Source organism: Dryobates pubescens, chromosome 11 (assembly GCF_014839835.1).
Source record: "Dryobates pubescens isolate bDryPub1 chromosome 11, bDryPub1.pri, whole genome shotgun sequence".
In the NCBI taxonomy this organism is placed as follows: domain Eukaryota; kingdom Metazoa; phylum Chordata; class Aves; order Piciformes; family Picidae; genus Dryobates; species Dryobates pubescens.
In genome coordinates, this window is record NC_071622.1 from 6698735 (window position 1) to 6837455 (window position 138721).

The window sequence follows — 138721 nt, forward strand, 5'->3', positions numbered from 1 at the left end:
CGGTGAAGTATTTACTCATGCATTCTTGCAAGCAGTGAAGGTGTTTTAAGGACACACCTCATTTGGAGCTGGCGTCACGCAAATTATTTTGGAGTTTCCTTCAAAAGCTGAGTGCGAGGCGCCAGCAGGCACTCCCCTGCCTGAGCAGGGATGACAGATTCTTGTGTTGGAAACCGCAGCACTTTGCGAAGTGCAGGCACACCCATGCTCCAGCAGTGATCAATTGAACTCCGCGGAGCACTGGCTGGGACATTTATGGTTTCTTTTTGCCACACAGCTTCTGGGCTTCAGGAATTGCAAAGAAGCCGGGTATCTCTGGGACTCCCTCCTTGATGCTTCTAGCCAAGAGTATGCCTAAGAGAGGCTGTAAAATTAGAGGAAGGCTTACTCGAAGGGCGTCAGAATGAATAAACTTTATCAGGGAGAGACCACCCAGCACAGGGTGGGGCGAGTTTTCATCTAGGAGCTTTTGCTGCTCCCCCATCTCCTCCTCCCTACCCGTGTAAAGCAGCAAGCCGGTTAAGTCTTTTGCCAGAGAGCCTAACCCCCTCCCGCCCGCGAATCCTCCCCAGGTTTTGCCTCCCTCTTCCCCCACCCTGCCCATCGCCGAGCGGGTGCCCTTGGACCTGCCGGGTGGAGCAGGGCTAGCGGCCAGCCAGGCTCGCTCACCATGCGGGTGCCCGTGCCCGCCGTGCTCTGCTGCTCGGCCGCCAGCCTCCTGCTGCTGCTGCTGCGATGGCGGCGGCAAAGAGGGCTCTGGAAGAAGGTGAAGGCAGCTCAGCAGAGACAGGACCGGAGCTTGGTGAAGATGGAGATGGCTGCGCGGAGCTTTCGGGAGCAGGTGAGTGCATTAAGCCACGGTTCTCCTCTCCACCCACGAGGTGCGGGGACGGCTGTGGATGGTCAAGCAGCCCCCGCCCGACCATGGGCCCCCACCCCGGCCCCATCTTCGCAGCACACCCCCGGCGACAGCAGTCTTGTAACCCTCCCTGGGTGTGGTGTCTATGCGAGGGGCAGCTGCTGGGCGGCTCTCTCATAGCTGCCAGACGGCATCCCGGCGCCTTATATGGAGCTGTGGGATTTAGGGTTTGGTTTGGGTTTTTTTTCCTTTTAAAATTTATGTGTGCGAGCACACACGCACTCCCGAGCAACGCAGCGGTCGCCTCTGTAGGGAGGAAACGCTTCCTGGGGCAGCCGGTGCGGCGGCGGTAACGGGCAGCAGCGCAAGCGCTGGCGAACGGGAACCGGCAGCGAGGAGAGGAAAATCCTGGGCTGAAAGCTTCCTGGCCTCTTCCGCTATGGGGGGAGGCTCAGCCCGGCTGCCGAGGAGACGGCAGAAGGCGGCGATGTGTTAGCAGGGGCCAAAGTGCAGCCGCGCAAGCTGAGGACGTGGGCGCGATGGCCAGAACCGCTCCGTGGCCGCCGCGACCCCGTCGCGCTGCTGCGCCCCTGGCTGCACTCGCCATGCTCGGGGTCAGAGTCCAGCCTGGGGGAGGAGGTCTGATCCCTTTTTCATGGTATTTAGTAAGTGCCGAGGAAATCTCTGCTGACCTCAAAACTACCTTTCTGCTCTCAGCTGGGGGGCTCCCTGGTTTGTGCGCTTCCCTCTAGGATATCCTGGTGATGCCAGATGAGCTGGCACCAGGCTCAGTCTTGTCTCTTGCTGCAACCGTGCTGCAAGTTCCCACTGTGATTCAGCAGAGAACATTGCAGTGAGCAGTTCCCTTAGGCCTGGCCCAAGACCTGTTTGAACAAGGCTGTGTGAAACACTTAATCTTAACAGGCAAGGTGCTTGGTGATACCAGTCTGGCCACCAAAACACGGCTTTAGAAAGCCTGAATTACTGGCCTTGCACTTTTCATGCTGTGTTCATTAGTATCAGATAGGAGCAGGACTGTGGTCTTAAGGCACTTGGCCACTAAAAGGCAGATCATTTTTGGGTGGGTTATAGTGGCACCAAGGGGAGAGGAGGAGCTCACCAGTTGAGACAGAAGTGTGTCACTGCATGTTCAACCTGTCCTGCAGCATCCTTCTGTGAACATAGCCTCCATCCTCTCTCTGCGTCTGCCGGAACTCTCCAAGAAACTCCGAGATGGCTCGCTCCCTCCAGAGCATGTCTTCTATGCCTACGTGGGCAAGGTGAGAAGCAAGGGTGGTGGGGCAGCGTTTCACCCGTGGTGGGCCTGACTCTTTTTGGGAGAAGCCCAGCATAAGGTTCAAATGCTGATTCAAACCTGGTTCAAACGCTGCTGAGCTGGCACTGCTCACTGGTTAGTACTGGGCCCTTCTACATTTTTCTGTGAGTGAGGGGAGAGCTGAGCATGTGGCTGCCATGGCTCTCAGCTTGGTTTAGAGCAAAAAGGGAGCTGCAAGCTCAGCATCCAGCAAGCCCATACCTTCCTAGGGGAGCCCATACTTTTGAAGGCCAAGTGTAGCTACATGAAAGTTGCTGAGTGCTGCTGTTGTCTTCCCTCCATCTCCAAATGTGTTGGTAAAAACCTCAGTGTCCACTTTCTTTCTCTACTTTTGTTGTAATAATTAGGAAATCACTTCCTGGGTTGGCACTTTGGGGTTATCATTTAATACCCCTCTAGAAGCTCAGTCAGCACTCTGCTGGGCTGAGTGCCCCTCTTCTTCACACACCAGCTGGTGCTGTGGCTCCTCCCTGTAACCAGACAACATTTTGGAGTTTGTCATGAAAATGTTTTAGAAAGGAGCAGCTGCCCTGATACCCACTGCCCAGCTGGGGAGGTGGAAGAAGCAGGTGTCCTTCGTAAAAGAGAAGACTGTTGTACCACACTGCAGACTGTGTCTCACCTGGAGTCTTTGCCTGCTTTCCCCAAGGCCCTCCAAATCGCCACAGAAACAAACTGCATCACGGAGTATCTGCAGGAGAGCGAGACCCAGCTCCGGAAACTGAAGCCAGAGAAGCCAGGTTTGCTGTACGGGGTGCCTGTCAGCATCAAAGACTCCATCAACTACCAGGTACCACCTGCACAAACCCTGTGGTTTGAAGTTTGGTAGCAGGGGAGGTTTTACCTCAGTGTTTGGCTTGACTTTGTCAGAGCTGATGTACCATGGTATGCCCTGGCAGGTGATGGGGTTTGCTGCCAATCTCCCATAGGAGCCAACAGCAAAGGTTGATCAGACTTAATGCCAATACACTGCACTGGATAGGTTGTTGGAGGGGCATGCACGTGCAGGTGGTCTGTTCTCCCTGGTCTCAGATGACAGAATGAGAAAAAGTGTCCTGAAATTGTGCCACGAGAGGACTAGATTGGATATTAGGAGCAATTTCTTTCCTGCAAGAGTGATCCCAGCCAGTGGAGTGGCTGCCCAGGGAGGTTGTGGAGTCACCATCTGTGGAGGTGTTCAGGGAATGTGTGGACCTGGCACTTTGGGCTGTGGTTTAATGGCTGTGGTGGTGGTGGGTTGATGGCTGGACTGGATGATCTTACAAGTCTTTTCCAACCAAAGCAGTTCAATGATTCTGTGCTTATATATGCAACTAAGGGGAATTGCAGTGCTCTTTGGCAACCACATTGTTCTGTGTTCCCAGGGTCATGATTCCACGTTAGGATTTATAAAGAACCTCAACAAACCTGCAGCAGAGGACAGCGTGGTGGTGCAGGTGCTCAAGAGGCAGGGGGCAATTCCATTTGTCAAAACCAACGTTCCCCAGTCCCTAATCAGGTAGGTGGGCATTCAGCATGGCAGAATTCCTCCCTTCCTCCCCTTGAAGAGGGAGTTTCTATCAAGTTAAGTTCTCATTTCCCACTTCTTTTTAAGTGGGTTCTCCTCCTCAGTGGCTTTAAATTATTCTTAAACACATGTACAGTAAGGATGAAGATTAACTCTACTTTAAAATGAAAGAAAGAAGCAAAAGACAAGGGGAAGAGGAGAGAAATCAATACTCTTTTCTCTTGTGCTGGGTATTTTTAAATCACTTTTAATTAACCCCTCAGAAATAGTCTTCTTAACTATAGAGAGCAAGTAGATATTCATGAAAGGGAAAGCTAGTTAGCTAATTAAGCTAATGACTTTATATTATCCTGCCCCCAAACCTCCTGCTGTATCTGGCAAGACCACTCTTGATATAATTGATATGGGGTGTGCATACTGCTAAGCCACTCTAGTAGTGTCCCTGTGACCTACCAGGTGAGCTGAACACTGAAATTAGCTGGCAGTGAATCCAGGTCCTGGGAACACCGTGAAAAGGCTGCTGGACTTCATGGGAGCTTTGGAAGCTCCTTCAGAATAAATAATACCAACATAACATCTATTGAATTACCTAACTGCCTTCTAAAGGTCTTTCTGGGATGACTGGGATCAACATCAGTAGATAATCTGCATTCCTCTCATTTGCAGTCTCCCCCTCTGTCTTTAGCTATGACTGCAGGAACCTCATCTTTGGTCAGACACGCAACCCTCTGCTCTACACCAGAACCCCTGGAGGCTCCTCTGGTGGAGAAGGGGCACTTGTAGGAGGAGGTGGGTCCATCTTGGGCTTTGGGACAGATGTAGGAGGAAGCCTGCGTTTCCCCGCTGCCTTCTGTGGGATCTGCGCACTAAAACCCACCGGGAACAGACTCAGGTACTGTGAGTACTGCAGGCATGTCTCTGGGTGAGACCCATGCATCACCCTTCCACCTGCTGTGCTGGCATGCTCCTGCTTCTGTGGACAAGGTTAAATATCAGAGCAACTGAGAAGGGCTTGTTTCTCCCTCCTGCTCAGACATTTTCTGGGGCCCGTATGGAGGAAAGTATTGGTTCTTCCAGAAAGGAGAGCTGTCCGTCTGCATGCTAGGGGAGTAGTTGTTCCTGACAGACTTCTGGTCTAGGCTGGCTCTCTCTTGGGTCTCCCCTTCTTCTGCCAACCTCTGATTTTGCAGATGAGGGTCAGTGCTTTCATTACCATTTGCTACTGCTTAAAGCCTTTCCCTCCAGTGAAAACTATTCGTCTGATGTATTTTCTGCCTCTCTTTTCTTTGCAGTAAAAAAGGAGTCATCGCTGGTGTTGTTGGGCAGAAAGCAGGTAGGAATTGGTGGTTGTCCTTCAGGGGGGTGAGTAGGGCAGGGGTGAGGAGGACCTTCAGCTGGCTATGGGCTGAGAGAAGCAGGGACTCTTTCAGAGAGAGACTCCCCTACCAAAGTTCCTGAGAAACTGGAATATGCGTGATCCAAGAGGAGCAGTGTGACACAAACCTCAACACACTTCTGACCCCAAGGGTTGCTGTGTTTTTGGTCACTGCTTCATGGGAGTTGGGATTAGCAGTCAAGGGGGTGTCTTACGCTGTCCTTGTCTCTTGATTGATAAAGCTTTTTGTTCAGTTCTGCAAATCATGAAATGGAGACATCAGGACACATATTGATGGGTCTGAGTCCATAACAGTAGGCCTGCTGGTGGGAAGGCATTTGTAGGCTCCTCCAGACCAATTCACAAAGAGGAACTGTTGCCAGCACTAAATTAATTCAAAACAATGTCAAAATATCATGCCTTTGCAGGACATCCCCTTGAAAGACCTCAACCCATGAATGCTCTCTACTGGTCTTTTGCAGTGGCTGCAGCAGTGGGGCCAATGGCAAAAGATGTGGACAGCCTGGCGCTGTGCATGCGGGCACTCCTGTGTGAGGACATGTTCAGCCTGGACAGCACGGTCCCCCCCCTTCCCTTCAATGAAGAGGTAAAGGACCTCCAAGGGAGTGAGGGTCTCTGCTGAGGCTGAAAATGCCAGTGGCTCATGAGAGCCCTCCCATGTTGACCCGTGGGTGGACATGGACCTGATGGAGAAGTCCAGAGGAGGGCCACAAAAATGATCAGAGGGTCAGAGCACCTCTGCTACAAGGACAGGCCGAGGGAGCTGGGGTTGTTCAGCCTGGAGAAGAGCAGGCTCTGGGGAGACCTGATAGCAGACTGATAGGGGGCCTGCAGGAAGGGTGGGGAGAGACTGTTTACAAGGGCCTGTGGTGACAGGACAAGGGGCAATGGCTTCAAATTAGAGAAGGGCAGATTTAGATGGGATATCAGTAAAAAGTTCTTCGCTGTGAGGGCGGTGGAATGCTGGAACAGGTTGCCCAGGGCAGTGGTTGAGGTCCCTTCCCTGGAGACATCCAAGGTGAGGCTCAATGTGGCCCTGGGCAGCCTGATCTAGTTGGGGATGTCCCTGCTGCCTGTGGGGAGGTCAGACTGGATGACCTTTGGAGGTCCCTTCCAGCCTGGACCATTCTACGTGAGTGAGAGAAGTGCCGCTTTCCAGACCTGCTCTGTGGCATGGGTGCGCTGTTGACTTCGGTTATCACAGACAGACATCCTTCCAGCTGGCACTCTCCCTTGCTCTGCAGGTGTATTCTGGCACACAGCCCCTTCGCATAGGTTACTATGAAACTGATTTCTTCACCATGCCCAGCCCAGCCATGAGGCGTGCCGTCCGGGAGGTGAAGCAGATGTTGGAGGATGCTGGCCACACGGTAGGGTGCTGTGTGAACCCAGTAGCTGTTTGTGGCATCTGTCCTTCCTTTCTTCCTACCTACCACACCTTGAGTACTGTGTCCAGTTCTGGGCCCCTCAGTTTAAGAAGGACATTGAGACGCTTGAACGTGTCCAGAGAAGGGCAACAAGTCTGGGGAGAGGCCTCGAGCACAGCCCTACGAGGAGAGGCTGAGGGAGCTGGGGTTGTTTAGCCTCAAGAAGTGGAGGCTCAGGGGAGACCTTATTGCTCTCTACAACTACCTGAAGGGTGGTTGTAGTCAGGAGGGGGTTGGTCTTTTCTCCCAGGCAACCAGCACCAGAACAAGAGGACACAGTGTCAAGCTGCACCAGGGGAAGTTTAGGTTCAAGGTGAGGAGAAAGTTCATCCCAGAAAGAGTAATTGGCCTTTGGGATGTGCTGCCCAGGGAGGTGGTGGAGTCACCGTCCCTGGAGGTGTTCAGGAGGGGATTGGATGTGGCACTTGATGCCATGGTTTAGTCATGAGGTCTGTGGTGCCAGGTTGGACTTGATGATCTTTGAGGTCTCTTCCAACCGTGGTGATTCTGTGATACCGTGTTTTTAGGGCACGTGGGTGAATATCAGGCAAATTTGGCAAGGAAAGGGAACCTCAAATCCACTTAGCTTCCTACAGCTCTGGGCAGCTTTGGGAAAAGAGAAATTCTTCCTGTTGCAACTTGATTTCTCTTCTCAGCAAGATAGCAGTGCTCTTCAGGTACTGGCAGACAATAGGGAGCCCAATAACATGTGGTGAGGAGTATTTGCTCACACACTGGTTGAGATCTACACTGTGCTAGATGCTGCATAATCTGGGTCCTGAGGCCGTCCTGGTGGTGTGTGATTACAGTCAGCTCAGCACATTTGCTGATCCCAATGGACCACCTCTCTCCAATGGCTGTGAAGAGCTGTTGCCAAGCTTTTATTTTGTCTATGCTTAAGCCAGTTTTACCTCTTCTGCATCATGTCCTTTGGCAAGCAGTTCCACTGATCTACTGCATGTTGCATGGAAAGCCACTTTCTGGTTTTGTATCTGGAAGTGAGGACCTAAGGAGGGAGGAAAAAAAAAAGGAGGGGGAAAGTTGCATATGGCAGATCTTTTATAGCAAAGAAATCCCATATTGACCAAGGCCAAGGGTCTCAGGTTTCTGGAGTGCTGAGCAGAGGCTGTCTCATTCCTCCTTTCTGCCATTTCATCAAGTCATCTCCTGTATGTGAGACATGATCATAGCTGCACTCTTTCCCCTTCAATTGCACAAGGATCAGGAGTGAAGTGGGGAGTGCAAACTAACGCTCTCTAACATTCCTGCCAGTTTTGGAGGGATCTGTGGGCTTTGGAGATACTTGGACATCAGTGGTCCAAGGCCATCCTATATCTTTTGACCCTTCTGTTGATGATCAAAGGGAAACGGTGGTTTCGGGGAAGGATGGACGAGATGGGGAGGACACAATGGTCTCAGATGCTGGAGACTTTCCTGAGGGCTTCTCAGGAGGTCCTCAACCCAGCTTGGCCCATTATTGAGCCCTCAATGGCTTTTCCCACACAGCTTACTCGTGCTTGTGCCACTGATTCATCTGTTGTCCCTCCAGCTGGTGCCATTTGAACTCATGAATGTGGACTACGCAATCTTTAACTTCTGCCTTAGGGGAATGTTTGCAGATGGAGGTGCCTCTTTTGTCAGGAAATTGTAAGTATAGCCTGGAACAGTTTGGCTTCATTGGAGCTCTTCTAAGAAAGTCTTCCCTAGGGTCTGGCTATCATCGGGGTACAGCTAGCAGCTGTACTGCGTGTAGATAGTGGCTGATATGCACTGGGATTTACTGGGGAGCTTACCATCAGGTGGCAGCTGGACCTTGGGTCTCTGGGATTTTTACCAGCCTTCACAGATGAAAGGAAACAGGGTGTTTATATCCTATAAATACTGTGAGAATCAGGGGGGGCCCAGATGAGCAGGGACAGACCTCTTTTTGTCACTTAGATAGTGCTGTTCAAAGGAGTTGGCCTTGAGAAATCTGATCTGCTGTGACTGCTTTCTAACACTGCTGAGCTGAACATCCTTTTCCCTTTCAGCAAAGGGGAGCTGGAGAGAAGTGGCTCTGGGCTGTTATTCTGGGTGTCAAAGTCACCAAGCTGGCTAAAAACTGTCTTCTCTTGGATCGCCAAACCCTTCGTAAGGTTCATTTCTTTCTAGCATAGATGGAGTTAAGCTACAGGTAGTAAATACCTTGTCTCACATTGCAGTAAGGCTTTATCATGGGGAAGCCTGTGCTTCCTGGCTGGGCTTAGACAAACCTCCAAACTGGAGTGGTGGTGGTTCTGTTCATCCTCTCCCTGCTTTGGGCTAAATCCACGAGTCCTGCATGAGCAGAGTCAAAGTATTTGTGACAGAGCTGTCTCAGAGGACAGGCCTGGGGTTAACTAAAGTTCTTTTCTTTCCTTTCTCCTTCTCAGGTGCCTCGTTTGTCAGCTCTCCTAAGAAGTATGAGAGCAAAGTGAGTAAATCTGAACCTGGGCAAGTGTGTGAAGGTTTGGATCTCTCTTTTGGAGAGCAGCAGTGTTTGCTGCATTATGGATACTGCTCCAGCTGCACATGTCTGAGAAAATAGGAGGCAGAAACACAAGTGTGGGAGCAAACTGAGAACAGTTTATGTCAATACCATAACCTTGCAGGGTTTGACAAACTCTTCTAGTACTGAGGAAGGGAGGAAGGGCAGGGGCTCACAGCCTCTTGCTTAGGAACTGAAGAGAAGAAGAGAAGAGTCATGCCATGTGGTAGGGACCCCATGAGACAGAAGGAAGGTAAATGCACAGGGAAGGAGTGATGTCAGTGATGGACAGTCAGTGTTGAGAAAAGACTTAAATCCCATAGCAGAGAGGGTGTGCTTTGTGCTGTGCCTCTAAGGCATAGCTGGTGACCAGTCACAAGTGGTGTTCCCTAGTGCTCAACATTTGGGCCAGTTCTCTTCAGTATCTTTATCAACGGTCTGGATGAGGGGATTGAGTGCACCCTCAGTAAGTCTGCAGAGGACACAGCTGAGAGGGAATGTTGATCTGCTTGAGGGTTTTCTCAAGCAGATCAACATTGTTACCTCTTCTTTTTCAGCACAGTGGATGAAGTCTGGAGTCTTCATCATGAAATTGAGGTAAAGTATTGCAATCTGAGGTTAGGTAGTTTTTTGTTTCCTTTCTCTTTGGGAAGAGCCAGATTCACTACCCATTAATGTTAGCAGATAGTGAAGTCACTGGTGATGTAAGGTAGGAATATATATCTCTTCTCAACAGGTCTTACTTGGATGTGCAAGTTCTCAGCACATTTAGAGATTAGGATGTCATGCAGGCACATTCAGGATCCCAAATCAGACCTGAATTTTTAAGTCCTACACTTGAAAAAACAGGCATCAGCTACAGCAGACTTGCCTTTATTACCGTTCTGGTTTCCTCAAGACCCATGCCAATGTCCCAGGTTGCCACGTGCCCCTTCACTCAGTCTTGCCCCACCTCCGGTTTTAGCAGAGGGGAGAATGCTTTAAATGCTGAGAAAGCTGTTGGCAGAGGGTTGGTGGAATTTAGCAGGATCAGGTCTGATGTAGCCTGATGGCTACTCTTGGGGAAGGGCCACTCAGGGAGAGCCTCAGTCAGCACCCATGGGACAGTACACCCACTCTGTGTGTTTCCTCCTCAGGAGTTTTGCCACCAGTTCATCGCCCAGTGGAAAAAGCTGAATCTGGACGTCATGCTTTGTCCCATGCTGGGCCCGGCTCTTGGCATTGGCTACCCTGCCAAGGTCTCAGGTAGGACTGCCAGCGGGGGACCTTTGCCTCCAGCGTGACCCTGTTGCAGCACTCAGTGAGAAGCGTTCCTCCCCTCACCTCCCAGTGGCCAGCAGTGGGAAGGGCTCGGCTCTTGGGACAGCTTCAGCCCCAGCCTGTGGGATACACCCGGGACGCTCCCTGTGGTGCCTGTGGGAGCCAAGGGGCAGGTTTCCATCCTGCAGCCCTCGAGTTCCCAGTGCAGGTGCCCTGTTAGCTGGAAGCTCGCGTAGGCAGAGGGGGGCGAAGGCTTTCGCTGCGCCGGGCTGGCCCTGCGAGCAACCCCTCTCCCCCAGTGGCAGTCAGCTACACCATGCTCTACAACACCTTGGACTTCCCCGCCGGTGTGGTCCCTGTCACGCTGGTGACTGACGAGGACGAGGAGGAGCTGAAGGGCTACCGTGGGTACTTCCAGGACTTGTGGGACCGGACCCTGGCAAAGGTGAGTGACGCCAGGTTCCCCAGGGATGCAATCATCCCCATCCCTTCCCCTGGACATCCTCCTTGTCCTCTCCCTCTCTGTGCCACAGGCTTTTCGCGGCAGCGTGGGACTGCCAGTGGCCGTGCAGTGCGTGGCCTTGCCGTGGCAGGAGGAGCTGTGCCTCCGGCTCATGAAGGAGGTGGAGACCCTTGTCCTGAAGAAAAACGAAATCATCTGAGTCCCCCACACGTTTGGCCTGAGCAGGATGCCAGCTGACGCCAGCGCGGGTCACCCTCTGGTCTGAGCTGCCTGCGGGACTGCTGCTCCCCTCCACGAGGCTGCGGCAGTGCCTGGGCTCACTGCTGGCACGAGGGGAGAGCGAGGCGAGCTCCGCAGCGGCGAAGCGCTTCCAGTGTCCTAATACAGTACTTTTTGTTACTGGAAAGTCTCTTGGTTCAGGTCTGTGCTTGGGTTGGGGTGGATTTCACTAGTGGTGTCCCCCAGGGATCGGTGCTGGGCCCCACGCTCTTTAATATCCTTATCGATGGTCTGGATGAGGGGATTGAGTCCATCATCAATAAATTTGCAGATGACACCAAGCTGGGGGCAGGAGTTGATCTGTTAGAGGGTAGGAGAGCTCTGCAGAGGGACCTTGCCAGGCTGGACAGATGGGCAGAGTCCAAGGGCATGAGATTTAACATCGAAGTGCCAGGTTCTACACATTGGCCACAACAACCCCATGCAGTGCTACAGGATGGGGACAGTGGCTGGAGAGCATCCAGGCAGAAAGGGACCTGGGGGTACTGGTTGATAGTAGGCTGAACATGAGCCAGCAGTGTGCCCAGGTGGCCAAGAGGGCCAATGGCATCCTGGCCTGCATCGGGAATAGTGTGGCCAGCAAGAGCAGGGAGATCATTCTGCCCTGTACTCAGCACTGGTTAGGCCACACCTTGAGTCCTGTGTACAGTTCTGGGCCTCTCAGTTTAGGAAAGATGTTGAGTTGCTGGAAGGTGTCCAGAGAAGGGCAACAAAGCTGGGGAGGGGTTTGGAGCACAGCCCTGTGAGGAGAGGCTGAGGGAGCTGGGGTTGTTTAGCCTGGAGAAGAGGAGGCTCAGGGGAGACCTTATTGCTGTCTACAACTACCTGAAGGGAGGTTGTAGCCAGGTGGGGGTTGGTCTCTTCTCCCAGGCAACCAGCACCAGAACAAGAGGACACAGTCTCAAGCTGCACCAGGGGAGTTTTAGGCTGGGTGTTAGGAAGAAGCTCTTCATAGAGAGAGTGATTGCCCATTGGAATGTGCTGCCCAGGGAGGTGGTGGAGTCACCATCACTGGAGGTGTTTAGGAAGAGGCTGGATGAGGCACTTGGTGCCATGGTTTAGTTGATTAGATGGTGCTGGGTGATGGGTTGGACTTGATGATCTTGAAGGTCTCTTCCAACCTGGTCTGGTCTGGTCTAGTCTAGTCTATTCTATTCTCATAACCCTCTGCCACTACCGGGGCATGAGGACTGGTTTTCTCCACTCCACTTAGAGAGCTGTAGGAAAAGGGATTTTCTCCTTTGTTCTCACCTCTCTGAGGACAAAATGTGGGGTTTTCCCCCTGACACAGGCCAGCAATCCAAGGTCAGAGCTGAGCCTGCCTGCAAGCTCTGGCAAGTGGAGAGGAAGCTGGCCTGCTTCCCGCGCTGCAGGGCACACCACGGAAGGCAAATCCAGGGTGATCACCATCTCCCATCTCCTTCAGACACTTACTCATGCTTTCCCTAGGGCAGGACTATGAAGTGCTTCAGCTTGGTGTTGCATCCACAAATCAGCACACCAGGGTTGGACAGCCTCCCCTGCTCACCCTCTCCTGTTTGGTGCAAGGGCTCATGCCAGGTTTTCCAGTGGGGTTTCCCTGCTGCTGACACAGAGCAGCAGCGCTGGCTCCACCCAGCAGGTTTCCAAGGGTGACCCAGAAAGGGATATGATACCAAAGCATTTTCCCCATGCAACAAGGCCCCAGGCTGATTGTGACAAAGCTCTGGCAGGATTTATGTTTCTGTTGTTTTCTGTTTAAAAACATGATTGTGGTATAAAGCAGAGCCATGCAAAAGCATGGTGTCTTTAAGGGCTGAGCTCTTTTTAAGGGCTGAGGTGTTTATCCCAGCCTAGGAGAAGGCAGCCTCCTGGAGCCTGTTCCTTTATCAGCAGACTCTGACAAAAAGAGGGGAGGGAGCTCCAGATAACCCAAGGCTGAATGCTGCAGAGCATGGGTGGGGTTGTTTTATCAGATGCACCTACTCCATGCCCACCCAGAAACTGCTGGATGAGGTTGATCTGATTATGTTTTGAATTTCTAGCTGGAGGAGCTTCTAGGAGACAAAATGCCAGCTGCACACATGCTTGTGGAGAGCCACCCTGTTAGTTTAACCACTCTTCTCCTGGCAGGGAGGTGGGCAGGGTGCAAGAGTCCAAACAGACACCAGTGGACCTGAACCACTTGAGAGGCCTTGAGTGAGAAGCTCCAGTGAGCCGTCCCCACTGCCTACATCTCTCCAGATAGGGCAATTCTGCCTTGCATCTTGGCAATGGGTTTTCAGAGACTTCTCCTGCTCCTTCCCTGTAGGCTTGCAGACCTCTCAGGTTTGAGAGAAGTTTGAGGTTTCAGTTCCTCTTTTCTGTACTCTTGGGGACCAGTCCCATGGGTGGGGAGCTAGGGCCATCTCCTGGGGCTGGCAGGGCTGTATAGTCCAACTCCTTTGCCTTGTGCTGGCTTGGAAACTGGAGAACAGGTAGGATACTGGGTCCATCAGGGAAGATTTCCCAAAAGGGAAAGGGCTTGCCCCCTGCTCTATGTTTTGTGAATGGTTTTCAAGGGGGCTTGGCTTGAAAGTGACACACTACTTTTATGTCTGTTTACACATATAAAGTGCCTATCACCATGCTCTTTGAAGGCATCTCCAGATAGCTCCTTCCACACTGCCTGTTCAGCTTCACCATGCACCATTCACCTTGCACCTCACAGTCTTGGATCTCCTGAGCTCTCTCCTCTCTGAGAGGTGCAATTTGACTCCCTGCACCAGGTTCCCCAGGACAAGCAGAGCTCCGTTGTTGCATGCTCAAAAGGCTGCACATGCTGGCTGAGGGATGGGGCTGATGGCTGAGCACCTCTAGTTAATGGTCTTGAGTGCTAATTAATTACTAGATGTGGGGATAGTGGGGAAAGCCCAGGCCTAGCTTTTGCAAGTGTTCAGCTTTGGCAATCAGCTCTGTTCCCTGTGCGTAGCCCAGTGCAGCAGTGCCTTGGGGGGGACTGCCTTGGAGGACTGCCAAACTCGCTGTGAGCCGAGTGCTGCTTTGCAGCCCAGCCCACAGTGCTTCTCCAGCAGGCAGACCCTTTCAAAGTCCATGGTGTAAGTCCCTTCCTGGACTTTGTTAATGCAACCCTGCTTCAGAGCTGGTCTTGCGTGGCAGGCGATCGCATAGCCTGCGTCCATCAGACCTCCTTAGGAGAAGGTGGGGGAGCCAGGTAGCTGTAGCTCAACCCAGAACAGGAAGGGCTGGCAGAGAAATCATGACCCAAGAGCGACTGTGGCAGATCCTAGATCCATCGTGGGGAGACCTTCGCAGCCTCTCAGCTGTGCTTTGCAGTTCAGCTGCAGCCGTTGCGCTGGTGAGGTGGCTGAGACACAGGCAGATCCAGCAGAAGATAGAAGAGGCGAGGAGGACACGGGATCAGGCCTTGGAGCAAATGGAGAAGGCAGCTCACAGATTCAAGCAAGAGGTAATTTGGGGGCAGTGGGTGTGGGAGGAAGGGGTTGTCTTTTGGGTAACCAATGACATAGGAGAGCGCTGATCAACCGCTCTTTGGATCACAGAATCAGAGAATTGTTGGGAAAGGACCTCAAAGATCCACCCCCCCTGTCATGGGCAGGGACACCTCACACTACAGCAGGTTGCTCAGAGAAACATCCAGCCTGACCTCCAGGGATGAGGCTTCCACCACCTCCCTGGGCAGCCTGTTCCAGTGTCTCACCACCCTCATGGGGAACAACTTCTTACCAACATCCAATCTGAATCTACCCATTTCTGGTTTTGCTCCATTCCCCCTAGTTCCATCACTCCCTGACAGCCTAAGTCCCTCTCCAGCTTCTTGTAGACCCCCTTCAGATACTGGAAGGCCACAATTAGGTCTCCTCAGAGCCTTCTCTTCTCCAGACTGAATAGCCCAAACTCCCTCAGTCTGTCCTCATAGCAGGGCAGCTCCAGCCCTCTGCTCATCCTCATGGCCCTTCTCTGGACACATTCCAGCACCTTCCTGTAATAGGGGCTCCAGAACTGGACACAGTTCTCCAGGTGGTGGTCAGGGCATGTGCATGTTTTGGATCATCACCAGGTTTTTTTGAGGATCACCACAAAAACACTCCCTCCTAAAGACAGTATAAAGGAAGTATTTCTTAATGCAGACCTGTTGAGGGAACCCTCAGGATGAAAGCTGGATCAGAGTTTAGGATCCTCAAAATCAGATCACCAACCAAGACCTTCCTATGCCCTTTTTCCTTCATCTGTCCCTACTGCCAAGCCTTTCCTCTTTCATCCTCCTCACCTCTGCCCCTCCATAAGGACCTGTCTGCCCCATCATCCTTGAAGTATAGGGCAGGGCTTCACATCCCTCCAACATCTGCACATCAGTGACCAAAAGCCGTTTCTTCCTGCCCGTGCCCAGCTGAAGCAGCGCTTGGATTTCAGAAAGTCAGGTCCTTGGACCTTAAACCCACACTAAATGCCTCCTGCTGGTCTTCTCTTGGGGGTGAGGTTGCAAACAGCCCACGTGTTTGGCTTTTTCCCCCCATGTTAATGATAAATTTTGTAAGGCTTTAGCTGGTTGAATTGCTGTGCAACACACTGTCTGTAAGTTAGAAGGTGGGGGTGAAGGCCTCTGGGAGAGTAAACAGAGATAGGTCACACCTCAGGTTCATGCAAGCCTCCAGTCAAGAGGCAGCTTTCTGCCTGTTTTGGTTGTGGTTTTGATGAACTGAGCCTCAGCAAATTCACCATCAGCACATTCCCCACTCCGGCACACTCAGTGCAATGTAGGAGGTGTGCATTCCTACAGGGAGTATCTCCTCAAATCCTCCATTCAAGATTGTTGCTGGGTAGATGTTACTATTGGATATTTGTAGGATCAATGCCAGCCTTCTCTGTCATTTTCTTCCCTCTGCACCCAATTTCCCACCCTCTGCAGAAGCCAGGCACCCAGACTGCACATATCCTCTCGCTGACAATGACGGAACTGGTGGAGAAGCTGAAGGAGGGGTCCCTGTCCCCAGAAAGTGTCCTCTACTCCTACATGGGTAAAGTGAGTGGTGTCTCCAGCCTGGGAGAGATGCTGTGGAGCCTTCCTCTCCCCTCCTTCCTCTCCCCTCCTTCCTCTCCCCTCCTTCCTCTCCCCTCCTTCCTCTCCCCTCCTTCCTCTCCCCTCCTTCCTCTCCCCTCCTTCCTCTCCCCTCCTTCCTCTCCTCTCCTTCCTCTCCCCTCCTTCCTCTCCCCTCCTTCCTCTCCCCTCCTTCCTCTCCCCTCCTTCCTCTCCCCTCCTTCCTCTCCCCTCCTTCCTCTCCCCTCCTTCCTCTCCCCTCCTTCCTCTCCCCTCCTTCCTCTCCCCTCCTTCCTCTCCCCTCCTTCCTCTCCCCTCCTTCCTCTCCCCTCCTTCCTCTCCCCTCCTTCCTCTCCCCTCCTTCCTCTCCCCTCAACCCAGCTAATTTGGTGAGAGAACTGGCAATACTGTGGATTACAATTTGTCAGAACTGTGATGTCTGAAAGGTGGTTTAAGGGGATATGAGTAGGACACAAATCCAGGGCAGAAAATCATCCCAGCAAGGAACATCTGAAGTTTATAGGTAAGGTTTGAATAGTGAATGCCAAAGGTTTGAGGAGACTGATATTTTTTTTCAGCTTGAAAACTCAGTGTAAATACTGTTTCCTTTCTTCTGTCCATTCATCTGTCTTGCTGTTCTTCTGGAGAGGCTTTGGAGGTGACTCGGGAGGTGAACTGTGTGATAGACTTCATTCATGGCTGTGAGGATCAGCTCCAGAAACTAAAGAAGCAGAAGGAGAAGGGGCTGCTCTATGGTATCCCCATCAGCATCAAGGACCACATTAACTGCAAGGTACATCCCTAATTCCTCTGCCTCTTAGCCTTGGTCTGGGAACAGACCAGAATGTCCTGCCCTCATCAGAGGTAGTTAAGAGTTCCCTCAGACAAGAATGTTCTGGACCAAATACAGTGGGAGCAGCAAACCTGCTTTCACTTCTGACTTCTGCAGAAATTCCCAGCTTGCTCTGATCTGCTTTTCCCTGGGCTACTCAGGTCCTGTTCTGCCTCTGAGAAGGTGGGAGTTTTGCTACAGGAGGCATCAAGACTTATGTCTGCTGTTGTCACAGCTCCAAACAGCATCTTTCCTGATACCTAAAGGGCTTTGCTTCCAATCCCCAAGGGCCACATCTCCTCTGGAGGGATGGTGAAGTTTCTGGGTCAAGTGAAGGAAGAAGACAGCGTCATTGTCCAGGTCCTAAAGAGCCAGGGGGCAATTCCCTTCGTGAAAACCAACATCCCACAGACAATGCTGAAGTAATTGTGTGTTCACCTTCATAAAACATGGGATTCTTGCTGTCTGGCAGAGGGTGGGCCTGCCCACACAAGCTCCCCCCTTTGCCCAAGCCAATCATGCACGTGGAGTTAATTGCCCCCTCATTTCAATCTGAAATCATTTCTCTTGCATTTGATGCCTCTTCCTTGTTAAATTCAGCTGTCCCAAGAAATTTATTTCCTGCTCATTCTACCTGCTGGGGTTTGTTCCACGCTAATCCCTGCATGGGCACCAACCTGCTTAATTCTATTCTATGCCCTGTATTTATGGTTTGTAGATACAAAAGTACCTCACTCACTCGCTGATCATCTTCTCTCCAGCTATGACTGCAGCAACCTCATCTTTGGCCAGACCCTGAACCCTCTCAACCACCAGAAGAGCCCTGGGGGCTCCTCAGGAGGGGAGGCAGCTCTGATTGCAGCTGGAGGCTCCATCCTGGGCATCGGTTCAGATGTAGCTGGCAGCATTCGCCTGCCATCCAGCTTCTGTGGGCTCTGTGGGCTCAAACCCACAGGAAACAGGATCAGGTACAGTACAACATTTGTCCTCTTCTTCCACCCACCACAAAGGCTACAAAATGTGCCCAGTGGTGCACCAGACTTTGGAGTAGTGTCTTAGTTTGTCCAGGTTTAAGTCAGCACCCTGACCTGCCTGTTCCCTTCTGTCAGTTAGGGCTAAGGGCTCTGTTAACGAGGTATGGTGATCTCCATCCATTAACACAGAAAAGGACTTAGCTTGGAGTAGCCCTGTTCAGGAATCTGAAAACAAGTACTGCAATGTCATCTCCTTTCCAGATGTTTTCCAGTCCTTGCCTTGTTTGTAAGAGTGTTCTGTTGATCAGCAATGGTTTGCTCACAGATGAGGAATTAGATGCACCAGGGAAAGGGAACGCTAAAAACTGTCTCTAGCCCCTAGCAGCTTACAGACCATGGGAATCTCCCTAACCTAGGAAGTGCCAAGTCTTTGCAGGACCTTTTGCCTTACTGTATGTTGAGTGGGGACAAGTGGGAAGTCTGCAACTCAGCCTGGTGACCTGCCTTAGAGGAAGAGCTGCTTCTAATCTGCTTCTCCCAATTATGTTCCTAGCAAACTGGGTGTGGTTTCTCCTATCATAGGAATGAAATCAGGTAAGTCCATCCAAAAGATGTGTTACTCCTGTCAAACCTTTGCTTCTTACCTCTCCTCCTACTCTTGAAAGGCCAGCAAATGTGCTTGCTGAACTATTATGATGTCTTACAGCCAGTCAAAACAGATGGTTCTATTAGACCAGGACCTTCCTTGTGCTGTTACCTTTTTGGACCATTTGTTCTATTCTGGGTGGCAGTAGGTATTAGCTGAACCTGAGCAGGATTCAGGCAAGGCAAGGCAAGGCAATGCATATCACTGAGACATGTGAAATGTGCATCCTAAAAGCCTGGGGTATTTCACTGGGGATGCTTCCAAGAGACTGTGCTGTCTTCAGCTACTGTCAAGCAATGTTGCTGATGGCAGAGGGGCTGCAGTTGTCACTCCTCTTGAATTGGTCTTCTGCCTGCAGAAGTTTGGCCCAGAAAGTTAGCTTCAGCAGGTTGTCTCTGCTCTTAGGTTTACAGATTGTCCCTGATGGACCTCCTTGCTCATCTCTTGCACATTACACTCTTCCCTGACCTGACAAACTCTTCCACATTGGGTCCCTATCAGTGACCATGAGACACCACCAGACCCTCTGCCTGCAGTGACAGGACCTTTCTGCTTGCAGTGACAGGGATGCTGGGGCCAATGGGGAGAGATGTGGACAGCCTGGCCCTCTGCATGAAGGCACTGCTCTGTGAGGAGATGTTCCGACTGGACCCCACTGTGCCCCCACTCCCCTTTGATGAGGAGGTAAAGCTCAGAGGCAATCCTATGTGTCCCTGTGCCCAGGCCAGCCAGCATGAGCAGCTACAAGGCTGGATGTTAGGAAGAAGTTCTTCACAGAAAGAGTGATTGGCCATTGGAATGTGCTGCCCAGGGAGGTGATGGGAGTCACCATCACTGGAGGTGTTTAGGAAGAGACTGGATGGGGCACTTGGTGCCATGGTTTAGTTGATTAGATGGTGTTGGGTGATGGGTTGGACTTGATGATCTTGAAGGTCTTTTCCAACCTGGTTAATTCTATTCTACAAGAAGAGGCCACACAGCCAGGGCTGGCAGGCTCCTGCTGGCTGATGAGACCTTCTGGATGCTGACTTCCTCTTGGCAATGTCCAGAACAAGCTTGTTGGCTCCATCATGGCCCAGTCTCTAAAGGAGCTGATTTCTACTTATCAGAGGAATTCATCACCTTTAATTGAAGAGCCTGACTTAACAGTCACTGACCTAAGAAATCATCACCCTTTGTCATTCCCTCTCCACTTCTGCCATCTGAATGTGTCTCTCTGGCTCAGGTCCTAGGACCTTTCTGTTGTCCCTGACACTCAGACAGTACAGACCAGTTCTGCACTCTAGAGGAACAGCCCCTGGTCTCTGTCCATAGCCAGGCACGTGGTCTGTACAGGTGCTGCCCCATCTGCCATACCAAAGCTGGGACATGTTCACATGGCAGGAGGTGGTGTCAGAAAGACCACTACCAGTGACCACCTCTGGACAACACCGCTTTCCGCCAGCCCTGTTGCTCTCACGATGCCTCCAACCCAGGAGACTTCAGTTGCTGCCTCCTCAAGCCTTGGGAATGGTCCAATCTTCTCTGTCTCCTGTGTACAAGTGATATCTCCTCTTCTGCACAGGTTTACACCAGTTCAAAGCCACTTCGGATTGGGTATTATGAAGGAGATGGCTACTTCCAGCCCTCCCCCAGCATGAAACGGGCTGTCCAGGAGGCAAGGAAGCTCCTCCAGGATGCAGGGCATACGGTGGGTTTTCATGCCTGTGGCTGCCTGGAGCTCTTACTCTGTGTGGTGGGTTGAAATTGGAGTTGGGCTGCCCAGGGAGGTGGTGGAGTCACCGTCCCTGGAGGTGTTCAAGAAGGGATTGGACGTGGCACTTGGTGCCATGGTTTAGTAGTCATGAGGTCTTGGGTGGCAGGTTGGACTTGGTGATCTTTGAGGTCTTTTCCAACCTTATTGATTCTATGAAATTTCCCCTCCCCCTCCGACATTAACTCCTTACAGAGTTTGGACAATTCCCATCTCCACTTTTGGTGCCTGTAAAACAGGGACCATCCCTCCCTCCCTGCTGCAAGGACCCCAAAGAGGAAGGCAGATGCAACAGCTTGTTTTCCCAAACTGAAGGGATCCTGCTTATGTTCCTGGCCTGGAAGACAGGGAAATCACCTTCAGATATCTCCAAGTCAGCCTTTTCTACAGCCCTGGTTTTTTCATCATGTTTGATGTTCCTGTAAATACCAAACTCACCACAGTCTCCACAACCCCTCAGCTCTTAAACACAGTTCATAGATTTCTTGGTGGGTAAGCATGAAAGGGAGTTGAAGCAGTTGATCTCCCACCTCTTCTAGCCTAAATTATTCTGTGGCTCCACCAGTGGAGTTTTTTACAACAGAGCTAATCCAATGATGCAAATTGATTGAAAATACTTTGTGCTTTGGAGCCCCTGAAATTTATTCTCTGAGGTGTGGGGGAGTAGAGGCTGTGCTGTATGTGTTAATGGCTAAGAGACAGGAAAGGATGGTGGGCAGATCCTGCTAACCCTGGTCCCCTTGAAAAGGAGGCCCTGCTGTCCTACAACAGCAAGCAGGACCTAAGCTTCCCACCACTTTCCACTCATCTCACTAGTGAGGCAAGGAAGGTGCTTGACAGAGGGTCCTAGGACTCATTCATCTTTGCTGCCTCTTGCATGTGGGGATATTTCTCTTGCAGCTTGTTCCCTTTGCACCACCCAAGATTGACTATGTGGTAGATGAGCTGTTTACCAGAGGGCTTTTCTCAGATGGTGCTGCTCACTTGGTGGACTGCTTGTGAGTAAAAAAAAAAACCATTTTACTGTGGGCCATAAGATTTGGCACTGTCTAGCCAGGGGATGTGCCCAGAATGTTCATACCCTGAATAATGGGCAGCAGAGGAGCAATTTCTGACTTTATCATGAGCAGCAACTAGTCCACAAAAGTAGTTCACACCCACAGGTAATGTGGAAGGGTAATAAGATGATGTCTCAGCAGTGCTGTGGCAACTGGGTTTATTGTGTGAGACTATTCCATTGCACATGGGAAACCACACATTGTAGACCTTTCTGTGGAGGTGTGGTGGGTTGCCCTGGCTAGCAGCCAAACATCCACCCAGCTCCTTCCTCACTTCAAGGTGAAATATGCCCAGGGTTGTAAGTGGCTTATCCCTGCAAAGCACTGCAGAGCTATCAGACAGGGACCACAAAGGCAGTGAAGTACTTATTTCCCTATAGCTTTTGCAGTGAGCATTTACAGCTGAGCATCTAAACCCCACCTAAACATCTCTTGCTCAGTGTTTTGGATTGAAACAGGCAGATTTTGACTTCTAGCAAACTCTCCTCTAGGCCAAACTCTACTTTGGAGACAGCACTGCTGTGGCTTGTCCTGACTTGGCCACAACTTGAGTCCTGTGTCCAGTTCTGGGTGCTGTGTCCAGAGAAGGGCAATGAGGCTGGGGAGAGGTCTAGCCCTATGAGGAGAGGCTGAGGGAGCTGGGGTTGCTTAGCCTGAAGAAGAGGAGGCTCAGGGGAGACCTTATTGCTGTCTACAACTACCTGAAAGGAGGTTGTAGCCAGGTGGGGGTTGGTCTCTTCTCCAAGGCAACCAGAACAAGAGGACACAGTCTTAAGCTGTGCCAGGGGAAGTTTAGGCTTGACGTGAAGACAAAGTTCTTCCCAGAAGGAGTGATTGGCCATTGGAATGTGCTGCCCAGAGAGGTGGTGGAGTCATCATCCCTGGAGGTGTTGAAAAAGGGATTGGATGAGGCACTTGAAGCCATGGTTTAGTTAGTCATGAGATGTTGGGTGATAGGTTGGACTTCATAATCTCTCCAACCTTATTGATTCTATGTTCTATGACTTCTTCACTTTTTATTCCCTCCAGCAAAGGAGACCTTGTGGATCCCAACCTGAGATCCCAGTTCAACACTTACAGGCTTCCTGCTCTGGTGAAAAGGATCTTGGCTATCATTTTGAAACCCATAGTAAGTGTACAGACATGTCTCATCTGTGGTACAGGAACTCTGCAAGCTGGAGAAGTTTCTACATGCTGGGGCGTAGGCTGCTTCCCTCTGGGAGTGATTGCTGCTTCATGTTAGGGGTCTGATGGGCTTGGTAGCTAAGTGGGAGGGACTTTTTACAAGGGCTACTTGCAATAGGATGAGAGGTAATGGACTGAAGCTTGAGGAGGGCAGATTTAGACTGGGTATTAGAAAGAAATTCTTTACAGTGAGAGTGGTGAGACACTGGGACAGGTCGCCCAGGGAGGTTGTGGATGCCCCATGCCTAGAGGTGTTCAGGGCCAGGCTGGATGAAGCCTTGAGCCACTTGGTCTAGTGGAGGGTGTCCTCGCCCATAGGAGGGGGGAGTTGAAACTAGATGATCTTTAATGTCCCTTCCAACCCTGACCATTCTCTGATGATGATACTTAAATACACTTAGTTCCTAAACCCAGGGCAAACTTATCAAGTGGCTCTGACAGGCTTCTGTGGGAGTTCAAAATACCAAGTGTTCTCAGAAACCCAAGAGCCATGCAGCTCATCCAGCAATGGGCCCCAAGAGAATGGATATCACCAGCAAGGATCTAAACATCATCCCCACATCCAGGACATGCTCTCCATGGCTAGCAGTGTGGTCTACAGCCTTAGTGGCATGGGTGGTTGTTATTAAATACAGAAAGTCATGGGTGAGTAAAACTACTTCACTGGAAGCCATAGCCATTTTCCAGAGCCACTTCTCCTAGGACAAGAGTTGTGCCCAAAACACAGTCCCATGGCAGCCAGCTATTTCAGCTGCACTCCTGCTGACTAATCCCCAAACTTTCCTCTTTTTCTCCCAAAGTACCCACGAATCGCTCGAGATCTCAGCGCTCTCTGTGGAGTGGGGTAAGACACAGTGAAGTAGCTCTAGAGAAAGAGGGTGCACATGTGTCCAGTTTGAGAAGGACATTGAGATACTTGAACGTGGCCAGAGAAGGGCAATGAGGCTGGGGAGAGGTCTGGAGCACAGCCCTGTGAGGAGAGGCTGAGGGAGCTGGGGTTGCTTAGCCTGGAGAAGAGGAGGCTCAGGGGAGACCTTAGTGCTGTCTACAACTACCTGAAGGGAGGTTGTAGCCAGGAGGGGGTTGGTCTCTTCTCCCAAGCAACCAGCAACAGAACAAGAGGACACAGTCTCAAGCTGCACCAGGGGAAGTTTAGGCTGGATTTTAGGAAGAACTTCTTCACAGAAAGAGTGATTGGCCATTGGAATGTGCTGCCCAGGGAGGTGGTGGAGTCACCATCACTGGAGGTGTTTAGGAAGAGACTGGATGGGGTGATTGGTGCCATGGTTTAGTTGAAGGGATTGGATGAGGCACTTGAAGCCATGGCTTAGTTAGTCATGAGGTGTTAGATAATAGGTTGGACTTGATGATCTCTGAGGTCTTTTCCAACCTTATTCATTCTATGATTCTATGGGTGTGTCCACCAGCTCATGCTGGTGGATGCCAGCTTGCCATGCAAAGCCTTGTCATGGAGTTGCTCAGCGCAGGCTGAGCCAGACGAGGTTATGTGCTGCCCCAACACCACCTGGGGTTAGCACAGGTTGAGGATCATTGTGGCAGGGCTGGGAAGTCTCCATGGACATCAGCACAGAGAGCTGCAGGCTACTTTCCCCATCAGGTGGACTCTGGTACCCAGAGCATCATGTGCCAAGTTAGCACAGAAGCCTCTGCATGCAAGTGCAGTGTGGTGTGAAGCCCCTGCCCTGAAGCAGCTGCCCCTTAAGATGAAGCACCTGGTCCTTTAAGAGAGACAGAGATACAAAGAAGTGGGAGCAAGTGAATTGAGAACACTGCCATGATTTTTGTCTAGGTGCCAGAGCACCTAGACATGGTGGTATGTTTGTAACAGAGGAGAAAGTTCTTCACAGAGAGAGTTGTTAGCCGTTGGAATGTGCTGCCCAGGGAGGTGGTGGAGTCACCATCCCTGGAGGTGTTCAAGAGGGGATTGGATGTGGCACTTGGTGCCATGGTTTGGTAGGCATGAGGTCTTGGGTGACAGGTTGGACTTGATGATCTTTGAGGTCTTTTCCAACCTTATTGACTCTATGACTCTTGGCTCACGTAAGCACGTGTGGACCCCATGGGATCAGCCGGGTGATCCTATGGCTTGTTCCCAAGCAGGGTCATGAGGTTCCCATAACCATGGGCTGCCTGTGCACCTCGGTATTTTCTGTGGCCACAGTCCCACAGCTCATTAATTCTGCCACTTTTCCAGGTCTGCCAAAAACCTCTGGGATCAGCACGGAGCGGTGGCGGTAACGTGGTTTGTTCATCTGTCTGGTGGCTTTTTCCCTTACTGCAGTGAGAGGTCTCCAAAGTTTCTGAGCAATTGCTGTGACCTCAGTGGTGGATTCAGGGCTGGAAATGGATCCTGTGGAAGTGAAGCAGCTGGGTTTTTCTTTGAAAGTCAGTCTTTGCAAGGAGTGATAAGAGCTCAAGGCAACAGATGTTCGTTTTGAGATCTCCACTGAGATCCACTTGGGGGATGGGGAGGAAAAATTATCCCTTGTCCTGCACCAGCATGAGCTTTAACACATCCAAGTGCTGGGTTCTACACATTGGCCACAGCAACCCCATGCAGTGCTACAGGCTGGGGTCAGAGTGGCTGGAGAGCAGCCAGGCAGAAAGGGACCTGGGGGTACTGGTTGATAGTAGGCTGAACATGAGCCAGCAGTGTGCCCAGGTGGCCAAGAAGGCCAATGGCATCCTGGCCTGGATCAGAAACAGTGTGGCCAGCAGGAGCAGGGAGGTCATTCTGCCCCTGTGCTCAGCACAGGTTAGGCCACACCTTGAGTGCTGTGTCCAGTTCTGGGCTCCTCAGTTTAGGAAAGATGTTGACTTGCTGGAGCATGTCCAGAGAAGGGCAACAAAGCTGGGGAGGGGTTTGGAGCACAGCCCTGTGAGGAGAGGCTGAGGGAGCTGGGGTTGCTTAGCCTGGAGAAGAGGAGGCTCAGGGGAGACCTTATTGCTGTCTACAACTACTTGAAGGGAGGTTGCAGCCAGGTGGGGGTTGGTCTCTTCTCCCAGGCAACCAGCACCAGAACAAGAGGACACAGTCTCAAGCTGCACCAGGGGAGGTTTAGGCTGGATGTTAGGAAGAAATTCTTCCCAGAAAGAGAGATTGGCCATTGGAATATGCTGCCCAGGGAGGTGGTGGAGTCACCATCATTGGAGGTGTTTAGGAGGAGACTTGATGGGGTGCTTGGTGCCATGGTTTAGTTGATTAGATGGTGTTGGATGATGGGTTAGGCTCGATGATCTCAAAGGTCTCTTCCAACCTGGTTTATTCTATCCTATTCCAAGCAGAAATAGCATAAGAAGAGTCACTGCAGATGAGGCTTCATTTTTATTTCTTTCCACCTCTTGGTGCAAATCCTTCCTGTCAGACATTAGGTGTTACTGTCAATAGCTAAGACTATGCTTGGACACAGATCTTAGAAGTCAGAAACTGTAAACTCTTTGGCTTAGGTGGGTGTTGTGTGAACCCATTTGGGAGCAGGATCATAGGACAACACATGTTCTCCTGGAAAACAGTCCAGTGCTCTTCACAGATTGAGTGGGTTCCTCTTTAAAACTGAATGTCTGTGTTTTGTTTGCATTGGCCAGCTCCTCTCCCCACTGCTCTGATGCTTGGAAACTTTCATATTTTCCATGCTGTTTGTTGACTTCCAGTTTATCCTCATTTTATTCCTGTCCTTGAGCTTACATAGTGCCTCTCCTCTCTGATATTTTCCACTGCTGCCCTCATTCGTGGTCTATAAATAGAGAGCAATGCTATCCCCTTTCAGCTGGTGTTTTGCAAAGCTGAGGAAGCTGAGCTGTGCTGGTGTCCACCCACAAGGAGGGGTCTGTGTTCCCCTGGGACACTCTTGCAACCCTGCCTGAGGAGAAACATGCCCGCAGCTTGCACCACACATCTTCCATCGGTGCCAGTCACTCCATGGCCATGCACACTCGTTGGCAGCAGGGCTGACAGATTATAGGGCAGAGGGAAAACTCTGCCTGGTCTCTTGGCTGAGGCAAGTGTTTGGAGATTTATTTAGTTTTTCAAGTGGAAACAGATTCCTCCCTCCCCCTGCAAACCCAAACCAAACCCAAACCCATACCCAACCAAACCCAAACCCATACCTAACCAAACCCAAACAAAACCCAAACCAAACAAAACCAAAACCAAACCCAAACCCAAACCAAACAAAACCAAACCAAACCCAAACCAAACCAAACCCAAACCCAAACCAAACCAACAACAAAACCAACCAAAAAGAAAACACTCAAAAAGGTTTATCAGCCCTCAGAGAGGTTCTGCACTGTTTTTCTTCAGGGAAACCACATCCCTTTTTTTTCCCATCTACTGCAAACAAGAGCTGATTCAAAGCTTTTGGCTACCAACCAGCTTTTCTCTCAGATAAATATATATATATATATATATAAGGTTAACTCCTCTGTCTTTCCAAGAAACCCATCTCCTTTGTTGAACTTTAAGCAGGAAGGATTCAGGCTGCGGAAGGAAATTGAAGTCAGACTGAAAATTGGTCTCTCCTGGCTGGAGCTTTCATGAGAAGAAGGCTGCAAGAAGGATGGAGAGAGACTGTTTACAAAGGCCTGCAGTGACAGGATGAGGGGCAATGGCTTCAAACTAGAGAAGAGCAGATTTGGATTGGATATCAGGAAGAAGTTCTTTATCTATTAGGGTGATGGAACACTGGAGCAGGTTGCCCAGGGAAGTGGTTGAGGCCACATCCCTGGAGATGTTCAAGGTGAGGCTCAATGAGGCCCTGGGCAGCCTGATCTAGTTGATCCTGTGGTCCTGCAAACAGGTTGGCCAGGGAATTGGTAAAAACACTATCCCTGGAGGTTTTTAAGGCCAGGCTGGATGTGGCTCTGAGCAACCTGATCTAGTGTGAGAGGTCCCTGCCCATGGCAGGGGGGTTGGAACGAGATGATCCTTGAGGTCCCTTCCAACCCAGAGCATCCTATGATTCTAAGATGTGGAAGATCCTGGTGCAGAAATCTTGGAGTGACAGAGTTGTGGCAGAACAGGGCCTGGACCATGTGACAGATGTGTCTCTGTAACCAGACTGCAGCTGCAGAAGCAGCCACAGCGTGGGCCATCCATGTCTAGTCATTAAGACAAAGTGAAAAGAGCTCTTTGAGGATGAATTCATTGACTGCCCTGATGTTCAGCAAAGCTGTGGGAAACCAGGCAACACACCTAGAGCTCTCCTGGATTCATAGTGCAAGCCTGAAGCTGTTCCTCTTGCACTGTGAGAAGGTCACTTTACCTAGCCTGCCTAGCTGTCTCTTGCTGCTTCTTTTTCTTACCTGTATCCTGCTGCAGAATGCTTTGTGGAAATATTTTGAATCCATGTCTTCTGGATTTGTGTCTTTTTCTGCCAAAATCACCCATCTGTTTAGTCAGGTAGACAGAATTCTTCAAACTGCTGTTGATCTCCACCCAATAAAAATCAGACAAAAGTGTTCATGGGACGGATTTGGGGTAATACTCAAAGAGATCAATTCTGACATGTCCACTGAGTGTCTGGGTCTGGGCAGCACATGGGATTCAGATAGGAAACCTAAGGGTGAAAGAAGAAAAGATTTCATTTGAGATTTCAGTTATACCCAGGAAGATTTTTTCCCCTTCCCCCTTCCCCCTTCCCCCTTCCCCCTTCCCCCTTCCCCCTTCCCCCTTCCCCCTTCCCCCTTCCCCCTTCCCCCTTCCCCTCAACAGGTGTTTTTTGTCATCTCCTCTCTCTTTCCTCCTAGGCTTACTGCACTGAATTCATTGCTAAATGGAGGAAGCTAAGGCTGGATGTGATTCTCTGTCCTGTGCTGGGGCCAGCCTTTAACCATGGCTATGCTGGGAAGCTATTTGGTAATCTCCATCGAGGTGTCTCTGGATGCATCTGAGGGGGTATTTGTGGGCAGAGCTGGAGCAAGGTGTTTTGGGCTCCTGAACATTCCCCAGACCATGTGCAGTGCTTGGTATTCCCCCTGGGGAAGAAAGGAGAGATCTCTGGGTGGGTCTTTTCGAGCTCCCATCTTATCTGAGCTGCAGGGGTTTGGATTATTATGGGACAGCAATGAGTGGCACACCTGTCTCAGTCATGCATGGGTGAGTTTCCTCTGCATTGTCTGTCCTGTAGAAAGCCCAACAGCTACTCTTCCAGCAGAAAGTGGTTGTGAGGATAGTTGCTGGAGGGGTGTTAGACCTCAGTACAAGGCCAGGCTCTTCTGTATGTGGCCATGTTACTTTCCCAAGACTTTTCAAATAGGTTGTTGTCTGTGATGTGCAGAAGAAGGCAAATTTGTAATAGCTTTCAGCAAACAGCCAGGGCTCTCAAATGGCCCTCTTGGATCCAAAATGCCCAAGATGTTACAGAGCTGGATCTTGCAGGATGTTAGGAAGAGATTCCTTACAGTGAGGGTGGTGAGACACTGGAACAGGTTGCCCAGGGAGGTTGTGGATGCTCCTTCCCTGGAGGTGTTCAAGGCCAGGTTGGAGAGGGCCTTGAGCAACTTGGTCTAGTGGAAGGTGTCCCTGCCCATGGTGGAGGTGTTGGAACTAGATGATCTTTAAGGTTGCTTCCAACTCAAACCATTCTGTGTTCTGGATTATCTTGAAAAGATAGCTGGGATTTTTTTTTCCTGTGTTATGGAAGACAAAGATGCAGGCTCTGAGTCAGATCAAATACTTCTATCTGTCTCTCCCCAGTCCTATAGCTGACTGCCAGGTGAAGGCATGGGTCTCTGGTCTCAGCAGCTATGAGAGCCTCAAAGCTCTCCATCAAAAGTCCCTTTGCAAGCAGCATGTTTGCATGGTCTCTTCAGGTCCAGCAACTCCAGTCTATAATCCCTGCAACGTGAATGGTCATCCAAAAGTCTTATCTGGCCCAGCACACTAACTTTTGCCATTTTGCATGCTCTGTGTGATCTCTTCCAGCTGCCACCTCCTATACCAATTTATACAATGTCTTGAACTTCCCTGCTGGGGTGGTGCCGGTTGGCACAGTCACACGAGCCGATGAAGAAGAACTGAAGCATTACCGAGGGCACTACGGAGACCCTTGGGATAAAAGGCTGAAAGAGGTCAGCAGGGCAAGAGCCTAAGTTTAGCAGGTCATGACTGGCACAGTGTCCCAAGGCTTGTCTGCATCTCCTGGTGATGAGAGTGGGGTTTTTTCTCAGTAACACAATTTGCAAGCACCATTACTACCTTGCGTGTGGTGCAGTTGGGCTTGTGTACAGCAGCCTGACAGCCATCCCCTTGTCAGAGGGGTCAGAGTGGCTGGAGAGCTGCCAAGCAGAGAGGGACCTGGGGGTGCTGATTGACACCTGCCTAAACATGAGCCTGCAGTGTGCCCAGGTGGCCAAGAGGGCCAATGGCATCCTGGCCTGCATTAGGAATAGTGTGGCCAGCAGGAGCAGGGAGGTCATTGTGCCCCTGTACTCTGCATTGGTTAGGGCAGACCTTGAGTCCCGTGTCCAGTTCTGGGCCCCTCAGTTTAAGAAGGACATTGAGACACTTGAACGTGTCCAGAGAAGGGCAACAAGGCTGGGGAGAGGCCTTGAGCACAGCCCTGTGAGGAGAGGCTGAGGGAGCTGGGATTGTTTAGCCTGGAGAAGAGAAGGATCAGGGGTGACCTCATTGCCCTCTACAACTACCTGAAAGGTGGTTGTGGACAGGAAGGGGTTGGTCTCTTCTCCCAGGCAACCAGCACCAGAACAAGGGGACACAGTCTCAAGCTGTGCCAGGGGAGGTTTAGACTTGAGGTGAGGAAAAAGTTCTTCACTGAGCGAGTTGTTCGTCATTGGAATGTGCTGCCCAGGTTGGTGGTGGAGTCGCCGTCCCTGGAGGTGTTCAAGGGGAGATTGGACGTGGCACTTTGTGCCATGGTCTAGTCGTGAGGTCTGTTGGGACAGGTTGGACTTGATGATCCTTGGGGTCTCTTCCAACCTTGGTTATACTGTGATACTGTGATACTGTGTGTCTTCCTTTGTCTTCTCTTCCTCAAGAGACCACATTGTGCCTCCCCAGGTGCTCTAGTGCTCTGACTGAGTGCTGTGCTTTCTTTTTGCAGGCTGTGGAAGGAGCCGTGGGGCTTCCAGTAGCTGTCCAATGCGTAGCTCTGCCCTGGCAGGATGAGCTGTGCCTTCGTTTCATGAAGGAGGTGGAGACTCTTGCCCAGAGCACAAAGAGAAACCTGTGATTTCTGGGAACCTGCCTTCACCATGCTGACTTTCCATTCCCTGCCACCTTCTACCTGATGCATGAAACAGATGGCGACCTGCAGACTCTGGGCGGCTGTTTCAATAACGCGGCATTGAGACGCCGTTTAAAAAGAGCCAGCAAAAATCCCATCTCTGTCCCAGCTGTCCTTCTTTGTCAGAGTTAATCTGAGTCCACAAAGAAAAGCTAAAGGAAGGAATGAGAATTAATTCTGGACCAAAGGAGTCCAGTAGAATCATAGCATCAATAAGGTTGGAAGAAACCTCAAGGATCATCAAGTCCAACCTGTCACCCAACACCTCATGGCTACTAAACCATGGCACCAAGTGCCACGTCCAATCCCCTCTTGAACACCTCCAGGGATGGGGACTCCACCACCTCCCTGGGCAGCACATTCCAATGGCTAACAACTCTCTCTGGGAAGAACTTTCTCCTCACCTCGAATCTAAACTTCCCCTGGCACAGTTTGAGACTGTGTCCTCTTGTTCTGGTGCAAGAAGAGACTGGATGTGGCACTTGGTGCCATGGTTTAGTAGTCATGAGGTCTTGGGTGACAGGTTGGACTTGATGATCTTTGAGGTCTTTTCCAACCTTATTGATTCTATGATTCCTCTTGTTCTGGTGCTGGTTGCCTGGGAGAAGAGACCAACCCCCTCCTGGCTACAACCTCCCTTCAGGTAGTTGTAGACAGCAATAAGGTCTCCCCTGAGCCTCCTCTTCTCCAGGCTAAACAATCCCAGCTCCCTCAGCCTCTCCTCATAGGGCTGTGCTCGAGGCCTCTCCCCAGCCTCATTGCCCTTTTCTGGACATGTTCAAGAGTCTCAGTGTCCTTCTTAAATTGAGGCACCCAGAACTGGACACAGGACTCAAGGTGTGGTCTAACCACTGCAGAGTACAGGGGCACAATGACTTCCCTGCTCCTGATGGCCACACTATTCTTGATGCAGGCCAGGATACCATTGGCTTTCTTGGCCACCTGGGCACACTGCTGCCTCATGTTCAGCCTACTATCAACCAGTACCCCCAGGTCCCTCTCTGCCTAGCTGCTCTCCAGCCACTCTGACCCCAGCCTGTAGCACTGCATGGGGTTGTTGTGGCCAAAGTGCAGCACCCAGCACTTGGACTTGTTGAATGCCATCATGTTGGAGTCTGCCCATCCATCCAGCCAGTCAAGGTTCCTCTGCAGAGCCCTTCTACCCGAGCTCTAGTGTAACTATATCTGTGTACGATATGAGACCCAAGAGCTGTTTACCCAATGTTTTACTTCCAAGAGTGGAGCAGATATTCATGGGAGAGCATAATGTACTAAGTGCAGGGTTCCCTCTCTGGCTGGCTAAGAGGATATTTGCCTGAAACTTGCAGTCAGGCCATCATTGTTAATAGCTGCCAAGACAGCTCTCCTTCATTAGCTTGTTGGGCCCCCTCCTGAACACATTTACTCTCTTGACCTCCACACCATCCAGTCTGCAGTCTGTGCACTGAGTCATGCAAAGCTTCATTTTTTTTCTGTTTAAGGGTAAGCTGTGAGAAATGGCAACTGGTTTGTTTTCAATCTTGTTCCTCACTGGTCCAGTTAAGCAATGGGAAAAGAAGGTTGGGCGAAATTTTATTGCCTATAAGCACGTGAGGGGCAAAAAGAAACCTGGCATTTCTGTGGCTACTTTTAGACCATTTGCACTGTTTGGTGCTCTCAAGGTGGAGGAAGAGGCTGGAAGGGAGGGTGAGAATGATGGAGGAGATAGAAGTGCTTTGAATGCCTTGAACACAGGCATCATCATTAGCATGGCTGGAGGCAGCATTTCCCCAGCTGGAGGAGAGAGCCAAGGGGTGACACAATGCTCATCATCTATCTACCTCCCTGGGGCTGGGCAGGGATGCTGCAGTCACCCAGTAGCCTCCCATGGTCTGAGTCATGCAGTGAGTCCTGGTTCCTCAGCCTGACTCACCTTCCTCTGTTCTGCACAAAGCCTTTGTTGTGCCTGGAAGATGCCCTGCCTGTGCACATAGCTCCTGCCTGACAGGAGCCTGCCAAATGACAGTGACTACCTCAGGCCAGGAGCTGTCCTCTAATGGGGAAGATGGGAGCTCACCATTAAGCAGGTAGCCTGCCCAGGTAGTATTCCTGTCTAGATCTGAGCAGGCACAGACCTGGACAGTTTCCCTTGTTTGTCTATGCCTCCGTATCTTTGTAAGGTTGATTGAACTTCGTGTCCTATTTCTAAAAGGTATTCCCCCATGCATTCCTGTGCTCTGCATTCCAGCTGCTCTTTGTGGGTAGTTCTCAAAGTGACTTACTGTTCCTCCTGCCCTCTCCTCTCCTGCATCCTGCTGGTCATTAGATCTCAGTACCTCTCAGCATTAGCAGCCAGGACCCAGCATCCAAAGGGAAGTCCACACTGTGATCCAACAGATACTGAAGCAGAGTGCACAGTTGCTCTCAGCCATGGTCTGCAGCTCAGCTGGAGCTTTCCTGAGTGCTCAAGTGGATGAGGTGGAGACAGGTCCATAAAGAGATGGGAAAGGCATCAGGGATACAAGATACATGTTTGGACCAGATGTAGGGGGTCTTTTCAAAGAATTTAAAGAGCAGCTAAGTGCCTTGGCTTAGCAGAGAGCAAAGCACGCTCCTGAACAAAACTCAGGGGCCTTCTTAAGGCAGGTTGTCCGTGATGTCAGCTGGCACTGCTGCAAGAACATGGGGAGAAAGTGGAGTGGGTGATGCTGAGAGCAGTCTGGTGAGCTCAAGTGGTGAAACTCCAGGAGAGAAAGGCCTTTAGTAGGGCATAACTTTAGGTTTGCAGGAAAATTCTTCCTCCAGATGTCCCCTGGGCTGGTAAGATTTCCCTGGTTAGCAGAGTGCTTGCTCAGTTGCCTGACACTGACCAAAGTCCAGGCTTTGGTCTGCTTGAGGAATAAGGAAGCAATTCTGCTTGGGCCAAAAAATGGCTTTGTTTCCACTTGTTTCCCTCAGCTGCAGCAACAAAGTTCTGGCTGCAGTCTTTGCTTAGATAATTTTGCTTCCTCCCTCCTGATTCTAATAAGAATTCAAATATGTTCTCCTCAACTCCTGTTTCGTTTTGCAGCTGGGTAACAAAGTTGAGAGACTAAGTGATCAGACAATCAGCCAATTCATCTTTACTTTCTTTTGCAGGCTTTATTTGTAGTTTGCTTGTTGGCTTTTGCAAGTCAAACTTTGTGCAGTCTCAACAACAGTCACGGAACACGAGGTGTTAGGTCACGTTTGTTGGCCTCTCAGAATATTTGCACTAGAGACACCAGCACCAGGAGCCCAGGCATTCATTTCAAGCAAGTTTCAAGGGAGGAGCTGGCTGAAGCAGCTAAAGGCAAATGTTTAAAAAATAGGAGAAATGAAATACATGAAGATAGCAAGGCTCACCCCTGAAACACAAAAAAAAAAACAAGAATAAGTTTCACTCTGAAACTGCTGCATAAATCCTCATCTCTCCAGTCTCAATCTGCTCTCTCTTTTCTTTTTTTTTCCCTTTTAATTTTCTTTTTTTTTCTTTTTTTCCCTTTCCCCTTTTCCTCCTTTTTTCCTTTTTTTCCATTTTTCCTTTTTTTCTCTTTTCTCTTTTCTCTTTTTTTCCTTTTTCCATTTTCCTTTTTCCTTTTCCCTTTTTCCCTTTTTCCCTTTTTCTCTTTTTCCCTTTTTCCCTTTTTCCCCTTTCTCCTTTTCCTCCTTTCTCCTTTCTTTCCACTTCCCCCTTTCCCCCCTTTTCCCCCCTTTTCCCCCCTTTTCCCCCCTTTTCCCCCCTTTTCCCCCCTTTCCCCCCTTTTCCTTCCTTTGCCCCCCCCTTTCCCCCCCTTTCCCCCCCTTTTCCCCCCCTTTCCCCCCCTTTTCCCCCCCTTTTCCCCCCCTTTTCCCCCCCTCCTTTCCCCCCCTTTTCCCCCCCTTTTCCCCCCCTTTTCCCCCCCCTTCCCCCCCCCTTTTCCCCCCCCTTTTCCCCCCTCTTTTCCCCCCCTTCCCCCCCCCTTTCCCCCCCCCTTTCCCCCCCCCTTTCCCCCCCCCTTTCCCCCCCTTCCCCCCCCTTTCCCCCCCCCTTTTCCCCCCCTTTTCCCCCCCTTTTCCCCCCCCTTTTCCCCCCCCTTTTCCCCCCCCTTTTCCCCCCCCTTTTCCCCCCCCTTTTTCCCCCCCTTTTTCCCCCCCTTTTTCCCCCCCTTTTTCCCCCCCTTTCCCCCCCTTTCCCCCCCTTTCCCCCCCTTTCCCCCTCTCTTTCCCCCTTTTCCCCTTTTCTCCTTTCTCCTTTCCTCCTTTTCTCCATTTCCCCTTTTTCCTTTTATATTTTTCCCCTTTTTCCCTTTTCCCCTTTTTCCCTTTTCCCTTTTTTCCTTTTTTCTTTTTTCCCATTTTTCCTTTTCCCCTTTTTTCTTTTTCCCCCTTTTTTCTTTTTTCCTTTTTTATCTTTTTTCTGTCTTTTTCTTTTTTTTTTTCCTTTCCTCCCTCCTTCCCCTCCCCCCCCCCCCCCCCCCCCCCCCCCCTTTTTTTATTTTTAAAAATATTTCTCCTTTTTTTTCTTTCCTTTTTCCCCTGACTGTTCTCTTACTTTGCACTCACATGGCCTGGTCTCTCCCCTGCCCTGCTTGCCCATGGTGAGAGCAATGAAAAGCCCAGTCCAACTTCTTGCTGTAAGCTTTGTGCCCACCCACAGAGCAGCTGGGAGCATCCCAACCCTTCATCATAGAATCATAGAATCAACCAGGTTGGAAAAGATCTCAGAGGTCACCAAGTCCAACCTAGTACCTAACACCTCATGACTAACTAAACCATGGCTTCAAGTGCTGTTTTGAACACCTCCAGGGATGGGGACTCCACCACCTCCCTGGGCAGCACATTCCAGCAGTTCATCAGGGTGCTGAACTCCCTGCTGTCACTTGGTGCAGACCTGTGTAAGACACCAGGCATGAAGGAAGTAGGGATGCTCCCAGACTTGTCTCTCCTTTGGTGCTGTTACAAGTTGTAAGTAGGATCCATACAACCTTCTCACCTATGGAAAGGCCCAAGGTAAACAGTGCAATATGCATGAATGTGGGAAAGATGTAGGGATGGTCAGGAGAGAAAGCAGCCCCTGCTGTCAGAGGTTAGTATGGGAGGATTCTCTCCCCAGTCTATTGCAGTTTGTTCAGGGAGAGTCAACAGAGTTCTGGCTGAGTGATGCCAAAAGGAGTTGACAGAAAGAGACTCTGATCTTTAAGCCAGAGTTCTTGGTTGTTGGAAAAGCATAGATTAAATAGTGGCAAGTCTCTAACCAGCTATTATGTTCTGTGAGTGTTTGTGGAATTGGGCTGGACTTGAGGAAAGTCTTACATTTCCATTAGGTATTCCAGGCTGAAATGAGTCAGAAACTGGAGAGTTCTCCGAGTACAGATTAGTTATTCAGCCCTCTGAGCCAACTGGAACAACTTCTCCAGAGGGGACCACTCTTATTTCACTGTGATTTCAGCATCTTGTGAAATGTCTTTAAGATCCTTTCAGAGCAGGGTAGTTTAACACAGCTCATTTTGTAAACTGCTAGGGAAAAGTGCAGCAGTGTTTGGTTCCAAACACACCACCATGAGATACAGCTCTCAGGATTCATTCTTGGTCATTCCAATCAAAACTATGTCCAAGCTGACTTGTCCTTGTTGCAAAGTTAGATGAAAGACAGTTTAGTTATAGAAAGTTTCTGTCACAGCCCTACCTGCTTGAGGCCTGAAGGTGTTGGATGGAGTGTGATGGAGTTTGACTTGCAAAGACAGCGCAGCCCTTGCTGGGGACAGGAGTGGGCTGTTGGGGTTGGTCTAACTGTGTCTTTTCTGTGATGGTCCAAAGCGAAGGAGGTGTTGTGGGTGCCACAGTCAAATCCCAGAGCAGCTGCTAGAGGCTGACTCTTCTTGTGGAAAGGGTCTTGGTTTTCATTTTAACATTTCTAGTGAGTTTGTCCTTGGACCTGGATCAATTCAGGGAAGAAAACCAGGGTGAAATGTTGCACTTGTTCTTTCTGGTTAGGGCACACCAGTGAAATGTGGAGGAGCGAACACTGACCTGCAAGGCAGGCAGTTCTCTCACTTCTGTTTTGGACTTGAGATTTGCTTTGAGAGCTCCCTTTGCTTCTCTGCCTTGGTTTCTCCATAGGGACAGGGGCCTCTTTCTCAGCAGACTCTTCTCCCAGGCACCCCTTGCTCCCCTTAGTGGCTCCAAACAAAGCCACCGCTGTGACCCAGTCCCTCCACCTCTGTGTAGCTGCTCCCCTCAGTGGCAGCGACTCTCTACTTTCACATGGACCTTAGGCTACCTCAGTAGGTCTACTCAGAGGATGCAAAAAAGGGCTGGGATTTTGAAACCATCCCAGTTCTGAGGATGGATTCACCCTTCACTCCCCACTGCCTGTGTCCCCGCTGTAGGCTTTGATAGGAGCCATGGGGCTGTCTGTGACCTTGCTGTGGCAGGAGGAGCCATACCTGTGGTTCATGAAGGAAGTGGAGGTGCTTGCACGTTGATAGGAGCAGGGGCTTCCTCAGCAGCACCCAGCCACCTGAAAAGGCAGCTGCATGCTCGTAATTTTGCCCTTTGAAACACCAAGTCAGCTGCACACTGCCAGCTCTGCCTCCATTAAACATTTGCCAGGTGTCTAAAGGGCAGGATGGGAGCACAGGTCCCAGTGCACAAGCTGATGGGGGCAGCCTGGCACTTCCCAGCATGGGGAAAAAAACCTCCCACATCTGCTCAGCCCATAGTAGAGGTTATGTTGCTATCCCACAGACAAAGAGCCCACCTCTGCCTCAGGAGGCCCTGGGAGGCTGGGAGAGGGCTGTGTGTGGCTGCTTGCTGATCCTGTTCACACACACCTGGAGGCAGCTGCTGCAGCCACCACCGTGGTGCAGGAGCAGGAGCTGGGTGGGCTGCAAGCATGTCCCCACACTGCTGCTCTCATAAAGACAGCAGTGCCATGGCTGAGGAGGCATCCTGTGAGCAAGGGTGCCACTGAAAGGGAACCTAGAAAGAGACCAGCTTGATCTGTTCCTGAGAGCTAACAGCTGTCAGCTTTGCAAATTCACAGATTGCATTGGGCTGGAAGGGAGCCTCAAAGGTCATCTTGCTCAACCCCCCTGCAGTAAGCAGGGAAACCTCCCCCTACATCAGGCTGCCCAGGGCCCCATGGAGTCTGATTCTGAATGTCTCCAGGTATGGGGCCTCATCCACATCCCTGGGCAGCCTGTTCCAGTATTTCACCTCTCTCATTGTAAAGGTGATGTACCTCCTGATGTCCAATCTAAATCTCCCCTGCTCCAGTTTCAAACCACTACCCTTCATCCTATCACTCCAAGCCCTTCAAAAGAGTCCTTCCCCTTGATGAGCCTTCCTGTAGATCCCCTTCAGCAGCAACAAAGCTGGTGAGGGGTTTGGAGCACAAGCCCTATGAGGAGAGGCTGAGGCAGCTGGGGTTGCTTAGCCTGCAGCAGAGGAGGCTCAGGGGAGACCTCCTTTCCTCCCAAGGAAAGGAGATGTGCTGCCCAGGGAGGTGGTGGAGTCACCATCCCTGGAGCTGTTCAAGAGGGAGTTGGACATGGCATTTGTGCCATGGTTTAGTTAGTCATGAGGTCTTGGGTGACAGGTTGGACTTGATGATCTTTGAGGTCTTTTCCAACCTTATTGATTCTATGATATTCCCTATGGACACAGGAAACAATGGAGGATTCTTAGAACTGCTAAGATTGAGCATGACTGGATGAAAAATCAAGCACTAGAGGGACTGCCTGGAACTGATGGCAGAAGGCTCTTCACCTTCCTTTCCATAGCCAGTTCCACACTCTGTTGGAACAGGATCAGGTTCTGGGCCTCCAGGCATCGAGTGCAACCTTGCAAAGTTCTGTCATGCACAATCTCTCTCTCTGCCCAAAAGCATTTTTCAAGGCAGGACCCATAGGAGGACACCATCCAAAGCCAGCAGAGATTACAGACAGACTGTGGCATTTGGTTTGGGCCTGATGTTGGCTAGTTTGTTGCCTTCAGCGCTGTGCATGGTTCTTGCATGCTTGTAGTGAGAAGCATCTGTGCTGGAAAGACCTTAACACACTAGATGTCCTTGTATCTGTTGGGAATGGTTTACTTCTGGCCTGCAGTTGTGTGGGATTTTCCACACCAGCAGGCTCTGTGGAACAGCCTTTCCTTCCAGTGCATGAGTGTGGTAGTGAGAGAAGTTCAATTCTCCCCCCACACACAAACCACAGCTTAAAGGCACAGCCTAAAACTGTCACAATGAGGCATCATGGTAGTGCTGAGCCCTATTCCAAAGGCCTCCTTGAAACAGCCTCTGGCCACCATGGGAGCAGCGTAGCCCAAGGGATTTGCAGAGTGAGCGAGTACCCCACAGCTGTGCCTCCTCTCATCATACCATCCCCCATTCCCATGCAGGGCTGTCTGGTGATTTCAAGCTGTTTTTTCCCCTTCTCCCATTGTCCTCTCAGACTACACAGGAAATAGGAGAGCAGCTGTTTCCTCACTTCTTTTGTTCAGCTCTTCCTCCCCACTGGAGAACTTCCCATCACCCAGAAAGCCTCTGTGAACCCGACGTGCCAAGGTTCACTGGCCAAATGTCACCTTTTGCATTTCCCAATCAATCATTCTCCACTGAGGGCAGCCTTGCAGGGCTCAGCTTTGGACTTAGAAACTATTTGCTGACCCAGGTCGATGGTGCTGGGAGGAGGCACAGGTCTGGGGAGTCAGGGAAGGTCGTCTTCTCCTGCCTTGCTTCTCTTTCTCACTCCATCCCTGAAGATCAGAAAGCCACGTTATGGTCCAGCAACAGCTAAAACAGCTCCTGCTAGAGAGAGAGGTGGATCCTTCTGCTGTCCTAGTCTTGCTCTGTGGCTCAGCAGCAGCTGTGGTGGTCTGGAAATGGCTGGGCAAAAGGCAAATCAAGAAGAAAATGGAAGAGGCTAGGAGGACCCGGGATGAAGGTGTGAAGAAAATGGCAAAGATTGTCCAGCAGTTCAGGGAGCAGGTAACCCATCCTTCTGGGGGGGGGTCTGAGTTCCACCAAGGTGTCTGCTGATTGTTCTTCAGCTCTTCTTTCCAAATCATAGCTCCATAGCTTTTGTAATGAGGAGTCTGGGGGAGGTGTACCAGCAACCTTCAACAAGAGGGAAGTGTGCCTTGGGGAGGAAAGGAGATCACTGTTCTCCTCAAGCTGGCTGAGACATGGTGGGAGGCCATAGCCAGGGAAGTGTGAATGACTCACCGGGAAGAGGTTTTTTTGGACAGCACAGGTCATGAAGCACTAGTCCTTCACTGATCCAAAAGTCCTTTGGGGATCTAGAAGTGTCTGTTGCCTCTATAGGTAGAAACAAGAAAGAATTTCCCTCTTTCTAATATTGTTTACACATCTGTCACCCCTGTTCCTTTGTCTTTAAAACCTGGCTTCTGGATAGCTCTTGGAGAGCCTTCAAAAGAGTTTCCACTAGATTTCCCAGCAAGTGAGACCACCTGGCCCAGCAGGCTTCTCAGAAGATGCTTGGCCTAACTTAACAATAATGAAACACAAGGCATTCAGTGTCCCCTGAAAACAACAAGGACACAGCTTAGGGATGAACAAGGCAAGCACCAAACCAGCATGGATGTGGTCCCAAATTCCTACTGCACCACTGCTTTCTAACCACCTTTACTTCCTGCTCCTTTGCTTCTGAGTAGGTAATGGTTAACCCAGCTCATGTTTACACAGGTAATGTGCCTGGAGATAAAGCATATCAGCTCCATGTGATATGTATCTGTACAACCTTTTTTCCCCTTAAATATATATACATAAACATGATAGGACACCTTAACAGAAGCTGGTGGCACTGAGAAGTGCCAATTGTCTTCATGTGAGCAGACCTTACTCTCCTGTGAGTTCTCTTCTACAGAGTTCTTTGTAGTTTGCTGGGCTACAGCTATTAGATGTTTGTCCTCACACCAGGCTGACCCACACTGCCTGTAGCTGTGCTGAGAGGTGCAGGACCAGCCTGAGATTTGTGTGCAAGGACTTTGGTGCCTTCTGCTCAGGCTGATGTTTGCTCAGCAGAGATTACTTCTTGGTAGACTTATCCACTGACTCACCCTGTAGTGCCAGAGAGAAGGCTCTCTTACAAGGCATTGCCTTGTCCTCCTCTGCAGTGGATTCATGAAGCTCTCCTACACCTTCAGAGGCAGGTGGGCTCCTGGTTTTGCATCGTGTTCCTGACATCCAAACTCAGGATGAAACAATCAGCAGCTCAAGGTCTGAACCTTCCCATGCAGGGTCTGCCTTTCCAGCAAACTCTGTTGATAATGTTGGCAGAGCTTAAGAGACCCTCTGAGCCAAAGGCTAACTGGAGCTGCTGTTCTGGCATCCCCTTCACCTTCCCTTGCAGATCCCCAGTGTCCAGACAGATGCTATCCTGTCCCTTTCCCTGCTGGAACTCACTGAGAAGTTGCAGGAAGGGTCTCTCTCCCCCAGGACTGTCCTCTACACCTACATAGAGAAGGTGAGTGCCTTTTTGCAGTGTGGTGGGCAAATCACTTATGCTCTCCATGCCATGGTGTGTGGTGAACTGCTCACTGACTCATGGGCCAGAAGTTTTTCACCTAGCTTGTAGTTCACATCCTTAGTGGCTACAAGGCTCCTGGGGATGCACTGTCAAAGGCCTTGCTGTGTTCAAGGAGAACAAGGAGAAAGACATCTACTGTTTCTCCTCCTCCACAGAGCCAGTCATGGCAACTTGGATGGCAGTCAGGATGGCCAGGCAGAACATGCCCTTGCTAAATTGGCCTTAAGTGGTTGTAGCCCATCACTTGGTATTTCACATGCCTGGAATGACTTCCATAGTACTACTGTCTAATTTTCCTGGGGACTGAAGTGTGGTGGCTGAGGATGCTTGGTGGAGCTGGTGATTATGACAAGTCTTTAGTGTATCAGATGTCAGGAGAAAGATACAAAGAGGCAAGGACCAGTGTGTCTCCTGGGGTCTGATGGGTCTGACCCATCACTGGGCAGATCTTGGAGATGGCTTGAGTTGGAATGCTCTGGGAATGGGGTTAGAATAGGAATAGGGATAGGGATAGGAATGGAAATAGAAATAGGAATAGAATAGAATAGAATAGAATAGAATAGAATAGAATAGAATAGAATAGAAATAGGAAAAGAATAGAATAGAAATAGGAAAAGAATAGAATAGAAATAGGAATAGAAATGGAATAGAAATAGAAATGGAATAGAAATAGGAATGGAATGGAATAGAGTAGAATGGAATGGAATGGAATAGAGTAGAATGGAATGGAATGGAATAGAGTAGAATGGAATGGAATGGAATAGAGTAGAATAGAATAGAATAGAATAGAATAGAATAGAATAGAATAGAATAGAATAGAATAGAATAGAATAGAATAGAATTAACCAGGTCAGAAAAGACCTTCAAGATCATCGAGTCCAACCTATCACCCAACATCATCTAATCAACTAAACCATGGCACCAAGTGCCCCATCCAGCCTCTTCCTAAACACCAGTGGAAGAGCCACTAGTTCTTGCTTTGAAGATGTAGGTAGCCACTGAATGCAGCTGTGTAATGGTGCTCTTCTCAACTAACACCTATTCCCCCGTGTGTCCGAAAGGCCCTGGAAGTGACCCGGCAAACAAACTGCGTGCGACATTTTATCCCAGAGTGTGAGGAGCAGCTCCAGAGAATAGAGCAGCAGAAGGAGAAAGGGCTGCTCTATGGCATCCCTGTCAGCATCAAGGATCACATCGGCCACAAGGTGCCATCAGGAGCTGGGTACTGAAGCGGTGGGACACAGAAAATGGACGAGGGGCCCAATCCCCCTCCCTGCTTACACTATGGGAAGCCTGGATGGGTCAGAGGCTATGGCCTTGCATCTCACTGCAGTCAAACCCTGGCATTTAGAAGCCACCATCCACTAAACAACAGAGACTGAACTCTTATACACCCAAATGATTTCTCCTCTGTGAGGCAGCATGAGCTGGGCTATATGGCCATTTAAGCTGTAACTCAGGCTTCTGCTCTGAGGTTTGTAGTATCAGGGGTAAGAACATGACTCAGCTTCTGAAAGTCATTTGTAGCAGGAACTGTTAACCTCAAATCCCTGTTGTGCTGTAGGATAGAACAGAATAGAATTATCCAGGTTGGAAAAAACCTTCAAGATCAAGTCCAGCCTATCACCCAACACCATCTAATCAACTAAACCATGGCACCAAGTGCCTCATCCAGTCTCCTCTTAAACACCTCCAGTGATGGTGATTCCACCACCTCCCTGGGCAGCACATTCCAATGGCAAATATCTCTTTCTGGGAAGAACTTCTTCCTAACATCCAGTCTAAACCTCCCCTGGTGCAGCTTGAGTCTGTGTCCTCTTGTTCTGGTGCTGGTTGCCTGGGAGAAGAGACCAACCCCCACCTGGCTACAACTGCCCCTTAGGCAAGGGCCTGTGCATCAGATGCACCAGGGATGCCCTTGGGGACAAGCCCTTGTGAGGGCTGATCACACACTCCTGAACTGACTTTGTTAGGCAGTCTCCTCCATGTTTACTTACCAACACTCTTAAGAGTGCTCTAAGCCCAAAGCAAGTCCCAAACACCAAGGCTGCCTGAAAAGGATCACACTGTGTTTGCCTGCAATGTGTATTTTCTCCTTGAATGGCTGAACATAGACAGCAGGACACCTGGCTTGATCCTGAGCTATCTATGGAGCTGCATCTGGGTCAGGGGAGAGAAATAGCATAGAAATGAGCAAGGGCAGCTTCGGCAGAAGCTTTAACTCTTGGCAGCCCTCTGTCAAGGATTAAAGGAGGGAGAGTACTTGGCCCTTCACAAAGAGCTTGCAAAAGGGCTCCCAAAGAGCTCCCCAAAAGGGGACACCAAATCATCCTTCCAAAAGGGCAGGGCAGCTGCACTGACTGTGCCCATTGTCACTTTTCCTCTCTGCAGGGGCATCTGTTGACCTGTGGGCTCGTGCAATGCCTGGGCGCTCCAGCGCAGGAGGACAGCGTCCTGGTCAAGGTTCTGAAGAAACAGGGAGCCATCCCCTTTGCAATGACCAACGTGCCACAATCCCTCTTCTGGTAACATCTGCCACCAGAAAAGCTTCCTCTGCTTCTGCTCCTGAAGTTAAACCCCAGCCTGCAGGTCCTGAGACAGGATTCTTCATTCCTGTCTCCTGAGAGGGTGCCTGGATGAGTGCCTCTTCCATCAGCTGCCAACAATCTCAGCTCAGCTGAATACAGATTTAGGATAAGATTAAGAGGGGAAAAAACCCCAAACACTGCCAAGATAAGAGAAATCAAGTGCACTTGTGCATGGGAGGGGGAGCAGAGGCTCATGGAAATGAGCTGTGTCCTGAGGGATTTACAGGAAGGCAGGATGTGCCACATAAGCTCACGGTAAGGGAGAGCCAACAAGCTCAAGGCATTAGACATTAGATCACCCACTTGTCTGGTTTTCTTCTCCCCAGCTATGACTGCAGCAATCCCATCTTTGGCAAGACCCTGAGCCCCCTCAACCACCAGAAGAGCACCGGGGGCTCCTCAGGAGGAGAGGGAGCGCTGATCACAGCAGGAGGCTCCATCCTGGGCATTGGCTCAGACTCCGGTGGCAGCATCCGGTTGCCATCCAGCTTCTGTGGGCTTTGTGGGCTCAAACCCACAGCCCAAAGGCTCAGGTAGGTGCTGGGGTCTGCCTTTCCCATTCTGCAAGGAGCCTGCCAAGTATCAAACTCAGCAGAAAGGGCAAGGTTCTCAGTGAGTACCTGGGGGGAAACGAGAGGATAGCTCCTTAAAGGCTGGCTTGCTGTGCTTATCTCCCAAGAGGCGGTGTTGTTAGGATTTGTGGGGAAGTGGCCATGTTTTCCTTGTAAAGGTGGCCTGAAGTTAAAAGGAAAAGAAGTCTAAGGTGGTTACATTATGCCAAAATGGAACAAAGATTTCTTGGTTTGGTTTAGTTTTCATTTTGACCAACATTTTATTCCTTCTGGCTTGGGTCCTGAAGCAAAAACCTCACTATGCTATTCAAAGGCAACAGGAGTATCTCATCAATATCTTTATTGATGAACTGGATGAGGGGATTGAGTCAGTCATCAGTAAATTTGCAGATGACACCAAGTTGGGAGCAGGAGTTGATTGGTTAGGGGGTAGAAGGACTCTCCAGAGGGACCTTGGCAAGCTGGCTGGGCAGCCGGGCAGAGTGCCATGGTTTAGTTGATTAGATGGTGTTGGATGATAGGTTGGACTCGATGATCTCAAAGGTCTTTTCCCACATGGTCTGGTCTATTCTATTCTATTCTATTCTATTCTATTCTATTCTATTCTATTCTATTCATGCCGACAAGTCCAAGTGCTGAGTGCTGCACTTTGGCCACAACAACCCCATGCAGCACTGCGGGCTGGGGTCAGAGTGGCTGGAGAGCAGCCAGGCAGAAAGGGACCTGGGGGTACTGGTTGATAGTAGGCTGAACATGAGCCAGCAGTGTGCCCAGGTGGCCAAGAAGGCCAATGGCATCCTGGCCTGGATCAGGAATAGTGTGGCCAGCAGGAGCAGGGAAGTCATTGTGCCCCTGCACTCAGAACTGGTTAAGCCACACCTTGAGTCCTGTGTCTAGTTCTGGGCCCCTCAATTTAACGAGGACATTGAGACTCTTGAACGTGTCCAGAGAAGGGCAATGAGGCTGGGGAGAGTTCTGGAGCACAGCCCTGTGAGGAGAGGCTGAGGGAGCTGGGATTGTTTAGCCTGCAGAAGAGGAGGATCAGGGGAGACCTTATTGCTGTCTACAACTACCTGAAGGGAGGTTGTAGCCAGGTGGGGGTTGGTCTCTTCTCCCAAGCAACCAGCACCAGAACAAGAGGACACAGTCTCAAGTTGTGCCAGGGGAGGTTTAGGCTGGAGGTGAGGAGAACATTCTTCCCAGAGAGAGTTTTTGGCCATTGGAATGTGCTGCCCAGGGAGGTGGTGGAATCACTGTCCCAGGAGGTGGTCAAGAGGGGATTGGATGTGGCACTTGGTGCTATGGTTTAGTAGTCATGAGGTGTTGGGTGACAGGTTGGACTTGATGATCTTTGAGGTCTCCTCTGACTTTATTGATTCTATGATTCTAATCTATGATCATTACTGAGATGCCAATATACTTCTTTTTCTTTTCCCACAGCTTGTCTGGAGTGGGTGGCCCAATCAATGGGATCCTGGCAGGTATATGAATTTTTAATTGCTGTTCTCTAGATACTGTGAAGAGTCCGATGTCCTCCTCTAGGCTTAAGACCACCAAGATATATCTGGAGTGCCTCTGAAGCATCCCACCTCACTTTCTGATCATCCCTTGTAACCAGCATGGCTGTGCAGGGGGGTAGCCCAATGTGTGCAGAATACAGAATTAACCAGGTTGGAAGAGACCTTTGAGATCATCAAATCCAACCTATCATCCAACACCATCTAATCAACTAAACCATGGCACCAATCACCCCATCCAGTCTCTTCCTAAACACCTCCAGTGATGGTGACTCCACCACCTCCCTGGGCAGCACATTCCAATGGCCAATCACTCTTTCTGGGAAGAACTTCTTCCTAACATCCAGCCTAAACCTCCCCTGGCTCAGCTTGAGACTGTGTCCTCTTGCTCTGGTGCTGGTTGCCTGGGAAAAGTGACCAACCCCCACCTGGCTACAACCTCCGTTCAGGTAGTTGTAGACAGCAAGAAGGTCTCCCCTGAGCCTCCTCTTCTCCAGGCTAAGCAACCCCAGCTCCCTCAGCCGCTCCTCACAGGGCTGTGCTGCAAACCCCTCCCCAGCTTTGTTGCCCTTCTCTGGACACCTTCCAGCAACTCAACATCTTTCCTAAACTGAGGGGCCCAGAACTGGACACAGCACTCAAGCTGTGGCCTAACCAGTGCTGAGTACAGGGACACAATGACCTCCAAGCTCCTGCTGGCCACACTGTTTCTGATGCAGGCCAGGATGCCATTGGCCTTCTTGGCCACCTGGGCACACTGCTGGCTCATGTTCATGTTCAATGCACACATTTTCTCAGTGTGGACATTTGCTCTCATCCCCCTTCAGTTCCTTGTGCTCTGGGTCCCATGGCAAGAGATGTGGACAGCCTGGCCCTGTGCATGAAGGCACTGCTCTGCCAGGAGATGTTCCAGTTGGACCCCACTGTGCCTCCCATGCCCTTCAGTGAGGAGGTGAGTCCTTAAGGCAGTAAGCCCTGGCTCTTTTAAGGGTGCTTCATGCTCAACACCCATGTTTTATAAGGGTCCAATTATCTTTACAGTAGTGCTGGTTTCCAGTAACTTAACTCTCTTTGAGGGCATAATTTGTAATTCTTAGGAAAAAAAATAGGTTAGTAAGTAGATGTCCTTTCTGCCTTCCCAGCTGGCATGTAGTTTATCAGATGGAGAGACCCCAGAATAGAGTGAGGAGGAAGGCAACACCAGGAGCAAAAAGGTGGAGATTTTAAGGGGAAGATGAGACAGGATCAGCAACTCCTGAAGCAAACTCCTGGCAATTCATTTCTTTTCCTCTTGCAGCAGATGAACTTCAGGAGTTGTTTTCCACTTCCATCTTCTGCAGCAATGGTTGAATCTGTCTGAAGGGAGGGATGAGAGGGAGGCTGGAGGAAAAGGCAAGGGTGAACGTCTGGAAAGGGCAACCTATAAACAGCAAGCCAGAAAATCAGTTATCTCCCAATATCTGGAGCTTTTGTTCCCTTCCACACTGGGCTTCAGCGTGGGGACAGTCCTGCTCCCAGCAGGGTTAGAAATGCTTCAGTGGTGGCTCTCTGCTGCAGGTGTACTCCAGCTCTGCTCCCCTGCGGGTCGGGTACTACGACTCGGACGGCTACTTCCCGCTGCCCCCCTGCATGCGGCGGGCAGTGCAGGAAACCAGGCTGGCTCTGCAGGCAGCTGGGCACGAGGTGAGCATGACCACCCCATGCTCTTCTCCCCCAGGGCATCCCCAGCTTTGCCCCTTGCTGCTGAAATCACCCTTCAGAAACCAGGCACAGCCCCCAAGCCTAGCTGTGGGCTAAAAGAGCTACCAGAGATGAGGGATTAAGTTACTGCAGCCACGCACACGATGCAGACACTCTGCCTACCCCGGCTAGCAGTGCAAGTCCTGGGGAAATAGCACAAGCAATTAGCAAGCTGGTACCTTTTTAAGCTGTACTCAGCATTGGGGTGGCTGCACCTCACCTTCTGTGTTCAGTTTGGGGCCCCTCGCTACAAGAAAGACATGAGGGGCCAGAGTACATCAAAAGAAGGGCAACAAAACTGTGAGGGGTCTAGAGAACAGGTCTTACAAAGAGTGGCTGAGAGAACTGGGGTTATTTAGCCTGGAGAAAAGGAGGCTCAGGGCAGACCTTCTTGCTCTCTACAACTAGCTGAAAGGAAGTTGTAGCGAGCAGGACGTTCATCTCTTCTTCCCAGTAACAAATAATAGGACAAGAAGTGGCCTCAAGTTGCACCAGGGGAAGTTTAGAATGGAATGGCATGGAATGGCATGGAATGGCATGGAATAGAATAGAATAGAATAGAATAGAATAGAATAGAACAGAATAGAATAGAACAGAACAGAACAGAACAGAACAGACTGGAAAAGACCTTTGAGATCATCGAGTCCAACCTATCACTCGACACCATCTAATCAACTAAACCATGGCACCAAGCACCCCATCCAGTCTCTTCCTAAACACCTCCAGTGATGGTGACTCCACCACCTCCCTGGGCAAAACATTCCAGTGGCAAATCACTCTTTCTGGGAAGAACTTCTTCCTAACATCCAGCCTAAACCTCCCCTGGCACAGCTTGAGACTGTGTCCTCTTGTTCTGGTGCTGGTTGCCAGTTGCTGGTTGTCCAGTTCAGACTGGACATTAAGAAAAAAATGTCTTCATCAAAAGGGTTGTAACTGGCTGCCCAGGGAAGCAGTGGAGCCACTGGCCCTGGAAATAGTCAAAAGACACATAGCTGTGGTGCTTATGATGTGGTTTAGTGATGGATTTAGCAGTGCTGGGTTAATGGTTGGATTTGACCTTAAAGTGTTGTGGTTTTTTTCCCCAACTTAATCTATTCTGTGATTCAAGGGGGCCAGGGGTGTGACAAATCCATCTCTGACCTGGTGATTGTGGTCTGCACCAGACAGCAGCATCCATAAAACACTGCAATGGACTCTGGAAGGTTGTTCTGGCATTTTTAGGTCTGTTGTTCCCTGGTGCCATGGTCTAGCAGGCATGAGGTCTTGGGTGACAGGTTGGACTTGATGATCTTTGAGGTCTTTTCCAACCTTGTTGATTCTATGATTTTATGACAGAAGGGCTTTTACAGATGTTTTGCCCCTTCCTCCCCAATGCCCATGCAGACTGCCATCCTTCCTGGACCACTGTGGGAAATGGGGTGGCACATGTGGACATGTGCTAGTGGTGCTTTTCATAGCAAAGTGAACCCATGTCTGAGCAGGTGTCAATCCTGCTGGCACGGGTGGGAACCTCATGCAGTTTCTGGCCCAGGGACTGCTTGGGGCAGGATGGAAGAGGAAACAGCTTTGGATAGATCTCAGAGCTGAGCCAAACAGCACTTGGGGAGGAATAATAACAGGGAGAGATGCCTGGGCTGGTAAAGAATTGAGCTGTGGGCTCTGTTGGAATGTGGAGCCAAGGGAGGTGCTGCTCTGTCTTTGAGGTGTAGCCACAGTTGAGCCCTGGAAATCGTTCACATCCCCAGGCTGCCGAATAATCTTGTGTTCTGGTGCAGCTGGTTCCTTTTTCTCCTCCTCGGATCAACTATGTCGTGAACGAGCTGTTTTTGAAGACCTTTTTTGCCGATGGAGGCCGGGCTTGGTTGGATGTGTTGTAAGTAGGAGCCCCCTAGCAGGAGCGCTGTGAAACACCACCATCCCCATACCCACGAGCACGACACAAAACAAGCTCACCTCTCCCACCCCAAAGAAGAGATACTGAGGTTTCTGAGAAAGGGCAAACGGCTTCTCTGGCTTTGATCCCCTTCTCTTCTCATCTTTCAGCAAAGGAGATACTACAGATCCGTGTGTGAAACCACAGGTGAATTACTGCAGGATCCCAAGGCTGGGGAAGAAGCTGCTGGCTCTGATTCTTAAACCTCTGGTGAGTCCCTGGCCTCAGACTCGAAGCAGAGTGGTGTCAGCAAGGCTGTGCACTGCCTGAAACACTAATGGTGGTACTGAGAGACACTTTTAACTAGAAAGGCTGGAATTTCAGGCCCAGACACATGCTATCACTTTGGAAAGTCTGTTCTAGACCCCTGCTGGGATTTGTCCAGCACAAAGGGAAATGAGAGAAGGACCAGACAAAAGCTGGAAAAGATTCATGCAGAGCCCATAGCAAGTGGTCCTTCATATGCTAAACCTAGCAGTGCCCAGTTTCCTACAGATTCAGACACTGGGGTTGCTGCAGCAGAGGGACTTCAGGTTGAAGCTCTAGCACTGTGCAGGAGGCTTCCCAAAGATGACACCTGCGTGAGAATTCCTGGTGATTAGTAAAGGCTGGTCCCCACTGTACCCCCTTCTCCAACTGAGCATCCTTGTTTAGGGCTCCTCTCCACCATCATCTGCTCTGCCCTGGTGAGACCTCATCTTGAGCACTGCATTCAGTTTTGGGCTCCCCAGTTTAAGAGGGACAGGGATCTGCTGGGGGTCCAGGGAAGGGCAACGATGAGGGGACTGGAGCACTGCCTTATGAGGAGAGGCTGAGGGACCTGGGGCTTTTTAGCATGGAAAAGAGAAGACTGAGAGGGGATTTAATAAATGTTTGTAAGTATCTGAGGGCTGGGGGTCAGGAGGGAGGGGACAGGCTCTGCTCACATGCTCCCTGTGATTGGACAAGGAGCAATGGATGTAAGCTGCAGCACAGGAGCTTCCACCTCAACACAAGAGGGAACTTATTTACTGTAAGGGTCACAGAGCACTGGAACAGGCTCCCCAGAGAGGTTGTGGAGTCTCCTTCTCTGGAGACTTTCAAGGCCCATCTGGATGCATTCCTCTGTGACCTGAGCTAGATTGTATGGCCCTGCTCTGGCAGAGGGGTTGGACTTGATCTCTTTGGATCCCTTCCAACCCCTGACATCCTGTGAGCCTGTGATCCTCCATTTCCTCTGCTTCTCTGTCCAGGTGAGTTGTTCTCAGCTGTCAGGATCAAAAAGGTAGCAACAAGTGAGAGGCAATCAAATCACTTCTAGAGGTCTTGTTCCTCTGTGATGCCAAGCTAAAAACATGTTTGATTTATCAAAACTAATGGAAGGCAACACAGTTCAAGTCAGTGCATTCTTCCCCGTGCTGGAAATACTGAGGTGTGAGAAACTAATAGGGAGGCAACAGCCAGGAGCTGGAAGCAAAGTAAATTAAGAATCATGGGGCATGTTTTTAATCATCACCCTCCCTCACCTTCAGTGCAGCATCCTTTGGGACACAAGGCAGGACAGGACCAGTGGTTTCCTGGGATAAGTTACTGCAGCCCTGTGTCATGTCCCTAACAGGAACCTTTTGCCTCCCCAGTTTCCCCGCATGGCCGAATACCTGAGCGCCTTGGCCGGAATGAGGTAAGATGGCATCAACACCTCGAAGTGTCCATGGTGAGGAGGACTGCATCCACAACAGGCTCTGATCTGCTCTCTGCAGAGGCTGTCCCACCACCTTGGATGTGGCTTCAGCCTTCAGAAAAATAGTTAGTTCTGGGCCACTCAGTTTAAGAAAGATGTTGAGTTGCTGGAAGCTGTCCAGAGAAGGGCAACAAAGCTGGGGAGGGGTTTGGAGCACAGCCCTGTGAGGAGAGGCTGAGGGAGCAGGGGTTGCTTAGCCTGGAGAAGAGGAGGCTCAGGGGAGACCTTACTGCTCTCTACATCTACCTGAAGGGAGGCTGTAGCCCGGTGGTGTTGGTCTCTTCTCCCAGGCAAGCAGCACCAGAACAAGAGGACACAGCCTCAAGCTGCACCAGGGGAGGTTTAGGCTGGATGTTAGGAAGAAGCTATTCATAGAAGGAGTGATTAGCCATTGGAATGGGCTGCCCAGGGAGGTGGTGGAATCACCATCACTGGAAGTGTTTAAGAGCCTGGATGAGGCACTTACTGCCATGGTTTAGTTGATTAGATGGTGTTGGGTGATAGGTTGGACTCAATGATCTCAAAGGTCTTTTCCAACCTGGTTAATTCTGTTCTATTCTGTTCTATTCTATTCTATTCTATTCTAGTTCTGTTCTGTTGTATTCTGTTCTGTTCTATTCTATTCTATTCTTCTTATTCTGTATTGCACTGCCTCTAGTGTTGTCATGAAAGGACTGAGTGACTTAGAGGGATAAGGTCATAAAGGAAGCTCGTGGTGGACGAGCACTAAATCCAACCCCACAGGAGAAACCTTCTACCACTTCTAGACATTTGGTGCTTGGCCAAATGCCAAAGGAAACTTCAAACAAACTGTGAAAGGTGTCTTAAGTCCTTGCTAAAATCACAGCATCTTACCAACCTGCAGGATTACTTAGCAATTCCTCCTCCTCTTCAGGTCTAAAAATGTTGCTATGATTTCCATCTGCAGGTCACTGAAGGAGATGTGGGATCATAACCATCAGATAGAGGTATGTTCCCAGGACTTTTCTCTCCAGTATTATGCTACAAGTTGAGGTTTTTATGGCAAGTGGCAGATTGGAAGGTCCTAAGTTAGGAAAGGTGCTGTGCTAGGGAGGAGACAGGACAGAGAAAAAGACACAAAAGAGAGGTAAGAATGGGGTAGATGGGCTTTTGAGTCAACCTAACCAGGACTTTATTGGTTACCCACTTTGCTCAAGCCCAAATGCCTACATTCAACAATCTCAGCACGATGAAGGCTACACTGGGAGTGGGGTGGGAAGGATCCTTCCCAGTACCTGGCCACAATCTGGCCTTGTGCTGTATAGGCAGATGCCCGCTCCCTTGCCTTTTCTCTTGAGCACATCTGCTTGTTGCTGCCTCCTTAGCCATGCTAGAGCCTGATATATACCCTGGAGAAGCCAAAATGCTCCAGATATCTGCATGACCTCCACATATCTCCTCTTTGGTCCCCAAGGAGTACCGCGCTGAATTCATCACCCGGTGGAAGGAACTGCAGCTGGATGTTATGCTGTGCCCTGTCCTGGGGCCTGCCTTCACCACGGGATACCCTGCAAAACTCCTCAGTAAGTGGGTCTGGGACCTTCCTGGGAGGGTAGAGGACCACAGTGGTTGAGACTGGACAGAAACATCCACTACTGTGAAGCTTCACAGCCCACCTAGCATTTTATGGGCACTAGGAAATCACTACCACGAAGGTGCGTGAGCAGACAGAGTCAAACACGGACTATGTGATCTGGTGGCATTTGTTTCTTGCAGTAGAACTTGGGCCTGCAGATGACCAGCCCTGTGCAATCTTTCCTCCCAACAGCAGCTCGTTCTCAGGGGCTTTAGTGAATGTGTAATGTGTAACTTTGAAGACAGGAGGCTGTAGCTATCTACCTACCTTCTTTCTTCTGCTTCTCTCAGCGGCCGTCTCCTCCACGATGCTGTACAACGTCTTGAACTTCCCTGCTGGGGTTGTACCTGTCAGCACAGTGACAGAAGCTGATGAGGAAGAACTAAAGCTCTACCAGGGATGCTGTGGTGACCCCTGGGACCAAATGCTGAAACAGGTATATGATATGGAAAGTGATGGAGCAAGACTGCTGAAGGATGTTCAAGTCGTAGCTTCACTGAAATCAGGGCCTCAGAAATAGCTCCATCAATATGGGCACAGTGCAAAAGACTGCACCCCTTCTTTGCATACACCTTGCAACTCCCTTTTATCTCAAGTCCCCCAAAAACACTTAGTTTTGAGGGGATTGGGTTAGCACCCTGAGGCTGAAACCAGAAAGGAGCCATGCAGCAAAGCTTCTTTGAGCAGGTCCTTGTGACAGCCACAGCTGACAGCACTGCCCTGCACCTTCCTTCTGCTTTGTGACACCTTCACCAGGCCCAGGCCATCAGTAGAGAATGGATCAGGAATGAGTGTGCTGAAGGAAAAGGCATCTGGCTGCAAGAGAGGTCTCAAAGCACAGTTGGGTGGGAATGTCTTGAATGCACTACCCAAGACCTGACAACCATTTCCACCACAAGAACAGCAAGAGCCTTCCTTCTGCCCCAGCACACTAACACTGCTTGAACGGCAGGGCTCAGCCTTCAACCTCCCCTACTCTCTAGAACAAGCCACATGTCTAAACCAAGCTTCCAAAAGCTACTGGAGATCTGAGCCCCCCAGGTAAGCCCTCACCATCTGTGTTCCCACTGCAGGCTGTGGCAGGAGCTGTGGGGCTGCCAGTGGCAGTGCAGTGCGTGGCCTTGCCCTGGCAGGAGGAGCTGTGCCTGCGGCTCATGAAGGAGGTGGAGACCCTCAGCCGTCAGAAGAGAGCAGCGTAGCCTCTGCAGTCCCATGCCCTGCAGGACCAGGGGTGAAGCAAAAGGACTTCTCTTTTGCAATCAGATTACAGCAAGGAGGAAAGGAGGAAAGAAAATGCATTTCCTGACACCTCTTCTGTGATTCTTGCCAACGAGCATGAATGCTGGAAGGAAGCAAGATGCCACCCAGAGGGCAGGACTGGCTTAAACTGGGTTTAAGTGATGATTAATCTATGAACTGCAGGTTGGACTTGATGATCTCTGAGGTCTTTTCCAACCTGCTTGATTCTGTGATTCCTGGAAGGATGGACATGTAGGGGGGGTCACCCTCATGTTCATCTATGTTGCCTCTTGTAGAAGTAAGGTGATGCTGAAAGAAAAGGATTACAAAAGCTCAGTATTTTGTTGCTGACACTGGTGTAACTTCATATGGATGCAACTATGGGCTGCCCTGTAAAGAACAGAGCCATGTCTGCCCTCCCCCTCACTGTATTTTGCTCACAAAAATAAAAATCTAGCTGTTAAGCAACTCATCATAAACTCCAGCAGTCCTTCACTGATGGCTGAGATTGTATGAATCCACTGTTAGTACTTAAAAATCATACAATCCCCTTCCCACTGGGCATTCAATGGCATCTAGCATGGGAGTGTTCACACCTGCCCTCTCAAACCACAGCTTTCCTGGCTGCAAGGGATGGCAACAGACACTGACCTTTCACAGCACCATGCTCTTTCCACCACCCAATACCAAGCAGCCCAAGGCCATTTCCAATGTCACAGCAGAAGCATTCTTAGGGAACCTCCTATTTCAGGACCTCAGGCTGCTCTTTCTGAAGGTAAGAGATAAGCAGAGACAAGTGCAACTCAGTGATGGAGATGGTGAGATTAAGGACATGAAGGCTGAGAGCCCTAGATGGTGCTTATTAACCCAAACTTGCTCACACAGGAGCACAGCAGTCAGACAGGAGGGACAGAGCATAGAACCACAGAATCAGTAAGGTTGGAAGGGACCTCAAAGATCATCAAGTCCAACCTGTCACCCAACACCTCATGACTGCTAAACCATGGCACCAAGTGCCACATCCAGTCCCCTCTTGAACACCTCCAGGGATGGGGACTCCACCACCTCCCTGGGCAGCACATTCCAATGCCTAACAACTCTCTCTGGGAAGAACTTTCTCCTCACCTCGAGCCTAAACCTCCTCTGGTGCAGCTTGAGACTGTGTCCTCTTGTTCTGGTGCTGGTTGCCTGGGAGAAAAGACCAACCCCCACCTGGCTACAACCATCCTTCAGGTAGTTGTAGACAGCAATAAGGTCTCACCCTGAGCCCCCTCTTCTCCAGGCTAAACAACCCCAGCTCCCTCAGCCTCTCCTTGTAGGGCTGTGCTCAAGGCCTCTCCCCAGCCTCATTGCCCTTCTCTGGACACGTTCAGGAGTCTCAATGTTCTTAAATTGAGGGGCCCAGAATTGGACACAGGACTCATGCTGCGGCCTAACCACACACACACCCCCTCGCAGGAAGCAGAGAGCTGTGAGGGACGTCAGCATTCCCAACACAGGGGCACAATGACTTCCCTGTTCCTGCTGGCCACACTATTCTTGATGCAGGCCAGGATACCATTGGCCTTCTTGGCCACCTGGGCACACTGCTGGCTCATGTTCAGCCTACTATCAACCAGTACCCCCAGGTCCCTCTCTGCCTGGCTGCTCTCCAGCCACTCTGACCCCAGCCTGTAGCACTGCATGGGGTTGTTGTGACCAAATTGCAGCACCCAGCACTTGGACTTGTTGAATGCCATCATATTGGACTCTGCCCATCCGTCCAGCCTGTCAAGGTTCCACAGGATCCACACAGGGGCATTTACTCCATGCCAAGACAGGTGGATAGATCACTCTGGTAAGACCCTCTTCTCTTTCCTACATTAAACACCTCAGTCTCAAGCAGATCAACAGTCAGAAGACTCCACAGCAGGTCTTTCTCATTTATTCTCTGTCTGCAGAGGGGAAAGAAAAAGCAGCCTTCCTCTGAGACATTTTAACAAGAAAAATAAATACAATGCAGCAGGTTTTGCTTTCCCTGGGAAACTGCAGGTACTTCCTGGCAGCCAGCAGGCAGGAGGCCGCTGCTCTATCTAGAGGCGCCGCAGCTTGCAGAAATAGATAGGTCCAAAGTTGGCTGTGAGGTGAGGCAGAACAAGCTCCCCCAGCCGGCACTCCGAGAAGAAGGAGAAGGTGTCCTGGAAGAGCGTCCGGAAGTGGCTCAAGTCCTCGGCCCGGACCCCGATGTTAAACTGGCTTGCTGCGATTTCTACCGCCCTCTCCATCACGTACTCGTTCTGCAGCGGGGAGAGGGAGCATGTGGAATACACCACCTCCCCTCCTGGCTTGGTGGCAAGGATTCCAGCCCTGCAGGCAAGATGGATGTAGAATCAGTAAGGTTGGAAAAGACCTCAGAGATCAGCAAGCCCAAGCTGTCACCCAACACCTCATGACTACCTAAACCATGGCTTCAGTTGCCATGTCCAATCCCTTTTTGAACATCTCCAGGGACAGGGACTCCACCACCTCCCTGGGCAGCACATTCCAATGGCTAACAACTCTCTCTGGGAAGAACTTTCTCCTCACCTCCAGCCTAAACTTCCCCTGGCATAGCTTGAGACTGTGTCCTCTTGTTCTGGTGCTGCTTGCCTGGGAGAAGAGACCAATCCCCACCAGGCTAAAACCTGCCTTCAGGTAGACAGCAATAAGGTCTCCTCTGAGCCTCCTCTTCTCCAGGCTAAACAACCCCAGCTCCCTCAGCCTCTCCTCACAGGGCTTATGCTCAAGACCTCTCCCCAGCCTTGCTGCCCTTCTCTGGACACGTTCAAAAGTCTCAATATCCTTCTTAAACTGAGGGGCCCAGAACTGGACACAGGACTCAAGGTGTGGCCTAACCCCACACCCCCACCATCAGGGGAAGCAGAGGGCTGTGAGGGACATCGTCGTTCCCAACCACCACAATTGGAAGCCAACATCTAACTCATAGGATGGGAGAGAGAAATCTCCTTGAGCTCTACAGGCTCAGCAACCTCACTGTGTCACTGCAGCTTGAGAACTGTTTTAGACCAGGGCAATATGAGGCAAATAGATTCTTAGATTGATAAAGTACTTAATGTGGGAGAGATGCTACCGGAGGGCAGATGGAGGCAGTCATCTACACTCACCTTCAAAGAAATGGGCTAAGAGTATGTACAGCAGAAGAGGCTCTCACAGTTCAGGCAGAGCCATGGGTCTCCCTCTAATCTGCCTCCTTATTGCCCCAGCTCATAGTCAGCCCATTCAAACTTGCCAGCAAAATGGGGTGATGAAGCACCTTCATGCCTTCCTGTGTGCTGGGAGATGAGCACATTTAGGAATCCTCCAGGGCTGACTGCCTGGACCCAGGAGATCATCACACCAAAGGACAATGCTGTACCCATCCTGTGCCTTAGACCCTCCCCCCTACCTCCTATGGCTGCTGCTGGAGACTGGAAGGACATTTGCTTTGACCAAGAACAACTGCACCTTCTTATGCTTATGGTAATGGCTGAACACATTTGGTGTGTTCAACCACTGCCATTCCAGAAAACTATTCATACTTTCCATACTTCCCAGTCAGGGACACATACAGCACAAAGAGGTTTCATTGCTGGCCACAGAGAGCTGCTGCTGTAACACAAAGAGCACCAAACCACACCACCAAGTTCACTTACATCAGCAGCTGCAGCTGCAGCATGGGCAACATCTGACGCTCCTTGGTTCGCATCTTGTGGAAGATGTTGTTCTCGTTCTCCATGACAGAGTGCCTGTCTGTTGTACAGGGTACATCCACCAGGACCTGCAGCAGCAGAGGGGCTGCAATAGTTCTGAGCCCAGGACACGCCCAGCAAACCTCCCAGAGCAGCCTGCCCCTTGCCCATCTCCTCCACGCTTGCTGCACACCAAGCAGCTCTTGGTTCCCTGCCTAGCTGAAGCTGCCTGAGCACAGCTGTGCACCCACACTAGGCTGCAACTCATCTGGCTGCTTTTGTGCTTGGGAATGTGCACACAGACACAGGAAAGGTGGACAACATCACACTCTCATGTGTCCTCATTTAACATTTCAACTCCATGTGTCTTCCTGGTGGACGTTATTGCAGCACCTACATCCACAATCATTCATGGCCAGAGCTCCTTGCAGTGACACCTCCCAGACCAACACTCCCAGGTCCCACAGCTGGAAATGGATGAGGAACAGGGGTTGTTTAATCTTCACATTTAACCTCTTCCAGGTGAAGGATTAAAAGAGGGGGTTTAAGGGGAATTACACAGGTAAATAACGGTACAACTCCAGATGCCCATAGAATAGAGTAGGACAGAGTAGGATGGAATGGAATGGAATGGAATGGAATGGAATGGAATGGAATGGAATGGAATGGAATGGAATAGAATAGAATAGAATAAACCAGGTTGGAAAAGACATTTAATATCATCAAGTCCAACCTATCACCCAACACCATCTAATCAACTAAACCATGGCACCAAGCACCCCATCAAGTCTCTTCCTAAACACCTCCAGTGATAGTGACTCCACCACCTCCCCAGGCAGCCCATTCCAATGGCCAATCACTCTGTGAAGATTTTCTTCCTAACATCCAGCCTAAACTTCCCCTGGTGCAGCTTGAGACTGTGTCCTCTTGTTCTGGTGCTGGTTGCCTGGGAGAAGAGACCAACCCCCATCTGGCTACAATCTCCCTTCAGGTAGTTGTAGACAGCAAGAAGGTCTCCCCCAAGCCTCCTCTTCCCCAGACTAAGCAACCCCAGCTCTCTCAGCCTCTCCTCACAGGGCTTGTGCTCCAAACCCCTCCCCAGCTTTGTTGCCCTTCTCTGGACACCTTCCAGCAACTCAACATCTTTCCTAAACTGCACCAGATCCTGCAGAAAGGGTACAGCAGGAGGATATGTTGCTCTAGATTACTTCTCTCTTTCTCTGCCATTGAAGATTATGGAAAACTACACAATTTCACTGCAGGATAAGCTGCTGTCTTCCTCTGGAACAGGAGGAATTTCACCTAGTTCCAAACCACCTACCTTATGGAAAGTGCCACCTTCCACCTGCTGCCAGTCCCTTCCATCATAAGACGTGACACTCACAGTTTCCCTGATTTCTTTGGGAACATAGCTCTGGAGAACCTGGCACAGCCTCTTTGTCCGGGAAACAGAAACGTCGTTGGCTGCCAGATGCCCTGAGAGGACACAACAGGCACGCTGCGAGCGTCACTTGCAGAAACACACCTGATGCCCAACTCTTGTAACCAGAAGTGATTAATGATCAGACATCAATGGGCACAGCACACTCTTCCAGCCCCATTTTATCCATGGGGGCAAGAAACAACCCACCTCCACTTACCACAAAGGCCGGTCTGCAGCAGAGCCAGGGTCTTGCCACCCGGAGCAGCACAGAGGTCAAGGACGCAGTCACCCGGCTGCACGTTGAGTGCCAGGACAGGCAGGAGAGATGCTGCATCCAGAAGGTAATAGTCAAGGAGTCCCAGAGCGTCTGGGCTGGAAATCAACAGTTTGCACAGGTAAAGCAAACGAGGGGAGGGAGAACAGCAGTTAGGAATGAGGATGGGAGCACAGAGAGGCAGCAAGTGCTCACACACATGCAGCTCCCATGGATGGCAATGGGAGCAGGCAGTCTGTGCCAGGGATGTCTCACCGTGCAGGGCGAAAGCGCGTGATGTCCCCCCTGGGGAAGGTGTAACACTTGATGTTGGAGTGGATGGAGGCACAGAGCGGCGGTGACATCTCTGCCTGTGTCGTTGTCTCTGCCTGCATCACTGCCCTGCCTTTGCCAGACCCCTCCTGGGACCTGCTTTCTCCTCTCTCCGCTTCTTCCACAGCTGCAACCTGCGCCTTTTGGGGGGCTTCAGAAACAAAATCGGTGGCATTCAGCAGCTCCAGCTCTTGGCTGACATGCTCAGCAGAAGAGAAGTTGTTCATGAGGGCACCATACTTCTGCTCACAGAGCAGGCCAATGCGGACAGAGGGCCACAAGTCCTTCAGCTGCAGGCTGTAGTTCGTGTCAAAGTGGTGCAGCGCCAGGCGTGTCGGGGGGATGCGGGGAGCTGTGGCAGCCTTGGGGGGAAAAAGTATCAGAGACGTTAAAAGACAGAACACCTCCACAGCCCAGCATTCCCTCCAGCCTCAACGGTTTTCCAAGGAGAATTCAGTGCCAGGTTCTGCACTGATGAAAGCCCCTGGGGTCTCTCTGCGGTCCCAGAGAGTGACTGCGCTCCGGGCACCCGTGGACTGGTAGCAGTCATGGGCTGGTGGCACCGGGAACGCCTGGGGACCCGAGGAGAGCATGCAAGGAGGTGCCCGGCTGTGTGCAGAGCGGTGTGACAGGTACGGGGGTGTTACAGAGTGCAGCGAGAGCCGCGCGGGGGTGAAACGGAGCGATCAGCGGGGTCCAAAAGGGTTAGCGGGGGCCACAGCGGGGGCGCAGCGCGGGGCGGGCCAGCCCCGGCGGCGGGGTCGGGCGTCCGCACGGCAGGGACCCGCTCACCCACTTCTCCTTGTAGCGGTGCCGACGAGGCCCCGGCGCCAGCCCCGGCGGCGGCCCCCGCCGCAGCAGCAGCGCTGCCGCCACCCTCCCGCGGCCGCCCAGCGCCGCCATCGCTCCGCGCCGCCGCCGTCGCCGCGCACCTTCCGGGGCGGGGCCGGCACCAGCACCGGAGCCGCTCCGCCGCCCGGAGCAGCCCCCGCGGAGCTCCGCACCGCCCCCGCCTGGGCGAGTAAACCCCGGGTGGGGTTATCGGGGCTTGCGGAACAGCTTGCGGAACAGCTTGCGGGGACTGGAGAGCCGGCTTTGGGCATCTACGGCTGGAGAGCAAAGAGGCTTGCGGCGGGAGGAACACACGCGCGGCTTCAGTGTGCCCCAAGGGGGGGAAAAAACCCCAAAGACCAAACCCAACCAACCAAAACCTCCGCAATGAGCATGCTACACGTGCCCCAGTAAAGCTCCACCAGGGATTAAACTGGAAATCCAACAGCAAAAGGCTTATGGTGCTACATTAATACAGTACATTCACAAAGTGATTCCTCCCTCTCCTCCCCCCCCGCACCCCGCTCGTTTTTAATGCTGGTTGAAAGCAGGTTTGCTACTCTGGGAAACACCTACTCACAAAAAAATCCTACTTCAAGAAAACACAGGCAGAGGATGAACTTGACCCTGCCCCAGGACAGCCCCAGGTCAGCAGAAGGGGCTATTGACTCACATAGACAGGCTTTAGCTGCCTCAGGTGACCCTTCATACTCTACTTGGGGTTTGAGCAGGTGGAACCACCACCCTGCAGCCAGTCTGCAGCCATGTGGTCCATCACTCTGGGCAAGAACACAAAGGTGCAGCTTCCAGCTGCTGGCAGCAAAGGACAGCCAGCAGTCCTCCTCCAAGGTGGAAGGGAAATTTCTCTCCTGGAAGAGGCTCATTCCCTTCCATTTAGTCAGAGCTTACTGCTTCAATATGGGCCTCCCAGGGCATGTGGTCCAAGAGACAAATTCTTCCCTGTGGGATGAGGCTGCACACAAAAGGACAGTCCCACAAAAGCGAGGAAAAGTCTGTCCCCCAAACTGGGTTCCAACCCCCACTAATTTCATCTTCATGCAGCACAAGTCAGAAACACACGGCCAAGGAAATAAACAGAGGGCATTTCCATGAGGATTCTCAATGTTTACTATGGAAAATCACAGGACATCAACACATTTTTTGTGTGCAGCTGCACATCTTCTTCCAGGAGAACAGAGGTCGCTGCCAGGAAGCCATTTTGTTTACACTGGGCATGGAGAATGAACAGGCAGGAAGCAGTACTGTGGATCAGGAACTGCCAACATTGGCTGTGGAAGCAGATGGACAATCATACCCGCCCTTACTTCAGGCTCTTGAAGAGTTTGTGAGCAACCTGAAAAGAAGAGACAACACACTCAGTAATGGGGAGTTTAGGGCTGCTGGAAAATGGCAGTGTTACCACCTGCATTGTGGTCTTCTGGGCCACTAACACAGCTGGCCCCACAGCCCTCCACTCTGCTCACTGCTTGGCAACAAGTCGCTTCAGACAACTACAAGCAGAGATTCCTCATGGAGTTTTACCTCAGACTAAGTCTAACTTTAAAAGGGCAAACACAACACTGAAATAGCAGAAGGATCATTTGCAGGCAGAAACAATGTGACTTATGGCTTAATCTAATAACCTACCAACTTGCTGCTGGAACTGTTGTAACAAGGAGGAACCAAAGATTTAGCAAGAAAAAGTATCAGGGCTCACAGTTCTTCAGCACTCACTGTGACTGAGGAGCTGCCATACCATAGAATCATAGAATCAGTCAGGGTGGGAAGGAACCACAAGGATCATCTAGTTCCAACCCCCCTGCCATGGGCAGGGACACCTCACACTAGATCAGGAGCCTCATCCAGCCTGGTCTTAAACACCTCCAGGGATGGGGCCTCAACCACCTCCCTGGACAACCCATTCCAGGGCTTCACCACTCTCACGGTGAAGAACTTCCTCCTCACGTCCAGCCTGAATCTCCCCACTTCCAGCTTCATTCCATTCCCCCTAGTCCTATCATTACCTGATCTCCTAACAAGTCCCTCCCCAGCCTTCTTATAGGCCCCCTTCAGATACTGGAAGGCCACAATAAGGTCACCTTGGAGCCTTCTTTTCTCCAGACTGAACAGCCCCAAATCTCCCACTCGAACTGTCTGCACCCTCAGAAGTGAAAGGCAGCTGGGGCTCCCAGGTGCTGCACTTACACAGTGGTCCCTGGCATGCAGGAAGTCAAAAAGCTCCTCTGTGCACTGCTCTTCTGTCTGGGACCTGGAGGACACCCGTGCGTCACAGAGCTCCAGCCGCTCCCGCGCCTTCACGCACTTCTCCGTCTGCTCGCAGTGCTCCCGGATTGTTTCTAAAGGATCCTGCAGAAACAGGGCTGCTGTGAAAACTGGGAGATCCCAAAGCTGTTTCACCCCAAGACCCACTGCTTTAAGAGCAAGTCATACACTGTGCAGATAACATGCTAGAGGAACATCCAGGAAGACCTGCACAGGCTTGAGAAGCGGGGCAACACGAACCTCGTGAAGTTCAACAGGGCCAAGTACAAACTCCTGTACGTGGGTTGAGGCAATCCCAAGCCAAAATTACAGGGTGGGGGGTGGGTGCAAAGATTGAGAGCAGCTCTGCAGAGGACTTGGGGGCACTGGTGGATGAAAAGCTGTACATAAGCTTAAAATGCACACTCACAGCTCAGGCGGCCAGCCATATCCTGGGCTGCCTCAAAACAAGCGTGGCCAGGAGGTAGAGGGAGGCAATTCTTCCCCTCTGTTCCATTCACATGAGACCCCACTTGAAGTAGTGTCCAGCTCTGGGGGTCCCAGTGTAAGAAAGACATGGACCTGCTCGAGCAGGTCCTGAGAAGGGCCACAAAAATGATCAGGAGTCTGGAGCATCCTCCACATGAGGAGAGGCTGAAAAAGTTGGGATTGTTCAGCCTGTAGAAGAGAAGGCTCTGAGAAGACCTTTTTACAGCCTTCTAGTACTTAAAGGGGACCAACAGGTAAGATTAGGAGACACCTTCTCAGGGAGTGCAGTAATAAGACAAGAGGTAATGGTTTTAAATTGACAGACAATAGATTTAAATATAAGGAATAAATGAAGTCTTTACTGTGAGGGTGGAGTGCATTGGGATTTGTGGATGCCTCATCCTCCTAAGTGTTCAAGGCCAGGGTGGATGGAGCTTTGTGCAGCCTGCACTTAGCAGACAGTGTCTCTGCCCACGGCAAAGGGACTAGAACCAGATGACCTTTATGGCCTGTCCAACCCCAATCTTTCTATGCTTCTACAATCCACACCGAAGCCTGGATTCAAGCTAGCTCCTCACTAAGCTCTGGACTGACAGCACAGGATAGTGACGGGGGCTCAGTTCCATACGAGCTTGTCACTGCCTCAAGACATCGGGTCATCTACCCCTGACGGGGAGCCGCAGCCGTCCCCGCCGCCACCGAGGCCACCAGCTCCCCCAGCAGCGGCGGCCCAGGCCTCTCGACTTACCACCAGCTCTTCTTCCTCCTCCTAGCGAAAGACAAAAAAAAAGAGAGAGAGAACACACAGTTACCGATCTGCCCACGTCACTCGGGCACCCGGCGCGGGCCCCGCCGGCCGACCCCAGCTCAGTCCAGCCCCGCTCACCTCGGGCTCCCCGGCGTGAACGACGGTATCGTGCAGCCCCATTGCTCCGCTCCCGCCGCCCAGAAGGACTCGACAGGGTCACCCGCCGGAAGCGCCGCCGCTCTCCCCGGAAGCGGAAATGCGCTCGCAGCGCGTTGCGGCCGCCCTCCGCCAATTCGGAACTGGGAGCATCCCTCCCAAAAAAGGATCATTGGCCGTCTCAAGATGTCTACCGTTCTGTTCTCTGCTTTCTTTATGCCCTTCTCGCCAGGGATCGCAGCCTGAATGCCGGCTCACTGGCTATCGCTGTCGGCCTGCCCGGCCCCACGTGGGGAGTGGATGTCACTTGACGCGACCTCCCCAAGATGGCCGCCCGCTTCATCCTCCTCGCAAGATGGCGACAGCGGGGCGCGGAAGCTAAGGGGGTGTCCCTTCCCAAGATGGCGGGGGCACGGAGGCGGCGCTGAGTACGGCAATGGCGGCGGAGGGTCCACGCAGCCTGTTCGCGCTGAGCGCGGCGGCGGTGAGCTGCAGCATGGGGGCCCTGGAGCAGGACGTCTGGGGTAAGGAGCGGGCAGCGCGGGGCGGCGGGGCGCGGGGCCCGGGGCCTGCCCGCACCCTGCCGCTGTCTCCCTCTGGCTCTCCCCGCAGCGCTGCCCGGGCACCTCCTGCGGGGACTCCTGCCGCTTCTCTCCGTCTTCCGTCTCGAGCGCGCCGAGGACGCCGCGCGGAGAGCAGGTGACACCGGCGGGGATGGCGACAAACCGTCGGGGGGACCCCGGGAGGAAGGGAGGGACGAGCCCCCCGAAACTGATGGTGTAGACAAACTCCACCCATACTGCGGGCACGCTCGTAGACCTGGAGAGGGGAGCCCGGCACAGGAGGCCCCCCAGCTGGAGAGAGGAACCCCGCTGCAGGGACGAACCTCTGCTGCTTGGAAATGGGAGCCCTGGGCTGGCGGGGTCAACTTCTCTGTGAGAGGGTGGGACGTGACACCCCGCGACGACGACACCCCCCGGAGCACAGTCTCTGCCACCAAGGCTTGAGCCCTGCGTTCTAAACCTTGAGCCCTGTCCCATAGCCAGGGGACATGCATTCATCCATCTTGCTCCTTTTGAGGACCAACAAAACCTGCCATTTCTAGCCCATTCTCAGCCCCAGCCTCTGAGAAGTTGGAGCGAAAACAGTCCCAAGGGTTGGAATACCTCTGCTACGAGGATAGGCTGAGGGAGCTGGGGTTGATCAGCCTAGGGAAGACTCCAGGAGGACCTTAGAGCTGCCTTCCAATACCTGAACAGATCCTACAGCAGGGCTGGAGAGGGTGTCTAGCAATAGTGAATGGTTTTAAGCCAAGGGAGAGTAGGTTTAGACTGGAACTTAAGAAGGAGTTCTTCAGGACAAGGGTGGTGGGCCTGTGGAATAAGCTGCCCAGGGAAGTTGTGGATGTCTCCTCTCTGGGGGTGTGTTAAAGGCCAGGTTGGATGAGGGCAAGAGCAGCCAAATCTAGCTGAGAGGCATCCCTGCCCACAACAAGGAGGCTAGAGCAGAAGATCTCAAAGGTCCCTTCCAACCTAAGCCATTCTATGGAAAGGTGGCATCCTCCCTTCACTCCAAAGCACCAGCCTTTTGCTGAAGGGTTCTGGGTCTGTGCCCCCCAGTGCTGCCCCTTGTCTGCACAGTGCCCCTGTGAGAGTCAGGACAGGATCCCCCCAGTTGATTAATAATCCCAGATGGTTATTTTTTTACCCCCAGGCCTCTCAACACAGCCCATCTGGCGCAAGCTGTGGGATGATGTGATGAAAACCAGGCCACCCAACTCAGAGGTGAGGGGACACTGCCAGAGGGAGAAGGGGCATGACGGAGCCACCCTGTTTCTGCCATCTCCTCCCTAAGCCTGCTGGGGCTGCTGGCCACCTTTGTGTGCTGGTGCTTGTTTACAAGCACTTCGAGAGCTCCAGACCGAGGCATGACCCTGGTAGCATGATCATTTTGGGAAACAAGGTTCTTCACAAGAACAGTGATGTACAGCCACACTCTCCATCTCAGAACAGTGAGTTTGCTGAAAGAATAAATCCTCTCCTAAGAGATGTAATTCTTAGGGGAAGAGAGGATAAAAACAGTATCTTATGTCATGCTTACACCTACGCTGGCAAAAGAATGTGCTGGGATCTTAGAAAGTGCGAGAAAAGTACTTAAGACAGTGACTTTGGAAGAATGGTTTTAAGAAACCTGAAGCAGCTGCACAAAAGAATTGTCAACAGACAACTTAATCACAGCCTGTAAGTACATGCTCGGGGAGAAGATTCCCAAGGATGTCGCTTTTAGTAGGCAAAACCACGACTTAACTTCCAGCGAGTGAATGTGCTTTAATTAGGCCAGAAGCAGGATGAAGCAAGAGATTTGAGTAGCTCAGTGTTTCAGCACACACAAACTGAGGAAAGATGCTGTGGTGGTTTGAGCCTTAACTGGGATTTAAGAGCTCAGATAGGGGGCAAGGCTGAGAATCCCTCCGCCACTCCCCCCTCCTCTTTCCTGATCGAGAGGAAAAAGAAAGGGAAGGAGCAAATCTACCAAGAAATAATTTGGAGTCAGCTTGGAAGTAGAGAGGTAAACGTTTTCTTTAAACTATAGATATATAGATATAAAAAACAATAACAGGAAGGGTTCACAAGGGTAAGGAACAAGGATGGATGGGGAAAATATGTGTCCAAAACTAGTCCTTTGGAGTCCTTTGAAGAGGCGTGGATGTAGCAGAGAGGAGGAGGACCAGGCCTGACCACGTGGAAGCAGGAAGCCAGCAGCAACTCTCTTTCGTCCCCACGAGGCAGAAGTAAAAGAGAGCTAATGGCTGCAGTGTCTTCCTTTTTATATAGGCTTGCTGGACAGGGAGGAGGAGTGGAACAGACTAACTCAATTTCCCAGGGGGAAAAACCCCCTCCAGGGAGGGCAAAGCTCTCACAAGCCCTCCCTCCCACTGCTTTCAGGATGGGTGTAACCCATCACAGATGCTGAGAACTGGCAAGGCAGTCTCAGTTGTGCCTGCAGTACTTTCTTTAGGACACTGCATTTGCCAGGCTAGCAGATAATAATAATTGAACTTTTTGCCTGGCTTTTTATTAATACATCCCTGTTGCTTAATTGCAGAGTATAACCTGTTGGAGGAAGAAGTTCCTTGAAACGTTCTTCTCAAACGTTCTTCATGGTGTCTTGGATGTTTCCTCTGACTGGCGTCTCAATGACCAGCACTTCTCACCTCTGCTCCACAGCTCCCCACACGTTTCCCAGCTTACCCTCTGCAACATGCTGCAGGGTGCAGTGGAGCTCACTGCTGAGCACAACCAGAAAGTGCTTGAAAACCTGGCTAGCTCCCTGCACATCCTGAAGTTCCAGCATCTCCTCTCCTCCGACCAGTCCATCAGGCATTCGCTGGTTCTGCTTCTTCACCGGCTGATTCACCACGGCTCTGTCAGCCAGGTGTCCATGTATTCCTGGCCTGTTCCTGACACAGTTCTTCTTGTTCTCATTTTGAGCATGAGTGCTGGATTTTGGCGTTCAGGAAATGCCCTTGCTTATCACAGCAGCCCATGTGGCCTTTGCAGAGAGGAGGGCAAAGCCCAAAGCCAGGAGCTAGCACATGAGCGAGCAGAGAGGGGCCGTTATGATGAGAGGGAGCAGAGTGATGGCGAGAACCAGGTAGGATCCCCTAGGGCCCCGGAGGAGGCCAGTGTGGAGGTGAATAGATACAGGGCTGACACTTGCCTGAACCCTGTCCTCTCCAGACCAAGAAGTCCTCCTCTGCAAAACCAAGCATGTGAGGAGGGTAGCAGCACTGTGCCCTGTGACCACGCTGGCATTCAGGGGGGATACTCTCGTTGCAGCTCAAGCCAGCTGTCGTGTGGCTCCGTCCTTCGTAGGACACGCCGGCGGCTGAAATCCGCCGTGGGGAAGAAACGTCGCTGCCTCAGGCGAAGCAGGGGACCCTACGCTGACCCAGAAGATCTCTATGATTTTGTTTTTACTGTCGCCAGAGAGGACAGTTCGGGATTACTTGACAAAAACAGTGCTGCAGAGGGAGAAAATGCTGATAGCTGGACCAGCTCCTCGCCGGGGTCTCCGTGCACTGGCCATGCTGGCTGTAAGAAAAGAGGAGGCTCCGCTGGGGTCTTTTCCCTGAAAGCTGCTCGCCGCTTCCGAAGTGTGTCCACGCTGGAATTGTTTTCCATTCCTTTGACTGGGGAGACATGTCGGACTTTGAGTAACCTGCTGAGCTCCTGGGTGTCTTTAGAAAACTTGGTGCTGTCGTACAATGGTTAGTGGTGCAAACAGCTTGCCTCCTTCCAGACTACTCAGGTTCACCTTGACTTTATTTTTACTGTAATGGGCATTGTAAGAGTGTCATCCTTGAGAATGCCACCCACAGAGATGTTTAATGAGCGTGAGGACTTAGGCTGGAGGTGAGGAGAAAGTTCTTCACAGAAAGAGTGATTGGCCTTTGGACTGGGCTGCCCAGGGAGGTGGTGGAGTCTCCACCCTTGGAGGTGTTCAAGAAAGGATTGGATGGGGCGCTTGAAGCCATGGTTTAGTTAGTCATGAGGTGGTAGGTAGTAGGTAGTAGGTTGGACTTGATGATCTCTCAGGTCTTTTCCAACCTGGTTGATTCTATGATTCTGTGTAGGCGAGAATGGGGCCTTTCTGCCTCAGAACAGTCCCTGGCCTTCTGCTTAAATGCTGTGCAGAGAGGGAAAGGGAAGAGTCAGATCTCCTTCTCCCCTATACTGATTGTAGCTTAACGTGTGGATAATGCAGGCTGTGAGTTTAGCCTTTGACTTGGGGTCCTTGGCCACTGGCACGGCTCCAGCTGCACGTGTCGGTGTCTGTACAGGCACAGCTAACACCTTTCTGTACAAATGCTGTTCCAGGCCTGGGTGCTAACATCTCCTGCATCCTCTCTGGGCTCCGGGCCCTCTCCCGCCGCTCGGATTGCCAGCTCCGCGTGGTGCGTGTCAGCGACGTCTTCTCCCACATGCCTTGCATGGAGCTTGTTCGCTGCATCCTGGGCGCCTTTCCCCAGCTCCACACACTCTCAGTCAGCTTCGACCTCAAAAACCAGCTGGAGGGAAACAGGCCAGAGGGGAATCCAAGCTGCAGTGAGGCAGAAATCCCAGGTAGGAATCATTATTCTAAGTGATGACCAGGATGTGGCAGGTAGATAGAGCTGTAAGAGCCTGGCATGCACATTTGATCCGTAGACTGATACAGTGATGTGTAACTGAGCAATTACAGCCTCAGCTTTCTGATTTAGATGGTGTTGAAGTTTGTCATTTCCAGCCTCATATGCTCAGTGAAGTCTGAATCTTGGACAAAGTATTCTATTGCTGTATGCCAGCCTGCTGCAGCATTAGCCCTGTACAGTGCCAGTCATAACCTGCTAGTAGTGACTGTCCTCAAGAGCCTGCTGGGAGCATATCTCACCAGATCTGTCAACTGGTTGGGAGCTTCTGCTTTGTCCAGCCTATTGACTGTGAGGTTCTAAGCCTTAGACCCCTAAGCAGAGGAAAGGCATCTCTTGATCGTCACAGTACCACAGATGATGGCAAAGCAGTGTCAAAGTCTCTGGATTGCAGTCTGGGAGACAGAGCATCATGCTCTCAGCTCACAGGTTTCTCATGACCCTGACTAACCCTTGAATGACCAGAAAAGCAGCAAGCAAAGCTTGAGTGAGTATGGAGCAGGGTCAGAGAGTTTCTGTGCTGTGGGCAAACAGACTGGTTAGTGCATAAAGTGTGACCTTTTGTCAAGTGTTGTTTCACTGCCAGAACAAAGCAGAAATTGGTGGCTGTGATGTGGCAGGAGTCCTGAAACAAGCCTGAAGTGATTTACATTACCATAGGTCCGAATTGCCTGAGCTCTATGGGGCAGGGTGCATCACACAGACACTTCCTGCCAACCTAAACGGTCACATCAGGCATAGAGACTTCTTGCTTGCTCTGGGACCTAGCTGTGTTGAAGATGGGCATGTCAGACTGAGCTCTTTCATTGTTCTTTGTTTTTATTCTCTTAGAGAGCTGCTTGGAGCAGCTGGAGATAAGATTTCCCAGGGAACCCCTGCACACCGAGTTCCTGCTGCCAGTGCTCAAGGCATCAAAGTCTCTCCAGCAGCTGTCCCTTGACAGTGCCACGCTGCCCTGTTCTCAGGAGCTTGGGCTCCTTCTGGAGGCACTCAAAGGTACTCTGCTAGCCTGTAGATCGATAGCATCACTAGGACACACAGAGTAGCTTCTTTGCTGTGATCTTCCATCCTTTAGCATGAAGCCAGCTTAGGTGGGTTCATTTCTTCAATATGGACATCCTTGAAGTCATCCAAGAAAGGGAACTGGGTGTCAGCTACCCCACTTTCTGTGCTGAGCATGTGAGTGATCCTGCACAGCAGGATGGTTCCTTTTAATTACCTACAATCCAGAACAAATTACCCAGTCCAACTCAGTTTCTGGGCATTAGCTGGTAGGTGGGTAAAGGTCTTTTTATCCCAGGGATGTACAGCACTTTACCTGACAGCTTGTTTTGCTTTTAGAGTGTAATCCAAGTCTGAAGAAACTGAGCTTTCATGATGTGAACCTGGCTGAGCACCAGAAAGAAGTTCTGCTTTTGCTTCAGGATCCTGTCCTGCAAGGTACAGCAAACTCTTGGGTGCTGATGCCTCAAAAGGTGCCGCAGGTGTTTGCTTTTGGCTGGCTGACAGTTAAGAGGTGATCTTCAGATGTGTAAAATTCGGCCAAATGTCACTGGAGCTGATCTGTAGCTGTTGGCAGAGTGGGAACATGTCTGGTTCTTTGTGCCAGCAGGGCAGAGAGGAGCAGCTGCAAACCTGGGGCACGCTGCAGAGTCCCTGGTCTTGGCTCTAAAAAAGCAAAGGTTTCCAACGTGCAGAGCACATCAGTCTTTAACTGGGTCAGCTGGCAGAGCCACTTCCCTGGCTGTGATCTCTGCTTTCTTCTTGTGACAGAGGGGCAGAGCTGTTGTATGCAATCCACTGCTGGGGAGGCTTTGTTCTTGTGCACAGATTAAGGTCTGGAGCCGTCTGTAGGATGTAATTATGGAATAATGAAGTGTGCAGAGAGTACTAATGTTGTACTCTCAATCCATTTCTTCTGCAGAAATCACATTTTCCTTCTGCCGGCTGTTTGAAAGCTCTACTAATGAGTTTTTGTCAGAAATAATCAATGCAGTGAAAAGAAATTCATCTCTGAAGAGCCTCAAACTGCCTGGGAATCGCCTTGGTGGGTACACTGAATGTTGCTATGAGACCTTGGCCCCAGACCAGCTCCCTTGGAGATAACGTTGAGGGTTGCAGTTATGATCGTTGCTGGCAGGTGAACCTAACACATGGATGAGCAGAGTGGATTTAGCTCACAAAATCAGAACAGAGTTAATGTTTTAAAGGCAGAATGTCAGTTGTGTTCTCCAGTGTGCCAGGAGACCAGGTGCTGCATGAGCCTTGTGGTTGCTTTTCTCTGCAGCAAAAGCAGGTAGCAGCAGGACTCCAGATTTGACTGAGCACTGATCTGCTTCAGCCCCTTTAGAAAGGAAAAGATCCAGCAGCAAATGCAGTGCCTCTCATGTTGCCTGAGTTTGGGGATTTTGTGCCTTAAAAGCTCCTGGCAGCCACCAGAGTGATGGGGATGTTAAGGAAGGTTTTGTGTCAAAGACATGAATTTACAGGACCCGTAGGCTGTTTGGATCACAGAAGAAGAAGTGTCTGAGAGATGAATTTCAGGTAAATCCAGGATAGTTTTCTGTTCTGTTAATTGAATGGGAAAGCTTGGGATTACCTAAAATACACCTGATTTCTGAGGCTTGAGTTCAGACCTCTACTGCTGGCCATTGAATTCTCAAACCCAGGACTGGACTGTCAGCATGTTTCCATTGCCTTGAATGCTGTGCTCATCAGGGTGCACTTGCTTTAGGCCACTGAGGGTGCAGAGATGAGCCCTTTGTGCTGCATGTACATGTTCACAGCCTCCTTTCTGCACCATGATGCCAGCCCTGGGGCAATTTAAATGTTTAACACAGTTGTGAACTGCATCTAACAGGTGCATTTCTCCCCTCTTAGGGAACCACAGGCTGGTTGCCCTTGCAGATATTTTCTCTGAAGATTCCTCCTCTGCTCTTTGCCAGCTGGATGTCAGGTATTCTGCTGCTCTAAACACTGAACTTCTTGTTTCAGAAAGGCCAGGTCTGAACTGGGCTCAGGCAGCAGAAGCCTGAGCATGGTTTTGTTTCTTAAAGGAATGTGTACCCAAGAAAAGCTTAGAGAAACACTGCAGTGGGAACATACAACCCCAGAGACTTCCAGCAAGTTAGGACACCCCTACATACATTTAATCTAAGGCTTCAGTGTGACCAGCACTGTTCCCACTGCCCCATCAGATCCTGTGAATGCCTCTGCATTCCATTCCTCCTCTTTGGTCTTCACCCTGAACTGCTGCTCTCTTCTTGAGCCCCATAAGCATTAACCTTCATGAAGCACATGGCAGGTGACATTTCTGCAATACTAATGAGAGTTTTGTTTGATTTGTTCCCCCTTCTTTACATCTGAATGGCTCAGGTTGCTGAGAGTATGGAGGCTTGCCAATTTATTTAACCATAGCCACTGCTTCAGCAGCCTTCAATCCTGATTGCTATGGTACCTCTCACAGGATGAAGTCCAGTATGCAACTTCATATTTATTTACACATCTCTGCAGGGGAAATGACCTTTTCATGTAAGATACCAGGACTTGACACATGCTGTCCAGATTTTCCCAGAAGGAAGAGATAAATGATCACTCACTGCTGAGGCTTGCACTGGGACTTGTGGGTTGGGCCAGACAGTTGACAGCTGCTGTGAGACAGAAGTGCTCCTGGCACTGCTTTGTCAGGCACCTGTGTCCAGCAACATTTTAAGGCCATAGATAGGGCTACTTAAGGAGGCCAGGATAACAAGTTTAACTCGTCAGTGGTTACCATCTTAGCATTACAAAGTTTCCAGCAATTCATAATGTGCACTTCCCCCACCCCTTTTTATCCCCTTTTATTTTTGGTGTCCTCCTTTCCCTGGAAAGCTCAAATTGCATCAAGCCTGATGGGCTCCTGGAGTTCACAAAGAAGCTGGAGGGCCACATCCAGCAGCGAGGGGGACAGATTCAATTCACACACCTCCGCCTCTTCCAAAACTGGCTGGACCAGGATGCCGAAACAGCTCAAGAAGCACTCCGGCGTCTCAAAGCTGTGTGCAGTGTGGTCAACGACTCGTGGGACTCCTCACAGGCCTTTGCTGACTACATCAGCGTCATGTGATGGATGCAGGAGCAGCACAAAGCCCCTCAGCTTGAACTAAAGCAGTTCAGTCCCTGCCCAGTAAGATTCCTTTCACAGCACAAGCAGGGTTTTCTTCCCCTCATTCAGGCAGAGTAGGTTTTTTTCTTGTCACTTCTGGTTCTTTGAGGCAGGGGCACCACAGTGAAGTGACACCCGAGACTGGTTCCACGGCTGCAGTTGCAGGCAGTCTGACTCTTACCATCTTCCCAGTTGGAATATTTTAAGTGGGGCAGATATCAAAATGGGATTCTGTGTCTTCCTGCAGATCTCTGGCCAGGCAGTTGTTTATTTCACTGGGTGTTGTGGCAAACTGTGTTGTCTCAGCCAATGTCTGTCTCGGATAGACTCAAAAGCCATCTGGTTATGCTCCTTGATAATCAGGTTTAGGTGACCTTGCTTTTGAGCATGAATGTTAGACAGTATGGCCTTAAGGCCCCTTACAACTTCAATCATTCTGTGATCTGTGAAATGAGAAGTCCTTCCTCCACTTGGAGCAGAAAACAAGGCACAAAAGCCCCCAGCCTTGACCTTTTACATTTGGAAAGTTTGACTTTGCACAAAAAAAACTCCAAACCAAACAAACACAAACCAATGAACTAACTCCTTCTGTACCAAGTGGCCTGCTGTTTATTTGCAGTCCTGTTGCCTCTCTCCACTGTCTGCAGTCTTGAAGGGTTTGTTCTTTTGTAACATTTTGATAATAAAAATATAATTAAGACCTGTAATGCACCAAAGTGTGAATTTTATTACTGGCTTGTAATGGGATCTAATTAAAACACTCTGCTAGATCAGGGGATCCTGCCCACAACAAAGCAAGTGGGTTTAGAAAGGGAGTTACCTCAGTGCCTGATTTCTAACTGCCTGCATGATCTTTCTGACCAGATGTTCAACATCCAAGCTGAATTATTTTATTTCTCTTGTGCAAATCCTCTTGTTCCTGAGTAATCAGCAAGGTTCACACTTCACAACAGAAATGGATCCTGCAGGTTTCTGAGCAGCAGCTGTAAGCCAGAGCTGTCAAGGAATAAATCGAGGTTGCATACATCAAGTGCTATAAAACTGCAGGCTTAACTCAAACTGAAGACAAAACTTGGCTGAGTAGGAGGCACAGACACGAACAACCTAAGAACCAGTGCTGAATCTCATCACACATCCACTGTTCCCAGTTCCCAAAGGGCTGTTTTTCAGGCACACAATACAACACAGCACAGAAAAAGCCACAGACTTCTTGCTGCTGCAGACACTAACCAATGCCAAGGGCCTTCCAGCCCCTCAGAAACCATGCTGTTCTACTGTCCTACAGCCACACAGCAGTCCAGCATGTACTGATACCTACTTCTCCTTTCCTTGAAAGGGATTAAAGCGGTGTGGGCTGCAGCTGCAGCAGCAGCCTGCCGTTGCCCCCACAGGGGACAGTAACCTGTCAGGGAATCCCTCGCTGCTCCTCGTGGGAGTGATGGTGAAAGGTGAAGGTGACAGCAGCATCCCAGGCAGCCTTCAGCACGGAGTCCTGCAGCCCCCGTTTGTCGGCACAGTGGTTCCACTGGGAGAGGTCAGAGGTACAGTCAGACCCCTCAGGAGGGGGCCGCACCTGGTGGCCGTTCACACATCGGCGACACTTGATCCTGAAAGACAGCCAGCACAAAGTCAATGCACAGTTCCTCTGCTGCTTTAGTGCTTAAAGATGCAGTCCAGGGACATTTGGATTGCCTCCTGTCCATCTGCAGCACAGGCACCTGGATTTTCAGACAGGATTAATTACTACCACCTTTTGTTTCAATGCTTAACCACCTTCTGGCATATGCAACAGACGAGAAATGGAAACCCTGGTGTTCCCTTTCTAATGGCACTCCCCCTCCATGTATAACCACATAAGAGTGGACCAGCAGGACCAGAGGAAGTTCAGGAGGAGTTTGTCCTGAAAGGTGAGGCATGCTGCTTAGAGCAGATCTCAAAGTGACACCCCTACTGCTAATACATTCTTTGCACTGCACCAGGCTCCCTGAGTTTAAGAGAGCACAGCACGCTCCAAACCAGTCTATGCTGGCTCCCATCACAGCCACCAGGTTGTGCTCAGGCTGTTCGGGAGATCTTCTGAGCTGCCACATAAGCAAAGAGCAGCAGCAGCCCTGCCAGCAAAGCTCGTTGCCATGCAGACAAGATACCTGCACAGAGCTAAGCTTTGAGTCAGCTTAAAACTAATCCTCTTCACTTCTTGCCTGAACTAAGAGTCTTAACTTTCAGTGAAGCATTTTCCTGCACTCCCTGTCCTCTTTCTAGTGGCTACAATACCACAGGTCTCAGGGGTGATGAAGAAGGGCAGACAACAGGGAAGAAGATTCTTTTAGTCCCCAGAACAGCACTTGGATCAGCCTGATGAATTCTTAGCAGATGGAGTAGTTGTGGAAAGCAGCTCAGCATTTGGAGATCACAATCCACTACGAGAGCAGCAACAAAAGACCAAGTTGGGTTTTGGAGTTTGAACAGCTCTGATCAGTTTCTTTCTTTCTATTATCTGCAGTTATTTCACAGCCTCCAAATACAGGCACCAACAAGAGAGTTGCTCACTTGTCCAGCCAGCACGCTTTCCTTTGTCAACAAAAAGGGAGGACAGCAAAGAAGTGCTCATCTCCAGGTGTTAACAGCTTCAGAAGGAAAGAGAACACCTGAGGCCTTCCCTCTCTGAGCTTTCTCCTGCTGCCTGAGGAACCCCTGAACCAGCAGACCAAACTATGGAGGGTTTTCTCTGCTGACTCCATCCATCAGTCATTTGGTATACTCACTTGTCATGGGTGTCACTGCTGGTGGTCTCATTCAATGTGAAGAGCTCCTTCAACTCCCCAAGTGAGAAGTGCCTTTCTACATCCTGCTCCTCATCCACCACACAGCTGCTGAGGGCTTTCTTGTGGGTCTGGCGTTGGAATATCTTCTCCTCTATGGTCCCTGTCTACGGGAGAGTCAAAGATGATGCACAGTTGCTGTAGCAGAGTTAAAGCATTAAAGGAAAGAGTCACAAATCAAATGTCAGTGAGCTGTCAGGACCACTTAGTCTGTACTGGTCTGGCAGGGCACAACAGGCAGGTTTTACCAGCTGCAGTCCAACCATGTCCTATTTGGTTGCTGATGTAATGCTACTTTGCTTCTCTTGTCTTTCATTCTGGCTACAGAGGTGAATCCAATGGATACATGGATGAGAAGAGATGGAGCTGCCACTTGTGGCTGAAGCTCACATACCATACTAGTTTGTGCTGACAGGAAGGAAGCAAAAGGCACTGAGCAGCTACAGCCATTCCCTGACCAAAAAAACCCAAGCACAACCTACCCCACAAATAGCCCTGGGTGAGATGAGCATCAGCAGTTATTTGCTGGTTCACCCACACACAGATCAATCACAGCCACTGTCTGGAGGGAAATGACTACTTCTAGAACAGATGTGCAGAAAGCTCAGTACACTACATTTTGAAGGCAAAAGCCTAAGAGCAAAATGTCTCTTTTGCAAACACATGCAATACAAAAGAGGGGCTGATTGGTCATGATTTGCAGACCAGTTTCCTAGTGCTAAAAGCAAAGATGCTCCCTGCTTGAAGATGCAACCAGGTCAGAATGAAAATGGGACACCATGAGGGAGAGATGGGCAAAGAATGACACCTGTTTTCTCAGAGTAAAATAATAATTGGTCGAGGAAGACAAGCTGACACACATACAGACACACACACACAAAAACTAAACAGAAAAATAATGAGAAGTGAAGGTGAACAAGGGAAGAGAGGGGTGTTTCTGAGCAGTGTTCACAATTGACACTGCTGGAGAGTGGTACAGTGGCCCCAAAAGACCAGTCTCTGTGCTTTTCCTCTACAGAGCAGCTATCCCAGCTGCTAACTGGCAGCCCCATTCCAAAAGCTGCTGGAATTCTGGGAACACAGTAGCTGTTTATTAACCACATGTACACACAACCAAGCCTGACTGCAGCCAGGCTGGGGAACAGCAACTTTGGCATCATACACCCCACACAACTGATGAACTACCTGAAAGGTGGTTGTAGACAGGAAGGGGTTGGTCTCTTCTCCCAGGCTACCAGCACCAGAACAAGGGGACACAGTCTCAAGCTGTGCCAGGGGAGGTTTAGACTCGAGGTGAGGAAAAGGTTCTTCACTGAGCGAGTCGTTCGTCATTGGAATGGGCTGCCCAGGGAGGTGGTGGAGTCACCATCCCTGGAGGTGTTCAAGGGGAGATTGGACGTGGCACTTGGTGCCATGGTCTAGTTGTGGGGTCTGTTGAGACAGGTTGGACTTGATGATCCTTGGGGTCTCTTCCAACCTTGGTTACATTGTGATACTGTGAAGTCAGATGCATAAAAATGACTTCAAAGGAGCATCATATTTGGAAAGCCATAGTTGTTTCTATTTCTCAGGACTCAGTTACTGTTAGAAACCAAGCCCTGCAGTAATGACCTTTCAGCTTGAACCTTCATGGTTTTCCAAAGCAACACATGTAAGGGTAGGAAGCAATTAAGTTCCAATTAATTCTGGTCACCAACACAAAAGACTTTTCCCCTGCTAGTCCCAATCACAGCAGCTGCAGCCTAGGCTTAGAATCACAGAATCATAGAATCAATAAGGTTGGAAAAGACCTCAGAGATCATCAAGTCCAACCTATCACCCAACACCTCATGACTAACTAAACCATAGCTTCAAGTGCCACATCCAATCCCTTTTTCAACACCTCCAGGGATGGGGACTCCACCACCTCCCTGGGCAGCACATTCCAATGGCAAATTACTCTTTCTGGGAAGAACTTTCTCCTCACCTCCAGCCTAAACTTCTCTTGGCACAGCTTGAGACTGTGTCCTCTTGTTCTGGTGCTGGTTGCATGTGAGAAGAGACCAACCCTCACCTGGCTACAACCTAGTTGTAGAGAGCCATAAGGTCTCCCCTGAGGCTCCTCTTCTCCAGGCTAAACAACCCCAGCTCCCTCAGTCTCTCCTCACAGGGTTTGTGCTCCAAACCCCTCCCCAGCTTTGTTGCCCTTCAACATCTTTCCTAAACTGAGGGGCCCAGAACTGGACACAGGACTCAAAGTGTGGCCCAACCAGTGCTGAATACAGGGGCAGAATGACCTCCCTGTTCCTGCTGGCCACACTATTTCTGATGCAGGCCAGGATGCCATTGGCCTTCTTGGCCACCTGGGCACACTGCTGGCTCACGTTCAGCTGGCTGTCAGCAGTACCCTCAGGTCCTTTTCTGCCTGTCCACTCTCCAGCCATTCTGACCCCAGCCTGTAGCTGCATGGGGTTGTTGTGACCAAAGTGCAGCACCCGGCACTTGGACTTGTTAAATGACACCATGTTGGACTCTGCCCATCAGAGGCTTGTACCAAGAACTCCCAGGTTGAGAAGGTGAGGGGAGCAAGACTCACTGAAAGCAGTCGATAGATGTAGCAGGTCTTCTTCTGGCCGTCCCGCCACACGCGAGCCATGGCCTGCTCATCGTTAGCCGGGTTCCAGTCTGGATCGAACATAACCAGCCTGTTAGCCCCGATCAGATTCAAACCACAGCCACCTGCTTTGCTGCTTAACATGAAGATAAACTCAGGGCTCTGTGGAAAAAGGAAGGCATGGATTAAACCACAGAGGCAGCCGCACTTTCACTCACACCGCTCAGAACTGGCAGGGGGGCTGCTCACAGCCAGCAGGCTGTACTCACCGAGGGGCTGTTGAATCTCTCCACAATCTTTGCTCTCTTTTTAATGGACATGGTGCCGTCCAGCCGGACGTACAAATACCTACAACACACAGCACTCACTGCAGCCAGGCTGCAGAGACCTTTACAGCAGCCTACATGAAAGAGCAAAATCCTTCACAAACAGCTATGTAACAAGAGCCTGGGTTTTTGGAGCTTTTGCAGAGGGCCAGAGCTTTTCAGCCGAGTGAGCCCATAGCCAAAATACAAGCCACATTAGTTCCAGTTCAGGAACATCTGAGGTAAAAGCCAGATCATAAGTTCGTGCTGATAGAAACTTCAAAAATAGCCAGTTTCTTTTACAACACAGACTCCAAGTAGAGTCTTGCAGGATTAAACAAGTGAAGCTTAAAGACCAACCTTCTGTTCCTGCAGAGCTTTTCAAATAGGTCGAGTGTCTGCGTGTAGTTAGATACTAAAACCACCTTGTCATTACTGGTGCTTTTCGTAACAGCAAGGATGTAGTCCAGGACCAGCATCTTTCCTGAAGAAAAAGAAAGGAGAAAGTTAGAGCAGAAGTTCCCAAATTCCAGCCCTTGGAGGGGCACTCAATAATATGAGACAATAAATATCATATCTCATGGCTCCTTGCATCAGGCAGCACATTTGTGCTGTTGAGTTCCACAGTACCTGAAAGCTGGGGCTCCACAGACTTGGTGCTGTAGCCAGCAGGGAACAAGTCCAGGGCTCCCATAAAACCTTCTTCCTCTTCCACACACTTATCATGGATAAGAGCAGGGTCTGAAGAACAAAGAGAGTTCAGAGACTGTGGAGTGCACAACAGAGATCCAAACAATCCCCACAAATAGTGCAAAACCCAAACGTGTTGCAGGAGTGGAACAACTCACGATTGCAGAGCTTCTTCAAGGAAGTGATGGAAGAGAGAGAGGACACACTGATTTTGCCCTCCTTCAGCTCTTCCACTGGCTTGGCTTGTTTCAGGAAGTTCTTGTACAGCTCAGCCTGCAGAGGTGTGAGTCTGAAACATAACAAAAGCTCTTCAGTCTCACTCTGCACTCAAACCAACCCCATCCATCCTTCCTCCTCCATCTACACATGGATTTATTGGTTTATTTGGCTGCAGCACAGCCTAGAACTGCCTGCAAGGCTAATAGCAGAGCACTAATATCTCAGTCAAAAGCTGGGATAGAAGCTTACAGATACCCTACGTGGCCCAGAGCTCTGCTGCACACAGCTGCCCAGAGCACACCAGCTGGCTGGCAAATACACCACTTGTGAGCTGCCCATCCCTGTTTCAGGAGGGAAAGCAACATACTGCCAATGGCTACAACTTCATTTCTAGAGGGAAGTAGTCATCATTAGCAGTGAAGGGCCTTCTGCAACTCTTCAATCCTTCCTGTTGTTGCTCCCATTTCCCAAGCAGAGTATGTGCTGTCTGGTACCTGCAGCAGACCACCTGCTCAATCTTCACCGGCAGGTATTTGGACAGGATATCTGAAGTTCTGCGGATTAAACACCTGCAGGGAGGGAAATTAAATTAGGATGCTTGGATGACATCAAACCTGTTTTATCACTGTCACTCCTCACAAGCTCAACACAAAGTCCCTTTGATATCCTACCTCCCAAAGTCCGTGAGATTCCAAAACATGCTAAGACACCCACCAACCGCTCAAAGACATGCTAAGAGGTTCCATCAGCCCAATCTAACCCACTGTCTTTGTCAGGCTTCCTAATTTGGTTCATTAGATTTGGAGGGATCAGGCACCTAACAGAGCCCTGTACCTCATGAGAGAAACTCAGCACTTCCTAAGACTACCAACAGCATGCTCAAAATGCCAACAAGGACAGGGTTTAACCACAGTACAGACACAACTCAAAGTACAAGCCGACAGCTCCCCATGTAATAACTTAGTCTCCATCCTCAGCCAAGGTCGGTTCATTGTCTGGCCCAAGATTTCAGCAAAGGGCATCATCCTTTGGGGCTCTAGAAATTCCCCATGGAGGAGTTCTACCACACTTCAGGAAAGGTGGAATGGACAAGAGAAAGCACTGAACTGAGCAACCAGAATAAGAAAGAGGTGCAGAAACCCAGTTCTGCCAAGAAATATCAAAAGTATGTTATGAAACCTACGGAAGAAAACCAGCAGGGATATATGACAGCCCCAAAATCTGTCAAAGGCTGTTAAAGAAAGGCATGATCTGGTCTCCAAATCCATAAGCAGTAGGATGAAAAGTAACAGGCTTAAGCTGCAGTAAGGAAGATTTATGTTACACATTAAGAGCATTTTCTAACTGCAAAGACAGTGATGCCCTGGAAAAGGTGTCCTGGGAAATTGGTAAGGTCTTCAGTACTGTGGGGGGGTTAAGTAGGGGATGCTTCAGATCCAATACCTTCTATCTTAAGACAACAAGATGGCTTGGACACCTTCTCCTGGGCCCTTCAAACCTTACACCTATGATTCCACATGTCTTTGTATCACTGTCCCATTTAAAATTTCTACCAAATTCAACTGATTTATCTGTTGTTACTGTGTTTCATCTTCCCTATTTCTGTATCACAACTGTATACAGTAAAGGACACAAATGTCAACATACTCACGCACAAGCATTCCTGAACACACTTTTACACCTCTCTTCTATCAACCAGAACAATAAATAAATGCACCTCCAGAAGCAATAGGCTCTTCTCAACTTTGTCCTTTCCCTTAGGCTTCTGCAAGCCAACCTGAGTCAAGGCCAGGGCTGTCTCTATAGAGAGGCTGTCCTCAGAGTGAAATTTAATTTACCATGACTATGAACTGCAGGATTGTATTTGTGACAATTGCAAAAGCTGAGATTAAAAAGAAACAAAGACACAAGCAATGCTGAGAATTCAAGAGTCTATTAATAGCTCTTAGCAAGGAACAAGCACCTGCCCGCAGATGTGGAGAAGTTAGTTGTATTCATGAGAGGAAAAGCAACCAGGTTTAAACAAGCCCCCAAAATCAACCAAAAAGAAACAAGAGAGCCTTTTGTATCACAGAGGTGCTTCTTGGGGATCAAATGACATCTGTGACACTAGCAGTCTAATCTCATTAGCTCTACAGAACCAACACAGCAACAAAAGTGTGAGCTGGACTCTTGTGACTTATGCAATCAACAGCAGAACTGAGTCACATTCCTTATACTCTTTTTGTCTGCCACTCAACATCTGGGCTGGATGCCTCTCAAGTCTGACCCAGCTTACACTGCAATTACATTGAGGCAAACAAAAGGATGCTGCCTGACTCTTCAGATCTTAAGAGAAAACAGAAACAGAAGAGTCAAATCATGATTCAGTACCTGAGTACATTTGCTTGGGGGTGACTGCAGCTAACTGTGCCATGTCAACATGCCATCTTTCAGCCTGAAGCTACAGAAGATGTAGATATCTGAGGCAGTAAATACTTGCACAATCACTTGCTGAAGTGACGGTAAGTGGCAAGAGAATTCATTACAGCTACAACTGTAATTTGGAAAGATACCAGTGTTCACCAAGGGATTATGCAAAAGCTCTGCAAAGAGAAGAGGGATGAAGTTCACCTGTTCACAATGCTGATCAGCTCTTTAAGCCTCTCTTCTCCTTTGTGTCGCTCAGCTTCACTTGCATCTGCATCTCTGCCTTTCAAGATGGGAATTTCAAAATGTCTTTTAAATTCCTGTGCAGTCCCTGTACAAAACAGAACCAAAGAGGTGACAACTACTACCAAATAACCTCTGATCAGTACCCCACAGCCCCAGTTACCACATCACAAGCAAGGGGCCCAGCAGATGAAACAAACTCATGCCCCACTGGTATGATTTGTTTTCCTTTCTAGACAGGAAAGAGTCAAACAAGGCAGGCAAATCTACAACAGAAAAATCATTCTGTACTTCAACAACCCTACACTGCCAAAGGTCATGCAATTTTAGTTAAACCTGAGTCCAGTCAGCCATGTACTGTCTTTGATCACATTCCAGCTATACTTTTACTCCCAAATTTTGTCCTTGCAAACAACAGCACAGGCACTGGGTGCCTCATCCAAAATTATCTGCAATCAGTTGCTCATTACTAGCTACAGACTGAACGTGGGAAAAAGGACTCCTGCATATGTGCAGCTTTGCTGGCAGTAGTTACACCATTAACCTCATCTCAGAGCTGGTTGTGCAGGGAGACTAGTCTTACCCAAAGTACAAGTCAAGGGGAGCAGGAAAAAAACCACATTAGCCCCCTGTAATAATGACCCAAAATAGGCACACTGAAGTGCACTGAAGCAGCTGCAGAACATCTACCCCACTTATCACATTCTTTCCTTCAGAAATCCTGGGGGCAGTACAGCTGAACAGAGAAATGTAGGGTCCAACTGCTGCCTGTAAGACTAAGAATCTGATGAATGATGTTTAACTAGAGCTGTGCATGCACTAGAATTAATGAGAAGCCTCTTGGACTGGACGCTAAACAATCTTGAGACAAACATGGGTGACGAGTTACAGCCACAAGGAAATGATTTACAGATTGGTGTATGCTCATTCCTTGATAGAAAAAATAACCTCTCTTGACAAAGACAAGCTGCTCCACACTGGAAAGCAGTAGACCTGCTCCCAGCCCAGTGATGCAGGAGAGGATGCAATAACTACTTTGCTTTTCAATTAAAAATGGATCTTGCAGACATAAACAGAACAGAACAGGAGTCAGAGTCCACTGCCCGCAACTGCAGAAGGTGTTTGATTCTGAAAACTCACACTAATCTCTTGTCCAGAGAGAGTCTTTTCTTTCTATCTCAGAGGAGGCCAGCCCCATATTCACAGGCTTCCTCTGCCTTAAAAAATATGAGCAGTCTTAATTCCAAATGCCAGATAGCATCCACAGCTTTCTCTCAGATTATCTGGAAGTGGGATGGCAGACTGACAGCAACTGGGGCTCTGTTGCCTAACCCTGCCACAAGGTACAGCTTTCCACCTTGCAGGCACTTCAGTCTTCTGTTTCAGATGGGTACACAAGAGAGAGCAGGGAAAAGCCATCTCCCAGACTGCCTCTGTACTCAACACAGAGAGTGTGTCACGTCAAACCCTCCTCTCCACAGAGCCTTTCTTATAAAGACATCACCCCTGGCAAATCACTCTGAATTCGCTATAGCCTAGGAGCGTTGTGAGAAGTACCAATACTAGGTGGCTCTTCCTGCCCAGCAACTCCTGCAGTATCTCCAAGGCCTTATTGTCAGAGAAACTCCTAGCCTAGGTGGACATTTTGGCTGACCAGTATAGCTACACAAGATCAGCCATACAGTAATCAAGAGTCCTATATTCATTGTACCCACATTAATCCCCCTTCCAAAATATCTGTTGTACCAAAACCTGGCTATACATTGTTATTTTCTTGAAGCAGACCTCTGATAATATACAGACTTTAGAACAGATCCTGATAGAGACTTTCATAGCCCTTCATTATAGAATCAACCAGGTTGGAAAAGACCTCAGAGATCATCAAGTCCAACCTATTACCTAATACCTAACACCCCATGACAATTAAACCATGGCTTCAAATGCCACATCCAATCCTTTTTCAACACCTCCAGGGACGGGGACTCCACCACCTCCCTGGGCAGCACATTCCAATGGCCAATCACTCTTTCTGGGAAGAAATTTCTCCTCACCTCAAGCCTAAACTTCCCCTGGTGCAGCTTGAGACTGTGTCCTCTTGTTCTGGTGCTGGTTGCCTGGGAGAAGAGACCAACCCCCACCTGGCTACAACCTCCTTTCAGGTAGTTGTAGAGAGCAGTAAGGTCTCCCCTGAGCCTCCTCTTCTCCAGGCTAAACAACCCCAGCTCTCTCAGTCTCTCCTCACAGGGCTTGTGCTCCAGATCTCTCACTAGCCTCATTTCCCTTCTTAGGCCAAAATCTTGCATTAGGGGAAGCCTATAGCAGCCGATGTGAACATCTCTGAGCTGTCATTAGAATTCTGGAGACTGATGATATAAGCTGAAGGAGAGTAAGTCTCCAACCTGTACATTACCTTTCTTCTCACTGATGTCTTGGCTGCTACCTTTGCTGGAACTGGCAGCTAGGGAAGGCCTTGCCAGCCACTTTCTCCTCACTCATAATTCTCACCCATACATCTCTTACCTAGGATACCTGAGTTGACAAAGTGCACCAGGCTGAAATATTCAAGCAGGTCATTCTGAATGGGGGTGCCGGAGATAAGGACTCGGCGAGGTGTGTTTAAGCTGTTGAGAGCCTGGTATGTTTGGTTTTCAGAGTTCTTCAGCCTATGGCCCTTTGGGGGAAAAAAAGAGGAAAAAAAAAAAGGCATGAGTCAATGAGGCTGATAACAAGGCTTTGATGAGAAGCAGCTTGGAGATCCTCATCAACACTGACGTGCTGTCTCTCCCACAAGGCAGCTCACCGCTTCTCCCATCCCTGGTTGTGGGCTAAGTGTTGTATGTGTTGCAAAAGACTTCTTTCAAAGGTAAGAAACTGGGGGAAAACCTGAAGCCATTCTGTGAGGAGACATGACATTACAAGCTTCCCAGACCAAGAACATCTGAGTCACACCCAAGAGAGCCTACCATGAAAAAACCACCACATGGTCTAAGAACTGTTTCTTGTTCAAAGACAGGGACATTTTCGGCTACCAACACTAGGCAGGCACTGAGCTCCTAACCAGTAACATAGTATCACCCAAGGTCAAGATCACAAGCCTATATACCCAGGATTGCTAAGGCCTTTGCACACTAAGAGGTTCTACATCTCTTACAGTGGTGATCTGAATACAGGCCCCATTTACCATTCCTGGGGAAAGCCATTTTATTAGCACCCGAATGCCATGGTGTAGGACAAAGCCTAAATGATGAGATGCTTTTTACAAGTGCCAGACCACTGCAGAGCTGAGTATTCACTGGGAACATAGGGACCTGCATTCTCAGCCTCCCCAGCTGCTGGTCCCATCCCTGAGGCACTGAGAGGTGTGGGCAGTCATAGCCTCGGTAGATGGGAGCTACACTTGTAAGGATGCTCAATTTGTTTAAGCTCCCCACAGCACTGCTCTAGCAAATGCAAACCCAAACCACTGGGTGGCACCGCTATTAAAGAAATCCTCTCCAGGGCAGCAGAGGACACCTCAGCAGTGGCTGAGGCCTCCAGCTTGATCATTTCAAGGAAGCAGAGGACACTTGTTTTGGTTTTGTCCTTCAGAGCACCTCTGGCTCTCACAATCTATAACCACAAATAGGGACACACTAAATGAAAAAATAACTTCCCTTCAGCCAGGTAAAAGCAGAGCTTGACAACAAGGCTAGGTCCATCAGTCAGCAGGCAGGGAATGAAGCTAGGTCTGTCACCTCTTGAACGAGCAGCACATGAGGTAACTCCTCACAGAGCTCTCCTATCTCTGTCCCAAGCAGGTGACTACAGAGAGGGGAAGAGGGTCCTGTCATGGGAGTACCTTTCAAATTCCTCCACAGCACAGAGTAAGAAGGTCAGATAAAGTAGCTGACAGCAGCCAGCACTAAACACAAGAGCATACTGAAACACAGAATCATTTAGGTTGGGGCAGTTCAACCTTGTTGCTCAAACCAGAGTCAAGTTAAAAATTATTGAGCAGAACACAAAGGCAGGCCACACAGAAAATACTTCTCACTTGAGCAAACAAATGAAAATGAGAGGAGTGAGCTAGGACACTACCATCCTGACAGAGTAAGGCCTCTTTCAGAGTCAGAGATAGGCAATGGTCTTCCTTTCTGCCACATATTTCATATTGAAATAGACTGAGTAAGTGTCCCCAGCCTGTAGGGACCTACAAGGTGATGACAGTTACCACTACCTGGAGTTTCTTCATATCTCAGCTCCTGAAAACACTCTCCCTTGTTGAAGCTCACAGGTATGGATAGGCCAGTTGCTAAGACCCTCTCAAACTTCAGAACAAGTCCTGTCCACAGCTAAACCTTGCCTTCCCTCCTTCTAAGAAAGCAGAGATGGTTTTGCCCAGATCCCAAGAAAATACCAGGAACAGATTTTTCTTAAAAGGCTCTCCTGTACCTCATCACAGATGACAAGCCCAACACTGCCCTTCTGTAATGCCTCAGCATGGAGTCGGAAGGTCTCATAGGAGATGATCAGGATAGGTGAAGGCACTCGCAGGCCATGCTGGTTCATAAAGCCAACTGCAGATGGAAAGGGAGGAAAGGAAAAAAAAGAGGGATAAGGAAAACTAACAGCACCTTTGTAGTAAAAAATGTTGCCTTAAGAATCTAGGAAAACCTGTTTCAATTACTCTGTGGCACCCCTTCCCCCACACGTATTCACGCTCCCTTCCCCCAGACTGCTCCCATTTCTGACCCCCTCCCAACTCCTCCCCTGGCTTCTGGCTGGAGCAAAGAAGAGGCACTGTGATTGCCCTAATTTAAACACATGATTGCACCAGGATTGTTCCAAAAGCTCAATCATTACCAAACATGCAAGGGCCTGATCTAAACATATTAGTGGAAGATTTTCATCAGTCTCTAGAATTCTAATGACAGCTCAAAGATGTTCACATCAGCTGCTATAGGCTTCCTCCAATGCAAGACTTTGGCCTAAGAAGGGCAACAAAGCTGGTGAGGGGTTTGGAGCACAAGCCCTGTGAGCAGAGGCTGAGGGAGCTGGGGTTGCTTAGCCTGGAGAAGAGGAGGCTCAGGGGAGACCTTATTGCTCTGTACAATTACCTGAAGGGAGGGTGCAGCCAGGTGGGGGTTGGTCTCTTCTCCCAGGCAACCAGCACCAGAACAAGAGGACACAGTCTCAAGCTGCACCAGGGGAGGTTTAGGCTGGAGGTTAGGAAGAAGTTCTTCCCAGAAAGAGAGATTGGCCATTGGAATGTGCTGCCCGGGGAGGTGGTGGAGTCACCATCACTGGAGGTGTTTAGGAAGAGACTGGATGGGGCACTTGGTGCCATGGTTTAGTTGATTAGATGGTGTTGGGTGACAGGTGGGACTTGATGATCTCAAAGGTCTGTTCCAACCTGGTTAATTCTATTCTATTCTATTCTATTCTATTCTATGCCAAGCCAGTAAGCCTGCCAACCACACCATTTGCAAGTATTTCTGTACCTAGTTTACGGTCAATCTCTTCTTTGGAGCCTCCATCAATGGCCAGTGGCTGGATCCTTCCCCCCAGCCATTTCTCTACTTCATTGTACCAGTTTCTCACCAGGCTGGAGGGAGACACCACCATAGCTTTCTCAATTTCAGGCTTGCAGTCTGGACTTTGCCGGAGAAGGGTCCACATGAGTGTGATGCACTGCAGGGTTTTGCCCAGCCCCATTTCATCTGCCATGATACAGCCGTGGCTCCCGGGGATCCGCCGACTTGTCACACATTCCCAGAGGAATTTCACTCCCTGCCAAAAAATTGTTCTCTCAGAGCAGAAAAGGGACGTCAGCAGGATGACAACTTCATTACAGCTTCATTACCACCATGCACAGGACAGATACTACAACAAAGAGTAAATCTGCGTAGCACGTCCCGGGGGACATGCAGTGTTCTAATGAGACAGAGGGAAATCACCCGAGACACAGCTAAAATGCAGCCACATCTGGTTTGAACAGCATTACTGGTGCCAGGCACCAGCACAATGCCTGAAATCTTACTGCACTTTAGCTGCACACTGATAATGAGCTTCCTGGCATGAATTCCCAGAAATTTCTCCATTAGATAGGCCCAGGCCGTCTGCTAACTTGTATCAATCACAAAGAGGTTAATCATCTTAACACACAATTAGATAGTTTTAAAAACATGGAATTATAGAGTGAGTAGAATTGTTTCTGCTGCCTGATTAACTCCCAGAACACCCTCAGCATCCCTCATTGCTGCTGCCTAGGAACACAATGACTCACCTGGGGACTCAAAATTCAAAGCGGATTTAGCTTCAGAGAGGACACAGAGCTGAGGTTATAGCCTGTGTCACATGGTGGAAGAAGGCTCTGACACCATCAAGACAGACAAAAAAAAAAGGAGACAGACTCTGCAGTATGTTCCTCTCTCATGTGATGATAGAGTCAGAACCAGGGCATTGTGCTGGGAACATACAAGCTCCCTGCATAGCATCAACAGAGCAGAGAGTGAGTGACACAGCCTAAATACACCTGGTCACATTTACCCCACTGTGCTCCACTAGAACCAGAAGAGGGACCTTCACTTGAATTTCCAAGTCCTTCTTTTTCTCTTTCTTAGGCCCTCAACAACAGCCTAATAAAGTTCATGCAAGCCAGCTGAACAAAGATCACTGAAAAAATAGCACCTTTGGCTGGAGATCCAGTTGGGTACCCTCCCAGCAACTGGGCAAAAGACATGACAGAGAAAGAATGAAGCTGTACAACAGTCTAGGAGCATCAGCTGAATAAAGCAGCACAGGAATCTTAGCAGGCAAAGACTTATTAGTCTAGACTAATTACTAATTAGACTAGAACAGAGACTGCTTTATCAGAGAGATCTAGCTGTCCAAAAAAAATATATATATGTGTGCCTACATAACTATCATTACTTGACAAAAGCACCACCAGGCAGAATCTTACCCAAAACCAGAGTGCCTCCAGCTATGCAGCCAGAGATGAGCATTACACTGGGTCACAGGTTCAGTACCAACTCTGAGATAAAAGTACAAGCCAGGAGCAGCCTACAGCACTTTCAGAGCCATTTGATGATCTCCCAAGCAGGGACACATCCAGCTTGACCTGCTTAGCCTGCAAGATCAGCAATCACAGCTTCCATCTCCGCTGCCTCTAGGCTTAAATAATACATTGCATCTGTGATGAACTTCAAACTGCCCAGATACCTACTTTAGATATTTGGAGATTAGTACCCATTGCTTTGATATTGTGATGTTGCATGTATTTATGACATAAAATGCTTTCTGACACTCCCCACTGGCAAATTCCAAGTCTACACAGGTCATGGACAGCTCACACCTACTAAGGGTAACCTCTAAATAAAACACAGTGGAAAAAAAAGTCATCTACTCCACACTGTGTAGGGAACCATGTTAACAGGAGGAAGAGCTTCAGTATTTCCTGGCTCATAAACAATGGGTCAAATTAATTCTGCTGACCAGCAGAACACTGTGCTGGACAGTCTGCCCTAACCAGCTCAAGATTGGGCTGCAAAATAATTTATTGCAACTATATCCCACTGCCTTCCACATGGAGTTCCACTCAGCAGAGCTAAGTCTTCAGGCTTCAAGATATTACTGGACTTTCAGCCCTGACTCTGCAAGATCTCATCTCCCTGCACAATCTAGTCTTTTCCTAAGGTGTCAGGGATGACACAGAAGTCAGACAGGTCTAGACCTGTATGGCCAGTGCACAACTGTCACAGCAACACCCAGTTTCCACAGCAGCACCCAGTTTTCACTGTCAGCTGACCTGACCTACAATCCCACAGAGGTACTTGCACATTAGGCAGCATGGTGTTCAGGCTGACAGTGCTCTGATCCTCCTAGATCAGAGGCAAGAGAAGAGAAAGTTCTTACCCACAACTTTAATCCCAAACACGACTCTTGTATTACTCCCAGCACATCTTATTGCTTAACACAGGACAGAGAAGATTTGTAGTGTTCAGGCCTCTAGGAGGATGGTTAAAACAAATGTTTAACTTTGCACTTGCAACAGACAAGAGCCTGTCAGCCTGTCACAGACTGTTAAACCTGTGAGGTCTATGCAGACCTCACAGTTGGTGTGCAGCAATTCCAGAAGAGGAACTGCAGCTTTTTGAAATGCCTCAAGTCCTCCAGCCATACCCTCAGGTCCCAATGGGAAACTTACTTCTCTCTGATGGGGCCGTAAAACACGGCTGAGGACAGGATCCACCACAACATGGACAGGTGCTTTGTCCCTGCAGGAGGCAGTCAAGGAAGAAGACAGTGTGATTAATGAACTCAACACAGCATGTGTTTACCACTTTCTGGTTTTTAAGCCTCACTGCTATACTGAGGAATCTCCAATGGCATGAGGAAAGGAACTGCCAACAGAAAGAGGATTCATTCAGGGTTGAGAATGAAGTCACAAGAACCTGATCTACAATATGAAACATCAGTGAAACCACATATTTGGGCTGTGGTTAAAACAAAGACAGAATGTAGTTCAGAGGCACAATTAAAAAGTCATTATTATTTTCCTTGTTTCAGTAACAATATTGTAACTGCATTACTGGAGAGAGGAACCTATCCTTCTGTCCACGAAGACCCAGCCAACAGCCCTTTGAAGTTATTACAGCACAGAAGGAACTACTGCAGAATAAAAAACATCAGGCAGCCTAACATTTGACTGTCAGTCACCTCCCTTTGCTTGTCCCTAGATGATGATGTTTCCTAACAACTAAGGCATAAGATTTACTAAACAGCTTCTCCATGTGTGCATGCCAGCTCCCTGAAACAGGCTTAAGTTTTTGATGAGTGGGAGATGAAACAGCCTGTGGCAGAACACAAACAATTTGGCATGGGTAGAATCCTTTGATTGTTACCATACCCAAACCAAGTCAGAGGCAGAATATTTGAACCAAACTTGTTTTGCTATTCAGACCCCAGCGCACATTTGGGAAGAAAGCACATAAACCTACATGTACAAGGAGGTCAGAGCTGAAGAATTTGTGCCAGGTGATGACTCACTTGTCTATTTTCAGCTGGTCATGGGCACTCAGCAGCGGGGGCTCATACAGAACCAGAGCTCCTTCCTCAAAGGGGTCATGGAGAGGACTCCTCAGCCCTGCCCGTTTGATACCCAGCGCACGCAAGCCCAGCGGCCCTGAAAGCAAACAAAGGCACAAATCAAAGCACAACTTCTTGCTGGAAGAAAGCAGAGTGACACAGAAGGGTCTGATTATGTTCAGGAAGAGTGAATTAATTGGATGTTGGAGTGGAGATGCAGGCACAGCCCATGCAGACAGCAAACTCACACAGGGCAGTTGTTTGGCAGCACTCTGCCACCACACAGCAGGTATCTCTGCAGCAGGATGAAATACAGTAAGGGAGTAGAGGCATAGGTGGAGCAAGGGCACTGCCTGCCACATTGAGTGCACCAAAGTGGGCACAACTTGGGTGCAGCAGATGCCTCATATGCTGGCATGCATATAAAGAAGCTGTCCTGAAAGGTGAGCGATGGTTTCATCACGGACCTGTTCCAATGGCATCCAGCTATAAGCAGGCACAATGCTTCCCTCAGCTATCTCTGGTCATGAGAGCTACATCTAGTACCCAAAGACTGTTGTTCTATTTTTCTGAAGGACAAGCAGGGTTCCAAAATGCAGACCTCAGCAGCTCAAGAAAAATATTCCCAAATGCAGAGTATATACTGGGTCAAATCCTCTTTTTGGATCACCTACCTCAGACTTAGCCAGAGTCGGGACTTTTATGCAAGGTCAGGAATTGATCTTTAACAGTGATGAAGTTTTACAGCATCATAGTTAGCACCACACTGCAATTACCTACTCTAAGGTATTATTTCCTCTGTGCTGAGCAATAGTAGATGTTTGACCTTGGAGCCAGTTTCTGTGAAAAGCAGAAACCAAGTGTGAGTCCCTTTCCCTAATATTGTATTTTGGTCTCACAGTTTTGGAATGGGGATGAACACAAAAAGAGCACAGAGAAATCCCTTTCCCCACCAAAACTCAGGCCAACTGTCCTCCCAGGACTGATTCTGTTTGGGAAGGATTCAAGCAGGGTCAGTTGGCGGACTGCTTGCTAAAGCTCCTTGCAAAACCAGAGTGCTTCACAAGCTGAGGCAATTGTGCACACACACCAAGAAAAGAGCACATTAAACAGCCTCAACTCCCAATTAAGAGGAAGGTAACAGCCACATAAAGCAGCTTCCCCAGTCACAGTTCTGTTTCAGCCTCCTGACAAATCTGCTTTTCTACAACCTAACTTTATTAAACTCTCTTGAGATTTCTCATTTCACAGTCAGTGTCTGCTTACAGACTTATTTTTTTATCTAAACTTTGAGTGAAACTGGCTGATCTGCATTTGAATTTTTCAGCTGGAGGGTGAAGGGGAAGAAGGGGACAGGAACAGGCCCATTTGTTTCTGCAATCTTGTGCTTCACTGATCCAAACCAGCCGAGGCTTTGAACTTCAAAACTGTCTTCCTTTGCAGATCACCTTGAGACTGAACACACCCAGCCAAGAAGAAAGAAAACTGGCACATGCTAGCTTTCTCAAGCCTTCTGTCTGTTAGTATCATTTAGATGGTAAACCTTCATCGCTTGGAACTCATCTTGCCTTTGGATTTGCAGCAGGGTGTATGCAGCCTTCTGGCACTACATCAAATACACAGCAGTAAAAAAAACACCAAATCCAATTGTGAGATGGAGGATTCTCCAAACTAAACACCAGTAAGAAATATGAAGACTTTGCTAATGGGCCAGCATTTTTCTTTCAAAATTAAGTTGGGCAACTCTGGAACATATTAAAAATAAATAAATAAATATCCCCACAGATCTATTTGACAGGCCTGAACATCATCTGTTTTACCCAAGCCAGCTAACACAGACAGTCCTTAAACCTCCTCGTCTTACCTTTATAATTTGGAATGGGGACTTTGAAGGGTTTGGACAAAATGCTGCGGATAAAAGCCTCCTAGGAATTCAGAAAGAAAACATGCTTAAGAAGTCTGCAATCAAAGATTCCTCAAGAAGGCAAGCCCAGGACATTTTTCAGAATGCAATTTGCTAAGTGCTCTGAGTCCCTCTATTGAATCTATTCAAGCTTCAAACTATTTTCAAGAATATCCCAAAGGAAGAAAGTAGCAAACCAGAGCAACTGCCCCCCACCAACTCTGCTTTTCAAACCTACTTTCCATTGGGTTTTCTAACGTGTGGAATTGATTTTTCCTAACTCCCATCTCCTTAAATCCACTGGCATTATTCACTTCTTTAAATATTATTGCTTCCCCTGACTTGGTAATTCAGTCAGGCAATTCACTTCCTGTAAAGGAGCCGGGTTACAATTGTAGGAACACCCATGCTGGACAAGTGAGCACCCAGCCAGTCCAGCACTCACTCTCCAGGAGTGGAAGACCAGAGAGAACTAGGCAAGCAGACAGCACTCAAGCCATCTGTGTGGGAAGCCATCCATGTTCCTGGGCACTGTCCTTCACCTAGAACTCGAACAACTCTTTTACTCAGATTTCCCCTTATAGAAAGTACTCTCCCTACATCTTAAACATTAAATGACTTGTGCTAGCAAAAGATGTCTTCTAAAGACTCTGTCTGTGGCAGTTCCATCACACTTCCATAATATTAAATGCATGTGTGGGAGCATTTGGACTCCCACTTACATGTTGAGTGCTATCCAGGCAGTGAGGTCTGTTGGTCAACTGAACCAAGGGTTTGCGGAAAGGCGACCTGTAACATTCTCCCCTCTCTGTCTCGCTGACAGGCTTCTGTCTCTTCCGAGTCTGAAAAACACAATCACAAAAACCCTCAGGGGCAGCTGGTGAGACCAGAAGATAGATGGATGCACCCCTGTCACACTCAGTAAGCACCTAACCACACAAACAATCTACCCAGCCAGACGAGTATCACTGAATAGACACAATCATTACTCACCCCCACAGCCAAAGGACAGCATCAGCACCACCACCAAGGTCACCATGCCCTGCAGTTTAACCTGCATGAGGGCTAAAAATATTCTAATTACAAAAGTAACCACCACCTTTCAATCTGTAAAGGAGCAGGCTAGGCTGTACTAAGATTTGTGCCTCCCCTCCCTGAAAAGAAAGGCACGAGGCAAAAAACCAGGATGTGTCAGTAGCATGGAACAAACTACATAGAAGTCCCCAGAGGCTCCCACAGCATCTGTTGTGATGCAGGTGAAAGGCCTCACGCTAAAACTTAATTTCATACACTTAGATAGGCATGAAGATAAACAAGTCAGTATCTGTTTCCTGATTTAACACAGTCCCCTTCAGACTGAGACACGGTTTTAACCACCTGCTGGCACAGAAAGCATCAGGTGATATTCTTTGACACACGACACAGAACGGAACAGCATCACAACTTTCTGTTTTGTCTTAAGCATCTACCTATTTCTAATTGCCACAGCGCTCACAAAACACTTGGTAGCTCTTCCAGGGACAGGTTTTTTCCATGCCCACAAAGCATCATCTGTACAAAGAGGATGTTCCTACCAACTAATTGCCCATACACAAGTTTTATCCCAACTGGTTAAAAGATCATAAACTTGGGGCGTGATCCTCAGTCCCCGGAAGAACGGGACAAGAACAGCCTCCAATCAGGCACCAGGGCAGCACTGGGTCCGCCGCCACCCCCCCGCCCCCAAGGGCAGTGGCCCATAGCTGGAGATGCCGAGACGGCACACTGGGCCGAGCCCAAACCAACCTCGCCTAGGCGAAGCTAGCCCCACAGAGGCCGCCACATCCTGGGGCCCTTCGCTCACCGTTGTGGGGTGCCACTCCGCCTCCTCCTCCTCGCCGCCCGCCTTCCTCTTGGCCAGCTGGCTGGGGGCAAGGCTCCTTCTCTGGAAGAGAGGCACAGCTCGCACATACACACTAAGGGAGAGGCGGGGCTGGGGATACCGCACAACCCCACAGAGCAGGCCAGGTGCGGCCCCGGCCCGGCGCCCCCCGCCCGCCCCGCACTCACCATCGCCTCACGGGGATGGGCAAAGCGAGACCGGCAACGTCCCGCGCGCGGAACGCTTCGCGCGCGGCGCGCTGGAGGCGGGAAAGGCATTGGACAGGCTCCGGCCCGCCCCTTCGCCAGGGCACAGGCATGGCCAAGCGAGCGCCGAGCTCCATCGACCCGCTCCTGGTTCTGCTGGGGAATGCGGGCGGCTGGGGACGGGAGCGCCGCTGGGGTCGCCCGCGTAGGCTGCTGGAGCCCCTCTGGCGGGCGGTGGGCAGGGGCTTCCCTGCAGCTCCCAGTAACGGGGCAGGCGGCGGCCCTCAGGCCGGTCTGTGCTGTTTTGGTACTGAGAATCAGGCGCTGGCAGGCAGCACCTCCGCACAAAGGTGGAAGGATGGGAACTGAGCTCTAAAATAAAGGGAGTTAGGCACTGGTTCTACCGGCGGAGCCCCGTGGGTGCAGTGACAGCTGGTAGCAGGAATTAAATTAACTGGGCAGGGGGTGACCCTTCTGTGCCAGGGAAAGAGCGGTGGAGACGGAGGTCTTGCCTTTGCTGTCGTGTTTCAAAACAGACTGACGCTTTTGTACAATTTGGTGTTACTCTTACAACAAACTTGGTGGTTCAGAGTGTGGCTGACCCAAAAGCCCTGCTGATGGACCCGCGTGTTTGTGCACTCACAGAGCTAACAGACCATTCCCTTGGTGTATCCTGACGGAGAAGCAGCAATTTGAGCACAGATATTTCTGCCCCACACCCCTAAAAGAGAAGGGCAGGCTAGTTCTCGGGAAACGAGGCTGCTCTGTGCCGTGGACCAGAGATGACATGATAAATGAGGTGTGCTCACCGAATGATTTAAAGGACACTCCAAACCCACTACATTTTGAAGACTCCCAGCTAAATTATCCCTCTGGCTACACAAGGGAAACTCGAAGCAATTCCACGAAATAAGCCAAGTCCTGCGATCCCTTCGCTTAGCACTTCCATCTGCAGGCAAGGAAAGTCCTCTTGAGATGCCCAGACGGCTTGTGATACCAACATGTGCCTCTCACATGCCTTGGAATGTCCTCTAGAGTTTGTGGGTTCCTGGACGCCTGAGAAGCTGACAGCTTTAATAGATGTCGGGAAATTTGTCAAATCTCCAGATGCCATCCATGGAGCACTTAGGGACAGGCAGGGAGTGAAGCACAGCCTTCAATGCAGTCTAGCAGAGCAAGCAAATCAGTGTGCAATGCCCTGCAGCTCTTAAAAGGCTTTTGTCTTTCCTTCCTGTCCCTTCAAGGAGAAAAATGAGAAAGGGAAGGATAGATTTCCCCTTTGTTGGCTGTTTCACTGGTAAACCTGGGAAATAAATACAAAAGCTTACTCCAGACACTTCCAGTTGCACAGATGACCTTCTTAAACATTGGGAAACACAGGGAGCCCCTTTGGTAGCATCCTCACCTCAAATTACATACTGCTTTTCTATTCAGCTTATTAAACATGCGCACTTTAAAGGTTCATACCTTTAAAACATAGAGTGGATATAAGATAAAGACAAGGTCTTGCATCTGTCGGATATGAGGTGGGCGTAGATTCCCTGCAGCAAAGCAGGACACCTCCTGAATATCTAGGACTTTAACTTTATTTTCCCCCTGTCTTTTAAGTCCAAACCCATTTGTCAGTATTTTATTCCCAGAGTGCTTTCAGAGCTCAGTGACAAATGTTAGCTGTTGCAATTACTGGCTCACTGGGCTGAGAGTGGTTCTATAGGAAGGTAATTGGCTATTTTTCCTGGCATGAATAATATTCACATTAATAGCCTCCCTTACCATGGCTTTGAGAGCAATTCTGCTGCATGATTTTTTTTTCTGCCTGCGATAGGAACAGACACATTTTGTGGCCCAGGCCAGGCTGGGTCAATAATATGAGGAAGAGCAGGAAAAATGCTCTTTCCTGCCACATGGAGAGCGACCAGAAAGATCTTAGTGATCTTAGTCATCTTACACTCAACACAGATCCACTGAGGACTCCATCCTGCAACAGCTTTTCTCCTCTAGCCTTCATTCCAGAGGGAAATCTGGGGTGATGGTAACTCCCAGGTGTAGCCAGCCCGCTTGTAAGCCCAACACCCTGCAAAGCCTGGTGAAAAGTTGCCATGTACAAAGGAGATCCACCTTCTTCTCAAAGCAAGTGGCTATGAGATACAGCAGAAAGAAATACTCAAGTTCTTTCTCCAGAGGGGAATACTGAAGGGCTTGCCCAAAGCAACAGGAGCAGCCAGGGGCAAGGTCAGCAGTGGCCCCTTCTGGTGTCATTCTGGTCTCAGCACAGACACTGCTCAACGTTTTCATTTCTGCTTTTCTCTCCAAACTGGCACCTTCAGGCAGAGGTTAAGTCCTCCCCTCTTCCCCTTTCTAATTACACAATTTACTCCTTTTCTAGCTGTAATCAGCTCCCATTTATACAGCCCTGAGTGATCACAGGATAATCACCATGGGGAATAATCCTGTGATTTCCCTTGCTGTCTCTGCAGGATTCTGAGTCCCTCCAGTAAGAGCAGAGAAAAGGGAGGATGCCAAACATCTTCCTCAGGGACTCTACAGGATTACCCTCCTCTCCCCCCCCATAAAAAATCCCCACAACACTAAAACCAAAAAATTAAGTCATCAAACAGAGCCTGTCTTCCATACTAACACCATGGTATGAACTCATGGTGCTCCCTTGGTGCCAACCACCACCATACCTCAGTGGGACCACTATTGCACTCAGACCGCAGAACCTCTCCAGTGACCTCCCTGATTTGTGGGATCTCCTTTCTTTTATACCTTTTCTTTTTTATGAGGCTCCTTCCTTTTGCTGTGGCTTGCAGGCAAGGCCTCCCCAGTTCTCCTCAGCAGCATTTAAAAATGAGTTGCAGGAACTGGGGCCTCATATCCAGCTCTTCACAGGCAGGAATAAGGACAGGTCCTGCCAAGAGAACTTTTGACCTTTGTAGAAGGCAAAAAAAAACCATCATGAGGGAGAGATAATGTGAGAAAATGTCTCCTGATGGTAGGGTGCTTCAGACCTCATCTAACAGCTTCAGGCGTTCTGCAATGAAAAGTAGAAGTGAAAAGCTGTAATCACAGTAAGAAGGGCAGAGCTACAGCTTTAATAATATTCAGTGGTGCCACCTGAATCTTCTTAGGTGAAGCTCTGAAGCAACCAGGACTGCAGGATGAAGACCCCTGTGCACCAGCATAGCTTTGCCATATTCAGCTGGGAAAATAATTAGGTAAATATCCTTCCAGTTCATTCCTTTGCAAACAGCAAGAGGGAAACTGAATACAGTCATTCCAAGTTACCATCAGCTAGAGCTGTGATCCCATTTTGTTACTTCCAGTGACTGTCCAACTGCCCTTCTGTGGTGGGTTGAAGCCTAAAACCACCACACCTTCCACCAAAGCCATTTACTGAGGGAGGAAAAATTCTGCTGCAGTGAGACCCAGAGGTGTTCAAGAAGGGATTGGACGTGGCACTTGGTGCCATGGTCTAATAGTCATGAGGTCTTGGGTTACAGGTTGGACTTGATGATCTTTGAGGTCCTTTCCAACCTTGTTGATTCTGTGATTCTATGATTCTATTCTATGATTCTATGACCCCACCTGAAGTACTGTGTCCAGTTCTGGAGCTCCTGTTACAGGAAGGATCTGGAGGTGCTGGAATGTGTCCTGAGAAGGGCCACGAGGATGATCAGAGGGCTGGAGCACCTCTGCTGTGAGGACAGACTGAAGGAGTTGGGGTTATTCAGTCTGGAGAAGAGAAGGCTCTGAGGAGACCTTATTGTGGCCCTCCAGTATCTGAAGGGGGCTCCAAGAAAGCTGGGGAGGGACATTTTAGGGTGTCAGGTAATGATAGGATTAGGGGGAATGGAGCAAAAATAGGAATTCAGACTGGTTGTTAGGAAGTTCTTCCCCATGAGTTTGCACAGGGAGGTGGTGGAAGCCTCACCCCTGGAGGTTTTTAAGGCTAGCCTGGATGTGTCTCTGAGCAACCTGATGTAGTGAGGTGTCCCTCCCCACGGCAGGAGGGGTGGAACTAGATGCTCCTTGAGGTCCCTTCCAACCCTCACAATTCAATGATTCTATCATTCTAAGTGCTTTAAATTTATTAATTCCAGGGTGAAAAATCTTTTTCCTTTACAGAGGTCAGCTGCCATTCAATGTGCAGCCAGGATGCACGCTCTGTGAGGCAGAGGTTCAGCAGCAAGGATCCCAGCGCTGCCGCTGCTTTTGGCGCATTTGTGTGAATATCATCACCCGAAAGAAAACTGAGTCACAAGCCCAGACTGATGAAGTCAGGCAGCTGATAACGCTTCCCACCCCCGGCCGTCTGGCTGCTGAGCTGCCACAGTGCTTGAGCACTTACGATGAGTCTGGAGGCAAGGGGCTGTGGCTGTAAGGCTGACCCATATCCCACCCAGTCGTCCCTGCAGCGCCCTCCATCACAGCCACGCAGCACCCACACTTCAGCCTTGTGCCTGTTGTGTGGTGAGCACACCCAAAGGCACAGCTCTTGTGTTCTGCAGCGGGCTGGCACAGCTGGGCAGCCCCTGCCCGCTTCACTCTCAGAGCCATTCACCATCATGCACTGCATACTAGATTTAACTGTTTCTTTTGATTCACTTATGATTGCTGTCCCTTTGGCCACAGTGGTACCTAATCCTTATTACTGTTAGAAGAGGAAAAATAAATCTTGGGTAATCTTGTTTACTAGGGAGGAAGGAAGGGAGGGAGGGAGGGAGAGAGGAAGGGAGAAGGGGAGAAAGAAAGGGAGAGAGAAAGAAAGAAAGGGAGAGAGAAAGAAAGAAAGGGAGAGAGAAAGAAAGAAAGGGAGAGAGAAAGAAAGAAAGGGAGAGAGAAAGAAAGAAAGGGAGAGAGAAAGAAAGAAAGGGAGAGAGAGAAAGAAAGAAAGGGAGAGAGTAAGAAAGAAAGGGAGAGAGAAAGAAAGAAAGGGAGAGAGAGAGAGAGAAAGAAAGAAAGGGAGAGAGAAAGAAAGAAAGGGATAGAGAGAGAGAGAAAGAAAGAAAGGGAGAGAGAGAGAGAGAAAGGGAGAGAGAGAGAGAGAAAGGGAGAGAGAGAGAGAAAGGGAGAGAGAGAGAGAGAAAGGGAGAGAGAGAGAGAGAGAAAGAAAGAAAGGGAGAGAGAGAGAAAGAAAGAAAGAAAGAAAGAAAGAAAGAAAAAGGAAGGAAGGAAGGAAGGAAGGAAGGAAGGAAGGAAGGCAGGAAGGAAGGAAGGAAGGCACAAATTCCTCTTTTCTTAAAGCAACAAAGGCAAAAGGAGCAGGGAAAAATCTCCAGAGCTGCTACTCCAGTGAGTTCTGAGCCCAGAAATGCTGCACACTCACTTCATCCTCATGGCGTTGGTGTATCCCTTTCAAATACAAGTACCTTCTTGCCCTGTGTTAGAGGTCAAAATGCCCTCAAGGGCAGACATCTCCACACTGAGCCGAGCCACACACCATGGGTGAAAGCCATGAGATGGAGAAGGGACTAGTGGCACAGAGACAGGAGGAGGATGTGGGATGATTTAGGAAGCAGAAAGAGGAGTGGCCTCCAAGTAATCCAACAACCTCCTCCAGAGACAAAACCCTAGCATTTCTCCTTCACAACGTTGTTGCTGCATCCAGCACTAATCACAGTCACTAATTTGACATTAAGCAGCTGATTCCTCTTCAGGCTCATGGCCCTGGCTGAAGAGTACCTGGAAGCAGAGGCTCACCAAGCTGGGTTTAGTATTGCTCACCCACAAAGCAATATCCTCCCCACTCCAAGAAAAGCCATCAGCAACCTGAGTGCTTCAGCTGTTTCCTGCTCCATAGGACTGTGCTTTCAAGAGGCAGCCCTTCATGCAAGAGGAAGTCTGTCACCAAGAGGTCCTTTTCCCCTGCTGCACCTTTGCTTCTAATTCAATTTTTTTTTTGCCTGAATGTTTTTAAACATGCATGAGTCTGACTCAGCAACCCAAAATATTTCGTTTGATGCAACGCAAAATGTTCTGGTTTGTTTACAAGCTCATTAGCCAGTCTTATCTTGCTCACCTTTATAAGCATGAGCAAGACAAAAACACAGCCTGAAAACATTAAAAAGGTTTAGGAACCTGGGTTTAGGCAGCATCAGAGTCAAGCTGTGTTGACACTTCCAAAAACATCTCCCTTGCTTCTTCAGGGGAGGAGGGGAGCCAGAAAGTGCTTCCCAAATTCAGCTTGATTTTGCAAATTGGTTTAGCTCTTCTGAAAGTCCATTTTTTTTTTTTTTTGCAAGAAATTTACAATCAGTGGAAGATTTCCTTGCCAAGATCAGCCATTTACAGAGCACTCAGAGAGCTGCAGAACAAATCCAAGGGCAGATGTCAGCCTTATGGACCAGGCACAGTCCCTGCTCCTGCTGGGTCCTCACCACTAACCAGAATTCTCTGGGGCTCTCTATGAGTAGAGGCTGAGGGAGCTGGGATTGCTTAGCCTGGAGAAGAGGAGGCTCAGGAGAGACCTTACAGCTCTCTGCAACTACCTGAAGGGAGGATGTAGCCAGGTGGGGGGTTGGTCTCTTCTCCCAGGCAACCAGCACCAGAACAAGAGGACACAGTCTCAAGCTGCACCAGGGGAGGTTTAGGCTGGATGTTAGGAAGAAGTTCTTCCCAGAAAGAGAGATTGGCCATTGGAATGTGCTGCCCAGGGAGGTGGTGGAGTCACCATCACTGGAAGTGTTTAAGAAGAGACTGGATGGGGCACTTGGTGCCATGGTTTAGTTGATTAGATGGTGTTGGGTGATAGGTTGGACTCGTTGATCTCAAAGGTCTTTTCCGACCTGGTTAATTCTATTCTATTCTATTCTATTCTATTCTGTTCCGTTCTGTTCTGTTCTATGCTATGCTATTCCATTCCATTCCATTCTATTCTATTCTATTCTGTTCTATTGATGCTGCTCATGGGTACAAACATGCCTTTATGCACATCCAGTTGCAGGACCAGGACTGAAATAAATAGGATTGCAACCATCTTCCCATAACAGCTACCCCCATCATGTCACTTTCATGATCTACAGAGAGCCACCCACCATAGCCAGTCTGGGTGTGAAAACTGAAAAACAGAATATATATGGGTATATAATATATATACACACACACACACTTTCTAAGCAGTTCATCTACCACATTGAAAAAGTATTTATGAGCCTGCATGACCAAAAAAAGGCATTTCTTCAGATGGGGTTTTCCTCAGGATGGGAGAAATAGCTTCCCTTCCTGCTGGCTGAGCTCTGCAGAGCCCGAGCACTGGCTGCCTTGCAAGAACAGTTAGGCTCCTGCCTATGATTTTGGTAATTTATACAACCTCCCAGGGCCAGAAGCAAGGCTGCTTTAGCAGAAGAGGTGCTCTTTATGGTGAGACCTGGGTTTGAGGACACCTCTGATGGTGTAAGAGACTAAATCTTGCCTCTCTTGATGTGAATCAACAAAGACAAAATCACCTTTGCTCCTTGCCCAGACAATAGCTGATATGTATTGGGCAGAGGGCACTGGATAATGACTCTGGAGTGTGCATAGACAAGATCATCTCTACCCATCAGCTGCCCCAGAAAGGGAGGACAATGGATTTACCACCTGGACACAAACCTAAAAAAATGTATAAAGGACCTGAGTAATGCCTGCTCAGAAGAAAAAAGACCTGAGCAATGCCTGCTCAGGAGAAGAAAAAGGACATCACCATGTAGCCTGGAAGCAGCAGACCTGGAGGAACCCTCTCTCCGTGTCCTAAGTTCCACCTGCTGCAACTCATGGAGCTGAAGAGGCTGCTCAGACAAGGACTTGGACTTTGGGATCTCTCCCTCCCCTCCTCCAGTGGAGGACATCACAGCCAACAAGGATGACATTTCCTCCATGCCAAAGCGGCAGCAGCCTTCCTTCACAGACCCAAACCACCCTGGGGGGCTAGGGGTGTGGTAATACAATTCCTTTCCTCCTTTCTCTCCCTCTTCTCCCTCTCTCTCTTTTTTCCCTCTCTCTCTCCCTTCTGCTGTTCCATCCACTTCATTCTGTTAATAAATAGCCTTGCTGCTGATATTTTGGCCTCGTTTGTACCTCTAATTTCATAACACAGGAATATTCAAAGGAACTGAGTCTCTTTCCCTATCTGGACCAAGACAGATGGGTGGTGGGGGTGCATCCCTTGGAAGACATCTTCTGAAGTGTGCACTGTCTGAAAACACTTCAGCTCCTCCATTCAAAGGGGCTGAGCATAACACACAAGCAACAGGGTTTTCAGAGTATTTCTGTGTCAGTACCTGGTCCTTTCCAGATCTTCCCACTGCAGTATTAAGTTGTCTGAGGATTTGTATAGCTCCAATGAAATTCAGGGCCAGCTTGAGAGCTCACAGCATGGACCATGCAAATTTAAATAGAATAGAGTAGAATAGAATAGAATAGAATAGAATAGAATAGAATAGAATAGAATAGAATAGAATAGAATTAACCAGGTTGGAAAAGACCTTTGAGATCATCAAGTCCAACCTATCACCCAACACCATCTAATCAACTAAACCAGTCTCTTTTTAAACACCTCCAGTGATGGTGACTCCACCACCTCCCTGGGCAGCACATTCCAATGGCCAATCACTCTTTCTATGAAGAATTTCTTCCTAACATTCAGCCTAAACCTCCCCCGGCACAGCTTGAGACTGTGTCCTCTTGTTCTGGTGCTGGTTGCCTGGGAGAAGAGACCAACCCTCACCTGGCTACAACCTCCCTTCAGGTAGTTGTAGAGAGCAATAAGGTCTTCCCTGAGCCTCCTTTTCTCCAGGCTATGCAACCCCAGCTCACTCAGCCTCTGCTCACAGGACTTGTGCTCCAGACCCCTCCCCAGCTTTGTTGCCCTTCTCTGGACACGTTCCAGCAAGTCAACATCTTTCCTGAACTGAGGGGCCCAGAACTGGACACAGGACTCAAGGTGTGGCCTAACCATTGGCTGCCCAGGGAGGTTCTGGAGTCCCCATCCCTGGAGGTGTTCAGGAGGGAACCGGACGTGGCACTTGGTGCCATGGTTTAGTCATGAGGCCTGTGGTGACAGGTTGGGCTCGATGATCTTTGAGGTCTCTTCCAACCCTGTTGATTCGGTGCTTCTGTGAGTACAGGGGCACTGCTCTTGTTGAGTGGGCAGACTGTAACGCTGCTCAGCTAATAAGGGATGCATCGCCTCTAACGGCGTGTGACCGCTCTCCTCAGCTGCTTTGTCTTTGCTTAGAGAAGTCCTCCCACTGAAAAGAGGCAAAATATTATTCTGTCTGCCCCTGACTGAACTTCGATAAAATAAATAAATCTGGCGCCTGTAAGTAATGGCTCAGGACAGAGGAAACGTCGTTTCATTGGGGCAATTAGCGCAGTCTAATTAAACCCAAGTCTTCTGCTCAGGCTCTGCTGATTAAGTGGGTTGCAGCCACTTTGGGTGATATTAAGGCAATGAATCAGTTAATTACATGACAATCAATAAGAAGCAAAAAAAAAAAAAATAAGGACAAGCAATTTGCCTTTAAATGACCATCAAAATTCATCTACATGAGGCATGTTTGGAAGTGGTGAGGGAAGGGGCAGACGTGACAGATCTCTTAGGCTCTGTGAGAAGCTCTTCTTGGTAGCTGCAGTTCACAGTATCACAGAATCACTAAGGTTGGAAGAGACCTCAAAGATCATCGAGTCCAACCTGTCACCACAGACCTCATGACTAAACCATGGCACCAAGTGCCACGTCCAATCCCCTCTTGAACACCTCCAGGGATGGTGACTCCACCACCTCCCTGGGCAGCACATTCCAATGACAAATGACTCTCTCAGTGAAGAACTTTCTCCTCACCTCCAGCCTAAACTTCCCCTGGTGCAGCTTGAGAGTGTGTCCTCTCATTCTGGTGCTGGTTACTAGAGAGAAGAGACCAACCCCCACCTGGCTACAACCTCCCTTCAGGTAGTTGTAGAGAGCAATAAGGTCTCCCCTGAGCCTCCTCTTCTCCAGGCTAAACAACCCCAGCTCCCTCAGCTTGTGCTCCCTCAGCAGCTTTGTTGCCCTTCTCTGGACACATTCAAATGTAGCTCTTTAATAAACTGAAAGTCTTAGTTTGGATTTGTGCCCTCAAATGGTCGGCACTGCTTTGAACCAGAGACGCTGTGTTCTTGAATGATTATCTGACTTAGAGCTCCCATCCAAATTGAAGACCTTGCTGAAGTGGGAGCTGGAAAATGACATTGTTAAAGAGGCAATTTTTTGCCCTGAAAAGCTTACAGCTGAATGGAAGGACTTAGAAAATAAAGAGGAAAAAGTACTTGGGGAGGGGGGAACACCCAGAGAAATCTCTGTTCTCGTTTTTCAGGGTTCAAAACAGGCACTGCGAGGGATTTTCAGCACTTGTAAAGAGTGCTTTTAATTGTTGCTTTGGGTTTGGTTGGTTTGGGTTTTTTTTCCTTCCCCCCCCCCCAAAAAAAAATACAACAGAAAGCATTATCAAGATGGTTATTGAGTATTTCTCCTCCCTGAAAGCAGGCTTTTCAGGCAAGCTACAAAAGCAATAACATTTTACAGGAGGGAAAAAAAGAATCAGAGAAACTGTCATACCAAAAAAAAAATAAATAATATGAAATGTCTGACAAGCACAACAATCTCCCCAGCCTTCAAAAAAAAAAGAAGGGGATTGAGCATTTTTATTTCTTGACTTTCTGCTTTATGATTTTGCCTGGCTGGGTAATGCAGAATGAGGAAGGTGACTTTTCCTTCTACGGGAGATGGACACCTGAAGATGAGTCTTAGCCCGAACCGTGCCTGCAATCACAAACTCATTTAGGTGAGGAGGGACCTCTGGAGGTCTCTGGGCTAACCCCATGCTCTAAGCAGGTCCAGCTTTAAAGATGAAATCAGCTTGCCTGTCTGAGCTTTGAAGGTCTTTGAGGGACGGTCCAGCACCTTCCTCCCAGTCACAGGGAAACTGCACCCAGGTTTTCAGCCTCCAGGTTTAATGCCCTATTGAAAAATGTCCTAATGGCCCTCCCTGCCTTAGGACTGCCATGGAAGAAATCCAGGAGGGCTGGCATATGCTGTGGCATCCATGCTCACAGGGGAAAGAGCCTCAAAATGAAAGAGGTGTGTGCCAGAGCTTTAAGAAACCTTCAGCCTCTCTCTGCAGCCTTCAGTCTCTGTCTGCAGCCTTCAGCACAGACACAAGAATGTGAGTGTGGGTGCTCGCCAAAGCAGCTTCAACTAAACCAGCCATGCTGTAGACACTCAGCCCCACCAGAAGACAGCCTCAAAGCTGTGCTCCAAAGCTGTGATACCTGGTTTGTCATCATTGTTTGTTTTCCCCTCCTTTCAGTCAGCTAGTTACTACATTTCTGGGGGCACAGGGCTCATTTATGACTCTGCAGCAATAAACCAAAACCTCAGCACCACAACCTGCATAGCCAGGCAAGGGATGTTCTTGCCATATGTGGGCAATCACTTGCCATCCTGCACAGGAAGTGGGTAAAGCTACTGGGGGACTTTCAGCTCCAAAAACCACTGGAAAAAACCTGAAACTGCCAGGAAGCAAAGAAGAGTGGATTGCAGTGAAATGGCTCAGCTGTCCCAGCAGCAGGTTTTACTGACACTAAGAGCTTCGGGCTCCTGGAATTGCTTTCCCAAAGTCTCTCCAGCTGGCTGCTGAGGTAGATCCTGCAGAGAGCCAAGGCAGATACCTTTCATCTTTTTAAAGCTTTATTTCTGAAGAAAGCAGAATTATGCCACTAGTCACTTTTTTTTCCTCCCATTTTTTCCTTTCCTTTTTTTTTCTTTCCATTCCTAATAACTTTAAAATCCTTTGGCTGCTTGCACCAAATTCTTCACAGGGGGATCAGACGTGCAGCTCTGACAAGTCTTGAGTGAACAGACAGCTGGGGAGAGGAGAGAGAAACTCCACTAGCACAAAATGCCTCTCGTAGATAGTCACACCAGACCATGAAACATCTTATTTACTGGGCACCACAGAGTTCAAGCAGAGCTCACCCCCCAGGAATAACTCCCTGGTAAATGGGCTGCACCAGTTCAGCCTATCTGTCTCCTGAGTAGGATGTCCTGCTTTATGGCAGCGTTTTGCAGTTTGCTCTGAGCAATGCCTGTGTGCAAGCAGCAATAAAGGGTTCATTTCTAGCCTGGAAGGAGGCTGTGCTCAGGTCTCCATTAATCCTCAGCTGCTGGAGCCACCCCCATGTGCAGCTGCTAAAAAGCTCTGCTGCATCCTGGAGTGTATCAGCAGGCAGAAGCCATCAGATGCATCAAGGCGTGCTTCCTCTCTACACAGCTGCAATGCCGTGCCCAGTCTCAGTGTGTCAGGAGGAGAGAATAGTGACCAGTGTTAGCAGAGCCCTTGGCAACAGAAAGGGCAAAAAGAGACTGAAAAGGCTGCTGCTGTTTTAGTCTGGGGGGGAAGTGAGAGCTCTCTGCAAATTTGCATAAAAGATCCTGTGAAGGGAATCTTTTGTGATCACAACAGGTAGAGAAGGATGCAGTAGGCTTCAGTTGCAGCCCAGAAGATTAGATGTTATGGAAAACCTTGCCAAGAGGAAAAACTAATCCTGTCTGGACAGGGATGGTCTTCCACCTTTGCAGTTTTCAAAAACAAGCAATGCAGCCTTCAGCTGGGTTTATGCTTTGGCTAGAGGTGACCCCCTAGACCTCCCTCCTAACCTGAGTCCTTTATTTCCACAGGGCCACCGTCACTGAGGAGACCACCAGCAACTTAACACACTGCCTGAAATAGATGGGCAGGAGGCAAACCTTAGAAGAGAGGACAAGGGTTGGTCAGTTTGCTTGGTGTGCTCCAGTGCTGCACAAGGCCCAGTGACAACTTTCCCCCCATTGCTCTGGACAATAAGGGTGATGCAATTCCAGGTTATCATTCATTCCTAAGTTTTCTGTCTGTATCCAGGAAACCCTCAGGGCTTTCCTCCATCCCACAACTAAACTACAGTGAATTAGCATTCTAAAAGCTCTGCTGGACCCATATTAGGTAAGAACAATGTGATTGTTACTCATTCAAACTCATCCAAACCACTAGCCCACGATAAAGTGAATAATTTCAGTCTAAATCTGCACTTAGCCACTTTTGTCCAGGACATTTGAATGTTTGGAGTAAATTGCCACTTTCACTTGAAACATAAAACTGCATTCACATAGGAAGCTCCTATCCCACAGACCAACACTCTCCCTGTTTGCCAGAGCAAAGAGGCCACTGCACAAGTCCTAAATATGTTTGCAGTGCATATGGATGCACATTCTGGACACTACCAATGCCCATCTGACAATTGGGAAGAAGACTTTCCTCCTTCATAGGCAGCCTGCTAACTTGCTCTTCATGGAAAGCCTCTTTTGGGGGCACAAGGGCCCTAAGCTAGCTGTTGTGCCACAGGCAGTCTGATCAGCAAACCTGGCACGTTTGTGTTCTGAAAAGGAAAAAGCCCACCTTGATCACTACTTGCCTTTTACTTTAGCCAAGCCTGCCTTCATCTCACAGAACCCAGGGTGCTTGGAGTACAGAGGCACACGTTCAAAGAGACAGCAATAAGTTAATCTGAAAGCAAAAGGTGCTCTTTAGGCAGGCAAAAAGAAGTAATTAGAAAGCACAGCTATTCCAAGGCTTCAATAAGTGACATCAAGGCAGCCATTATACACTCACTAAAGCACGAGGGTCCTCCACTCCTGTCAATCAAGAGATAAAACAAGGTTGTAGACACATAGGCCAGACTGCAAAGGCAGAAACTGGTAGGGCTCCTTGCCACCCCACTTGAGCAGCCAAAGGCAACTCCATCAACCTCCATTGTGCTCTCTCAGCTCTGTGAGCTTCAGCTTTCTGTAGCCAATGTCCCATTTTGGTGTGATCCATCAAAATGCACTGGCTTTCTGGTCCAGCATTTTAATTATTGTTTCATCTCACCATCAAAAACTATAGCCATGGACCCACTCTGGTCCTGGGAAGCCTGGTGACAAATCAAAGGACACTTCCACTTTCATGTCTCCCAGCCCCAGGCAAACGTCATGTCAGAGCTGAAGTCAGGATCCTGTCCCTTCAAACTGCACATGCAGAAAGGAGTCTCCATAATGCTTTCATCTCTAGCTTCTCATCTGTAAAACACAATTAATTACTGCTTTTGCCTTTTTAGGCTGTTGAAGCTCTTAGGGGCTCTCCTTGGAGGAGGCTCTCCTGAGAGGAGGCCCTCCTGAGAGGAGACCCTCCATCAGACAAACAGAAGATGACTTGCCTGAGCTGAATGCAAGGAAGGTTGGCAGTGACAGATGGCATTTTTTAATCAGAAAATTTGATTCCCAAGAGCCAGGAGGAGCAGTTTTCTCTCCAGCAAGCTACACCAATACACACATATGGACGTAGAGCTAAAGCTTCTCCCACGACATTTCACCACCCCCTTCCAGCATCCCTCTCTACCACTGTCCCATAGCAGCATGACATTAAGACAACTGCTCCCCAGCTCAGGCTTTTCACATCCTATAGCCAGGCCTGAATCCCATGTGGCAGTGATGCAAACTCAAAGCTTCTCTCCTGTGCCAGATGTGTGCCAGCTGCAGCTGAGCAGCACGAGCTGCAATACTCAGCTCAGCTGCCTCTGGCTTGAAGGAGCAGGCAGAGGCTGTGGTCTCTGGCTACTGCCTGGTGGGGGCAGGAAAGGAAGGAACGACTCTGAGCAGACCAAGAGCTCCACTTCCTTTCTCCCCCATGCCCAGGAGGCACCAGCCACATTATGCAGCACGGTGCAGCTTCTGATCCTCAAGGGCTCAGAGAATCACCTGGATACTGAGCAGGCTCCCGCTGGAGTTTGAATGATGCCCGTGTGTGTGTGATGCCTGCTGCCACCCTCTGCTGTCAGCTCTGCTCACAGGCAGAGCTCACTAAGCCTCCCAAGCTGCTGTGGAGCTGGGGCTGCCGGCAGCAGTAGGAGCCCTTTCCACTGCTGTAAGCACTGATCCCTCCTAAACCCTGAAGCGATTGCATTAATCAGTTTGCTTCGAAGTAGGCCATGCTGAATGTGTTTGAGCCTGGCTGATAAAATGGGGAAAGGAAGAAGTTGCAAGGAGATTAGAGAGGAATTGTCCTTAATTTGGGAACGTCTCTGAAGATTTATTCCAAAGCATGAAAGCCAGGGAGAACGCTCGCACCCAGAGATTAAAGATGCTCTGAGTCACATCTCTGAGGCCTGACAATAGCTTATTCAGGAGAGCTGCCTGGAGGATACAGTTTCCCCCAAAGCATTTCAATTTTCAAGAGAAAAAGAAAAAAAGATGAAACTTCATTAGTTTCACCACATAACATGAGGCACCATCAGCCCCATCCCTCCTAAAGCTGGCTGTAGATCTCTTGCCCTTTTGTCAGCCTGAGAAAAACCACAGCCAGCAGCTGGGGACAGCTCCTGAATTGCTGCTTTCTGGCATTTCCTATTGCATTTGACCTCCAAACAAAGGCAGGGCTAAGAAGCCAGTAAAAGACCCTTGCCAGTCAGGGGAAGAACGCAGCAGTCATCTGCCTTTGCCTGCCATGCACCTTCATGTCTCCTTCCACAGTGAAATCCAGGGGCTAAAGGTGTTCAGCTGTTTTATCATGTTGGCCTCTTCCAGGGCATGTAGTTCTCCCTGCTGTGTGGTAAGTTCTGTGAGCTTCACACAACCCCTGTGCAGGTGTCCTCATTCTGTGATCCCATGGGTCACCCACTGAGCACTGAGTGTGTGGATGGTGCCAGGACTTCAGCATCTCTTTCCCCACAAGCTCATGCTGGGGGCCATCATGCCAACTCTAAGTGAGCCTTCAAAGGAAAGAAGGTGACCCCTGCAAGAGGGTGTGTTTAGGATCTGGTCTTGCATTTTTTGCTTAGGTCCTCTCATCAGGTGCAGGAGAGAAGGGGATTGTGAGTTTGGGAGAGATGGGACAGCAGGTATAGGGAACAGTGGCTTTGCTGCCAACAGACTGCCCACACTGGGAGTCCCTTTGCAAGTGGTGGTGTAACAGAGCCTTGGAGATGAGCAGTGAGACAGTTCCAGGGCACTGGGAAGAAGGAATCAGTCAACACTTGGCTGGTGGATAACTCAGTGAAAAGTTTGTGGCTGATGCTATTGATATCAACACCATCAAGGTGAAGGCTGACATGGGGTAGACCATTTGGGAGATGTCAGCTGGGAGGTCAGGCTGCTGCTGCTGCAGAGTGTGCTGCCAGCAGGATTCCTCCACAGGTCCCTGCAGGGGACTGCCCACCAGCAGCAATGATGGCAGGGGGACCAGAGGGTGGGAAAGCAACCATGGCTGATGTGCGAGAAGTTCCCTTACGTTTATGTGGGGCAGATCATCTTCCATACAACATTACAGAGAGTCCTTTCTGAGCAGCTGCCACTGCTGCTCCTTGTTCTGTTCTCCAAGATAGCTGGAGCAGAGATAAGCCTGGTCCCACAAGAGGCTCTGCAGAGTTTGTTTTGATTTTCCTACTGATGGGGAAGGACAGTGAGAGCCTGCTCAACAGAAAAGGCTGTGTATAAGCTCTAGACATCCAGGTAATTGTACTCATCTCCCATCCATCATCCTGGGAACAACAGCCTCTGTTGCCAAACCTAATGACCTTTATGCCATTTCTTTCATGGAAGGGGCTTGAAATTGATTTTGAAACAGAAGCAAGAAGGCTGTATCAGTTTTCCCCTTGGAGGTGTGACGGCATGTCTGCATTCTGCCAGGTTAGGTTAGTTTTGTTCTCTTGCAGTATGTGCGTGTGCTCCCCTGGCTCTGTAGAAAGGATCACAGTATCACCAAGGTTGGAAGAGACCTCAAAGGATCCCATCTTTCCAAAGCTGGGCTGGGGGAGAGCAGAGGACTGTTAACATGGCATAGCAGAGTGACAGCCACTCCCACACTTCTCACTGCATCCATCCCCTGCATCTTCACCATCTATGTTTGCCAGGAAAAGGGTTCAAGGAAGAAATCCAAGGCAGGTCCACTCTTACAGCTCAGTCAGCCCTTTCCAAATTGTTGCATTTGTCTGCCAAACCATGGAAGGACAAAGCACAAGGTTTCCTCACCTGTGGTAAAGTGACTGACAGGAGTGCTTTTTTTGTGTGTTGAGGCATTGAAGTTCCTGCTTTACAGTTTGTGCCCCTAACTAGAATCTGTAGTGCTAAGAACAAGCAAAGAAGTGACAGGAATACCCAAGGGTCATAGAATCAATAAGGTTGAAAAAGACTTCAAAGATCATCAAGTCCAACCTGTCACCCAACACCTCATGACTAACTAAACCATGGCATCAAGTGCCACATCCAATCCCCTCTTGAACACCTCCAGGGACGGTGACTCCACCACCTCCCTGGGCAGCACATTCCAATGGCTAACAACTCTCTCCTAACAACTTTCTCCTCACCTCCAGCCTAAACCTCCCCTGGCACAGCTTGAGACTGTGTTCTCTTGTTCTGGTGCTGCTTGCCTGGGAGAAGAGACCAACCCCCTCCTGGCTACAAGCTCCCTTCAGGTAGTTGTAGAGAGCCATAAGGTCTCCCCTGAGTGTCCTCTTCTCCAGGCTAAACAATCCCAGCTCCCTCAGCCTCTCCTCATAGGGCTTGTGCTTGAGTCCTCCCCCCAGCCTCGTTGCCCTTCTCTGGACATGTTCAAGAGTCTCAATGTCATTCCAGCTGTTCTGCAGCTGTGCAACAAGATTATGATCCTCTGGCTGGAAAAAGAATTGCAACAAGGAGCCAAAATCAGAAGACAGGATAGATTTTTCAATTTATTTCCCCCCAGATAGTTTTCAGTTTAAATAATAACACAATCAAAACTTCCTCCATTCTTAAACAGAAATCTTATAGCACCATCTCATCTTGAAGATTCCTCTTAACAGCACAGTGTCATTCACCAAACACAGCTGCCAGATATACTCCAGTAGCAGTCTGAGACACTGCCAACTGGTGTGGACCTAAACCTGGTGCCAAGGTAGCCCTCTCAGCCCTATCCAGTATCTAGGCAGGGCTACAGGAAGGAGCCTTCCCAAGGTTAGTCTATCTTCCAAAATCAGTCTGTTTACCCTGGCCTTTAAAAACTCCACAGAATCAGAGTCACAGAATGGCTGAGATTGACCAGAACCTCTGGAGTCATCTTATGCAACCTCCCTGCTTAAGTGGAGTCACCTATACCAGTTTACCCAGGACCATATCCAGATGGCTTTTGAATATCTCCAAGGATGGAGACTACAACCTCTCTGGGCAACCTGTTCCAATGTTCAGTCACCACATCAGTAGTGGATGGTGCCTGTGGTAGCTCCTCCCTCAGGTGCAGAATTTTGCACTTCTAGTTGATCTCCCTGAGGTTCCTGTTGTCCCATTAGTTGGGTTGGATTGGTTGATGGGTTGGATGCAATGATCTTGAAGGTCTCTTCCAACCTGGTTTATTCTATGTAATTCTATGTAATTTCTCCAGCCTATCAAGGTCCCTCTGGATGGCAGCATGACCCTCTAGTGTATGAGCCACTCCTCCCAGTTTTGTATCATCATCACACACACTGAGGCTACACCCTGCCCCATCATCCAGATCATGAATAAAGATGTTGAGCAAGACTGGATCAATATTGACCCCTGGGGTACCCTGCTAGCCGCTGGCCTCCAACTAGACTTCATGCTGCCGATCACCACCCTCTGGCCATGGTTACTCAGCCAGTTTTCAATGGACTTCACTGTGTGCCCATTTCCAGCAAGGGGAGGTCTTGCTTTTGCCTGCAAATCTGTTGTCATGCTTCACTATCCTCCCTCTTAGGATTCCTTTATTCTTTTTCCCTGCCTTTTGAAGCTGACTTTCAGACAGTCTCTCCTTGCACGTGGCTAAACCTCAGTGCCACATACAGAGGAAAGTGGGGAGAGATGCTGCTTTTCATGATTTGCTGTGTCACTGAAAGGAGGAGCCCTGCCTTGTAGCATGGGCTGAGTTGAGCAGCATTTCATGCCTGTGCATCTGAACCTCTTGTTTTCAGATTACTCTGGGGCTGGTTTTATTAGTGGTTGATTGAGTGGTCTCAGCATGGCTCTCATGGAATACCCACATCTTCTGCTCACCACAGAGCAGATGGAAACGTTCTCAGTGAGACACTCATACATATGCAATGCCTACAGAGGAAAACATCTCAGCTCTTATTGCTGCTGCTGCCAACAATGCTGCCTGTCAGCTTCTGAGTGAGCTCAACTGATATTCATTGGGGCAGCATTGGAAAGGAGCAGTGGTGGAAAACTCCCCAAGTCACGTTAAAGTGCCATTGCTGCTCCTGGTAGAAGAGCTTCAAATGCTGTAAATACCCTATTGAAATTCTCTCCCTTTTTTTTTTTGTCACAGAGTGTTGAAATCTTGACAAAATGCTTGGAGGAAAAAAAAATCTTTTGGAATGTGACTACCTTTTCAAGAAAGAGTGTGCTTAATAAATACAATGGGCTTCCTTTCGCTTGAGCAGCCCTTTATACCTGCTGGAGTCCTCTGGGTGAATGAGATTAAGGTATGAAAGACTCTGGGAAGCCAAACCACCAATGGATTTGGAAAGAACAGAGCATGAAACAGAGTGCCAGGTTCACATTCAGAGATATTCTGGAAGTGGCATCAAGCCAGTTTTTCTGCAGCCCAGGGGTTATATGGCTAAAAACGAGGACATGTGAAGCACTCTTAGGATTGCAGCCATGGTTTCGGTGTCCTTGTGTTAGGAGAAACAATGGATTGAGGAAATCAAGTGGAACTGCTCTCTTACCAGCTGGGAGTGGATGCTGTGGCTAATGTACTTGCCCAGCATAAACACATATGGATTTATAGGTAGGGCTGAGTGAATGATGACCCTGTGCTTTCCTGGTTGTCTGTGGCACAACAGACCAGCTCTCCTCTCCCACCTGCTATTCTTAATTACCATTAGGATGGAGATATATAGATACACACACACACACACACACATATATATATATGTATATTAAAAGCCATGTTTGGCTTCAGTCATGCTCATTTTCTAATCATTATCCTGGATCCACACAATCCCTCCACTGACCACAAGCATCCTACAGTCAAAAATCTGGGGTCCTCAGCAAGACCCAAAAGCCAGGAGTGTTTGGTTTAGTAGAAATGGAGCTTTTCTTGGCTCTTTCACACACAAGCACAAGTTCTGTAAATGCTGTCCTGAAGCCTGTGAAATGCTGAATGGCCAAACCAGGCTCAGGCATTGATTAGCTGAGCCCTGATTGATGTGTGGATGCTTTATGCTTTGTTCTCTAATGTACTTTCAGCAGCACTAATAAAATTTCCTTTGAACAAGCAGGAACAGGTGATCACACAATTATGTGTGTCTTGTCTGTCTGGATGATTCAGCCTCATGTTGTCATAGCAGCATGTCCCCCATTGCGGGCTCCCACGTTGAGGTAGGGCTCTTTTGTATGTGCTGGTTTGCAATTTGCAAATAATAAACAAAACCCTGTGCCCTGCTTGGAGAGAAGAGCATTTGCTCTCTTGTTGGAATTCTAATTGCACTTAAATGTGGGAGGAAAACCAAGCTGATTGTCAGCACCCTTAGGACACCCCTGGGAGGATTTCCAAGGGTGAAAACACAGCTTTGATTTTGGGAGTCAAAGAAAAGTGCTGTTAAATTTGCTTCTACATCCCCTCGAGTTAAGAGTTGGGTTTCTTCCCCTTCCAAAGGAGCCAATACTCTCTGGCAGTGCTATGCATTACTCATGTAGCATGGACCCAAGCATGTCTTCATGTATTGCCACAGTCCAAAGGTACCATGGGTCTCTAAGGGAGATTTAAAGCAGCAGTGTGGTGGCCAAGAAGGCCAACGGCATCCTGGCTTGCATTAGGAATAGTGTGGTCAGCAGGAACAGGGAAGTCATTGTGCCCCTGGACTCTGCATTGGATAGACCACACCTTGAGTACTGTGTCCAGTTCTGGGCCTCTCAGTTTAGGAAGGACATCGAGACACTTGAAGGTGTCCAGAGAAAGGCAACAAGGCTGGGGAGAGGCCTTGAGCACAGCCCTATGAGGAGAGGCTGAGGGAAATGGAGTTGTTTAGCCTGGAGAAGAGGAGGCTCAGGGGTGACTTCATTGCTCTCTACAACTACCTTAAAGGTGGTTGTAGCCAGGAAGGGGTTGGTCTCTTCTCCCAGGCAACCAGCACCAGAACAAGGGGACACAGTCTCAAGCTGCACCAGGGGAGGTTTAGGCTTTAGGTGAGGAGAAAGTTCTTCACAGAGAGAGTCATTAGCCATTGGAATGTGCTGCCCAGAGAGGTGGTGGAGTCACCATCCCTGGAGGTGTTCAAGAGGGGATTGGATGTGGCACTTGAAGCCATGGTTGAGTTGTCATGAGGTGCTGGGTGATGGGTTGGACTCAATGATCTTTGAGGTCTCTTCCAACCTTAGTGATACTGTGATACTGTGAGTGTGCCAGTGTCCCATGACAAAATGTGCCACAAGGAACGAGCCTAGTGAAAAGACACAACATTTCCAGCCTTAGTTGAAGAAATAAGCAAGCCTGAAACCCTCAGCTCTTGCATTGTTTTCCATCTCCACACAGGTAAATAGTCAGTGGGGTAGTAACTATCTGGAAATGTTCAGACATGATAGCCCACATCCAGTGCCACAGCCATGACCCTAGCAGAACTTACCAACAGTAATCAGTAGTCTCACAGTGACAGAAAGGTTGTGTCAGGCCCCCCCTGGGACGCAGCACCAGGTTGTGACAATCCATGGGAAGGACTCAAGGGAGTATCGCTCACACATCCTGAGAGCCAGCAGGTCCTTGGGGGAGCACCTCTGCTGGGCAAGTTTTCTGTTAACACTTTGGAAGGGGCATCTCTCCTTGCATCCGATCCCTGTGGCTTTCTTCAAGTTGAGTTTGACATATGTGGAGGCAGATTCTCAGTCAGGATAGACCACCACCTGACCGAAACAACTGGCTCCATACAGAGAGGGCCTGAGCAGCTGCAAGTCTGCTTGACGTTGATTTGAGCCTGTCATGGATCAGAGCCTGTGTTCAAAAACCAGGAAAAGGTAACAGACACACACTGAATGTATTATGGAACAGTGGTGGTTCTAAAACAACTCTAAAAACAGGACCAATCTGAGTGCTACTAATTTCCCTTCTTTGTGTGCCCTGGCAGACTGAGCCAGACACAATTCAGGTGTCTCAGGAAATATTCAGTCATAGCTGAAAAGAGAGAGAGAGAGAGAGAGAACTAGAAAATGGGATGGGATTGCACTGTGTTGCTGTGACCTGTCTGTGCCCAGAGCTCTGCCTTAAATTGAAAGAGAAGTGCCAATTAATCTGGCACTGAAGAAGGCACAGGCAACAAAACCATTTCATGTCTGCTCATTTCCCCCCATGACACGCAGTCCTCTCCACCTTGCTAATTGGAGAAGCTTGCTAACAGCTCTCTGATGTGGGTTTAATTAAATACATTTTGAATGCCTCTGAGCAGTGGGAAAAAGACAGTGGAGTCATTCCAAGTCTGACACACTGAGGGATGGCTTCAAGTCCAGGGCTCCTCGCTTCATGGCCAAAAAATAATACAGACACTGTGGGAGCCGTGGTGGATCTCTAATAATGATGGAGATAGAAACTAAAGGCTGACAACATCTGGCTGCGAAAAGCAGGATCTTCCTCATCCCAGAAGCCCTTATACTGCAGAGAAGTTGCTTGGTCACACTGCGGCAAAGGGCTCTGAGGGAGGGGAGACGCTTCCGCAAGGCATTTACGTGAGGCGAGGATGCTGCTGTTGTGTCCCAAGGAGATGGGCTGCAAGTCCAGGAAGAGGATGGAGTAGAATAGAATAGAATAGAATTAACCAGGTTGGGAGAGACCTTTGAGATCATTGAGTCCAACATTATTTCAATAGCATAGAATAGAATAGAATAGAATAGAATAGAATAGAATAGAATAGAATAGAATAGAATAGAATAGAATAGAATTAACCAGGTTGGAAAAGACCTTCGAGATCATCAAGTCCAACCTATCACCCAACGCCATCTAATCAACTAAACCATGGCACCAAGCACCCCATCCAGTCTCTTCCTAAACACCTCCAGGGATGGTGACTCCACCACCTCCCTGGGCAGCTCATTCCAATGGCCAATCACTCTTTCTATGAAGAATTTCTTCCTAACATCCAGCCTAAACCTCCCCTGGCACAGGTTGAGACCCCCACCTGGCTACAACCTCCTTTCAGGTAGTTGTAGAGAGCAAGAAGGTCTCCCCTGAGCCTCCTCTTCTCCAGGCTAAGCAACCCCAGCTCCCTCAGCCTCTCCTCACAGTGCTGTGCTCCAAACCCTTCCCCAGCTTTGTTGCCCTTCTCTGGACATGTTCCAGCAATTCAACATCTTTCCTAAACTGAGGGGCCCAGAACTGGACACAGTACATCTTTTACAGTAGTGAAAGATGCAGGACAAGAGAGGAAGATGTGCTCTTGAAGGGGACAGCCAAAGAGAGGAGCAGCAAGGTATAGATCTGCTGAGGACAGCTCTGTCCCAGCTCCACAAAGGACACTTCAGCAGGTCACTACTGTTTGGTGCATTGTCTGAAGAGAAGTATTCCTGCCTGGGAGTCAGCGCTGACATGTGCTGAGACCATTAGTGCCCTAAATAGGAGGGCAAAGTGTGACTGGTTCTATGAAGGGTGAGCTTTGGTGTGTGGAAATGAAGGGAGAGCATGTGATGAGTAAAAGGTAGACTGTGGACCAAGTAGATGACCTTGTAGCAAAGCCAGTCCCTAAGCCAAAGCCTCAGCTGTAGCACAACTTTCCCCATTTCTATAATATACCCATTTTCCCCCCCTCCCTATCCCAGAAAGAGGCCAGCAGTGCTGCATACAGGCTGAGTGCTGCAGAAGAGAGCTTGAAAATAATCTGAGAGCAAGAGGAAAAAATATTTCAACAAGACTTTAAAAGAGTCTATTTAGCTTATCAGAAAGGAGGTCAAGAGGTGATTTGATTACAGCACATAAGTGCCGTCAGCAGAAGAAAACACCAGCTTCCAAAGAGCTTTTTAATCTATCAGAGCAAGCTGGAACAAGAGCCAATGGCTGAGAGATGAAGCCAGACAAATGCAAATAAGACATGGGGAATATATCTTTAGCAGGGAGGGAGATAAGCGGGAAGAGCAAACTCAAGGAGAACAGCACTCAGTACCTCTGGGTGCCTTCAAGCGTGAGCTAGAGAGCAGGCTTAAGTTAGAGCGGAGCTGAGCTGGTTCCAAGGTGGTGTTTAGGAGCCTGCAGTACATGGGTACATGCATAAAGTGGCCTGGTGCTTCTTTGTCTCTTAGTAGAAAGAAAATCCATGTTCCTTGCTCTTGTGTGGACAGACAAGTAGTTGAAGACAGGCTTTGGGCAAAATCTGGTTCAGTTACCAGCAAAAGCTCAGCCCAGCATTTATGGCTTCTGAGTCAAAACCCTGTCTTGGAGGCCTGGGCTTCCAAAGGCTTGGTAGTCTGAGCCTGTTTGACATTCCTCTTGGCAAAGGACTGGCCTCATGAGAAATTCTAGCCTAGTGGAAAGAAATGCTCTGCCATGAGGAGGAACTAAGGCCTGGCAAATTAAGAGCATAAAATAAATAACAGAATACAGAATTAACCAGGTTGGAAAAGACCTTCAAGATCATTGAGTCCAACCTAACACCCAACACCATCTAATCAACTCAACCACGGCACTAAGTGCCTCATCCAGTCTCTTCCTAAACACCTCCTGTCATGGTGACTCCACCACCTCCCTGGGCAGCACATTCCAATGGCCAGTCACTCTTTCTGGGAAGAACTTCTTCCTAACATCCAGCCTAAACCTCCCCTGGTGCAGCTTGAGACTGTGTCCTCTTGTTCTGGTGCTGGTTGCCTGGGAGAAGAGACATTAGGTTGGCTACAACCTCCCTTCAGGTAGCTGTAAAGAGCAATAAGGTCTCCCCTGAGCGTCCTCTTCTCCAGGCTGAGCAACCCCAGCTCCCTCAGCCTCTCCTCAGAGGGCTGTGCTCCAGACCCCTCCCCAGCTTTGTAGAGGGTTAAGTAGGTACTTGAGGAGAAAGTACATGGTGTCAGGTGATGTTTTGGCCAAGCTTTTTCCCTCTTGGAGGAAGGATGATCTACTCAAAGGTAGACACAGATTCAGACAACCAAAGCCAGGTTCTGTGCAGACTCCCTAGCCCTTACTGAATTCCAGTTTTTAGGGCTCTGGGCCTCATTATGTACTCAGTAAAAAAAGGACTAATGATCTTTGGTCTGTGTATTTACAACACAAACTCTACCACATCAAGACTTATCTCCTTGTTTGTCTGGCTGTGAATTAGTGTTCTCATTTTCAGGTGGAAACTCAGTGCATGCTGTTTTGTAACAAATGTCTCTAATAACTCCAATAGGTAGGATTATTCACTCCAGTTTCCCACGAGGGGAGAGAGAGGGGAGAGGAGAGGGAGAGGAGAGGGAGAGGAGAGGGAGAGGAGAGGGAGAGGAGAGGAGAGGAGAGGAGAGGAGAGGAGAGGAGAGGAGAGGAGAGGAGAGGAGAGGAGAGGAGAGGAGAGGAGAGGAGAGGAGAGGAGAGGAGAGGGAGAGGAGAGGAGAGGAGAGGGAGAGGAGAGGAGAGGAGAGGAGAGGAGAGGAGAGGAGAGGAGAGGAGAGGAGAGGAGAGGAGAGGAGAGGAGAGGAGAGGAGAGGAGAGGAGAGGGAGAGGAGAGGAGAGGGAGAGGAGAGGAGAGGGAGAGGAGAGGGAGAGGAGAGGAATTAACCAGGTTGGAAGAGACCTTTGAGATCATCAAGTCCAACCTATCACCTAACACCACCTGCTCAACTAAACCATGGCACCAAGCACCCCATCCAGTCTCTTCCTAAACACCTCCAGTGTGGGAGATGGGTCCAGTCATGGTAGGATTTACCTACTTGCTAGCAAATACCCACTGCTGATATGAAATAGTTTCCTAGACTTAACAAGAACTTTAACTCAGTGCTGAATAAGCTGCCTTATGTTCCAGTCAGCACAACACAGGAAATTCCTTCACATTCATGTGGTAAATATTTAAATAGTGTTTTTCACCATCAATTAGCCCCAGGGCCAAAAGGGGCTGGCTTGGTTTACTTGTTACATTTTTTCCTTTATTCAACACAGCACTAAGGAGAAAACACAGCAATAACCAAGAGATAGCTGCCCAGACACCCCTGGAGGATCCAGACTTAGAAACCCTCTCTTATCATCACACAGGAGGGATTCAGATGAGGAACAGAGACATTAGTGCTGGAAAGTTCTTTTGCCTGATCTTGCTGCCCATTCTCCCAGAGAAACCCAGAGATGCTGGGGTCAGAAATAGGGTAAACTGGAAATGAAACACAAGAATTTTTCTGGCCAGTTCAAGATCAGCTGCATTTTCTGTCATACTGGTTACATATAGTCTCCTCAAACTTTGCAGTCCAGCTTTGGAGGATGGCTCTAGCATGTCTCTTTTGTTGGGCTTCTGGCATGGAACAGCACCTTGGTGGGCTGTCTGTGGCACTGCTTGAATGGATAAGCCACTTTGACCACAGGAATCACAGAATCACCAAGGTTGGAAGAGACCTCAAAGGTCATCAAGTCCAACCTGTCACCACAGACCTCATGACTAAACCATGGCACCAAGTGCCACATCCAATCCCCTCTTGAACACCTCCAGGGATGGTGACTCCACCACCTCCCTGGGTAGCACATTCCAATGGCTAACAACTCTCTCACTGAAGAACTTTCTCCTCACCTCCAGCCTAAACCTCCCCTGGTGCAGCTTGAGACTGTGTCCTCTTGTTCTGGTGCTGGTTGCCTGGGAGAATAGACCAACCCCCTCCTGGTTACAACCTCCCTTCAGGTAGTTGTAGAGAGCAATAAGGTCTCCCCTGAGCCTCCTCTTCTCCAGGCTAAGCAACCCCAGCTCCCTCAGCCTCTCCTCACAGGGCTGTGCTCCAAACCCCTCCCCAGCCTCATTGCCCTTCTCTGGACACGTTCAAGAGTCTCAATGTCCATCTTAAACTGAGGGGCCCAGAACTGGACATATGACTCAAGGTGTGGACTAACCAGTGCTGAGTACAGGGGCAAAATGACTTCCCTGCTTCTGCTGGCCACACTATTCCTGATGCAGGCCAGGATGCCATTGGCCTTCTTGGCCACCTGGGCACACTGCTGGCTCCTGTTCAGCTGGCTGTCAATCAGCACCCTTTGGCAGCTCTCACTCCATCAAGATACCCTGCTCTGAATATCCAAGAGCGTAGGAGAAGCCCTAACAACCTTGAATAGCACAAGGAAATGTCAATTAGTAAATATATTTTGCTCTTCACACACACACACAAAACCAACAATCCCCCCCCCCAAAAAAAAAACCCCAGGCATGGTTGAGAGGCCCAGAGAATTTGAAGCAAGCAAAAGGATGTACTTCTTCACACATTTTGTTACTAAATTGTAAATATTATTGCTCCAGGCAAAACTGTAATAAGTCCAAAAGCAGCCTAAGAATTTAATGTGAGAAGCATCCTTCAGGGCCTGTTAATAGCTGTGTCAACCTCCACTTCAGGAGTCCAACAACCACAAATTGCTGGAAATGAGGAAGAAATTCCAGGGAAGGATCACTCCAGACTTGTTTTTACCCTTAGACCCCCCATGGAGTCCCCTGTGGGTGTCAGGCAAAGGTGCGTGATGAGATGGACTTCTGATATATTGTTATACAGGAGGAGGAAGCTGAGGGAGGTTGTTTGGCCTGGAGAAGAGGAGGCTCAGGGGAGACCTTACTGTTGTCTACAACTGCCAGAAGGGAGGTTGTAGCCAGGAGGAGCAATTCTTGGTATAGTGTTCAATGATAGGTTGGACTCGATGATCTTGAAGGTCTTTTCCAACCTGGTCTATTCTACTCTACTCTTCTCTACTCTACTCAGGGGTGAAGGAAACACACTGTTGTGTTTAACCACCCTTATTCCTTGGAAGCCATGTGAGGATGTAAGCAGCCATCTGGAGATGAACCTGGTCCAGCCAGCCTGTCCTTATTCCCATTCATGCTCACAGCCATGCCTAGAGCTCCTCGGGACAGCATGGAGTGCTGAGCACAGGTCAGAGTTGTGCCTGCTGGGATACATGTTGGGGGCTGGTCAGCAGCACTGCTGTTGCTTTTCCAGAAAGCAGGAATGACAAAGCCTGGCTTCATATGCATTCATGTCATCCTGTCCCTATGGTGCTCATGCCATGGTAACCAGTGACAGGATGATTAATTGAATGATATATGGTGTTAGAGCCTGCAAGATACAGGTTTTCCCTGCTCTGAGTAAAGGAATGACCAGCCTTGAGTTTCCTCCCTTTTCTCACCCCAGAGAGTGAATTTCAAGGGTTCAAACCCACTTGCCTGGCTTCAAAAGGTAATAATCCACTTTGCTTCAAGCTTTGTATTCCTCTGAACCATTTGGGGCCATCTGATTTCATTTCTCAGTTTGGGGCTTCATCCCCCAACGCTATGGAGCACTAAAAACACAAAGTATAAAGGCAAGGTGGGATTCTCAGCTCACCCAGCGACTCCCTGAGGCTTTACCTGAAGCCTTGTTTTTCATGAGATTCATGCTCTCAAGGAAAAGAGTACCAGCAGCCACAACATGACAGCATCCAGTGCCATTCATCAAGCCAGCATGCTTTGCTTCCAGCCACTTTCAATCTGTTCCAGGCTCTCTGAGGGAACAGCTTGGATCCTCCTGTGAATTGGAGAGTCCGTCCTCCTTCGGCAGACCCCAGGGATGGGGGCAGTTAACAGCGACAGGCTTTTCAGCAGGCACAGAATAAAGGGCTAGATTTGCTTTCAAATGGATGCTATTAGTGTTCTGGGAAGAGCCTGGGCTCATACTCATTAAGTCTGCAGTCTCCAAAGTGTTTCTAGAGCAGAAAAGAGCACGACTGGCTGCAATTCTTATTGTTGTAGCAAATGATCAATGTATTTATTCACAGAGCCGTAGTGTCTGTGATTAATTCATAGCCAGAGATAATAGCAGGGTACCTGCTGTGTTGCTGTTGCCTTATCTCTGTCTCCCTGGTTGATTCTCAGGTACAAGAGAAACCAGCCGTTAATTACTTGGTTAAAAACCTGACGGCTGCTGGGGAACAAATGGAATGATACAGACACCTCTGCCACTGCACCTTGCAGCTCCCAGAGATAATTGAATGGAAGGCAACACATTTCAAAGTCTCCCAAGAGCCAGCACTGACAGTAAATGCCTGGGTGTGCCCCAAGAAACAGTCAGAGACCAAGGACTGGCCAGCCAGAGGGATGACCTGCACTGGAAGCAAACTTCACACGCTGGTGTAGAGCTGGGTTATTTCTGTCCTGCTCTCAGGAGGACCTTTGTCATCCCATTCAAATCCCTTTTGCACTTTTTTTACAGCCAGTTGTGCTGATCTACATTTTTTTTAGAGAGAAAATGATGCCTTGAGACTCTCCTGCCTGAAGCAGGAGTACTGTTGTTTTCAGGCATGGTGCTGCTGTGCAACTTTCTCCACCCCCAGACAAGTGAGCAGGCAGTCTTGCCTACAGCCCAGGCAGCAGAGCTCAGGAAAGACCAGCCAGCACTCATCACATCTCTGGTACAGGCTAGTGAGGCTATATGCATCCCATGGCTTCAGCCAAGATGATTCAGTGATGACTCTGAAGGCCTCTGAAGTTTGGTACTACACAGGAGTGCCCAGGGGGCATGGGAAAATTCTCTCTCTCCAGTGGGATAGATCCATCAGTGAGATCCTGTAGCAAATACTCCTAGATATCACACAGAATCACAGAATGGCAGGGGTTGAAAGAGACCTCTGGAGATCATCTAATCCAACCCTCCTGCCAGAACAGGTCCACCTACAGCAGATTGCACAGGACAGCATCCAGGATGGCTGTGAATTACTCCAGAGGTGGAGACTCCAGTACCAATCTGGGCAGCCTGTTCCAGTGTGCCACCATGGGCAGCAAAGCCTGGCCCAGGGCTGACTGCTCCTGTGGTGTCAAATTCAGCCCAGCCTTGTTCTTCTCACTGCCTGCTGTAAATTCAAGGGCTATCCCTGCAAGTCAGTGCCTGAGGGGCAGCACCCATGCCCTCCTATATCTGCCCAACACAGACACACGTGCAGCACGTGGGTGGCATGTGGGCAACTGCACAACCTCCTGGCTCCTTCTGCAGACATACTATGCTGAAACATTTTCTCACACTGGAGCCCTGTAAGCTTGGAGGACTTACCAAAGCAAATGGAGCTTGGACTATGGTAGAACAGAATGATAAAGCATCAAAATGTTCTGTGTCTTGGGGAACTGAGGAGGTTCGACCTTGCTTAGTTCAACCTAAATCTGCGACAGTGAAAAGGAGTAAAAGAGAGAAAAGTGAACAAGAGGATCCTAAAGGCTGTATTAAAACCAGCATCCTTCCAGCTCTGACCAGAGATAAGGAATAATCAGCTGCCATGATGATGGGGCTTGGAATATGGAACCCTGCTCCTGGAATATAAAATAATACAACTCTGCTAGGAACAAGATAACTCCAGGCAGCTGAATCCCAGGCAGAGTGTTGGTACTTGTGTTACAGGGACTGAGGGAGCTGTGTGAGAGATGTTCACCTGAAAATAAATGGGGATTTATTTGCCCTGCAATTGTGGAGAGCCTTGATCATTAATGCCAGGACTGTATCTCTCAGCCTTGCTGGTGTCATGCCCAGACATGACTTCTTCATCAGGTCACAGAATAATTTAGGTTGGAAGAAACCTCTCTGGAAGTCTCTGACCCAATGGCCCTTAAAGCACAGCCAGCTTAGATCAGGTTGTCTAGGGCTTTGTTCAGCCAAGTGTTCAGTATCTCTGAGGACTGAGATATTCCACCTCTCTGGGCCCCTGTGTCAAACATTTGGCTATCCTGAGGGTGAATTTCTTTCTTAGACATCTAATTGGAATTTCACTGGTCACATCTTGCACCCACTGCACTCTTCTTTCCACTTGGCATCTCTAAGAAGAGTCTGGCTCCATCCTCTCAGGACCCTCCTGCGCCAGTCAGTGGTCCTGTCCTCAAAATTAGTTTTCATCCTCCTTCCCATTGCTGAAGGGCAACAAAGCTGGGGAGGGGTTTGGAGCACAAGCCCTGTGAGGAGAGGCCTGCAGAAAAGGAGGCTCAGAGGAGACCTTATTGCCATCTACAACTACCTGAAGGGAGGTTGTAGCCAGGTGGGGGTTGGTCTCTTTCCCCAGGTGACCAGCACCAGAACAAGAGGACACAGTCTCAAGCTGCACCAGGGGAGGTTTAGGCTGGATGTTAGGAAGCAGTTCTTCACAGAAAGGGTGATTGGCCACTGGAATGGGCTGCCCAGGGAGGTGGTGGAGTCACCATCACTGGAGGTGTTCAGGAAGAGACTGGATGAGGCACTTGGTGCCATGGTTTAGTTGATCAGATGGTGTTGGGTGATAGGTTGGACTTGATGACCTTAAAGGTCTTTTCCAACCTGATTAATTCAATTCCATTCTATTCTAGAACAGCCACCTTGTAGGGAGACATGCCTGCACAGTGGCTCTCTAGGGGGTTAAGGTATCCTCTTTAAGCCCAGCATTTCAGGGCTGTGTTATTACAGGGAAGACATTCGGATGCCCTTGACAGGGTGAGCAGCCAGGCTTGTTCCTGCTGCAGTAGGACGCTGCTGCAGGATGGATGAGATTGCTTCTGAGCCACTCTCTTTAAGGACACAGGCAAATAAAAATGCAGGAGGAAAACAGCTGCCTTACATGGTGATGCTTTTAATTGCCTTGGCTAAAGGGGAAATTAATGCTGGAAACTTCAAGTGCTGTTCGGTGTTTAGCATGGGTGCTCCGCAAGGACAGGTTCGCTGGGCATGGCTCTGGTGCACCCAGAAAGCAGCATGAAGTCCTTCCCAAATTGCTCCACGTGTAAGGGCTCTGCAGAGGGACCTTGACAGGCTGGACAGATAAGCAGGGTCCAACAGCATGAGATTTAACACTTCTAAGTGCCAGGTTCTACACATTGTCCACAACAACCCCATGCAGTGCTACAGGCTGGGGTCACAGTAGCTGGAGAGCAGCCAGGTAGAGAGGGGCCTGGGGGTAGTGGTTGACAGCTGGCTGAACATGAGCCAGCAGTGTGCCCAGGTAGCCAAGAAGGTCAATGGCTCCCTGGCCTGCACCAGGAATAGTGTGGCCAACAGGAGCAGGGAAGTCATTGTGCCCCTGTACTCAGCACAGGTTAGGCCACACCTTGAGTCCTGTGTCCAGTTCTGGGCCCCTCAGTTTAGGAAAGATGTTGAGATGCTGGAAGGTGTCCAGAGAAGGGCAACAAAGCTGGGGAGGGATCTGGAGCACAGCCCTATGAGGGGAGGCTGAGGGAGCTGGGGTTGTTTAGCCTGGAGAAGAGGAGGCTCAGGGGAGACCTTCTTGCTGTCTACAACTACCTGAAGATGAGGACTTTGGGTGTGGGGACAGAGTGCAACCTTCAAAATTCCTGTTCATGCATTTCCAGGGTGGCTCAGAGACGTTCCCTGCACTTTTCTTTCTTCCTTATCTTAATAACTTCTTGCAGCAACAGGAGAAGTCACAAGAGTGCTTTACAAATATGTACAGCTCCCCAGGATTACACAGCAGGGTTGAGATCCAGTTCCCAGCTCATGAGCCAAGCTTCAGCAGAGATCCCTTCCTCACACTTCAGGACCATCTCCTCACCGTTTCTGTAGCCTCCAGAAGCCCAGAAAGCCCCCTGGGGAAGGTGCAGCAGCTCCCATCCTTCTACACTTCTCAAAGCTGTTTCATTAGCAGTATTCCTGGGTGCAATCTACTGCCAGACTGCAGGAAATCTTGGCAAGCTCACAGAGTATCAGGGTTTGGGACTCAGTGCCCTTCCACACCCCTCACCCCTGTGGTTTGATACTGTTTGTTTCTTGATTTTTTTCCAACCTCAAAATATTTGCTTAGTGATTAGGACCAAAGGAGCAGAAGACATCTTGCAAAACCCTTACACTGCTGTCAGTCTTTGACCAGGGGAAAGGCACTGGCTGCTTTGAGAGGATTTGTTCTCTTCCAGGAAAGGAAAGAGCCCAGATCTTTTGTGGGGTTTTGTTGTTGTTCTTTACCCCTCACTCCAGGCACAAAATGCCAGATTTTGGTGTCAATGTTTGGAGCTACATTAAAACTTGTTTATAGTGGGGGGGGGGGGGGAGGGGAAGGCAATCAGGTTATTTTTTCTTGATAGTTGATCATGATTGTGTTGGTCATTAGGAGAACCAGGGAAGGGCCTTTGTATTAGCACACAGAAGAAAGCAAGAGGGGAGGGCATCCTGAGAGGTCACCTAAACACCATTCCCTGCTGTACTCTCCTGGCATGTCCTCAAGGCATAAATCCACTTCTCTGGGGCACCAGGATTCATTTTTCTGCATTCACTACTCCCCTTGGCTGTCTCTTTATGGGATTCATTCTCTAAGTGAGGCTGAGGCAGCTGGGGTTGTTTAGCCTGGAGAAGAGGAGGCTCAGGGGAGACCTTATTGCTCCCTACAACTACCTGAAAGGAGGCTGTAGCCAGGTGGGGGTTGGTCTCTTCTCCCAGGCAAGCAGCACCAGAACAAGAAGACACAGTCTCAAGCTGTGCCAGGGGAAGTTTAAGTTGGAGGTGAGGAGAAAGTTCTTCCCAGAAACAGGCCATTGGAATGTGCTGCCCAGGGAGGTGGTGGAGTCCCCATCCCTGGAAGGGCTGGAAAAAGGATTGGACTTGGCACTTGAAGCCATGGTTTAGTTATGTGTTGGGTATTAGGTAATAGTTTGGACTTGATGATCCCTGAGGTCTTTTCCAACCTTGTTGATTCTATGATTCTACCTCAAAGAGGGAGCACCTTGCTGCTGGGCTGAGTGGAGGAATGAGCAGAAGGGGGCTTGGTGCCATGGTTTGGTTGATTAGATAGTGTTGGGTGATAGGTTGGACCCAGTGATCTCAAAGGTCTTTTCCAACATGGTTGATTCTAATCTACCTGCTGCTCCAGCTGTCTCTGGGCAGACCCCTCTGGGCAGGTAGAGCTGTGCCCTCAAATCCTCAGCCTGAAGGCTTTCTTTTCTGAGGTAGTGCACTGAAATAGAATAGAATAGAATGGAATTGAATGGAATAGAATGGAATAGAACAGACCAGGTTGGAAGAGCCCTTCGAGATCATTGAGTCCAACCTATCACCCAACACCATCTAATCAACTAAACCATGGCACCAAGCACCCCATCCAGTCTCTTCCTAAACACCTCCAGGGATGGTGACTCCACCACCTCCCTGGGCAGCCCATTCCAATGGCCAATCACCCTCTCTATGAAGAACTTCTTCCTAACATCCAGCCTAAACCTCCCCTGGCACAGCTTTCCTTCTCTCATGGACCCAGCTGGAAAGAGCTGGGGTCAGAACAATTTGCATTCCAGCTTGCCAAGTCCTGCCAGAGCCACATTGTCATCAAATTATAAAAAGCTTTAATGGACACCTACAACATCTCCTGCCCTTCAGCAGGACCCTGTGGCAGTGTATCTAATATCCCTTGTCCAAAGCTTTCAGAGAAGGCATACCCACTTCTGCCCCAAGGAGATAGGAGCCATAAGTATGTACCATGCTGGTAGGAAAATCCATGTTAACAGGCACTGTGGACCTGGCAGATGAAACCCTGCTGCCAGGAGAAGGGGCAGGCTGCTGGCAGCAGAGGGAGGTGTTTAGAGCAGGGCTGCACAGCTCCCCCAGACATCACACACTTGGAGTGCAAATTACTGCTGCTGGCTAGCAGGTAAGACAGGAGGGAACAGCAGGGTTTGCCCAGCCCTTCTATCCCACAACAGACAGCCCCAGCTGGTCTCAGCAGTGATAAAGATCACCTCCTTATCTCTAACAATTACAGAGTGTCTCTGATGAGCTCACCCCTTTGATTCCCTCACTTGTTTATTCTGGAGGTTTCTTAATATACCAGGAACCAGTGAAACCAGCTGAGAGATCTTCCACTGGGTTCCAGGCGGGTATGACACTTTTAGGCATCTCTGGTTGTTCACTGCTCCAGCTTGCCCAGAGTAATTCCTCAACCTAGCTGACCCATGTGAAGCCTTCCCCATGTTTCAGCATTTCCTCACATACCAGCACCAGTGATAAGGACTTCATCCTCCTTCTCATGTTCCCACTGATAAAGAGCAGCCCTGGATGGGAGAGGGTTGAACCACAGTGGGATGGCTTCAAAACAATCTGCTCCTAAGGAATCCGTATGACATCATCATTCAGAGATCACCACAGCCCCTGGAAGGCTCTAACACTTGACACAGACTCCTCTGGGTCCTCATCAGCACCTTGATGTCTGCAGGGTTAAGACTGTTGCTGAGAAATTCTGCTGAGCTGGGTGCTTTTCTGAGCACACAGACAGTGGGAAGGGAAAAACCTTGCAGGGTGCATTTCACTCATGTTCAAGTGTGTCATCATCCTCCTTCATGGCTCTGGCTTCTTTTTCAAGGCCTCTGCTTTTATTTGGTCTGGGTACAATGAATTGTGTTACCATCACATCAAAGACTGGAGCAGGGAAGGGGAAGACTTAACAAAGCTGTGGATTAACCCCTGGGAGGAATAACCATGGAGAATACAGCAAAGCTCCCCAAGGTAGGGATGGGTTAGGAGGAATGGAAGAGACTTACTTCTGGAGCTTGCTGGAAAAAGCCCCACTCCCTCTTCCCATGGCTGGACCTTTGCCCTGCATGAGAGCTGAGGCCTGCTCCCCTTCTGTCACCTGAGTGCCAGGAGCAAACCCCCAAAGACTAGCAGGTCCTGCAAGGGCTCTAGTGATGCTGACATTTGGTGCTTTCATCCCTTCCCCCTCTTCCCCCAGACTGAATTCTTTCAGGAGCAGGTGGCTGGATCTTCCCAAAGTCCCCTGGGATTTGTACCTGATCTGGCACACAGCTGGCAAGGGGCACATCTGTCACACATCTCCAAAGGCCTATGGAGCTTTTCTTCTTCCTTTCTTCTTCCTCCTCTTTTTTTTTTGGTGGTCTCAGGTGAGCACAGGATATTTCAAAGAGATCTCTGCCAACACTGAAGCTTTGAAGGCAGCTGGTGGAACAACCTCAGGTGACATGGAGAGGAGCAGGTCCCAGCTGGGTGTCCTCCCAAGAGAACTGAATCAAAGCCAGAAGAAATGACAGCACAAACTGGTCTGACTCAGTCTGGCTGGGGGTTTCTCCTCCCTCCCTTTGTTACTGAGCCCAGCCCGACAGCCCTTCCTGGTTTTAGACTAGTAAAACCTTCACTAAGCTTCAGATTAAGTCCCTGGGTCACCAGCAGAGATGGATGGTAGCAAAGCCCTGGATTTTGTCTTTCATCATCATCAGGAATATTATATTCCTGCAGAAACCCAGCTGAGAAAAAGCCAACATCTGTGATCCCTGCTGCAGAGCTGAGCATCTGCTCAAGGAAAGGCTGGTAATCAGGAACAGAGAGGTCAACAGAAGATTATCTTCTAAGTCTTCCTCTATAGATTGAATCTCTAATATGTTTACTTAGCCAGATGCAAATCCCCTTCACAAACTCATGGCACTGCTGAGGACAAGTAGGCACAGAAAATGAACAGAGCTGGAGTGTCAGTTCCTCATCTGTCTCCAGGATGAGACTCCTGGTGCCTATGGGGTAGGAAGGAAAATGTCTCTCTCCAGTGTCCAGGGAGACAAACCTCAGTTTCCAGCAGTGGTACAAGTCTATGATTCTGTGATCTTGTCCAGCACTTTGCTGCTTCATTCTCTCCCCTGTCTGCCCTCTCTCCTTGAGCTGGTCCTGGGCTGCTTCCTTCCTTGGGACCCAGGATTTGAGTTTTGCCTTTGTCCATACAGAGAATCAGCCAAATCACAGAGACTAGGCAGCAGCAGAGTCCACCCATGGCCAGTGAACTTGCTTAGGCAGAAGATCTTCAGAAAAACCAGTAATGGCTTCAAATGCAAAATGATCTCCAAGTGTGCTCAAGAGCAGATGGAAGAGTGTAAAAGAAGCCTGGCTATAGACCCCCTCACCTGGGTATCCTGTGCCTGCTGAAGGCAATCCTGCCTGCTGCCTCGATGTAGACTAGAGAAGCATCCTAATGATCACTCTGCTGGAATAGATACTTCTCATGGCCACCTTATTGCCTGCTGAGGCACAGCCAAAGTGTCACTTGGAAAGTGGGGACAGTGTCTGCATTTGACAGTTCACTTATGTTTGATCTACAATGGAGGAGCAGGAAGAACAGGAGGCCAAGTCAAATATTATTACACAGTTGTAGAGCCATCAGAAATTCCCCATATAGTATAGGGCTGGAAAGATGAGGCACAGGCAGGAAAGGACAGGAGGGCAGCACAGCATGGGCTGAGCTGCTCACAGCATGGACAGCCATGGGCTGCAGCAGGTCAGCATATGTGGAGCTTTACTGCCCACAGTTCATTCTTCTCTCTGCTCTTAAAGAAACATGCTCAGGTGTAGGTGTGGTGCGTCTTAGGCTCAAGGTCACCTTGTGTCCAGCCCAACACGATAAAACTGTAAAGGAATGGGATAGAACAAAAGAGCCAGGTGGCTTTGAGCCTCTCAAGGAGTGACAGCTCCTGAAATAGATCACAGCTACCCGGAGGTTAGAAAGCCCTTACGTCCATTGCCTTTCTCGGGTGGCTTCCTAAAGACACCCTGCTCCCGTAGCGCAGGAGTCTGGGGATCCCCTCTGAGCTGACAGTGACAGCTAAGAAGGAATGAGACTGGCTTAAGCAGAGCCTGTTTAATGCCTTTCCAACCCCAGCCAGCCAGGTCAATTAAAAAATAAAGAGCAAGGCTCCGGGCCCGGGTCTGCTGTCCCCAGCAAACTCATTCTTTCTCCCTGCCGAGAGAGAGAGGGCAACTGTTCACGTAAGACACGGCTAATAATATCTGAGTACAGGACATTGCTGCTAAATTACAGGGAGGGCTTGGGAAGGGAAATTAGTGTCATTTGCAAGCCCGATAATAGGGGCTGTGCAGCATGAATGCCGATGCGGGAGCAGGCGGGAGGACTGCGCGTGGCTTATGCAACCGTCCCTGTCCTCCGCCGCGGGCAGAGCCGGGCGGGCAGGATCACGCTGCGGGGCTGAGGAGCGGGCTAGCGGAGCAGGAGGAGGCTTGGAAGCCAAAAGCAGCTGAAAACAAAGGGCAAAGCAGACATCTCTTTGAACAGGAAGGCATCGGAAGCTGCTCCTAGCGGGGAAAGCTCAGCCCTTCCCTCCCAGCTGAGCTTTGGCAGAGCACAGTTTAGGGGCTCCAAGGGAAGCAGCTACCAGGGAGGATTGGTCTGGTGTTCCAACTTAAGGGCCAGTTCTGAGCAGGTTCCAGGAGCAATCAGGAGCAATTCCAGGAGCAATTGGTGAGAGGCCTTGAGCACAAGCCCTATGAGGAGAGGCTGAAGGAGCTGGGGTTGCTTAGCCTGGAGAAGAGGAGGCTCAGGGGAGACCTTATTGCTCTCTACAACTACCTGAAGGGAGGTTGTAACCAGGAAGGGGTTGGTCTCCTCTCTAGCAACCAGCACCAGAACAAGAGGACACAGTCTCAAGCTGCACCAGGGGAAGTTTAGGCTCCAGGTGAGGAGAAAGTTCTTCCCAGAGAGAGTTGTTAGCCATTGGAATGTGCTGCCCAGGGAGGTGGTGGAGTCACCATCCCTGGAGGTGTTCAAGAGGGGATTGGACGTGGCACTTGGTGCCATGGTCTAGTCATGAGGTCTGTGGTGACAGGTTGGACTTGATGATCTTTGAGGTCTCTTCCAACCTTGGTGATACTGTGAAAACCAGTGGGGAAACTGAGGCAGGGGAGGACTGCATAACCTGGGCTGTGGCTTCAATCTTAAGGCAGCTCCTGAGCAGTTCTCAGTGATGTGAAATGTGGTGCTTCTCCCTGAGGACAGCTGCATTCCCGTGGCAAAACATTTCCCACGTCAGATTACAAACACATCTTGAACAAAAAGGTGTTACAGCAAAGCAGAAGTGCTCCCTGACCGAATGCTCCCAGGCTGCTAACAAGCCTGAAGTACCAAGACCACATTCTTGGTCACCTATGGAGTATTTCTGGCTTCAAGATCAAAATGCACACCCCACCAGCAATGCAACAAACAGCACAAACCTACCAAAGTACCCTCACAACTCCTCTGCAGTCCCACCATGCTCTCTGCTGGCTCTCATAGACACATGGTTCCTGGGCCAGGGAATCATTCTACAGCACTGTTATCAGGGGGCCTAAACAAAAATAAGGAAGTGGAGCAACTCTTGCTGTGTCCAACATGTGCAAATACTAGTGTTCTCTTCCTTCCTGCTGAGCTACTCTCCTAATCTCTCAAGCTTGGACCATTTTCCAGGGCCCCTCCTGTAGCTGATTAGGAAATGCTCCAGTCCCCCTGATGAACAGGTGAAGCTGGGATTATGCTCACCAGCTGCTCATTGGTGTAACTTGGCTTTGGTTTATCACACACCAGCCCTGTGGTGTACAGCCACCTCTGTAACCAGGGGATGTGGAAGTTCTTCAGCTCTGTTGCTGTCCCCATCTGGTTTTGCTCACAGATGGAGAAGGGCTCTTCAGGGCACTGCTGAGATCTGGCAAGCAAATCTCATTCCAGCAGATAGGAGTCCTCTTTCAGACTGTGCATTGATCACCACAGCACTCTGCCTCTGCTTCAGAGCAGGAATTTTGGACCTGAGAGGCCTCCAGGGGAAAGCCAACAGCTTCCAAGTGCTGAGAGCCATGCAAAAAGCGCTACAGATCTCAGTGTTCTGAGACAGAGAGGTCTACAAGAACCTAACCAGCACAGCCTCCAGAGAGAACCCTCACTCCAACCTCTAGTGAGTGCAGATGGCCACAGAGACAACAGCTCTGACCCTAAAAACAGCCAGGGGGTTATAGAAGAGCAGCATAAGCACTGTCATATTTCATAGCAGCTTTGGGTACAGCCTTCTAGCCACAGTGCAGCTGCTGCCAACCAGTATTGCTGGAAAGACAGAGTGTTGCCAGCTGGTAAAATACAAAAGCCAACCAATACTTCATAACCTTCAGGTCTCTGTGTAGCCCCCATTTCCCACTTTCTTCCCTGGTTCATACCTTGAGAGTATGATTCTGTCTCCTCTCTCATCTCCATCCTCACATCACTCACAGCCACTTTGAAACCTGTCTGCATCCTTGTAGATGTGGCAGCTCCAAGAGCCAGTCCTTGGGCAGGCAGAAGAGTCATCAGTGGTCTCATTGTTCCTCCCTCACATCTGTGATAGGGGAGAGAAATTCCCCTGGGCTATCTGCAGTCCCTGGGGGCTGCCTGATGAAGCCACTACTCTCCCCTTTGGGTCTATCATCCCTGACAGCTTTCCCTAAGGAGATCTCAAAATGGAGACTGCAGCACAGCAGAGTGCCAGGGACACACACACCACTCTGTCCTGGCAAGATAGGATAGGATAGGATAGGATAGGATAGGATAGGATAGGATAGGATAGGATAGCTTGGAATAGACCTCAGAGATCGAGTCCAACCTATCACCCAACAGCATCTAATCGACTAAACCATGGCACTAAGTGCCTCATCCAGGCTCTTCCTAAACACCTCCAGTGATGGTGACTCCACCACCTCCCTGGGCAGCACATTCCAATGGCCAATCTCTCTTTCTGGGAAAAATTTCTTCCTAACATCCAGCCTAAACCTCCCCTGGCACAGCTTGAGACTGGGTCCTCTTGTTCTGTTGGCAGTTGCCTGGGAGAAGAGACCAACCTCCACCTGGCTACAACCTCCCTTCAGGTAGTTGTAGACAGCAATGAGGTCTCCCCTGAGCATCCTCTTCTCCAGGCTAAGCAACCCCAGCTCCCTCAGCCTCTCCTCACAGGGCTGTGCTCCAAACCCCTCCCCAGCTTTGTTGCCCTTCTCTGGACACCTTCCAGCAACTCAACATCTTTCCTAAACTGAGGGGCTCAGAACTGGACACAGGACTCAAGCTGTGGCCTAACCAGTACTGAGTACAGGGGCAGAATGACTTCTCTGCTCCTGCTTCTAGCATTTCTCACTGAAAACTGGGGACACAGCCATCCTCTCCCCCTTCCCTTTCCTCCTTTGCTCCATCCTGTCAATCAGGCTCTGGCTCAGAAAGGTTTCCTCACACAACAGCTACACTGGCTTTAGAGAGATGCAATTAAGATGAAACCCACTTATTTAAAGCAGCTCCTCTCCCAGCACCATTCTGGTGTCACCTTTGATCACTGAAACCAGCCCAGCTCAGATTGCCAGGGATACATCCTTTCATTTTCTCCTCCTCTCCCTTACTCCATTCACACAACACTGGTTCCTTTCTTCCTGCTGGTGCTCCAAGCATTTTGCAGAGCAAAGGACCTGTCATTTTTGCATTGACCAGTGGGGAAAACAGAACCAAATGCCCTGCCTGTGGCACGTGAATGTCAGAGAGGTTAACACAGAGGATGCTGTGTGTTGGGCTCAGGCAGGCTCAGCTCAGGCACAGTGCTGCCCTGTGGTGCTGCAAATAAGGGTGGGCTCCAGAAGGGCAGGGCCTCCTCCAGCAATGCATCTGAAAGGAAATGTTCTGAATTGATTGGGAGACAGCAATCACTGGTGGGCAAGGCTGGACCTCTTCAACCACTTACAAGAGTCAGCTCTGCTCAAACCATCACTTGGGCACACAGCTTTAAAGCCCCAAGCAGGTCCTGCTCTCACATGTATACAAATAGGAAGAGAATTAACCAGGTTGGAAAAGACCTCAGAGATTGAGTCCAACCTATCATTCAACACCATCTAATCAACTAAAACATGGCACTAAGTGCCCCATCCACTCTCTTGCTAAACACTTCCAGTGATGGTGACTCCACCACCTCCCTGGGCAGCACATTCCAATGGCAAATTTCTCTATCTGTGAAGAATTTCTTCCTAACACCCTGCTTAAACTTCCCCTGGCACAGCTTGAGACTGTATCCTCTTGTTCTGGTGCTGGCCACCCAGGAAAAAAGACACCACTTGGCTACAATCTCCCTTCAGGCAGTTATAGAGAGCAAGAAGGTCTCCCTTGAGCCTCCTCTTCTCCAGGCTAAGCAACCCCAGCTCCCTCAGCCTCTCCTCATAGGGCTGTGCTCCAAACCCCTCCCCAGCTTTGTTGCCCTTCTCTGGACACATTCCAGCAAGTCAACATCTCTCTCCTTCTCAGCAGTCCCTATCCATCCCTTCATCCACCCACAGACAAGCATTTGATTGTCTGGCACTGAGACCTCAGATGGCTTTGCTGATAAATATATCCATCAGGTTGCATTTCCTATTAGACTGGAGGTTTCCTGGTTGTCAGCACTTCCACCCACACAGGCAGCTCTCTCCTGAACTCTGTCTCACTGCCTCTCAGCCTCTCTGTGTCGCAGTTTCTTTGGCGATGCAGACCAAATACACGTGTACCCCTTGCTTCCCCAGGGAGACAGGAGAGCAATTTGCAGGGTTCCCTGGGTGGACAGCCTTCATCATCTGAACTCTTACTTCAGTTTATTTTGTTTAAATCTGCAGGAGAAATGTCTCTTCCCACAGGTGGAAAGAAGAGTGAGAAGCTCCCCTGTTACAGAACACCAGTGATTTGCAATCCGTCACCAACCCAGGGCTAAGTGAACTCTCCAGTGCCATTGCAGGGTG

At 49.6% G+C, this 138721-nt stretch overlaps 7 protein-coding genes across 7 annotated transcripts; 4 read left to right on the forward strand and 3 right to left on the reverse strand.

Annotated features, from left to right (window-relative positions):
* Positions 1–490: 490 nt before the first annotated feature.
* LOC104301581 (fatty-acid amide hydrolase 1) lies at positions 491–10959 on the forward strand. The gene is made up of 15 exons (XM_009901984.2): positions 491–841; positions 2026–2139; positions 2845–2985; positions 3560–3693; positions 4388–4594; positions 4995–5035; positions 5560–5684; positions 6343–6468; positions 8075–8172; positions 8556–8655; positions 8937–8977; positions 9589–9628; positions 10168–10276; positions 10591–10736; positions 10825–10959. Exons 1-15 carry the CDS (start codon positions 671–673, stop codon positions 10951–10953), a joined length of 1722 nt encoding a protein of 573 aa, XP_009900286.2. The 5' UTR covers positions 491–670; the 3' UTR covers positions 10954–10959.
* A 3262-nt stretch (positions 10960–14221) lies between these two features.
* Positions 14222–30813, forward strand: LOC104301641 (vitamin D3 hydroxylase-associated protein). Its single transcript, XM_009902047.2, has 15 exons — positions 14222–14481; positions 15943–16056; positions 16721–16864; positions 17192–17325; positions 17665–17871; positions 18431–18471; positions 19083–19207; positions 20088–20213; positions 21177–21274; positions 22364–22463; positions 23320–23363; positions 24735–24774; positions 28286–28394; positions 29463–29608; positions 30601–30813. Exons 1-15 carry the CDS (start codon positions 14272–14274, stop codon positions 30727–30729), a joined length of 1767 nt encoding a protein of 588 aa, XP_009900349.2. The 5' UTR covers positions 14222–14271; the 3' UTR covers positions 30730–30813.
* An 8716-nt stretch (positions 30814–39529) lies between these two features.
* LOC104301640 (vitamin D3 hydroxylase-associated protein) lies at positions 39530–54262 on the forward strand. Its single transcript, XM_054165527.1, has 15 exons — positions 39530–39751; positions 41136–41249; positions 42374–42517; positions 43704–43837; positions 44227–44433; positions 45913–45953; positions 46817–46941; positions 47547–47672; positions 49505–49602; positions 49773–49872; positions 51279–51322; positions 52311–52350; positions 52818–52926; positions 53270–53415; positions 54053–54262. The coding sequence occupies exons 1-15, from the start codon at positions 39542–39544 to the stop codon at positions 54176–54178; spliced, it is 1764 nt and encodes a 587-aa protein (XP_054021502.1). The 5' UTR covers positions 39530–39541; the 3' UTR covers positions 54179–54262.
* Positions 54263–56225: 1963 nt separating this feature from the next.
* Positions 56226–60853, reverse strand: NSUN4 (NOP2/Sun RNA methyltransferase 4). The gene is made up of 6 exons (XM_054165260.1): positions 60727–60853; positions 59878–60296; positions 59566–59720; positions 59247–59401; positions 57890–58014; positions 56226–56564 (listed from the first exon to the last, which is right to left on the reverse strand). The coding sequence occupies exons 1-6, from the start codon at positions 60835–60837 to the stop codon at positions 56291–56293; spliced, it is 1239 nt and encodes a 412-aa protein (XP_054021235.1). The 5' UTR covers positions 60838–60853; the 3' UTR covers positions 56226–56290.
* A 1041-nt stretch (positions 60854–61894) lies between these two features.
* On the reverse strand, positions 61895–64521 carry LOC104301638 (cytochrome b-c1 complex subunit 6, mitochondrial). Its single transcript, XM_054165201.1, has 4 exons — positions 64403–64521; positions 64265–64285; positions 62971–63132; positions 61895–62119 (listed from the first exon to the last, which is right to left on the reverse strand). Exons 1-4 carry the CDS (start codon positions 64442–64444, stop codon positions 62087–62089), a joined length of 258 nt encoding a protein of 85 aa, XP_054021176.1. The 5' UTR covers positions 64445–64521; the 3' UTR covers positions 61895–62086.
* Positions 64522–64589: 68 nt separating this feature from the next.
* LRRC41 (leucine rich repeat containing 41) lies at positions 64590–73825 on the forward strand. The gene is made up of 10 exons (XM_054165200.1): positions 64590–64944; positions 65033–65119; positions 66134–66204; positions 67526–68690; positions 69301–69546; positions 70443–70607; positions 70953–71051; positions 71536–71658; positions 72492–72567; positions 73482–73825. Exons 1-10 carry the CDS (start codon positions 64857–64859, stop codon positions 73714–73716), a joined length of 2355 nt encoding a protein of 784 aa, XP_054021175.1. The 5' UTR covers positions 64590–64856; the 3' UTR covers positions 73717–73825.
* Positions 73826–74311: 486 nt separating this feature from the next.
* Positions 74312–98977, reverse strand: RAD54L (RAD54 like). The gene is made up of 19 exons (XM_054165620.1): positions 98845–98977; positions 97543–97616; positions 95852–95932; positions 94731–94850; positions 93970–94030; positions 92067–92202; positions 91225–91294; positions 88517–88805; positions 87468–87592; positions 85557–85707; positions 82998–83124; positions 80879–80953; positions 80324–80454; positions 80106–80216; positions 79836–79959; positions 79440–79518; positions 79153–79332; positions 76521–76684; positions 74312–75362 (listed from the first exon to the last, which is right to left on the reverse strand). Exons 2-19 carry the CDS (start codon positions 97585–97587, stop codon positions 75161–75163), a joined length of 2271 nt encoding a protein of 756 aa, XP_054021595.1. The 5' UTR covers positions 97588–97616; positions 98845–98977; the 3' UTR covers positions 74312–75160.
* Positions 98978–138721: the final 39744 nt, after the last annotated feature.

Coding starts and splice junctions, on each gene's coding strand:
- LOC104301581 (XM_009901984.2), top strand. CDS start 671: ATGCGGGTGCCCGTGCCCGCCGTGCTCTGCTGCTCGGCCGCCAGCCTC. Junction 2,140..2,844: donor TCTATGCCTACGTGGGCAAG/GTGAGAAGCAAG, acceptor GCTTTCCCCAAG/GCCCTCCAAATCGCCACAGA. Junction 2,986..3,559: donor AAGACTCCATCAACTACCAG/GTACCACCTGCA, acceptor CTGTGTTCCCAG/GGTCATGATTCCACGTTAGG.
- LOC104301641 (XM_009902047.2), top strand. CDS start 14,272: ATGACCCAAGAGCGACTGTGGCAGATCCTAGATCCATCGTGGGGAGAC. Junction 16,865..17,191: donor AGGACCACATTAACTGCAAG/GTACATCCCTAA, acceptor CCAATCCCCAAG/GGCCACATCTCCTCTGGAGG. Junction 28,395..29,462: donor CTATGCTGGGAAGCTATTTG/GTAATCTCCATC, acceptor GATCTCTTCCAG/CTGCCACCTCCTATACCAAT.
- LOC104301640 (XM_054165527.1), top strand. CDS start 39,542: ATGGTCCAGCAACAGCTAAAACAGCTCCTGCTAGAGAGAGAGGTGGAT. Junction 49,603..49,772: donor CGGGCTTGGTTGGATGTGTT/GTAAGTAGGAGC, acceptor CTCATCTTTCAG/CAAAGGAGATACTACAGATC. Junction 52,927..53,269: donor ATACCCTGCAAAACTCCTCA/GTAAGTGGGTCT, acceptor TGCTTCTCTCAG/CGGCCGTCTCCTCCACGATG.
- NSUN4 (XM_054165260.1), bottom strand. CDS start 60,837: ATGGCGGCGCTGGGCGGCCGCGGGAGGGTGGCGGCAGCGCTGCTGCTG. Junction 59,721..59,877: donor ACGCGCTTTCGCCCTGCACG/GTGAGACATCCC, acceptor GTTGATTTCCAG/CCCAGACGCTCTGGGACTCC. Junction 56,565..57,889: donor CTGCAGCTGCAGCTGCTGAT/GTAAGTGAACTT, acceptor TCTTGCCTGCAG/GGCTGGAATCCTTGCCACCA.
- LOC104301638 (XM_054165201.1), bottom strand. CDS start 64,444: ATGGGGCTGCACGATACCGTCGTTCACGCCGGGGAGCCCGAG. Junction 64,286..64,402: donor TTCACGCCGGGGAGCCCGAG/GTGAGCGGGGCT, acceptor GTCTTTCGCTAG/GAGGAGGAAGAAGAGCTGGT. Junction 62,120..62,970: donor TGCATGCCAGGGACCACTGT/GTAAGTGCAGCA, acceptor TCTTCTTTTCAG/GTTGCTCACAAACTCTTCAA.
- LRRC41 (XM_054165200.1), top strand. CDS start 64,857: ATGGCGGCGGAGGGTCCACGCAGCCTGTTCGCGCTGAGCGCGGCGGCG. Junction 68,691..69,300: donor CTTGGTGCTGTCGTACAATG/GTTAGTGGTGCA, acceptor ATGCTGTTCCAG/GCCTGGGTGCTAACATCTCC. Junction 71,052..71,535: donor TCAGGATCCTGTCCTGCAAG/GTACAGCAAACT, acceptor TTTCTTCTGCAG/AAATCACATTTTCCTTCTGC.
- RAD54L (XM_054165620.1), bottom strand. CDS start 97,587: ATGCAAGACCTTGTCTTTATCTTATATCCACTCTATGTTTTAAAG. Junction 80,217..80,323: donor CTTGAAGAAGCTCTGCAATC/GTGAGTTGTTCC, acceptor TTTGTTCTTCAG/ACCCTGCTCTTATCCATGAT. Junction 79,960..80,105: donor TGTGGAGCCCCAGCTTTCAG/GTACTGTGGAAC, acceptor CTTTTTCTTCAG/GAAAGATGCTGGTCCTGGAC.